Source organism: Myripristis murdjan, chromosome 24, assembly GCF_902150065.1.
Source record: "Myripristis murdjan chromosome 24, fMyrMur1.1, whole genome shotgun sequence".
Classification (NCBI taxonomy): domain Eukaryota; kingdom Metazoa; phylum Chordata; class Actinopteri; order Holocentriformes; family Holocentridae; genus Myripristis; species Myripristis murdjan.
Window position 1 is genome coordinate 20,115,629 of NC_044003.1, and position 144,179 is coordinate 20,259,807.

General features: G+C 41.5%; 6 protein-coding genes across 8 annotated transcripts; 3 read left to right on the forward strand and 3 right to left on the reverse strand.

Moving 5' to 3' along the window:
• The first annotated feature begins 1,197 nt into the window (after positions 1-1,197).
• On the forward strand, positions 1,198-21,560 carry hmbox1b (homeobox containing 1 b). Of its 3 annotated transcripts, none has more exons than XM_030047020.1 (10): positions 1,198-1,527; positions 3,950-4,639; positions 9,098-9,183; positions 9,975-10,085; positions 12,383-12,536; positions 12,864-12,946; positions 14,053-14,148; positions 14,519-14,613; positions 15,750-15,833; positions 16,441-21,560. In XM_030047020.1, the coding sequence occupies exons 2-10, from the start codon at positions 3,957-3,959 to the stop codon at positions 16,582-16,584; spliced, it is 1,536 nt and encodes a 511-aa protein (XP_029902880.1). In that variant the 5' UTR covers positions 1,198-1,527; positions 3,950-3,956; the 3' UTR covers positions 16,585-21,560. The 3 variants fall into 3 exon arrangements, 2 of the variants coding, with proteins under 2 accessions (XP_029902880.1, XP_029902881.1); XM_030047021.1 differs by having other exon boundaries at positions 14,522-14,613; XR_003927938.1 differs by lacking the exon at positions 16,441-21,560 and having other exon boundaries at positions 14,053-14,153; positions 14,522-14,613; positions 15,750-15,830.
• A 1,275-nt stretch (positions 21,561-22,835) lies between these two features.
• Positions 22,836-66,484, reverse strand: LOC115356046 (kinesin-like protein KIF13B). The gene is made up of 41 exons (XM_030047042.1): positions 66,456-66,484; positions 65,846-65,928; positions 64,587-64,680; positions 58,077-58,089; positions 57,575-57,635; positions 56,755-56,847; positions 55,208-55,388; positions 54,049-54,136; positions 53,751-53,885; positions 52,863-52,975; positions 52,127-52,238; positions 50,789-51,001; positions 50,218-50,328; positions 49,431-49,565; positions 48,683-48,813; positions 47,455-47,541; positions 47,182-47,372; positions 46,342-46,573; positions 46,005-46,167; positions 44,122-44,268; positions 43,468-43,617; positions 42,904-43,032; positions 40,040-40,213; positions 39,180-39,337; positions 38,476-38,608; positions 38,038-38,184; positions 37,671-37,697; positions 37,343-37,442; positions 36,338-36,464; positions 35,798-35,853; positions 35,573-35,691; positions 34,510-34,686; positions 34,192-34,284; positions 32,669-32,821; positions 31,871-31,948; positions 30,696-30,752; positions 29,609-29,702; positions 29,053-29,135; positions 26,094-26,159; positions 24,133-25,708; positions 22,836-23,388 (listed from the first exon to the last, which is right to left on the reverse strand). The coding sequence occupies exons 1-41, from the start codon at positions 66,467-66,469 to the stop codon at positions 23,132-23,134; spliced, it is 6,351 nt and encodes a 2,116-aa protein (XP_029902902.1). The 5' UTR covers positions 66,470-66,484; the 3' UTR covers positions 22,836-23,131.
• Positions 66,485-66,609: 125 nt separating this feature from the next.
• elp3 (elongator acetyltransferase complex subunit 3) lies at positions 66,610-87,220 on the forward strand. Its single transcript, XM_030047018.1, has 15 exons — positions 66,610-67,044; positions 67,395-67,494; positions 67,836-67,974; positions 68,493-68,563; positions 68,956-69,019; positions 69,869-69,937; positions 71,470-71,624; positions 75,237-75,398; positions 75,599-75,725; positions 81,070-81,263; positions 82,189-82,279; positions 84,137-84,202; positions 84,321-84,548; positions 85,573-85,654; positions 86,158-87,220. The coding sequence occupies exons 1-15, from the start codon at positions 67,023-67,025 to the stop codon at positions 86,247-86,249; spliced, it is 1,662 nt and encodes a 553-aa protein (XP_029902878.1). The 5' UTR covers positions 66,610-67,022; the 3' UTR covers positions 86,250-87,220.
• A 3,791-nt stretch (positions 87,221-91,011) lies between these two features.
• Positions 91,012-99,194, reverse strand: LOC115356033 (serine/threonine-protein kinase pdik1l-B). The gene is made up of 4 exons (XM_030047026.1): positions 99,024-99,194; positions 97,735-98,548; positions 97,082-97,307; positions 91,012-92,180 (listed from the first exon to the last, which is right to left on the reverse strand). Exons 2-4 carry the CDS (start codon positions 98,467-98,469, stop codon positions 91,942-91,944), a joined length of 1,200 nt encoding a protein of 399 aa, XP_029902886.1. The 5' UTR covers positions 98,470-98,548; positions 99,024-99,194; the 3' UTR covers positions 91,012-91,941.
• Positions 99,195-103,862: 4,668 nt separating this feature from the next.
• Positions 103,863-124,847, forward strand: pnocb (prepronociceptin b). The gene is made up of 3 exons (XM_030047035.1): positions 103,863-103,954; positions 116,014-116,275; positions 123,989-124,847. Exons 2-3 carry the CDS (start codon positions 116,138-116,140, stop codon positions 124,640-124,642), a joined length of 792 nt encoding a protein of 263 aa, XP_029902895.1. The 5' UTR covers positions 103,863-103,954; positions 116,014-116,137; the 3' UTR covers positions 124,643-124,847.
• A 1,972-nt stretch (positions 124,848-126,819) lies between these two features.
• Positions 126,820-139,655, reverse strand: znf395b (zinc finger protein 395b). The gene is made up of 10 exons (XM_030047022.1): positions 139,366-139,655; positions 137,309-137,489; positions 135,613-135,752; positions 134,941-135,053; positions 132,343-132,542; positions 131,948-132,048; positions 131,173-131,464; positions 129,535-129,630; positions 128,943-129,061; positions 126,820-127,725 (listed from the first exon to the last, which is right to left on the reverse strand). The coding sequence occupies exons 2-10, from the start codon at positions 137,438-137,440 to the stop codon at positions 127,614-127,616; spliced, it is 1,305 nt and encodes a 434-aa protein (XP_029902882.1). The 5' UTR covers positions 137,441-137,489; positions 139,366-139,655; the 3' UTR covers positions 126,820-127,613.
• Between the last annotated feature and the right edge of the window lie 4,524 nt (positions 139,656-144,179).

Consider the following 144,179-nt stretch of genomic DNA (forward strand, 5'->3'; position numbering starts at 1 on the left):
ACTTTAAAGTGTCCTCTGACAAGGAGAGGGGAAGTGAGTGCTCTTTCATTGTCTGCGCACTATCCTACGTCTTATCTTGCTCTCTCCTCATGTTAATTTCTTTTGTCCTTTCCTCCTGCTAATCATCAGCTGAGATCTGGCAAGGGCTTGGATACGAGTGATGGCAGACTTTATTTTTTCTTTGGCCAGAATCACAACAGCCTGAAGAGAGACATCAATCCTGTTGCTTCTCTCCAGGAGGTTTGTCTCCATCTTCTCTTTGTCCTCAATGGCCTTGGCAGTTAGTTCCTGTGTTTTTGTAGAGGGACAAATGGAGAAGAGGGACCTCGTCACTTCTCTTGTTGAAGATACTTGTCTTTTCATAGTTGTCCGCTCTGTGCTCCATCCTTCCAACATGCAGCTTTGTGGCTTGTTGGAGGACGATCCTGGTTGTCACACCCACTTCTTTCCTTCATCAGCCCAGTCTAGAGTGATATTATCATAGATATCAAGGAGTGTAGGCTTTCGCTCTTACTATTTCTGTATTTTTCCCCCTCTCCAGCATTATATAGTTTAACACGATGACATGAGGACCTGCACGCCATTGAAAACCTGTGTAAAAGTAAACTCATAGTCTGATGAAACTGGAACCAAAATATCTCCAATATCATCTTAAAACTATTTGCAATGCTGCTTTAATTTGAATTTGTGTTGTGTCAAATTGTGAAATTATTGTCCTGGGTTGGGTCAACATTAAATCTGCACAGCATGCACACCTAAGGGGTTTGACTTGGCTCTGTCCTATATGTCTGTCAGATGCTTGGAGAATCTGGACTTCCATTGCAGCTTCAACTTTGGCTTTCTCTTAAGGCTTTTCAGGACAAAATGAAGGGACCTCAGCAGCATTCCCTTGCTCCCTGTTCACTTTAAGATTCCATAAAGAAATGATCATTTTCTTCAAGATTCAATATTTGAAATTCCTTGCAGCAGGAAACATATTCTATGCAACTCTTTTTCAAAGGCAGCCTGTATATTAATCTGAATTTTGCAGACAGGTTAACCAGGTGTAATCCCATTACATGTAATCCGGTATTTTTCACTCCTGCCGGTAGGTGGTTCGCCCATGAGCCAGAGATGGCAAAGCCAATCTGAGCAGCAGGGCTGAGAGGAGCAGCCGCTGTGGCCACATTACAAACTGCATCGCCTTTGTGACAACTGTAGATCAGTGAGCCATCAGCTCACTCCTCCTCTCTCGTTTTAGGGACATGTAGTTTTTAGTGTAAAAAACGCCGCCGCGTGGTGGAGGCCTTTGTAAAACTTAAACTACAGTTCCCTTAGACCTAGTCGGAGGTGTTAGTTGTCAATATGGCTGTTGTCAGACAGACAAAGCAGAGAGGCAAATAATTCGCCTCTGATTAGAAATCCTTGGGAAAGGGTCGGACAGGGCACTGTTATCAAATTGGCTCATTGTTCGGCTGCAGTCAAATACAAAACGGGTCTTTGGTCGAGTTGAAAAGTTAAATGGTTAAGTGGCCGATCTGAACCGAGGTAAGTCATGTAGTTAGCCTTGTACGACTCTTGAATGTGATGTTATTAATATCAAACGTTCGCTAGCCAGCGACGGTAACAGTTAGCTAACGGCAGCTAGTCACAGCGTTGGCAGGGGCTAGCATGTTATGCTAATCATCACTTAACTCAGTGCTACCAAAGTAGCTAACGCCAAGTTACTATCTGTCCTCCTTCATGCCTCTCTCTTGTTATCAGTGGAAATGCAGCGGCCGTGCAACGAAAAACGATCAAAAGCAGTCAGGCTCAATAGAAAAAAATGCAGCTAGGTTAGCAGGCTAATTTGCATTGGACATTGTTGGTCTGGCATAGTATCATTCGCTAATATTAGCTTTTGGGCAAAGGGCGTGAAAGCTGGCACCGTCAATGGTTTTTCCTGCAGCGTTGTTCCGAGCTACAGTTTTGCAAACTGCAGGCCCGATTATCAATAAAACAAAACAAATGTAAAAGTCGCAGATAATGGAAATAGCAAGCAAATTAAGGAATTGCATTACACAAGAACGGAGAGTTTTGCTTGAGCTGCGTATTTTTTATACACGCAACTTGCCTTGCAAAGGTTAAGTCAGCCTTTTCTACTTTTTGCAGGTATGAAAGCGAACCCGTTGACACTGTCGTTTGTCGTTCACCTTACTAGTAGACCAACATGTGTGACTTATTCCTGATGAAATGGGTGCACAGAGTTCTTGAAGTTGATTGGAGTGTTATGAAGTGGTTATGCTTTTAGAACCAGGTTTGTCGAGGTTTTGGACAAAAGGCAGTGAGCCATTACATGTGTCAAAAACAGCACCACTCAGAGGCTCTCCTCTTTAAGTGTGGTGGGACCCCCCGCACACCTCACCTCCCCTCACCTGTCTCACTGGTTGCAAACCTGTCCAACCTCCACTGTGTGTCCTGCAACACAGCGGATCTACACAATTAATTAGTTTTCAAGTTGTGGGCGACAACATGAAACCTGGCTGCGAACTTTTTGGTTTTATTTACTCAAGTTCCCTGTTGGAACTGCGTGTCTTACCCGTTGTGGTTCATGCAATGCCTGCTCTAGGCAAAGTGAATAGTTAACTGAATAAATAGTTCACCTGCTAGTTTACCTGGATGGGTAATGATTTCTTAGACACAGGGATCCGGCTGCAGCACTCTGTATGACTGCAAAAAACTGTCAGAATTAGTTATATCCCTCTCAAAGTAACCAGTCAGTGACATTTGTGATGTTTAGCTGATGTAATTGAGAGCCAGCAGATTTCCAGGGTAATTGCATTTAATTCTGATTATTTGCTTGCATAAAAGTTGATGATCTTTGTTACTGGTTGGACTGAGGGGACAGAAGTGAATGTTCACTAATACACATTAAACTGCCTTTGGGTCTGTGAGTAATGTATATAAGAGCTGAACTTGGCTCTTCCTCTGTACTTTGTCTGGAATGCTAGAAATAGCTTTTTAGCCTCTTTTATAAACTAGGTGTCCCGGAGCTCTAGAGGATAATATTCACCCTAGTCGTATCAGTTTTCTCCGTGATCACTTCAAAACACTGCATATAGCCTCTAGTCATTTGGCTAAACACCCAAGATTTTTTTCTTTCCATTGCACAGAGCCTTTGTGAAAGAGATGTAGGAAAATGCCGGTGACCCAACCCCTTTTAAACCATTTATCATATCAGCATAGGGCAGGTTGGCACAGAAGATGGAAAATCTGCCGCAGTCTGATTTCAGTTGCATTGATTTCGAGCACAGCAAATTGCTTATGAAAAACATACAGCGTGGGTGGTGTGTAAAACCGGGGATATATTGTGGCTCTTAAAGAACAGCAGTCAGAATGTTAAGATAGCATCAGCTGTCAAGGTGACTCTGGCACTCTGCGTGTGTTGCCTACTGCTTCCCAAAAATAGCTGATTTTATGCCCTGCCCCTCCTTCCTTTTTCTTTCACACTTCCATCTCTTGCTCTTGTCGTCCTCTCTCATCTGCTGCCTCTTTATTTTCTTCTTGTCATTTTTTTCCTTTCCCACCCTTCTTTTCCCACTCTTCCCCTCTCACTCTCCCCCCGCTCCCTCGCTCTGCCTCACTCCTCCTTTTCCATCATTCTTGTTCTCTCCCATCTGCATCCCAACACATATTTTCATTCCTCCCTTTTCACTCTTTCCTGCTTTTACCTCTTATTTCCTCTTCTGCTTTTTCCCACCGTCCCTCATTCCATCTGCTATCCCTCTAATTCTCCTCGACTCCCTCTTTCCTCCTTGCTACCCCTATCCTCCATCTCTCCCTCCTCCTGTTTCCCTTATACATCCTGAACACTCACTTTCTTGCCTCCCCCTTTCCTGAACTTCCCCCTTGCATCTCCCCTTTTGTTTTCTGCTCCTCTGTCTCACATCCTCCTTTGTCTCACATCCTGTCTGTCTTGTCTCTCATCCAGCAGCAGGATGTCTGAGTTCAGCGAGGAGCCGCGCTTCACTATCGAGCAGATAGATCTGCTGCAGCGGCTGCGTCGCACCGGAATGACCAAGCAGGAGATCCTGCATGCACTTGACACTCTGGACCGGCTGGACCGGGAGCACGGCGACAAGTTTGGCCGCCGCACCTCTTCCTCCTCCTCCTCATCCTCCTATGGGGGAGGAGGGGCCAACAGCTGCAGCAACAACTCTGCCTCTAATACCACCACACCATTCAACAACAACAACACCACTGCCTCTGCAACTGCCACCTCTTCTGCTTCATGCAATGGAAACAACGGTACCATCAACAGCGGCGAGGGAAGCAACGGTACCGGGGATCGCTCTGCAGCTGCCGCCTCTTCCACAACCTGCAAAGTCTCCACCTCCACGCAGACGCAGTTCCGCGGCGGCGGGGGTCTCTCGCCGTCTCCTAGCAACAGCTATGACACCTCCCCTCCTCCTGGGCCTCCGCCACCTTCCGCCATCCTGCCCTCCCCGGTGTCGCTCGTGGCACTGTCACAGAATGGCCGTGACAGCCTAGCCGCCACACCCAATGGGAAACTGTCTCCCCCGCGATACCCGGTGAACAGCGCGGCAGCGGCGCGGGCCTTCGGGTTCGAAGCCACGGAAGAGGACCTGGACATTGACGATAAGGTGGAGGAGCTCATGAGGTCAGTACTACTGGGATGGAAATGTTATTTTCATAGCCTTTTATCTAACAGCAGGGCAAGTTTGGTGCTGGTTGACAACCTTGAAGGCTTTCATCCATCTTTTCAAAGTGGTGCATTTTCATTTGAAAAGCTTAGGTATTACAGTGGCCTGTTGGGGTCGGTTTCTGTTTTTATGGGCAGAAATAATACTCACAATAAGGAAGTACTAGGTGAGGCTCAGTTCAAATCGCCAGTTGGGAGCTGTTGTGAAACCTCACTGTAGGCAACCGCTACTGGAAGTCAGAAATGGTAAAAAAAGATTTTTGTATAACTTGCATGATGTCTTTGGGTGCGGTTTGTTGGTAGTATCAGTGAATGTGTTTGTGTCACAGATTATGTTCACCAGTCAGACTGATTTCTGGTGCCTCAGCTGTCCCCAAGTTTCTTCGCCATCCTTGACATATTCACGTCCATCACTGTACGTTTTCACTGTAATTCAGTATGAGTCAAATCTTTGTCATTTCTATCAACATCATTCTCAAATCATTGTATCAGGAAGTGGACTTGTCTGGCACTCTGAAAACCCTCTTCCTCATTCTATAATGAAGTCAGGCTTTATACAGATTGTAAAATAACTTTGGCAATTTACAGTGACATTTCTTTTTGTGGTACTAATGTTCTGTAAAATATTTTTTTGCTTCTACTGTTGCATTGGGAGGTCAAAGGTCAGGGTCAGCTACTTTGACCCTGGAGCTGCAAAGTATTCATTCAGACATTCAGTCACTACAGCAAGTCATGGTGGATGGAGGAGGGTTAATATTTTGAACTCAGGTTGAAGGACAGTCACCCTGGGTGCTGCCCTGCTGCAATCATTATTCTTTGGTGAATTAATGATCCATTAGCAAATGGCAGTTTCAGTTCATATTTTGACTTGTGTAAGAAATGTGCTAGACAAATGGAGAGTTGAGGTGCACAGCTCAAAAAGCAGGAACACAAAGCGAGGTGCAAAAGGCTTGAAAACGTGCAATAAGTGACCACCACTGAATGAGGTATACCTTTTATTCAGCTGTCACAATAAACATGTTTCAGCTACACAGCCCTCATTATGGACGCAGGAATTTTTGCTGCGCTGGCTAGTCTTCCACTTTTTGAGCAGAATGTGGCGACAAGGCAAATCTGGTTTGTGCACTTTTCTTCTGCCAGTGTGTGTGTTCTGCATAAGGCTGTACATCAATCCTCTATGAAGGATCAGCAGCAAAATGATAGTGGAAAGCATAAAGAAGTTAGTTGCAGCGCATTACCAGCCATCACACCATAGCGAAGATAGTAGCACACCATTTCCACGATTAATGCTTGGTGAGATTAGATGTGTATTGTCAACAAAAAAACATTTGATTGTGTGACAAGAAAAGTAATCGGTGGGAAAGATTTGAAAAACCACACGGATTGAGGTGAAATTTCTCCAGAAGGAAGGGAAGAAAAAATATAAAATTGCTTTTCTGTGAAAATGTTACATGCAATTACATAACATCAGATAACATTACATTTGGTACTAAATATAGTTTCTTAAGCCCACAACTCTTGACAGTTTTGCTGTTCACAGTCGGACACAGTCCAAGTCAAACACCTCCTCCTTTATTCCCAACACTCCACACATTAGCCCTTTACACCTACTGCTATGGGCTCCTGCTGCCTTTCAGCTGCCCTTTTATGTACAGCGAGAATAAGAATAGGCATTTATAGCTCAGGCTCTGTCCTCAGTATTGCACTAGCTGTCTTGTTGCTCATCGGCTCTGCCTCTGCATTGAATTACATGTCCTCTTTAGACAGCGCAAGAAGTTAAGTAGCGTTCAAAAGCCCTCGTCCTCGCTGCCCGCAAGACTCCAGCATCTCACTTCGCAGGACTGCGGGGGCGTGACGTGGTTTCAGCTTGTCAACAATGCCACGATGCCCTACTGTTTCTCATACTTTTAAGTGCACATTTCCTTCTCTGCAGGGGTTTAGCCTTTTAGCTGGCACCCACCACCTGCCCCCTCCCCTCTCCTCTCTCCTCCTCCACTTCCCTCTCTCCTCAGTCTTGTACAGCAGCGTGTGCTACATTGATTTAGTGGTGTCGATACAAGCAGCGTTTTTGAGGTCTAATTTTAGCCGCGCCGCGAGAGACTGGTGTGGAGGATATTGATGCTGGATGTCAAGAGTCGTGACGCATTTTCATCTCAGAAGTATGCTAACAGAGAGCTTAGGACTTTGGCGTGTTCTCCATTTTTAAGCACACGAGTCTAGGATGCTGGCTGGTTCAGGGGATGCTGTAATTGTGTGTTGCACTTCGTTTTGAGCGTGTCATTAATGCTGTCAAAGTTGGGTGGGGGGTGGCTCCCACTGGGAAATACCCCACTGAAAAATGTATTCCCATCAGTATGGATAAAGGCATACACTGAATAGACTGGCACTGACCACTTCGCATCTGACAGGTGTTCAGGATCTTTTGGCTGTAGCTACCTTGGGATGGAGAATTAAAACAAGACAGTAATAAGCTTGCTTATGTGTGTGTATTTGTTTTGGGGGAACACATTGTACCAGAAGAACAAGGGGTGAATTGTTCTTTTTTTTTTTTTTTTTTTTTTTTTTTTTTTTTTTTTTTTATAACTACATATTACTGTCTGAATTTTTCACCCAAAATTAAAAATCCGGTCACCCTTTTGTCAGTACTCCAGCTTTCTCCCAAGAAAAAACCCCAACTCTTTAGAGTTCCAAAAAGGGCAAAATAATACTATAGACTTGCGTATAACAGATTACCCAAGCTCTCTAAAGCCAAACGATTGCACTGTGGGTCCAAAAGTCTAATATTTACCTCAATTGATTTTCTGCACTTGCCCTACAGCAATCTGTTGGAAGACTGTTGTTGCCCTCATTTGCTCCTCGTAAGCTCATACTTGAGGGTTTCACAGTTGTAAACACAGCTTGTCGTGTATTCAAGGGATTACTGCCCGGTGAAAACCACAAATCGCCAGTTTTGGTTCATGTTTTAACTGAATTTGAGCATTTACGTGGTCATTGGAAATGAAACCTCTTCAAAACTAATTAGGTAAGCTGAAAACTGCACAGTCGCCAGCTAAAAGCAAGACTTTTTTTCAGTTTCTGAAAAGTTCCAAAAGGTCATAAATAAATGTGTCATCACAAGTTAGACAGTGTGCAGGAGTCTGTTTGCAGCAGTTTCCAAAAAGGTTGCGTTGTGGAGATACATGGTTTTCACCAGACAACAGCTAAGAACTGGTCAGTTAATGATGTCAAAATGGACCCTGAAACAAAAATCTCCTTTTTGGTGACTAGTAGGAGCTAAGTGCCACAGAGCTAGTTTATGATACAAAGGCAGAATAAAGGAGAGAATGTTTGCTTTGTAACTGATATTTTACGTTGAAAGTTATAACTTGACATTTTTATTCATGGTACCAAAAACTTAATGTTTGAGAATGTCACATCTTGCTGTCTTGGTTATAGTATAAAATATTTGATTTATCCATTTGTATTCTCCACTTGATTTGGCTGTTGGCTGTTCAGTGCTGCCACCTCTGATCACAGTATTTCCGACAGCATTGGAAGGCAGCATCTGTTTGTTATTTTAGTGATGGTTGCTGTGGTGCAGAATAAGTGCAGGAAGTCTAGGAGAAAATGATATAAATATTGGACATTTGGACCCACAGTGCAGTTGTTCCACTTGAGAGCACATTTTCGTTTTTGGTTGAATTATTCCTGCTCATGGTAATTTTTTGCCCTTTTTGGAACCTTAAATGAGAGGATAATGACCACATTTTCAGATGATGCACCAATCCTGCTGTCAAATATCAGGCACAAACCTGATCAAAATAGTATTTGGTTTTAGTATGTTCCAGCTACTGGAGTCCAAACCACATTTGAATTTTTTTTTTGCTTTTAAAATGAATTGCATCTCAATTGTTGTGCAGTTAATCTACCTAATAATCTGAATCTACTGTATATTATTTGGTGGAAGAGAGCAAAGTATCAGTGCTACCCAGCAAACACTTGAATATACAGTGCTGAATATATGTCAATATGACAGTGTGGACCAGAGTTGTGTCAACATGGTGCCAAAATGAAAGCTGAAGCAATTATATAGTTATTAATTGCTGCTACCAGCATTTTTTTGTGTGTGTGAAATCAGGGCCCAGTTATCTTTCTGCTAACAGTTCAAAACACTTTTCCAAAAACAATTTCAATATTGCTGCATCATCTGAAAATTGTTATTTCAGTAACTATTTCAAATTGAATTTCTGACATACTGTAAACTCACAGTGTGAAAATGTGCTCGTGTGGATTGATATTGAATGCGGTCACCTCCTGCACCTTGCCGTCTGTTAAACGCTTGCTGCCTACTTAAGATTTTAATGCTCTGAATCAGAAGTGACAGTGAGGAAGCGGCATCACTGCACTCCTAATTGGGCTGTATGTATGTGTTTGCAGGAGGGACAGCAGTCTGGTCAAAGAGGAGATCAAGGCCTTCCTGGGCAACAGGAGGATCTCTCAGGCAGTGGTGGCACAAGTCACTGGTTCGTAACACACACAGACAGACAGACAGACACACACACACACACACACACACACATGCACTCTGAAACAATGTAATTACTTTAATATTTTTCTCTTGTACTTTATATATCACACATGACTAACACTTTGGCCGTCCTGAGTCGACTGTCTTTCTCTGCTGCACACACGCTTTCATTCTCCATGTGTGTCATGCACATTGAGTTGTTTGCATACTTCTGGCTCTTCAGTTTACATTTAAATTTTACCTGTTAGGCAGTTACGTTGCTGTTTTACATATAAAATCATCAGTTTGCCAGTAAATGGGGTTAATGCTGTGCCTTTTATTATTTCTAGTAATTAATTTAAGTTTCCTTTAATTATTAGTATGTGGCAAAATCATCCTGTAAAACACATTTTTTGGTTAAACTGTTAGTAAAGTGGTGAAATCCTAATTCCCAGATCTCAGATATTGCAGCCAATAGTAAGAGACTTAAGAGTTAGAGCCACACACTCCTGACGGTATTCCAGTGACCACATAATGAGTGTGTGAGATGCAGAGGTAAAAGAAGAAGAAATAAATTCAGGGTCAACAGGAGAGGCAGACACTTATCTTTGTCCCTCTTGAGCTCTCCTTGTGTCTCTTTGTCTCTTTCTGCCAGCCTCTCTGTCTTTCACTTTATACTCTCATGCCTTGTTCTTAAACACACCACAGAAGGTGAATTCTTGCCAGGGCTGTCTACAAATTGTGTTGGGGTTGTGGTGGGGGAGGATGCAAATCTCTCTTGTGATTTGCTGTCTGGCCGCCTTCCAGGGATCAGCCAGAGCAGGATCTCTCATTGGCTGCTGCAGCACGGCTCCGACCTGAGTGAGCAGAAGAAGAGGGCCTTCTATCGCTGGTACACGCTGGAGAAAACCACCCCAGGTACCACAGATCCTCTGAATGTGTTGCACTGACTTGTGTGTTTGTGTGTAAAGTTTATGAATAGCCCTGAATCACAGTCATAATCTCAAAGGGCTTCACAATGCCGAGATTATCAAACAATAAGATAAGCTAAAGGTAATAAGCTAATGAGGGAGCCAAATAAACGAATAAGCGGGCTTTCTACGGTCATGGCAAACCCTGGAGAAGTCATGGAATTTGAAAATATGTTTTCCAGGCCTGGAAATCATTTGGAAAAGTCATGTAAATTTTCAATAATGATCATAATATTTTTTCTTTGCATTTCTGCTTTATTGAAAAACAGGGCACAAAGCGGGGATGACATGCAGCTACATTTGCGCTCAGCATCCACACTTCTCCAGTGTATTTGAACCCCTAAAAATGAGACTTTTGGATATGTAGCTGACTTTGTATTATTTTCAATACTCCAGGGTTGTGTAGCAGTGTGGATGGGTGGTTATGGTGGCATTTAACACTATGACGAGGAATTGTTTCAGCCCTGAGTCTATCCTTACGAATGAGTCACAAAGCTAAAGCTGAACAAATGACAGTGAAACTAAATGCGTTAATTTATTTAGTTTTAAGCCTGGACTTAAAGACATCAGTACAATTTACCACTTTAACTGCAGCAGGGGCCCTTAAAGAAAGTTAGCTTATTGGTAAGAAAGCTCTGCTGCTTGCAGGTTTGTTCATGACTGCAGATAAGTCGCCAGATAAGGCGGCAGCGTCTTGTGATCAGAGGACATTTGGCAGCATGTACAGTGCAGCGAGATCTGATAAATATGATGGTGCAAGTGAAAGTAATTATTTATACATTAGAAGAAGAACCTTGATTTTTATCCTCCATGAACTGGGAGCCGGCAGAGAGAGAGGACAGGATAAAGGCGAATAAGTATAATGTGGTCACATTTTCTTGTTTTAGTCAAGATGCCAACAGCAGCATTTTGCAAGAAGATTCTTAATGGATCTAGTTATTATTTTATCTTGTTCTAATTAATGTTTGAAAAATATCTCAATTTGACATCTGTTCGAGTGAACATAAGTTTCAAGTTACCCACATGTGTAAATGAACACCATATGACACGGATCATGGTAGCTGCTGAAAATGACATTGTGTTCTGGTTGTGTGATTTTGAGGAATGTTTGCTGTTGGGGTCAGATGAGGCTTTATCTGCTGATAAAGATGTATACAGTTGTATTCCAAATTAAATAATTTACGTCATATGCCTGCCTATCAAAAATGCAACTCTTCTAAAAAATTAAGAGATACTTGTGTGGAGACCAAACTCAGTTTTGTCTTGGTCTCCTTTTGTTTTCTGTTGTCATCGTTGACATTGTGGGGTATCGGTGGTCTGTGAAGACCAAGAGTCAAAAGATGACAGTCTGTTATTTTGCCTTCATAGTGACTCTTTAAACATGAAATCCATAGTGCACTGTAGATGCCAACACTCACACTCACTGTTAAATACTTAATTGTGCGTGTGTATGTGTTGTAAAAACGTATAGCCAGGCAGCAGACATCCCACGCCTTGTCCTCTGCGGCATGTTCCTTGGTGGAGCCCTGCCAACATCGTCAGCAATGGAAACTGCTCTATGCTATTTATGGCCAGACTGTGGCCGGCCCAGCTCAGCCTGGTCCCTCACATGCCTCCGTAACTGCTGCAGAGAAAACCAATGCCCTGTTCGTGCTATTCTGATAACCTGTACCATTGCAGGGTGACCCAATTAGATCTCATTTATCGTATCTGTCTCACATTAGGTTGTGATACTGTGCATGATTTCTAACCAGAGAATTGGAATAGAAAAGATTAAGAGGCCCCTTCCATAGTTTCTGCCCACACTGGAATCACTTCTAGTTTACATTATGTACATAGTGCTGCAGCACTTTTTGGGCAGTTCTTATTATAAATTGTGTCTGATTTTGAGATTGCTTGCAGCCGTTTGTGTGTATGTGTTTTCAGATGATGCAGCAAAAGACTTGTCAGCACAAGTCAGTTGTTTCCAATAATAATCTTCAGTGTGTTTTCTCAGATTTGCAAAATGCTAGGTGCATGCATGAGTGAGGCCTTTGGTGCTATTCTCATAAATATAATGACAGGGCATGGACTCAGAAGCTGTTGTGTGCTGTGCTTGAGTCATCTGTCAGGACAGCCACTACATATATCATACTCACTTGCGCACTGCCAAACGACAAACAGACCATGGCCCGTGACTCCTGCTCATCCTGAAACATGTACTGTTTTGCATGTAACTGAATCCTTTTCTGATTACTGATCTAGGTGCCACACTAAACATGCGGCCAGCCCCCTTGGCTCTGGAGGAGATGGAGTGGAGGCAAACCCCACCCCCCATTAGCACTGCCCCTGGGACCTTCCGGCTGCGTCGGGGAAGCCGCTTCACTTGGAGGAAAGAGTGCCTGGCTGTGATGGAGAGGTGAGGGGCGAAGGATGAGATATGGCATAGAGGGAGGAAAGATGATAAGTTGTTGGAAGAAAAACAAACCGAGGGGGGCGGAGGGGAGTTTGTTTCATAAATTCTCCCTTATTTCCACAAGGAATTGAGAAAACATTGCAACCCGCACTAGAAAATAACTGGACAATGAGGAAACAATGCCAGTGAGTTTTCTCATATGCTCTCAATACTGGCTCGGCTGTGATGCATATAGGACAAACACAGCATTGATATTTTGCCGCACTTCTTGTTTGTTGACATTGTTCTTCTGTATTAAATTAATCAACGCGACTCTGTTGCTATTTATAGCTACTTCAACGACAACCAGTACCCTGACGAGGCCAAGCGAGAGGAGATTGCCAACGCCTGCAATGCTGTCATTCAGAAACCAGGTACCCAGAAAAATCAAGTGTGTGTGTATTTCCGTGCACACTTGTTCTGTATTGTACCACATGATCCATGTACTGGCATACACTAACCAAATATTCTGAAGATCACCATAGAGACATAATCTGTCAATTATGCATCCATGATACATTTTGTAACCACATTTATCTGCATGAATATAGTGCTACAGTTGGTCCAAGTTCTGCATCTGATGCTCTTGGGAAGAATAAGTTTACCTTCTAGTGGTATTGACTCTCTAGTGGTAACTAATCCAGTACAGCCTTATTAAGGTCATGTATATGGTGTAAAGAAATAATTCACAGCCTGAAAAGTTGACACATTTGTGAGAGGCAAGCAAGTTTTTGCCTTTGCATGCCATATTACATACAGAATATGAGGAGACATATACTGCATCCATCCCCCTTAACTAATGTATTAATGGTTAGCCAGAGTTGATAGATTTTGCAGACAGGCCACAAACAAACACACAGCAGCCATGCATATACAGTAGATTTAAACTTAATCTTCTTTAAATTTGCACCTTCGTATAGGACTTCAGTAATTACTGACACACCTCTGTTTAAAGACAACAGAGGTGTGTTGCAACTGCTTGGTTTTACCTTACCTAATTGCAAAGTCACTGTGCGCTCTTGAACATCACTGTTTATGTTTTGTTTAACAGTTACCTAACCACGTAGGTCACTTATGAAAACTCCTACTCAACAAGGACAGCCTGGGAAGAGGGAGTTGACCTTCTGAGGGGGCCGGAGAGGGACTCATTAAGTTTGGGCTGACACAATAAAACATTCAACAGTATGTTAGTGCCTAGAATAAAGAACAATAAGAGAAAGATAACAAGGCTGCTGATGATAGGGTATCAAGGAACCTGGGAGACAACATTTAAAATAAGGCCATTGGTCAATATGTATGAGGGAGCATGTGTAATAATGAAAAAATAATGCAGGGTAGGACACAACCATGATAACATCAAAAATGAAAGCAGACATGGGGCAAAAATGAGAATGTCCATAGCAGGTAACTCAATGTTTTCCCCTCATCGAAGCCCAGAGGCTGTGAGTGTAATGAAATTGTCACATATGATTTATTTCAGGGAAGAAATTGTCTGATCTGGAGAGGGTTACCTCCCTGAAAGTTTACAACTGGTTCGCCAACCGACGGAAGGAGATCAAGAGGCGGGCAAACATTGGTAATGTGGGTGTGGGGAAGGGACCACAACTGGCCCTTGGAGGCTGCCTTGATTGCAGTGCACCACAAAATCAAACATAATACCGTCATTATGTCATATTTAATAATAGTGAAAATATTTCTTGGAGCTTGCATTTCCCAGTATAAATGTGATTCCTCACCTCCAAATGATTGTTTTGTGTTTGCCAAAGGGGTTAGTAGAGCAGACAAGCATAACAGCCACAGTAAAGATTTACCAGCAGTTGGCCGGTGGATGTATTTGTGGTTATTTCCAACATTATCCATAATGAGGGATATCAGTAATCCATTTATAAATCTAAGAATCCATCACAGTGATTGCATTTTCTTGACTTAATGTCTCTTCCTCCAAGAAGCCACAATCCTGGAGAGTCACGGGATAGATGTCCAGAGTCCTGGAGGACACTCCAACAGCGATGACATCGATGGGAATGACTTCACAGAGCAGGTAGAGTATGACAGAGAGGGTCCCCAGAGACACATTAAGCTAGATCTGTATTCCAGAAAGAAGCGATTGATCTGAGGGGGAAAAAGAAAGGTCATCACGTCTTTTTTTTGTAGGTTAATGTGTTGACTTGTTCATTTTTATTTACTCCTGTCTTATTTTGAAGACAAATTTTGCGAGCTCTTCCAGTCCCGAGCCATATGTCATATTTCTTCATTTTGTAGCAGGGGCAACCTTTGTCAAATCATGCCAGGTTCTTCTTCTTTGTGATGAGTTTCTCAGCAAACAAAGCCATCACTGCTGTGGTCTCTATTTCACTATCTCATTTCTTTTTTGGGACTTGAATTTGATTGGTTGATGTTATAGCTTTATCATGGAATTTGTAAAAAAAAATGCTTTAAAATTTAATCAAAAATGTATTTGCAGTTATTATTTTGCATGTTTTTATAGTTGTCATAGTGGTAACACAGCTATTCTGTTTATTTACACCATTTTCAAATCTTTTTGTACTTATTGTCCTACATGCAAATGGGCCTTTGGTCCAGTGTTGAAAGCAAACAGAGACTTTAATTAATGTGATTTCATCTGTTGTGCTTTGGAACACTGTTATCTCACAGCTGCTGAGGAGCTGTTGCTCCAAACTGCCGCTAGATGCATATTTAACAAGAAATGTCCAGCATGCCCTCTTTTTGCACTGTAATAAAGGGAGACTAAGAAGAGCAGCGCTGCTCCGTAATAATGTCACAGCACCTACACAAGTGTGTATTTCAGTTAAGCCTTCTAGCTTTATTCTTTATTGCACATCCACACCTAAACCCTACTGTCAAGGTCAGCCTGCTGATCAGCTGAAAACAGCCAGTTGAGGTTAACTCAGACTGGTAATGAGTGATTTATTCCCATGAATGATGTATACAGGGCTATTCAGACTGTCAAGTGGCACCGTCACCCAGTCAGCAAGATGAATGTTGAAAAGAACTCATTCTAGATGTTTTTTCTTTTTTCTTTTTCTTTTTTTTTTAAAGTACTTTTCAAATTAAACTCGTCAAGTGGCACATCCTTTCCATGAACAAAACTGGAGTTGGCTGATATGTGTGAGCGCTATGTAGCTAACTGAATAATGTTTCTTGAAATATCCACAGGCCTGTGACCTGCCCTATTTTGATAAGAGACCTCTCAGCCGACCATTTAACTTCTACCGACTGGAGCCCACCTCGCCAACACAGGTACCCCCGACACACAAAGACCAGTTATTTCCAAACCATCAAAACGGCTTGTGACATTGTCAGTAGAGTTCCAACCTTTTCCTTTTCCCGTTATCTGTCAGCTAATTAAAAAAAAAAAAAAGAAAAAAGTAGGTGATGTTCCATGCATATTCTGAAAAGCTGAACTTACTTGAACAGAAAAACTCACTGCTCGCAGCACTTCTTCATAGTCTTTTTTGGGGTTGTGTGTTTTCTGTGTGTTTAACAGCTTCCCAAGCAGAAAAAAATGACTTGATGGTGGCAGCTAAGAGGAAAAAAAAAAAAAAAAAAAAACCACACACAACCCAAGTTCTTCACCCATTATCCCAGTGGTTCTAGTCAGTGCATTATAATTTTGATTTATCTGATTTTGAATCACCTACTTTTTTGATCTCTTGCTGGCACTTCACCTGTTGATTGACAGTACATGTTATGTGTTTTAATTGTGCTGCATAAAAAAAGAGAGTTTCCACTCTGGAATTATAAACTGAACCAAAATTAAACTTTAAAGTAGGTAGGCTTCGAATGTCTTTCATGTGACACTTGTATTCCTCTACCTTCCTGTTGCCACCCTCCCTCTCTGTCCCAGGATGACAGCACAGGGCACAACGAGCACCAGGACCCAATCTCCCTGGCTGTGGAGATGGCAGCCGTCAACCACACCATTCTGGCCCTGTCTAGAACAGGAGCGGTCCCCAGCGACATCAAGACGGAGTCGCTGGAGGACGAATGAACTGCACAGGAACTGGGGTGGAGGAAGAGCACGGGAAAGAGAAGATGATGGAGTTGGTGAATAAGAGGGGGAGGGAAAGGAGGAGTAGAAAAGGGGGGAAAAAAAGGAGGGTGGGGGCAAAATGAAACTTAGTAAATTCTTATGAATCTATCCTGTATCCAACTGTTCCTTTTCTTTTAGCTACCCCCCCCTCCTCCTCCTGCAAAGCCCATGTAAATGATAATCAGCTACCGCCCCCCCCCACCGATTATACTGACACAGCTGGCGGAAATGGGTCACTATACGTCCTCTGATCTCCTTTCTTAAAATGTTCCATGGAAAGAAGAAAAGGGTGCAAAAAAGGCCTTTATCCCCCACAACAGCAGCTCCTGTGTGAGACTGCTTTTCCTGAAGACTCCCCTCCCCTCCTCCTGCTATTCTTTCTTCTCCCGGGGAAACCTCCTTCTCCTCCTCTTCCTTATCCGCTCCTTCCTCCTCCTCCTACTCCTCCTCACCCCCCTTCTCCTGCTTGTCCTTCCCTCTCCAGCCTGGTTGTCTGAGCCAATCCTCAGTCGATCTCACCTCAACTTCAACCTCAGAAAAATAACGTGTACTGTATATATATATATGGTTCTTATGGTTCTCAGTCACACTCCTCTCATGGTGTGCTACCTAACCCCCCCCCCCCAACCCCCTAAAATTCACCCTTTTCATTGTGCAATTCATTGGAAGAGCAGCAAGCGCCTCCAGCCATCATCTTGGGAAAGATGGATGGATGGATGGAGAGAAATACTCTCCCTCCCCGTGCCACTGAGGCGGTCAGCGGGGATAATATTGGCAGACCTGCCTGTCTCGTCAATGTCTCCTACCCTCTATAGCTATCATTCCTTCTTTGTTTTTCCACAATAGTACCTCTGTTGGATGAAAACCTTGCATCTTGAAGACGTCTAAGAAAGGCAGCCTTAATTTCATGTTGACCACCATGCGCTTTCCACAGTATACGGTGGGATTTAGAGGGGGTCTCGTGACCTGAAAGATCATCAGACTTTAGCTAGGGACACACTATGCGACTTTCGTAACTTTCATTTGCCTTCATTTTCGTAGTCCTGAGAGTTTCCCCAGTCTTAAGAAGCTCACAAGAGAAACCGTCGACTGTTGTGGTGCTAGCAGTGTGGCTTTTGCACAGTCGTCAGTCCAAGGGGTGGCCTCTCATGACAAAATAGTCAAAAACCAATGAGATCCCAAGCAGAAACGGCTGTCAAAGCGAGGTAGGGGTGAAAAGCTGTCTCAGTGTCCTGTTTTATGAAGTTTACCTCTCTGCTTCCAGCTCCCTTTTCTTTGCATGTCTGTTCTGCTTTGTTATAGAATTGCTCTATAATACAATCAGCTATATAATATGATTAAAATGTTCAGTACTGTTGTTAAAATGCTAAATCCAAACATTCTTTTAACTTAACCAGAAAAATAGTAGGATTACTATTATCCCTGAACCCTCACCCACTGTTGACATTTATAACTCAGATGTTAATAATCATTAGACTGTAATAGTTAACCTGTATTTAATAGCAAATAACAATGATAGGAACATCTCATTTATGTAACTGTATACTATATTAATACAAATCAGTATGTATTTATAATACAGGATCATGAGTAGTGTTCCATTCATTTGACACTGGTTAAATAACAGGATTCTGTGACCAAGCAGCTATCTACTCAGAAATAAGCTCTCCTTATGTTTTGATGATGAACAAGTAGTCAGAGTGTTGGCGAGTCGCCTCGTGTGTCCCGAGCTTTACTCAGCACTTCAAGGACCATGTAGTTTTGCAGTTTAAGTAAAAATAAGTAAAATGCCAAAATTAGTGAAAAGGTTTACATCCAACAGCAGCAGTTGTTTTTAACTGTTTGAGTTGCTTTACCCTCTGTTATTAGATAGCCTAAACGGCGACTGGATATACAGTCATTTTGCCTTCATAATTAGCTTCCCAGTGACACTGTTATTAAGTACTAAAGGCTATAAAAATCTATTTAGGGTCAATCACGCAAACTTAAGCTATCTGATAATGGGGAATTATGCTTTGTTTTAAATGTCATCAATGCCAAAGGAAAAGATGCTTGGAGTAAACATAAGAGGCTTCTATAAGGCTGATTCTAGGTCAGTTCCTTTATGTTTAGTCAAGAGGTAATGTTTGCAGTCTGAGCTCTTGAGGGATCTCAGAGCCGTACCGGGGAAAGACGAGGTTTAGTGCTTTTCTCCAGTGTGGCGTTCATTTATCCAAAGTGATTTCTCCCAGCTCCTTTGGCATAGATAAGTTTTTAATCACTTTCATTGAAGCCTCTTGAGCCAGTGTGGCATTGTATGTTGGGCTTGACACTACAGCAGGCCTGTGTCGTTAAGGATAGGTATAGCAGCCAGAAATGATATTGAAAATACCCCTAAGCTATTTACTACTTGTTCTGTGACGCTGCCTCTTTATAATAGCCTAAAGAATGTGCTTTCAGAAGATTTTTTTAATATCAGTGGTATCAGATTAGACAAAATCCGCACTGGAAATGGTTTAGAATATCATAAAAACTTAGGAGGCGTTTGTTGTTGTTGTGTTTTTTTTTTTTTTTTTTTTTTTTTTTTTAATCTAAGTAGCCTCAAAGGTAAAAGCACCTCATGCAAGGGAAACTGAATCAAACACACCTCAAGTGTTGATATTGGAAATCATTTCCAACATTTATTTTGCCTTGGGCAGAGCCTTTTCAAAACCATCTCTGAGCAGTGGAGTTCAACTTTATCTCTGTGTCTTAAACGTGTGATGGGTCACTAGCGCTATCACCGCTGGGTCAAGTATTAGTGCATTTTCAGTCCGAGTCCAGGACAAGAGTCACGTCTTCAAACTTGGACCTGGGGTGAGAAAGTTAAACTCCTGGCTTAAATGATGGTTTTGGAGAACTAGGGAAATATTTCACTGAGCAGGAGAACCAAGTTGGCCTGATAACTCCAAATAAGAATTGTAATTTTTCATGTTTTTAATCGTCAACTTGAATATTGGCTCTTAAAATGTCCTGCAGTCGTACCAAACGTGGATAACACGCTAAGTTTTTTCATGCTGATTTTCAGTTACGCAGTTAACTTGGTAATCCTGCCTGTTGAATTATATCTCGGCTCTGGGCTGACTAGTCTAGTAAAGCTCTATTTAATTCTATTGCTTCAGTGTGTACGAAGCTCCAATACAGTGACTCAGTACTGGGATCTGTGTTTCTAAAAGAATGAGTTGAAAGATAAAAACAAAATATGTATTTATATTCTTTTTTTAAGTAATGTACAAAAAGAATGACAAGGATATGTTTTGAGATGAATCATGCTTTTATTGTTAAATTAATCATGCTTTTTAAATTTTTTCCTCCCTTATTTTTCTATTTTCATTTACACTTTTTTTGTGTCATCCCTTATTTGACTGAACAACAGTCTTCCCGTTTGTGTCCGAGGTAGTAAGCTATTTTGTGAGAGATGGACGATAATGCACCTTATTTAAAAAGAAAAAAAGAAAAAAGTATCGCTGTCGACTAAGCTTGAAATGTAACCTTTCCCCCATGCCTTCCTTTAAATGGTTAATGTCCAATCTACTATAATGGGGCTGGTGTGAATAAACATTTCCGTATAGCTGCCTCACACACCATATCATATGAAATCATAGCCCCAGTGCGTGCCATTCTCTTCCCTTTTTAAAATCAAATCAAATCACACCAAACTTCTTAGTGAAACCCAGCAGTCTGATGTTGCCCTTATTATCGCACATACCTCATAAGAACAGACGTTGGAGGATTAGGTCACCACAAAAACGAAAATTCAGGCATTATCTCCAAACTCCACTGAAGTGTGTACCAAAAAAAAAAAAAAACTGCAAATAAACAGACCCTCAGTGCAGTTGTTTGGCTGTGAAACACTTGGATAGCCCTTCTTTGTTGTTTTATTGGTAAACTCAGTAGTTGAAAAGAAGGATGAGATGAAACAATGAAGGCAGGCTGGCTGTATGTTTTTTGACTGGCGCCAGTGAGCAGTTGATGACTGAATTTTCATTTTTGGGTGACCTGCTCCTTTAACACCTCTGAATCCTAAGGGCTCACTGGGAAATTCGGCATGTAGAAGATTTCCAAAGTGTCACGTGTTGAATAAAACTGAACTTTGAGCACTGGTGTACATTATTTTAGGAAAACCCGGGTTTATTCTAGTATAATACAGCGGGCAAATGTTTAAAGGTTGAAGTGTTTTCCTTTGGAGTTTGGTGTGACAATCTGTCTCATATCATGAATGGCATATGTTGGTGATAGTGAAATTAATGTCAGTGGAAGGAAGTACATAGGAAAGAGTGCATTTTGAGAGCATCCAGGCATTTTTCATTCAGATCAAGACACGTGCGAGTGAACTGCCTTCAAATCTGAGAGATGCCGTGGCCCAATTAGTACCAGATTTGTTCCAGCAGTATTTTTTTGTAGGATTTCAGCCACAGTATGACAAAAACATGGATTTGGGACGAGGGGGAAAAAAAGGCCCTAAAGTACAAGTAGTAAATAAAATACTTGATTTTCCAGAATGGCAATGAAAACAGACTAATCTGCAGGCTGAATCTAAAGAAAGGTCTCTCCCATCTGATGTTGTGCTTACTCCAGTAGTAGTGCTCACCCTGAAGGGGTATCCTCTTGTGGTGTGTCAGGGTCAACATGTCTACATGTCCTTCTGTATCCCCAGTGAAACAACATCCACTTCATCCCAATATAGCTCTGAAAAAGAAGACTGAATGCTGTTGTATCAATCTCTAATCTAGTTATGTTCAAAATTACTGTATTGCCCATTTCAGAATTTAGTGCCTTTTTTGGACAGTAGACTGTTCTGTAATTAAGATGTAGTATATATACATTTTTTTGTACAGTTTCTTTGTTCATTTTTTTAACTTGTGTTTATTTTAGTATGATATATAATGTACAAGAGAATAAAGCTATATCAATGAGACTGTTTCTCTGTTTTTACTCAACTGAGAAGACCAAATGTGCCCACAAGAACTGAAAAGGTCCCTTGTGAGGACTCTCTGCGTAACATTAAGCGAGCTCTTAATCTGTTTTTGGGTGAACGTTAGTTGACGACTCAGTTGACGAGCAGAATAGAGTTTATTGAAACATCACGTATATAAAGGCAATTGAATTTGCTTTTCATTAACAATATCCTGTCTCCATCTCAAAATAAATAAGCATTCAGGCAGTCAAACCAATCAATTTCAACATACAAGTATAAAACATCTTATTTGCTAGACATAGATTAACAATACTAAATACAAAATAACAAAAGCCCTCAATTATCCTGATCATGTACAAATGGTGCCCACGCGCAGCATTAACCAATGTTTTCACTCACCAATGATCAAAAATATTAACTGCCACTCATCATCTTACACCTATGCATAATTCATTCCCTTCCAGTCATTAACACACTTGGTAGATAGCTTCAGGATAAACTGGGTAAGAAAAAAAAATGTTGCAGACAGTTAATAAACATTTTTCGACCTACACACCAACGAATTGAATATTTGCAATCCTCTCACAAAGGCACATTTGCAGAGTAGCCATAGTGTTTCAAGGCACACGAATAAAACATCAAATCATCATTACAAATTGGTGTTCAGAAATTGAGACTTGAAAATCTATCCAAGCTTATGCAAAATGATTGATGCATATGTGCAAGTGATGTGCCACCTTTGCAGTCTGTTTAGATGTCTGAAAAGATGATCCAGTGAATTTAAGGTAATTATAAATATTTGAAACTATATGCAAATACAGTTTTGTCCAGACTGACTTCTTCACAGACAGTAGTGTTTACGTCAGGAGCAGCAACAGAATAATACATCACCTCTCCTTAGACAAAAGAATTTACTTAAACTTCCCACCTGGCTTTGAGGCAACACTACACTCCTTGGTGGTGGCTGATCACAACTAATCCACCTTGTTCACTGATAAAAAAACTTCCATTCCAAAATGAGATATCAATCATTTGCTAAATTTGCCTGCTGGTTAAATGACTGATGAAGTGAAACTCATTGTGGACAAAGTTCTTTGTATCTACAGACTTAAAAAACATTCACACAGCCTGATAAGACATTCAGTATTCCTCTGTATATTTTAAAATATTAAGTGAGGAACACTGGGTACCAAACTTCTAATAAAACAGATATGACATGTTGGGTTGGAGCCTCTAACAGATCCAAAGACAACCTCTGTCTGCAGTCACTCTAGTGTCCCAGACTGGCTCTTTTTTTTTTTTTTTTTTTTTTTTTTTTTTAGTAAACAAATCCTTTTCCCACAGAGAGAGGGTGTGATTTATCTTGTGAAACATCTTGGAGGACCAGATACAGCAAAGCCTACAGTAAATCTGCCCAAATAAGCCAGTATATTGCCACTCTGGCTGAAAGTTCTCCCTATAATCACACCAGCCAGCTGTGGAGCATGGGTGACAGCTGAGTGGGTGGAGAGCAATTAGCCTTTTATCTGTGCAGGAAGGGAGTTGAGCAGATAGCAAGACAACCATCTCTCAATTGTTCCAGGATTTGCGGTTCTCTCCTTTACTGCGGCTGGATGCTGCTGCGCCACCCTCGCCTTTGGCCAGTGCGGTGAGGGCTGCCAGATTTGGGCTGGACCCCGATAAGTTGGCGCTGCGGCGTTTGTGCTGTTGCTGCTGGCGACGGCGTTTGGTTCCGCCTCTGCTCACCCTGTCAGGCCGCACCAGGACCCCATAACCTGGGTTACAGTGGAAGTAGTGCTTGCCGCCCACCGACCCATCATTCTTTCCTGGAGGCAGAGGACATTTTTGAGGGTATTTTTGCGTCAGTAGATAGTACACATTACAGAGTGAGGGGAAAGAGCATATGAAATGACTGATTCAAACAGGGTTTTTTCAAACCTTCTCTTCTTATGCAATATGACAAAAAGTTGATGTAGATGACTCAAGTATCAATAGAGTAACATAATTGAACTGCTTTCAAAATTAGCAGGGTTAGGGTGAAGGTAATGATGTCAGAAAAGAAAAAGCAAAGTGGTCTTAACTATTTGCAAAATTACTTTGAATCTCTATATTTTTTTTACATTTCTGACTTTGATAATTAGTAGTAGAGACAGACAGGAAAGATTTCGAAAGAGAGGGATGGCATGCAACCTAAGTCTAGGTCAAGTTATCACAGGTACATGATATGCACCAGGGTAGCTACCTGAGGCACTACGATAACTGTTTACACTGCCTCAAAAAGTTAATCGAGCATCATGACCTTAATAGTGAGCTGGATGACACTGGATGGACAGTATGTCTTATTTTAAATGTCAATGTTGGGTCAAGAATTGTTCAAAAGACTGACACTGTTGACTGGCTCATTATTGCACTCTACAACTACTACTGCTGTACAAAACCAAGCCATTCATAGATTACTTGATATGACTATTTTAATGCAAGAATACATTGGACCAAGCAAAATTTTAGGTAGTATTACAATTAATTGAAATGATCAAATTCACACATGGAAAATGGGCTATTTTTCTCACCTGCTGGTACCTCCAGTTCTACTCCCACCCAGGTGCCCTCTGCAAAATCCGTGGGTCCCACATAACGTACGGTGCCACACTTATTGGCACCGACAGTAACAAACTCCCCTTCTTTCAACCAATCAGGGAAAATGTTTGAAGCTGCCCCGTCTCCTTCTTCAGAGTCTGAGATAATTTCCAGCCTCTCCATTGGCACAGAGAGGTTGAGTCCGGCCCCAAGGCTGCTGGCCCTGCCCACCTCCTCTAGATTCCCTTCCTCCTGGTTCAGGATGCGATCAAAGGACTTGAGGTCGGACGTCTTCACTTTCTGGATCTTGAAAGGGTTGGATGCTGAGACACTGAGTAGGGAAGGTTTAAGCAGAGGAGGAGCTGGAGTAGGGGCAGCATTGGCAGAGGCACAGACAGGACTCTGAGGTGGGACTGCTGCAGTGGTTGAGGATGGAGCTGGGGTGGAGGAGACGTTTAGGTCCAAGGTCTCAGAAGGAGATGGTTCCTGGGATGAATCAACAGGAGCCAAGTCTATAGATGGGGCAGCAGCAGGACGTGGGTCTTCAGAGAGAACTGGGATTGGGGTTGGGTTTGGAGCTGGGGCTGGCACTGGATCCTTGGCTACCAGTTCCAGCTGGACTGTGGATGCTGACTGATCTTGTTTTGGCTGCTGTGGTTGTGGAAGATCTATCTTTTCGCCTTGGCCTGCATCTGCAGATGGTTGGGCATGGAGTAGTGTTAGTTCTGATTCTGTATTTCCTGTAACCTGTTCCATTTGTTCTGTCAGAGGGGTTTCTGGTTTTAAATGGTCTGGGGGTGGTGACTCTGTTGGTACTGGCTGCTTTATTTCACTCTCTGGTACTAATAAGGACTCCTGAAGTGCCTCCGATGATTGTTCTGATCCAAAGAGGTCAAGTGCTGACTCAAGCTTTTGTTTGGCCTTGCCTGGTAATTCTGATACTTCAGCTTGATCAGGTTGTTCTAGCTCCAACTGGCCTGGTGCTGACTGGTTTGATTCTTGCTGGCTTGGTGAGGACTGATCTGACTTGTTCTTTCTTTTGTCAGTGAAGTGGTTTGGTTTCGGTTGTTCTAGTGCCGCTGTACAAGGCTGAGTCTGTAGCTCTGCTACAGTTTGAGAGTCTGATGGAGTGCTTTCCAGTTTGGAAGGTAGGGGAGTTTCTGTCAGGTCAGGGTCAGTCTTCTCTGCAAGCCCCTTACCACTGAAACTATGTGATGACTCCTGGGGCTCTGACTGGTCTGCAGGGACAGATTCAAGACCAGTGTCAAGCTGTGTAGTGATGGAGAGAGGCGTAATTCCCTGTGTCACTTTAATCTCCTCTCCCTCTTCATCTGGCATTTCCTCAAACCCTTCACCTCTGCTACTGGACGATGGAGGGAGATCCCAGCTCAGCGTGTACACCTCTGACAGCGTTGTTGTAGATATACTGGTGGACATGTATCCGCTTGATGCTTCGCTCACTGGGCTGTGGCTGGGGTCTTCTGTATCTGGGATAATTGGCGGAGGGAGAACCATGGATCTGGGGCTCTCTTTTTGCATCTCTGGAAGGATGATTTCCTCAGTGGGAACCTAGTGGGAAATCATGTCAACACAAGTGTTAGTGACTAGAAGTACTACAAAGTACTGAAGTACCGGATATAGTGCAGTTGCACTGCTGATTCTCAAATAAGCAACTGGTAAGAACTGGGATATGTTAATTGGAGGTTTCATTACAAAATAAAAGAGCTTGATCATATTATATTCTGAGAAGGCTTTGCTCTAGTAGAGCTAAATATCTGATAAAGTGGGCAGCACACACTGCCTTATGGCGCTGCCATTCTGTCTTTATAACAATTAGCTTCAATGTAATCAATTTGTCATGTGGTCAAAATATTTGTTTCAGAGCTCTCCTCAAGCCTGTGAAGAAAACACAATACTACAAGCCACAACTGAGGCTTTTATTACAGAGACTTACTGCCTGCTGTTTGGCGCTCATGTCATCTTCAACACTGGCGGACTGCACCATGATGCGAGGCAAATTCTGGGAGGGAGAGAGGGAATTTAATAAATCTCTATTTATTTATTTGTTTATTTTTGCTTGCAGTTTTGACTTGCAATTTACTGTCTTTTCAGATAAAACAGGCTTTAAAGAATCTGTCACTTAGTGTGGAGAGAGTTGTCAAGCAGATTTCGTGACATCTTGCAATCACCAACGATTCCGTGTCATTTCAGTCCAATTCAACCTGGAGATTAAGTATTAATTTAAGCCTGCAGATTCCCAAACCTGTTCATTATACAGTGTGCATGAAGTGACGATTAGCTGTTGTGATGGAATTAAAAATCTCTGGCTTTAGGATGAAAATAAGAGGAAAACGGAGCCTGTGATAAAAATGTTAATCTACCGTTCTGAAAAGAAGACAGAGCCAGATACTGCAGGCCAGGACATCATACTCCTCTCTCTGGCAGTCTCTCACAGTACTAGTGCTAAACTAGGATAACTAACTGGGCCACTTGGCCATCTGTTTCAACATATTAGGCCTTCACAGTTAATATTTTCCTAATCATGCGTCATGAGTCTAGTTTCCACAGTTAATATACAAAGTAGCAATGAAACATTTCATGACACATAAAATATTTGCTGTAGTTTTGATAGATAGATAGATAGATAGATAGATAGATAGATAGATAAAACTTTATTCATCCCCAAAGGGAAATTCAAATATCCAGTAGCTCATCAAAACATAAAAACAACAACCACACTTCCACTCATTGCTGTAGTTATTCGATGTAAATAATCAAGATGTTGATAGGAAATGCATAAAAAGAGTTATTGTTCTGTTGTCTTCAAATATCTGAGACAAAATGTGTAGCCCAATATTGTATATATCATAACATCAATTCAATTCAAATACAATATTCAATTCATATGTTTCAATACTGAGTTGTTTGTTTCCAAATAGCATGTTGTCATTTTGCTTCAAAAGGTGCTCAGCAACTTAGTGGTTGTAGTAACAGGAGGCCAAATGTTCCCTGCTTAGCAGATGCAATAATAGGATATAAATCAGCATGACTGATTTGCCTGCCATACATCTCTCCTTTCACATCCTATGGAGGTATCTGACTCTTTCTTCTTGAGACTGCTGGTAAAATTCAAGAGGTTTTGATTCAAGCCATATTGGGGGATTTGCTCTGAGCAACATGAGAACCTACAGAGGCAGCAGGTCTACCCGCAGAGAGCAGGTCAAACACAACTACCCTCTCCTGCTCTGGCTCAGGGCAGCATGCCTGCAATTCAACACAACAGATCACAAGCACAAAAAGGTGGCCTGGTGGACCGAAGCCATAACCCATTTGATACTGAAGATACACACTTTGTTATATTGAACAATAGGTTTTATTGGGTTTCACTGACTGTAGGGTCAAGAAACGTACCCAGCACATGGAAGCTGTACTATTCTTTTAACTAAAATTAAAAAAAAAAAAATAAATAATAAAAAAAAAAGCTAAAGTGGAGTTATGAGGTTTTTACAGCACAGCAGATAGTATAATGTAGCCTACTGTCAAGCCCAGCAGAACCAGACTATATGGTCTCTGAACTGACTATGATGCAATGTATTAATTTACCCAGACACCTAGAGAACTTAAAAACTGAAGGCATCACTTGCAGAATAAAATAAATCTGTAAAATATCCTCATATCTGATAATATTAGGGATCCGCAAGTACTATGTCTTTGTAGGCCTCTGTGGCAAGAAGGGCAGGTGGAGCACTGATTCAGACAGTGGGTTCAAATCAAGTCTCCAAATGAGGCCTCACAACATGCAGGTTTTCATCCCATCCAAAACTCCAGCACATGAGTTCCCTGATTAGCGTCCCCCTTGGTTGAAGGCGGTAATCAGTGAAATCAGATGTTGGAGGGGCTGGTTTGGTTGGAAGCTGTTGCTAACGGGTCTCGATGCCACATGATTGGAGATTGTGGGGTAAGGAGTTGTGGAGGGGCAGGGGCAGCCCATCAGAGCCACGAGGTTCACCTGCTTGTAATGAACCCTCCCATTTAGACAACAAGCAGGGGCTGGAGCCTCAGGTCTGATGCAAACAATGGACATCATGACTCAAGAGACACTGGATAATTTTTTTTTATGTTTTTGGCATTACTGTAAAGAGAGACGGGAAATTCAGGGGAGACAAGCAGCAAAGGGCTTGGCTAGAAATCAAACCCGGGCCACTGCGTTAAGGAGCGTCCCCTAGTTAGAATAACTCAGTTAAGCTCGTCCTTATGGTCATCATTATGAAAAAAAATGGTTCAGATGCCTGTCTTATTCTGATATTACACTCAGGACTGTAGCATTTAATATAATAAATATATCTTGACGTGGCCATATGCTATGAGAACAGGTGCAACATGTTTGAAGTCCTTGGCAAGAATGTAGCAAAGAAACTAATACTGATATTATCAAGGACAGAGGGACTCAAGCTTTTCTACTCATGATCACTGACAATAAAAAAATGTCTACTCACAAACGCTTGTTGTAGCAATAACTGCCAAACCGGTTAACCTTAACGCAAAATAATGTTCATTTTTCAATTCGCAGGCTACAGTATTTGACTTAATTACAGGATGAGGCACATGAGAAGGCATTCATGACACAAATGACAAACATGACAGCAAGTTTGAATGGGTGCTGTTTTGCAAACTCTTGAAAACAACTCAACAGTACAGACTCATGTATATGCTTTTATGCCATTTATTGTTTGTGTTACTATCTGCATAAGCTCAGTTTCCATGGCAACAGAGGAAATATGCTATTTATTTTGTACAGGGGGATATTTGTGAGCGGGCTGTGGCGATGCATATAAACATTAAATCCCTGATAAGACTCCAAGCAGAATTTGAGCTTTTATCCACAATGTGGTGTGCGGGCTGAATGAGTGTACCTGCTGACTGACAGGTGTCTGCTCTCTCCTATCTTCCTTCCCACCAGGAAGCAGCGACTTGAGCAGCTTGGGCACGGCCTTCACTGGAGAGAGATAAGACGCGGCAAAGCCTGAGCGCGCTGATGGGTTGTGTGGTGGGAAGATGCGAGGAGGTGGAGGAGGAGGAGGAGGAGGAGGATGCGGGAGCGGAGAGGGAGAAGACAAGAAGAAGAGACAAGGATGGGCATAAGGAATAAGGCGGGGGAATGCAGAAGATGGGGTGAGATGAGGTATGAGAAAGCAGGAGGAGATAATGTTTTGCGGAGAGGGGGGAGGGAGGAAGGTGAAAAGGACAGAAATGAAGAGGCATGTTAGTAAAGTAAAAAAAAAAAAAAAAAAAAAAAAAAAGAGAGAGAGAGAGTGCAAAATTAAGATTGTGAGATACAGTTGGCCGCCAGCTAAGGCATTAAAAAAACAGAGCTCACAACACCAGAGGCGGCAAAGAGGGAAGGGGAATACAAAGCAAGAGAAAGAATCCATTATAAGATAAAGGCGGTGGATGTTTTATCTGTCGTACTGGTCTCGGGGTGCAGGTTCTGAGACACGGAGCTGGGCAGCGTGCGTCTGGACACAGGAGACACCACAGAAAGGTCCTGGTGGCTCTCCCAGCCCTGCACACACACCAGGGAGAAGATAAGCAGAGGACATATGTTCATTAAAGGGGCGTTAAATAATCTGTGACCTTTATTGACCTCTAGTGGCAACCTATGAGAACTGCAACAGAAGCCATCCTCTCTGGCACAGCCCTGCCACCCCTCTAACTGCCTGTCCCCATGAGCTATGGCAGTCTGTAATTGACATAAACAATGATGACACACTTTCCCATCAGAGATTAGTAAGTGAGCCAATTTACAGATCTTGTGAAGAGGTAACACGCCAGCATGTAAAACACTGTAATGCACTTGCTTTGTACCCCCTGAATGAAAGCTGAATGTTTTGTGATGCCAGCCGCCTTCTTGTGGCATTATCCTGTGTGTGCATATGTGTGTGTGTGTGTGTGTGTATACATGGTGGGGGTTGATTCAAGTCTCTGATGGGAGGGGAATGTTTGTCCCACAACACAATACAGGCCGTACAGTAAGTTTTGAGGCCATAAATCTCAGCACCTGGCCAAGAGCAAATGAAGTCCCTGGTATCAAACAACAACCTTATCAAAGTATTATGGCTTTTTTCTCCTCTATTGAGCTGTAAAATTTTACTTGGTGTCCCTAATTCCAAGTCAATTTTAAAGAAAATGACGACTGTATTATTGTCAGTTATGGACTTGCAGCATTTCATTGGTTAAAATCTATCTGGCTCTTTGTAATACCATTTCCAGTTTTCCTGCACATTTAAATAAAAGAGATAGAATTACAAGAGAGAAATTAGATAATAATTAAATAACTATGGACACCGCACTCCTGTAACTGAAGCCATATTAAATCTGCATCATGACAAGAGAAGGATATCAGGTCACTGGGAGGATTTTGCAGACAAGAACTAGAGGACAGTAAATAAATCATGAATGTGGAAAATGTGACATTCGATCCATATTTATAACACGATAAACGGATGGTTCTTATTTAACATAAAATCAGGAGAGATGTAATTTATGTGAGTCTTACCTTGAAGTCACTGAGCTTTTGGGAGGAGGAGTACAGATCCAGACTACTGGCTGACAGCTGGTGGAGGGTTAGTGCAGGGAGTTAATGAGACAGGTTAATAGCAGTGAGACAGGTTAAAGGCAGCGGAGGGAGGAACTGTCTAAAGGAGGAAAAATGAAAAAAAAAAAAAAAAAAAAAACACAGTATACAAACAAACCAAAATGATTCTATATCCCGGTTAGCGGTGATAAATGGGTTCACCAGGACAGTAAACTCCAGTTCAGCCCAGCATGGTTAAAGAAGGCAGAGCGAAAGGTCCATGAGAGTGAAAATATATTGATGAAAAAAAAAAAAAAAAAACACTAACAACAGACCAGGCCAACAGGATATGAATTCAAAATAGTATATCGTATGGTGAAGAATGGAGATGTCCAGAGGGAGGGATGAAGGGATGGAGGGATTAGTGTGAGGGTTGAGGAATGAAGGGCCAAGGGAAGGAGGGATAGACGGGTGGAGGTGCAAACTGAGAAAAAGGGGAGAGGAACGGATGAGGTGTGCCTAAATACGTTGGTGCAGAAAGGGAATGTGTTTGAGGCGTGGTCTTTGTTCCCAAACTTAGTTATAAAACTTCATATTTACTAAAAAAAAAAAAAAGGACCCACACATGCAAGCATTCTGATTTTACTATATATATATATATATATATATATATATATATATATATTTTTTTTTTTTTATGAAGCGGATTTTTCCATTAATTTTCAGCTCCACATCCACTATCACTTTTGTTGTCAGCTTTTAGTGGTGTTTCGTTTTATTCTCTTGTGATTTATCAATGTTTATGATGATGAACATAAAAGATGTGCATGCAGAGGGCCAACGTAATGCTGTGGAAAATGTTTAATTTACAATTTTGTCACTGGATATCAGTGAGTGAGCAGAAAGGGGTCTGTTTCCATTACAGGACAGAAATAAACTCTAACTATACCAGCCAGACACAACAAAAGCATGAATCAGTGTTGTCCAGCCACATCTTCCTGTCATTGTGTTACTAGTTTATCTAGGCGCTGTCAACCTAAAAACATTTTGTCTGTGTCAGAGTCTTTGAGCTAAAAAAAAAAAAAAAAAAGAGATCCAAATAAACATTAAAAAAAACTGCACGATTGCAAACACAAGCTGCTTGTTCTTTGACTTACTCGGTTGATGTTAGGAGAGCTGAGGCAGCGCCTGGAGGATTTCCCTTTGACTGCGAGCTGCTCCTTCACTGCCACCTCCTACACACCTCAAACACATACACACACACACACACACACACACACACACACACACACACACACACACACACAAAGTCAACTTCTAAAAGATGCAATCAAAAACTACATCCATATAGGCAAACAAATCACAGGAAAAGTTTGATATGATGGCTTGGACTTTTGCAGGGGAGGAACTTTGAGTAACCTCCTAAAATTTTAACTGAACACCCCTGCTTTAGATTATGAGGATTTATTAGCCCTATTCGCATCTTTTTCCCCTTCTGGCAGAGTAGAAAGCCGTTTTTTCCTGTCCCTCACATTTCTTCCAAATTTTCCTATTGCTGAAAAATATGTACCGAAGCCAGCACTGAGAAGGTTATGTTGCTGAGCTCCAGAGGAATGGCAAACAACGGCACATGGCAAAGCAAAACATGCCACAGGTTACAGATGAGTCTTATTTAGATGCACCGAATTGTGCTGATGACAACTTTTTTCCCTTAACTGTCCCCTTCATATCAGCTTCTGAGCTTAAGTCAAAATAATGACACCACAGCAAGAACTATCCATTTCATATCATGGCACCCAAACAAATAATTTTCTATGACATCAAATATTAAGTATGTACTCGAATTTTTCCTGTATTCAACTACCAACTATGTACTGACAGTCGTATTAAATCTGCAGGTGAAATTTGCACCGCTTTGTGTATGTTGTGTGTTTGGTGTGTCTGTGTTTCCTGACCTGTCTGAGTCGGTCGAGGGTGAGGATGTTCTCTACAGCCAGGACGCTGCGCAGGTATTTCTCTATGGCCGCCTCGCTGTCGGCCGACTGGTCGTTCTCTGCGCTCGCAGCCAACCGGGCCAGCATCTCCCTGTCCTCTGGACCCTGGATGTCCTGTGGGAGTAGAGATGCAGCACAGAGTGTGAGGGTGATTCACCACATAAGGATTATTTTGGCCATGAGGACCGGCTCCCTGAACATTATCCTGCTTCCTTAACAGCTACTTACCACAGACAGTCGCTTCAAACAAAATGCTGATTTAAAAGGATGGCATTGGAAAGCTGGAGGTAACCTACAAGCTGCCATTATAAAACACTTCAACAGGACTGCAACCACAGAAATGTCTGTAGCTACGGTCCACGGTCTTCCCCAGCAAAACTGTAACCACTGCAAGGTAAACAAACCTAATGAGGCTGAAATTCAGCTTCTACCCAGAAATGAGCTAGTCTTCATGGCGCCCATCATAAAAATTCACAGCACTACATAAAAAAAACTCAACCGTTCATTGCCAGATTGGATGGGGAAAGAAAGTAAGACAGAAAAAAAAAAAAAAAACTATAAGCACAGGTAATTAAATAAATGCTCAGGAGTGCTGCTTAACACATTACAGTTTTACATATTAAAATGCAAAAGAGGTGGAAAAAACTCACTTCATTACAGTAAATAATAGAGGCCAGAATTAGCTACCAGGTGATGGCACATAAGAAGTAGGGACAGTTGTCCAAGAGTGTCCTTACACACTCTCAGATCCCCACAATCCATCACACCATGACATTAAACCAGGATGACTGGGGATAGGAATTCCAGTGCAGGGTTAAGAAATTTGTGGTATTTCATGCCCAAAACTGTTTATGAGAAACCAGGTGGTATGAAATTCAGTCTTCAGTAATTCAGATGCTAGCAAAATTCCTATCATGCCATCTAAGTTCTCAAACAAATGTTGCTTTTCTGATCATTAGTTTATAAACATGACTTGACATCACTTGAAACAATCATGATATAAAACAAAACATTGGGATATAACGGCATGTTATTGGTAACACAATTATTATATTAAAACGGATATTGAATGTACACAGATCATCTTAAAAAACACAACTAAAATTTCAGTGCCTATAATAGAATATTTGATTGTTTTGCATTTGAAGATTTTAACAGGAGTTAATACAGCTGATAACCACGTATCACAATGTAATGTTATGACAGAAGGAATAAGTAAGAAGGATTTTTTAAAAAAAAAACAATTATATGAGGAAAGAGAGTAGCAAAACCTGATGTCACTGGCAGGGTCACGTGATGTCACATGTCCAAGTTAATAAACTCTCACAAACTCAGGCGTCTACACTGATGATGCAGGTGATGTGAGTTTAAGTCTGTGAGGCTCAGTACTCAGAGTTCAGGATGGACATTGAGATTGGACAAGTGTTTTTTTCCCCCTTCTGGCAAATGATTTTGTGGTCCAGAGTAAATTCAGTGTTACTCACCCCAGGGATGTTGGAGACGATCTCGAATGTCACTCCACAGCCGGGGATGGTGCTGCGCTGGGACATCCTCTTCAACAGGCTCTGGGCAAAGCCCTGCCACACAAACACACACAGTCACTCCTCCAATCACCAGAACTCACCATCTCTCTGTTAGCAGATTATACAGGAGACTGTTTTGCATGTGACCCGGAAAAAACAGAGTTGAATGAATGCAGGTGTGTGTGTTAATGAGAATGTGAAAACAGTGGAAGACAGTCCTCCCCTCTCTGCTTGCTTTTCTGCTTCTTTCCAATCCCTCCATGTCCTGCCGCCACCCACCTGTCGCCCGGTGAGGTTGACGCAGATGCGTTTCCTGAGGACCAGCTGCATGTGGGCCGGGTGGCTGAGCAGGACCACGGTGCGGACCGTCAGGTAGACCCTCTGGTCTGCCAACGCCCCGCGGCTCAGCTGGGGACACTCGTGGACTGTTGAGTCCCAGGACACCTCCACCTTCACCTGAGGGCGGGGCCAGGAGAGGGAGCAGACAAATTCAAACATCAGTCGTCTGAATGCATCGAGTTTTGGCGGGTTTGGCCCACGGCTCAGTCAGACGAGGACCCAGACACCAAAACCATCTGTGCTTCAAACAGTAGCATGCACTATGTTCACTGACTGCAGCTAACTTACATTATCCAAAGTAAGTAAGACTGGTAGGGGTTTTAATATACAGCCTGTGGATTTGTAAATTTTAAGAATATCATTAACTCTATATGAATTCATTTTTGGAACGATGATAGTCATCAAAATCTCTAACTCTCATCGATCAACCGGGTAACACAAACACAAAAACACTATTTAATGAAGCGTTGAAATTTGAAAAATAAAACAGCATGGGATGATGGAAATGTTTTGATGTGACAGCAGGTTCACATTTTGGAGCTCTGTGTATTTCACTCACATTATTCAAAGATTATTTTCCTGCATTACGCTACCTAATCTATATGTGTCTGTGTGTATTTGAGATTATAACTGGAGCGCCGTGGTTGATTACACGGCTCTGCTTTGAACAGACTTTACTGGCACTGTCAACCAGGACAGGTGTGACCCGGCGAGCTGATTCACACTGCTGACATTTCTCATTAACAGAATATGAAGAGAGTCTCCAGCGACAGCATCCTCAATCATACACATGGATATACAATAGATTTATTCAACAACTTTACTCTTTGTATGCTAAAGTGTTGTGTTCTTATCACTTAACGGGTAACTTTGCCAACTGGCGAGTTCTTTGACTGGAGAGAGAAAAATCAGTTCTCCTGAGTGTCTCACAAGCCCAGTTTTCAAATACAATGTGGGTATTCAACAAACCCACAAGTGCACAGTCTCCATTAAAATCCCTCACCTCGGGATCGTGGTGTTTGACAATTTGAAGGTCGAAGAACTCATCTTCATCCTCCTCACTCAGTAAGGCGTCCAGCCCCCCTGCCAAGGGAGCTGAGAGATTGGCTTGGAAATCATCCGCTGGAGGAGAAAGAAAGACCCAAAAAAGAAAGGAAGTGCATTAATTAGTGACCGAGCGGAGGATCTTGGCAGATTCCTTGCACAACAGACAGCGAGAACAACATACCGCTGAGGTCCAGAAACAGGACGGGAACGTGTGTTTCCATTCCAGGGACGGGAACCCTGTGGAGAAATGGCCCAATCAGCACATAAGAGACTTAACACCCCAAAAACAGAGGTCCTAAGTCCCAGCTGGTTTCTGCTCTGTCAGCAAGAAAGCTGCCCTGAACCCCCAGATACTGAAACTGCTGAGCAGAGGACAGCGGTTATATTAGGATAAAATACTACAAAATGTGAGTCTAGCCTAGTCTAGCAATACGCACTAAATTATGATTTTTGAGATTTGGGGGGGGAAACTGGTGGCCTAAAGATTAGAGGAGGGCCACTGTGGCCAGAAGGTCACCATGGATCTCCAGAACTGACGCTGAAGCTTTCCCTGGATAAATAAAAGTTAAAAATGACTACACTAATCGTAAGTTTCCCTCACTTGACTTGATTTACCTCATAAAGACAATAACAGCTTTTCCAATATCCTATGTATTAAATCAAAACAACAAAAGCCCGCCTCTACACACACACACACACACACACACACACACACACACACCTCTCAGCTGGAGCTCCGGGGATGCCGCTGCCAGCTGAAGGCACCAGCACGGCGTTGCGTTCCTCAGTGAGGGTCAGGCGACACTCCAACAGCTGGGACTCCCGCTCAACGTCGTCCTCTGACTTATCTACACACACACACACACACACACACACACACACACACACACACACACACACACACACACACGTATAAATGCACAAGGAGGAATGGGCACCCACAATTAAAAATGCACTTGTAAACACACTTAATCTTTCTATTTTTCTAAATGATTTGATGAAAACAATAACAACACAAAGATAATGTCTCCTGTAATTCAATGAACATATACAGTTTTAAAATTGTAAATACTGAATGATCATTGTAGATACTGTATGTAACAACATGAAGCTGCAGCTACTTTACTCTCAGGCCTCCAAGTCCATGACAAAATTAAACATTCAACACTATGGATATTATTCCAGACAAGCATGGACAAGGGCTCTATGTTGGGTAATCTGTAAACAGTCACTGATTAGTTTTGTTTGAAAGTAATTTAGGAGCAATCAGAGGCAATTTTTTCAGATTGCTTCCTACTCATTTACATGGATAATTATTTTTTTTTGCAGGAGGTGTCACAGGTGGGCTGAGGGAACAAGAAGGGCCAGGCAGATATTTCAGGCAACCACTGCAAGTTGCATGTGCCTTAGAGTGGCTTCATATTGGCACTGACTAATATCTATGACTGTTATGTTATGACAAATGAATAAAGAGATGCATCACTCGTGCTGCTGAGTGATATAAACGCCAAAAAGTTACAGAAGAATTGAGCCATGTTGTCATCGTAAACTTTCAAAACTGAATTAGAGTGAGCAGGAAATGACATGATACCATAAAAAAAAAAAAAAAAAAAAAAAAAAGAAATCATCAGGAGGACAACAGCTGCTCCTGTTCATAGTTTTTGCCTCCATGTGAGAGTTTTATTCAGAAATCCTGTGTTTGTCAGGCTGTGCCACACATTTGTACCTGGCTTGGAGACAATCTTCTGTAGGTGCTGGTCCAGGTATTCCTGTCTCTTTGTGAGCGTTGCCAGCCACTGTTCCCTCATCCTCTCCAGGTCCACCTCCTACACACACACACACACACACACACACACACACACACACACACACACACACACAGAATAACAGACAAACACATACAAACTCTTCTCAGTTGTACACAGATAGACTATTTGATTTTTTTCTTCACACACCCAAAGCTCAGGTTATTTCTGTTTTCTCTCTCAGTTACAAGCAAACTATGAGGCAGCAGGCCGCTTCTCACTGACCTCGAACTGCAATAATCTACTTACTTGGTAGCTGTCCATCTCCTCATCCCACTCTGAAATGCAAAGATGAGAAAGTTGAAAGAATATCACAACACCAAAAGAAACAAAACAAAAAACAGAAATTAAAAAATAGGAAAAAGACACTGATATTGATGGTGCGTTGCCAGTTGGAAGCAACATCACAAGACACTCAAATGAGACAGAAACTCGCCTGTAGTTGCCCTGTACACCTGCTGTGAATGCATTTTTAAATCAAACTGGGTATAACTTTGTCCTTGCATGCACTTCCACATTTGAGTGTCTTGTGCTAGGCCCTATTTTAAATACCCAAAGATCGAGGTCATGTTAACTGGGGAAAAAAAAGGGTATAAATTTGTCCTCTTCTCCTTACCCACTGTGATTCGCTGCCTCTGGAGGGGCGCGCCTGTCGGATCTTGATGTCACCAATGGACACAGAGAGGATGGAGGCGGTGATGAGAGGCATGGTGCCCGAGTCCTGCACCGAGCGCACCTCCACCTGGACCCGCCGGGACTGACCCTGCAGGGGAGGGACAGGCACACACAAGACAGGAGGTGTGTAACATTCAACTCGATAACTTTATGCTTCACACATGAAGACGGCAAAGCGTAACTCCAAAACAAATGCAATTACAGTCTTTAGTGATTTATTCTGCAGGGCTACACTGAATTAGGTTGACCACTTAACTAAATAATACAAAGCTTTGCAGCAGGTGTCTTGGATATAGAGGTCATTATTGCAAGCGACCCTCAATCTGAAGTCCTAATCATAAAAAACCCACACAAACATAAAAACACACATATACAATACCTGTCTGAGCTGGAAGATTCCTCCGGTGCGTACATCTTTGGCAGGAAGCACTTCGACCGGCGTGAACTCGCCCACCTCGTTCAGCTCCAGCAGCTGCACCCATAACTCCAGCCTGCGGGTCACCTCGCTCCACCTGAGGCCAGAAGAGACAAAACCATCAGAGCAGCTTTAAAAAAAAAAAAAAAAGCCGCATACCTACTCAAAACACAGCGTCTGGCTTATGCTACTCTAGCTTGCCAGTTAAATCCTCAATAAGCTTTAATTTAATTTCAGTTTTAACTCATTAAAGCGTGTAGGAGATTGTTTCATTGATCAACTTGTGTTTTAAATTAACGAGATCATCCATGCAACACTTCAGCATGAACTATATTTACATTCATAATTTCCCCCGTGTAGACATTGAGTATGTTTCTACACTGGCAGTGAATAAATGTTGAATACATTTATCACGTTTACAAAGCTACAGTTTACACCTGGATCTCACTGCAGCAGCTTGGAGAGGAAGCTCCTGCCTGATTTATTGATTGACAGGCAAAAGTGAAGGCTCTCATGGTGAACACACAGCGACTTCAACCATCAGCACATCATTAGAACTACAATTGCCAGCTAAATTTTGAACTGCGAGACAAATAACAAAGCTGGAGGAGCTCAAACTTAATTTCTGTCCACCCGTCAAAAGAGACGGTGTGTTTGTGTCACTCTACCTCTCTCTGAGGGTTCGAGTCTTGGCCTGGATCACGCCGAGGTCCCACAGCGCCAGGTTCCTGCGGTGGTTGGCCTGTTTGTGGCCGTAAACCTCAATTGCCACGGCCCCCTCGGACAAAAACTCCACAAAGTCCTCTGACACCGCCACCGCCAACTCCTGAAAATGAAATTAGGTACGGAAGAAAGACACGTTGTCTTTTACTGACAGTTTAGGCTCTCTGTGGCTCATGTGGTGAGCTGAAATCAAACGTGGAACTCAAATTAAAGCTCTGCTCCCTGTAGATTTGCCCACGCGATGCATCAGGTCACACATTTGATTTACAAGGTCACATATTCCTGTGGGTCTCTTCCGTTAAATTTAAGGTTTCATATAGATTATTCCTCTCTTCTGAAATCAACTGTACCAAGGCAGGAAACTAAATCAAGAACCTGTGATGTCATCAAGAATGCAAAATCAGATCCTCAATGGGACTGACTTGTTTGTTTTTTATGAAGTAGTTCTATTTCTTTGCTTACCTGCACGGTCGAGGATGAGTGAATGTGTGCTTATTCTAGCCTTTAGTTTACTGTAAACTGCTCTGGGTTAAAGTGTCAGTTAAAATGTCTAAATCCTCACATTGAAACCTGAACAATAGTTGGCACCATGACCTGAATTAAATGCTTTCCAAAGTGGAGAAAAATTAAATGACAACAGAAAAACAATGTTACGAATGATTCACGACTCAGTATTTCATAGTACCACAATTTTTCGTGCTAACCTTTAATTTAAGTTTCCTCGTCACCATGTAAGCATGTGAGTCATAATTTTCAAGTGATGTAAATCTCATTTTGTAGTGAAAACGCTCTCGTATGGCTCTACCTTTGTGCTGTCGAACACCACGGTGCACTGGGGGTCTCTGGAGGTGGAGGACGAGCTGGAGGCCTCCACCTCCGGGGCGATGAACACTTGCTCGTCCTGGCCCCAGAAGTGGTACTGGCAGAAGACAAAGTTGGACAGGTGGCGAGGCAGACCGGTGGCCTGGAGGATTTTCACCTGCATGACAGAGAGCAGGGAACTCAACTTAAAAGGCCTTTTCAAGTGTTTGACTGACGAGATGAGGTGATGCAAACGTTTTTTTGGTTTTTATGGGTTGCATGATAGACCAGACACTCAGCCACGTACAGGCTCCTAACATACCGCAGGAGAGCAGACGCATGAGGATGTTACTTTGGAAAATGTCTTAATATGATTCAAAAAGCATATTTCACATTGTTTTTGTTTCATTTTTTTTTTTTTTTTTTTTTTTGATTTTTTTGATTGTTTTGTTTTGATATAGATTTTTATCATGGCATGAAAAGAGGCCCTAAACCATTGATTAAATTGCGATGCTGAGTAAAATGTTTAAGAGAAAAGGAGTCGTCCCATCACCATCAGTTTCTGTGACATGGAGCACCCTTATTGGAGCGAGGGCAGGTCAGTTTTGAAAGCCGCAGATATTCTGTAGGATTAAAGGAGCAGCTAAATAATTAAGCAGAAAATCCCCTTTATAAATGAATACAATTCACCACAGACATTTGTAAATGTTTAGTGTTTATGCTGAGTTTAGGTTAGTGTGTATATGTATGTTTCTTTCTGACATTTTATCATGCACTTTATTATCTTTTATTTGTCTGTGGTGTTATTAAAGGCTGTTTATGCATTATGCCTTTGAAAGAGAGAGAGGGAGGGAGAGAAAAAAGGAAATTATTAAAAACCAAACAAACATAGGTCTACATGCAAGTTATACTAATAGCCACCTGGCAAAATAGTTTCATGAATTGCAAATTAGAGCACATAATCTGGTTTCTGAAGTTTAGCTACAATTATAGCAGCCTCAGCAACATTAACAACTGCATTAATACTGTTTTATCATGTATTATGTAATCAGCAGCAGTCAGATATGAAAAAAAAAAATCAAAAATCATCAGTCTCTCTCCTTGCATCAACAGAACATGAGAAGTCCAAGTGCTGTTTTCTAACAATAGCCGCAGTGTGGATGTGACGTCCGCTTGTCAAGTGTCACTGAAATAAGGACAAGTCCTTTTTGGGGCCACAGCAATTTGGCTCGCCGCATTCACTGACACACTGTCAGCGTGGACGGTTTCATTACGAGCCATCCTGCTGTATGCCAGCGTCTGGTGACACACAGACACACAACAGATGGTTTAGACAGCGAGATGAACAAAGCAAACAGTACACAGGGATCTCTGCAAAGAGTCCGATTTTCAGGTACTGTGAATGAAAATCCTGCTGACGCCCTAACCTTTTTTCTCGCGTTTGCCATGTTTTGGCTTTGCCCCGAAGCCATGCAGTAATTTCTGAAGACAGGGAAAAGAGTCTGCTTGTCTGCTGACTGACTGATTTTCTATTTCTCATTTCATTTCATCATACAAAACACACAACAAACAGGCCGAGAAATAAAGTTGACCCAGAGTTAATTAAAGATGTGGCCACAAGTTCACAGCGTGGTGGCTCGGAGGATTTCGAGATAGAGAGCAGACAAACAATTTGTCCGCCTGTCATCCCTCTTATTACAGTGGAGCCATTTCCCCACGGGAAAAACCTTGGATGGTCAGTGAATGACATTTTGGGTTAAAAAAAAAAAAAAAAAACAATAAAAAAACATTCAGCTGCAGTCATGTTTGCTTATAATGAAAATCCGACGGTATGTGGAAATCTGGCTTGAATGGAGGAAACTGAGGAGGGCGAGAGCAGATATGAGATTCGGGTTTTCAGGTGGGGACTTCTGTCACAAATGCCTTCCTGAATTAGGCCACTGACGTCTCTATATGTCTTGGGCATGTAGTAGATTTGCCATTTATTGAGTTTATGAACTAACCTGAATGTCGAATTAAAGGACCACACATGATATTTTAAATGTTTGACCTACTGACTCAATTGACCCACATTTTACATCGAAAAAAAAAAAAAACATATTTCACAACTCACACAGGGGTACTACAGACTTCACAACATAAAATCAAATTCCCTTGATTTTCAAATATGAATTTTGCGGCTAAGAGGTCCTACCCATTCATGAACTGCGGAACTGATAACTGGCTGTGTAAAGCAAACATTTTCCCAGGGACTATTTTCCGGTAGAGAGAGATCAGTCCGCACAGTTTCACATCATCAAAACACAACAGTGCTGCTGCTTTTAGGAAAACTGAGATGAACAACTTTATTATGGTGATGGAATACTGGTGTGAAGAAAGTTTAAAGTCTATGAAAGTTACTTTTCATATTGTAGTGGAATGAATTGAAACCAATGGCTGGATAAAATGTGGGAATTATGATACTCAAATTAAATATGACTGCTTTTTGCGGGAAAAGATTAGCAGAAATCTGTTGTGTAGACTTTTTGTAGATATTAGGCTAAACGTGCAAAATGACTGTGAAGAAAACTGACTTTGTTCTTTCAGCCTTGTAACAGTTTATTGTCTTTTCAAAGGATTTCCACTTTAGTATCTGACTGTCACAGATGATTTAATGATAAAATAATGCATCTGATGCAAAGTCAACTGTAGAGGAGAAGACCAACATGCTGCAACAAACAAAGAGAGAGAGACTGAGCTGAGCCCGATCCAGGCCTCTTATCAGTTCAGGTGTGGCCTGGTAGGTTAAGGCTAAGTCCTGCGCGCCCCCCAGGACGGGGCAGAGGGGAGGATTTTCGACACTCTGGTCCGGTCCTTTAATGCTCTTACCATGCAGTGCATCTTACGCTCCGGGGTTTCTCCATCGGCGCTGTTCTGCTGCAGGTCTGACCGGCTTGAACCTTCGTCCTCCGAACCCTCTGTACCTCGCCACACCTCTACATGTAGCCGACCTGCCACCTGACACACACACACACACATAAGCGAGACAGGGCTTTAAAATAACACGAACCTAATCCAAATGCCGTAAACTGTAGCTGTGGCTGTTGAGTCCTCCAATGCTATTAGCCACTTTGGCAAGAAGCCAGCTTGTATTTCTTTTGTCTTTTTTTAAGATCTACTTTGGCTGCAGAGAAATTAAATTACCCTGTGAAATGCAGCATATTCTTGCTGCCGAGGCCCGTTAACATTGAGTCTATAAAGTTAGGTTCATGTCCTCGTAACAGACCTCATAGCCCAAGCAGCCAAAAAGGGTCTCGAGACAAAAAAAAAAAAAACCTCTTATGTCCATGTCACAAATTCAATTATTCTGAAAAATTATGTTATTTAGAGAGGCAAAACAGACAAGATGATAGAGAATAGTGCAGGTTAAAATCTGCACTGCCTGTACTGTACCTCTCCCCTCTGGTTGATGATGGGCACTGCGTACTGCAGCTTGACGTCGTAGAACAGACAGGCCAGGAAGACGTTGGCCACGCCGATCAGACTGTGGTTCTCCTGCTCGTCGAAGAACGGGTCGGCGCGCTTGAAATAGGAGCGCATCACCTGGCGCAGGGATGTCGGGAGGAGGAAAGAGACTGTTGAATGAATCACTTGTCTGACCTCTAACTCCTCAGTGTAGCTCAATCAGGAGAGTGTGTTTCACATCTCATCCTATTCTTGCTTTTATTCAACAAACTTGATTGAGCAATTCACCCTCTATCGACGTGTTTTGCTCTTGGGATGCCCCTCTGCAAATATTTTGTGCTCCTGCTCATGAGCATGTATACCAGGAGGATAGCAGAGTGACATGAATGAAGGTGGGTCAACTTTTCAGAAACAGAAAGAAAACAGCCCTGCTTTGAGCTTGACCCGCATGCAATCTGAGTTCATCAGAGGACCTTCAATCTGAAAATGTGAAAAATCTTGCAACTAAAAATCATCTTAAATGGAGTTTTAAAGTTATAACAGTGATTTTTTTTTCAATTAATATGGCAAGTTAAGAAATGTCCACCAAATACATCTGTCTCTGCTGAATGAGTGTGTCTCCAGGTGTCTGTCTGCACTCACAGGATTGTCCTCATCAAAGTCCTTCCACTCCTGGTAGAGCTCCCTCATGTCCACCAGCCTGTTCTCCATCTTCTCCAGGGCCCAGATCTGCTTCCCTTTCCCTTTACGACGAACCTGAACCGCTGGCTCGCTCAGCACCACGTCACGCTGTGGAGGGCGGCAGACACACACACACACACACACACACACAAGAGAGGCAGGTAAAATAAGTGTGATGAGGAAGAGGCGGCAAGCTGTACTCAGTCACCTCCATCAGGACTTCTGTGATTGCCTGAATATCATTTCTTTTCGACAGATGTTAAAAGAGAGTGGGAGATAAACAAATTTATTCATCAGCGGGCTACCACTGCAAGACTTTTAGAGTCGCACCTGTGGGATTTCACAACTTAATGAAGTGTCAATCACACACGCGGAGTTGTTTTCCGCCATTTGTATTCCCGGCATACGCCGAGGCGGCACGCTGTCGAGGCTGCTGAAAACACAGGCGGGTAACAGAGGTGGAACGGTTCACTTTTTCAAAGTTTGGCTTGCAGCTCAGCTTTTCAGCCGCTGTTTTGATGGTTTGGCTTGAAAATATGGCATTACCTCCGAATTCTAGGCTCTTTCTATTTCGTTTAAATGTGCACCAACAATTCTGCGCAAAAATCTGAGAGGGGCTTTTGCCAGTGTACTGAAAAAGATGTGCAGCCCAGCAATGGAAAGGCCATGTATGCAGCTCATGAAAAGTTAATCATTTGGCCTAACGTTATTTTTAATTAAATACAGTGTTAATGTTCTGCATCATGGATATATTTGTAAATATATGCTATATATGTGCTTAAAAAAGCCTCAAGGTTCACCACACCAACTACGGTTTGGTAAATCGAGGACTGCAGAGTCACAGTTTTGGGTTCTGTGCAAAATCATCTGCTGGAAAAAAAAAAGGGTCACACTAAAGTGACATGGAGCATGCCGAAGAATGAGCTGCTGATGCAGGTAAATGAGACAGAAAAAAGAGTTTGTGACAAAAATTCACAGTTTACATAAACATTCATAAAGTCTCCTGAGGGGCCAGCGTCCCGCAGATTTTAACTCCTCCCTAGAAATTAATAGGTAGACATGTTCATAATATTACTTCTGCATTAAGCTACATATTTCTGTTTCAAAATAAAGGCGTGAGACAGCATTACATGTGTGCTGAATCATCTTTTGTGACCAGTTGTTTTATTTTGTTATAGAAAGAAAAAACAGAGGTGTTACACACGGGGAAAAACATTTAAAAATACATCAAGGATAAGCCATAGGCAGCTTGAACATTCAGGTGATTAAAGACCCACTGAAATCGACTCCTACTTTCTTGATTTTATGTGTTTCCTGTTGAATCAGGATGTTTGGGCAGGACAGTGCAGGGGAGGATCATTCCCAAGAGCAAACTGAGAGGATATCAGTTTGGGAGAGAAATGCAATTTTATCTGAGGGGATAGAGATATGAGAGAGGATGTGAAGGTTTTATTGGTTGAAATGTGAATGCACACGCACTAGTGCAGGATGATGTCACCGTTTAAAAGGAAGTAGAGGTCATGGGAAGTCATTTCACTGGCCTGAATTGTTATCTCTCAGTGCAAGGAAGAGGAAGAGAAGGAGAGAATGAAAGAACCAAAGAAAGGCAGATTAGGAGAGAAGGAGTGAAATTGGGGAAGACAGGAAAGGAAAAAGAGGGAGAGAGGAGGGGATTAAGTCAAAAGGTGTGAACAAGACAAAAAGAGAGAAATGCAGAGAAGAAGAAAAAAAAAGGAAAGTTTGTGTGTGCTTAATTAATTACGCATAAAACTGTCATTTTATGTCTGAACTCTCCTGCCGCCCCTGCTGAAAACCGTCCCACAGGGAAACCCCGTACACCCCACCTTCCTGTTGGCGTCCAGGTTGGTGGCGGGTATCTGCAGCGTGACCAGGTACTCCGTCCTCTTGTTGAGCTCCTCAGCGATGAAGCTGGCCTCCTGGACCAGCAGGTTGGCCTTCACTATCTGCTCCCTGAGACGCCGCAGGCTGCGGGTCATCATCGCTTCTCTGCACCGCACACACACACACACACACACACACACACACACGGGGGTCAGACACAAAAGTCAACTAGGCTCTGAACAGAAAGTCTGCTGTCCTGTATCCTACTACTTTTACTGCTGCCAACGACCTAATGTCCTCACAGGCATCAGAGTAAGTTTTCATCTTATTTTCTCTGACCTGTCTTCGCTCCAGCGGCGTGTGCGGTTGTGGGTGCCGGGCGACGGGGTGGTGGTGGCGGCAGCGTGCAGCACGAGTGTGCCGTCCAGGAGGGGGGAGGCTTTCTCGGGGTGCAGCCGCCTGCGGAGCTGCTGCAGCTCCTGTTCGTACATCAGCCGCTGGCGCTCCAGGGCGCAGCGCTTCTCCTCCTCGTGCTGCCGCTCCAGAGTCTGCAGCACCGACTGCATGGGGTCTGGAGAGCGAGGGGTGAGGAGGAGGAGGAGGAAGGCGAAAGAAAGGGTGGAAGAAGAGAACGGAGGGAGAGAGTGAGGGAGTCTACAAAGTAAGTCAATGGAAGAATTCTAACATTATTGTACCAAGGATATTTACAGGATTAATGTAAGCACTTTATATCCTTCTTCTTTTAAATATCTAATAATAATAATAATAATAATACATACATACATACATACATACAATTTTCTGCAAATTTTTTAACTGTTTCTTGCTAATTTTGAGGTAATTTTCTGGAAAGCATTTACTAATTTCTTGCAAATTTCAGGGTCATTTCTTGCTAAGTTGCTCATTGCCTTTTTTCCAATATTACTGAAAAGAAATCAAGCCAATCTGCTGATGTTTCAGAGGGGTAAAATGCATTTTACTGTTTCATTCAGAGTTGTATTGAGAAAATTCAACATTTTATTGCACTGTTTGGAGAGTTGCACCACCACACACTTTTGGACCACAATTTCAAAAATGAACTGCACTTCAATAAAAAGGAAGCAGTTTTGAACCAGATATTGTAGAATAATTTGATGTATGTTACATTTTCTTTTTGTGGAAAGTTCTCCTCCCACTCACCGTTGTTGCCCATGCCCTTCATCATGACTTCGGTTCGGGCGAACTCGTAGCCGAAGCTGACCTCACTCGACACGTCGCTGGCCGTGTCAAAGTCCACCTCCAGCCGGTCGGTGCTCAGGGAGGTCTTCATCGCAGCGCCTCCCTCCTCCTCCTCACCCCCTGCGTGGGCCATGTGCCTGGGCAGGTTGATCCTGCGGGTGTGGGCAGGTTATAATGAACCCCGCGGGAAAGCGCTCAGCTCGTTAAAACTGCACAACTTCAAACTCCACCGACCTGAAGAAGTGGTTGTTCCCCCACAGGATTCGGTCTCCATGATGAAGCTGGATGGGGCTCGTGACGGCAGAGCCGTTCACACACGTCCTGCGGGGGGAGAGCGGCAACTTAATGAAACATGGGACAACATTCAGTTTGATAAGGAAGGAGAGGACGGAGAGAACTTATTGTGGCCTTAAAGGGAATCCCTCTTTCTCCTTTGTTTCTTTGCCAAGTGTTTCAATTTCAAAACTGTGTATCATGAGAATAAAGTAAACACTACCCATTCTATAATTTAACCTTTAAGGAGTTTTTTTCTCTATCACCATTACCATGATGTCTTGTGTACAGGACGATTAATGCTTCACTTTGTGTTGACTTGGCTTGACATTGTGGTTTTGCATATCAAAGATATTAAATAGCTAAGCTTCTGTGTGTCTGCCGTGCATCTCTTTTTTTTCTTTGCTTGCAGTGTTAAACACACGCTTTTGCTTACTGCTGTGTGACCATTAAAAACCTGTTTGTAACACTCTGCTCATTTACAGGGTTCACATCATAATTGAACTGTATTTAATATAAAAATCCATCAGTTTTCAATAACCAAGTTGGAGCTCTCACATCACTCGAGTTCTCAATTTGTCAAACATAAAATTCCCTGACTTTCCTATGACTAAAAACTTGTTGAAGCTTAATATTCTGTTGCGTATTCTATAGTGTTAGCACAATAGAAAATTAATATTACTTTTGGTGAATGACTATTTATTTATTTATTTATTTATTTATTTTTTGAACAGAGGGCTATTCCATGTCTTGCCCCAAGAATTTCTTAAATTCACAATTTTTCTTGTCTTGAAACAGACCTTTTGAAATTCCATGACTTGACTGAAACTCAACAGTTAATGCAACAAATGGGTGAAACAGGCTGTATAGTGAGATCATTTTAAAATTTCTACATATTCCCGAACTTCTCCAGAATTTTTCTTATCCAATTCCCCGACTTTCCCTGTCTGCAGAGCTTTTCCCACAGTTTCATAATATTTCATTAATTCTGTGATCTTTGGGGAACCCTGCATTTGCAGAAAAGTTCAAATGACCTTCTCATGCTCAGCTTCCTGAGCACTAACGGCATGCTGAGTTTTCAGCACTGCGACATATCCTCCATCGTACGAGGAGGATATGTAAGAGGAGGTTCTCTGCACTGAAGTGGACTGTGTGACGGTCGGCTGGACGCCCCGGGTTTTGTACACACCGTGCGTTGCGGTGAGGAGTGAGCACCACGCCCGTCTGCTCCGTGATGTTGATGACACAGTGCTCAGGCTGGATGGCCATGCCGCACAGCTGGATGTCCTGGGACTTGGCCGAGCCCACACGTGTGTGAACCTGGACGGGAAACACAGAGGGAGGAAAGCTTTTCGGGTCATATGCATGGACGGCCACTTGTCCTGTACAAAGCAATTCCTGGTGTGTAGTTCTCTCACGTGCTGCACCTGAAGACTTGAAATACTTGCACAAAAAGGGAAAAAAGCACTACCACTTTAACTACAAAATCTGAAAACCACAATAGCGTTAATAAACACAGGTGCAGGTGACAAAATAAGGTAATAAAGAGAGTAAAAGGCACAACTGGAAGACAGAATATCACAACATCAGATCACGTTTGAGTAGAAGTCTCTTGCTGCGCAGTTTCATCCGAGATTTCATCGAAAAGGTGACACGGGTCACATACAAACCAGAGATGCAATTAAATGATTAAACTGTAGCAACATTTTGAGGTTGCTCCGGCTAGTAGAATGGTGTGTGTGTGTGTGTGTGTGTGTGTGTGTGCGCGCGCATGTGTGTATCCTGGGCGTTGACATGCATGAGCCTCTGGATGAACACAACACACCGCAAGGAGGCAGCGACACTGCTTTTTCTCAACTTGTCCGCTCTGAAAGAATTGAATGTAAATGAGGCAGCATGTTTGTAATATGTGTGTGTGTGTGTGAGTGTGTGTGTACCTTGAGGTAATAGACCAGCAGTTCGTTGAGGGCGGGGTCCGCGTTGAGGTTGACCAGGAAGCACTTGTCATCCACCACTCTGATGCCGGACGACTGCAGGGAAATGCCGAGGCTCTCCAGCTGCCTCTGACGCTCCTGCAAGAAAACACACACAACACACAACCAACACATTCACCAATCAACACACGGAACCATTTCTCATGGAGGGACAGGGAAGGGTTTCTAGAGAGACAGAGGCACCAAAAGACCAAAGACAGACAGAGCAATGTCTGGCAATTAAAATTTAGTACAATACGCTGTGCAATTAAAATCTGGGTACATGTGGGTTTCACAAAATCAAATTCAAAATCTAAACTGAATTGAAATCAGCTGGCTATTTGTGACCGAACACAGATCAGAAAACTTCTGAACATATGCAGGTGGTAGAAACTTAATGCACCCAGCTGGAAGTGTAAATAATTAAAGATAAGAATATAAAGAAGAATATAAAGCAACACAACTGCCAAATCCCATTCACATGTTTTGATAAAATAACAAATACACCATATTAGCCTTGCTGTCCATCTTCAGCTTGATTCACTGAATGTAAAAAATTTATGAAACTACATCTCATTTTTTTAACAACTTGTTACCAAATATAACTGAAAGGAAACATCAGTTTGTTAACTTTTCTGCAGTTTGTTTAAATGCGTCTATGTGCTCGCCACAGAACGTTAATGATCTCCACTGAGTTACAAACTTTAATAATCTCCTGGTGTGTGTGTGTGTGTGTGTGTCTGTGTATTACCTGTGCAATAGCCTCGGTCTTCCTGAGTTTCTCCTCCCATGTGATGGTCATTTCCTGGATCAGTTTCTCAGACTCCTCCAGGCGATCCTTCAGCTCGGGAGCCTTCATAGACTGAGGCAGACAGGAGCTTTAATCACTTCCTGTATTTTCAAGATGTTTCTCACCACCAGACGGACGAATCGCAGCTGAATTCAATGTAATCAGGTGCAAAAAGAAGCTGAAGAAGTCAAAGCTTCCATGTCTAACTTAATTTCTTGTTCTCTTTCATTACAATTAATTCATTTCATTTAATTTAGTTCAGCTGTAGTCAATTAAAAATATTTATTTGATTTGTTTTTTTAAATTGATTTTTTTACCCTTGTGTTCCTCTAATATTTTTCACCACGCTGTCTTTCAGTGTCATTTTTTTCAGCATCAGATTATGTTGCCTAAATTAGTTATTCCTTTAGTTGACTTTTTCTGCTTCAATTGCTCAATTGTTTATTCCTCCCTCAGGTTTGTTTTGAGGTCATGAGATTTTTTTTTTTATTTCACTTGCACAAACTAAACCAAACTGAAGCAAACTCTGAACCTCGGCCTCGGTCAGCTGCTCCCGTAGCTTCTCCACCTCCTCCCGGAGCTCTCGGATGATCCTGGCGTTGGGGTCTTCGTTCACCACGGCGTGGTTGACGATGCTCTTGGCCCGGTCGGCGTAGCGCAGCGTGGACAGCGTCTCGTCGTAGTTGTCCGCCGCCGGGCTCACGGTGGCCACCATGGCCGTGCGGCTGTTCCCCCCCAGGCTGTCCTGGAGCGACAGGAAAGGGTTAACCCTCAGCGATGACACCCGAACCCCAAACTGAGCGGAGATCAACAGAGGAGCCTCACAGAGAGCACCTTGTGAAATAAAGTTTGGTTTAAAGTATTTATCAAGTGTGAAAAGGGCTATTTAAGCCACAACAGAGAGGCTTTAGACCTTCACATAAACTATTGTGGGGAGTTCGCATTAAATCAAGCTGCAACACATAAAAATGTCTGACTATAAAAGGTGTACTGTAAACTTCCACTGTAAACTGAGGCTCACACCATGTCCAATCTTCATGTGGAAAAATACAACAAAGACAAAAAAAGTCTTCACGGATGAAACAAAATTTCACAATTCTATTAAATATCTATTAAATATCTGAAAAGTTTTTGTCTTATGGAGAACTAAATCTTTGTACAATAAATAATGAAATGACAGACATTTCTATGTTATCTTGCTAATAACCAGTAAATTCAATTTATCATGAAAACTGACCCTAAAATCTGACTTAATATGGTTATCCTGCACCCTGGTGGTTGAGTTATTCAGAGTAAAAAACTGCCTTTTTTTAAACTTTACTTACATTCTCATAATTACTTTTACTTACTTAATTATTTAGTGATACTTATTTACATACTTAAATTACTTACTTACTATAACTTGCTTGATTACTCACTACTCACAACTTACCAATTCTCTTACTTACTTGAACTTATTTACTTCCCTACTTTTACCTACTTAATGACTGTTTGCTCTTGATCTATTTATTCATCCATTCATCCATCCATTCATTCATTCATTCATTCATCACTCCTCCCATATTTGGATAAAATGTTGATCGTATTCTAGTCATTGTCCTGACATTGAGGGAGGAGTTTTGAGTTCAAGACCTTCGAAACAGCTTCTTAATAATCCAGTGATGATAAAAGTAAATTTTTGAGGGAGCAAACAATCACTGTTGCTCGGGGCGACAATCGATACAATTCTGATATCCCAGTCAGAGGAGAGAGGCATGAAACATTTTGCAGCTGGGTGAAACGTGTCCCGTGCTGTGAACAAAATCATTCTCGTGCCTGTTGTCGGCGGCGGCGACTGGATTAGCCAAGAGCTGCTGTTATTGGTGTGTACCTTGAGCAGCCAAGTGAGCACAGAGTCTCTGTAGGGAACAAACTTGCTCTTGTTCTTGCCCGCTCCTTGGTCAGCCAAGGCCGAGATAACTAAACCCAAAGTGCTCAGAGACCTGGAGGGAGAGAGAGAGAGAGAGAGAGAGAGAGAGAGAGAGAGAGAGAGAGAGAGAGAGAGAGAGAGAGAGCGGGGGGAAAGAGAGGGGAGGACAGACAGGAATAAAGAGGTAAAGAAAGAGAGAGAGAAGGGGGGAAGGGGCCAGGTATGCAGGAGAGAGAAGAAAGAGAGAGAAGAGACAAAAAGCAAGAGTCAAAGAGTCAGTCTGGGATTAAATCGGTTCACTGCGCTGATCCCGAGCCCCAAAAATATCTGAAATAAAATATATATGCTCTTTCTGCTACATTTGACCTCAGCCTTCTGTCGAAAAACAATTAAATTCAAGGATTATTTGAAGATCGTGGATCAAGACAGATCACTATCTATGACTTCCTGCTGATTTCTAATAAATGAAACCTTGAACCCTTTAAGAAACAATTAAAAACCAGGTTTCAGGGTTTAATAAGGGAATGAAAATCGGACACAAGCAATAATCACATCTGACTGAAACCATGGAATTTAGTTATAGAAAATAGAAAATAAAAACTACATTTACTGAAGGCTGAACACTATTTCAGAGTCATCGTCCTTGTGAGAGTTTTTTTCCTCTTCTTGACTTCCTTTGCTTTTTTCTGTGACTTACTTATTGATGTTGCTGCCCTCCTTCAGCCTCTCGCCAGCTGCTCCGGTCTTGGCGGCCCGCTCGCTGCCAGCCAGATCCACCAGGCTCAGCTTGCTCACCTTCTCACCGCTGGTCTGGACAGCACACACAGCAGCACCCAAAAATATGCACACAACGTTTTTTTTTTTTGTTTTTTTTAATTCCTCCATTTTTTCAGTTCTTTGCTTTTTGTACTTTTTTTTTTTTTTTACTTTAAGTTCAGCAATAAATATAGTAATTCACAGATAACCATTTTTGGACAAGTCAACTAAGCTGCAAAAATGTAAATCTGAAAATGTAAAGTTATCTTGTGAGGGTATCTGCAGGTTTTACAAAACCACATATACGATTTTTAAATCTTTTTCATGCTACATTGGCCATTTAAAGCCAATTTATGGCTATTTTTTTTTTTAAACTGAGCAATAATTTGCATGATTTCCTAATGAACATACAGTAAATAAAGAAGGTTATGAGACCGGGGATGGGGAGTATGTGGAAAAAATGTCAACTTAACTCGACTCCTTGTAAAAATTGCTGTTGATCTGTCCTTTGTAAAGCAGATAAAAGGAATAAATAAATGTGCTGCATGTTGTATTAACCCTGTTCTGCATGGAAATGGAAAACATTTGAGACTTTCTCACAGCTTTAAGGACATGCCGACACACTGAGAAGATGCTTACACTCATCTGAACGCAACACAACACACACATTTAACGCAGAGTGTACATGTGTGGTGACATGCAGGGTGTCACTAGACATTTCATGGAAAGAAATGAGTTTTTATGATCCAGTTCTGCGTCACCGGTTGGCATTGCTTATCTGTTTGTGTGTGTGTGTGTGTGTGTGTGTGTGTGTGTGTGTGCATCTCACCCCAGACTGTATGTCCATGAGTGTGTGTGTGAGGATGATGTTGAAGACGGCGTGGGATCTGCTGCTTTCTTCGTTCATGTTTGTGGATGCCACTGTGCGCGACTTGTTTCCCTCCGACATCAGGGACTCGATGTCCTGTTGTGCACAGGAAAGCATGATGCGTGCAGTCAGAATGAACAGAAAAATTACTGAATATTTAAAGCTGTATGGCTTGTAATATGCAACTATTTGACACCTGCCGTTGATGGTCCTAGACCTTGATATCTCTAACATATTTTCCAAGAAACCAGAGCAGTACCTCGTAGTTTGCCACAGCCAGGCGGGACAGGCCGTCAACATAAGGCCCCAACACTTTGTGCTCCCTCACCCTCAGTGTTTGTCGACTCCTGCAGAGAGGACGGAGGTTACATGGATCTTGTTTAATTTGGTTCAACTCAATTCTCAACCTGAGAATCTGAATTTCCTACAACTTATGACATGCAGGAAGTTTTTTGGACTGAAAGTTGCAGTCATTTAACATAAAACCCAGACAGCTGTACGCTGGTTTGTATGGACTGTGTGAGAGACGCTCCCAGTGATGGAACAGGAGCTACACAGAGCTGCACTGGGATCAAATGGTGGATGCTGTAATCTCACCACCAGCACAGAGGGCTTTGTTCTGAAATGAGATACTTGCGGACATTCCAAGGACCTTTTGCTGATGGAACTCAAAATTAATTTGTTATGCGCCACTTTAGCAGAGCTCACTTTATTGGTCAGATGAAGAATAAAAATGCTAACTTTGCACTGTAACATATATTTCTTTAGGTTCTCTTCCATTAAGACTACACTTGTGTTGCAACTGCATAGGCAAGTATCTGGTAATATGATGCATATCACGATTCAGGGGTTACGATTCAATTTTTTTTTGGATATACTGTGATACTTAAACAAGGTGATGCATTGCTATTTTTTTTTTTTTTTTTCAAATCTAATTTCAGGAAAACTGATATGTGCTCACTTCTTCCAGTCTCGGTTTACTTTGCTTTGCAGTGAAAGAGTCAAATGGCTGAAGACAGATTGCAACACTGCTGTCAGGCAGTCGGAGGTTTAAACAACTTTAAATGAAGCACTGTCTGCCACGAATCTTAAAAAAAAAAATCAATATAGCATTTTTGAGAATCAATACAGTATCGCAAAACATGCAAACAGTATCAATATTCTCTTGCATGCCTGGTTAAGATGTGCATGCTCTCCTTATGTCTTAGTTCCTTAAAAAAAAAAAAAAAGGGTTACGACAGGATTAATGGAATGAAGCCAAAAGCGAATGAGCTTCTTTTTTCAAAGTGTAGCGACTAACTTGGTTGCCACTTTACATTTTATATGAACCGGCACCCAAAGCAGGGATCAGTGAGCTGAACCGTCTCCACAGGGCATTTCATTAGCCTGCATCATCAGCGAGACAACCGCTTCCTCACCCTTTGGGGTCGAGCAGGTCTCGCACTTTCTCGTTATAGATTTCCATGTAGGAGACCTCCACGGTGAAGCTCTCTCCCTCCCTGGCCTCCTGCAGGGTCCTGCTGAACAGCGAGCTGCAGAGCCGAGGGATCAGGCCGGGCTGCTCCACTGAACCCATCATGGTGTACGACTTCCCAGAGCCTGAGGAAACGCGGTTACATGGAGGCCGTGATCATAACACTAAGTAGAAACAGAGGAATGAGCTCTGTTCTTCCATATTTACCAAGGCTGGCCTAAAGAGATCACAATAAATCAACAAAAGTTCTCCTCACAAGTTTATAACAAGACAAAATGTATGTATATAACAGCATAATGCCTTGGATCTTGGAGAGCTGTTCATTCATCACATTTAAAAATAATACATTTTAGAAAACAGAATTATACAAGTAGCATATAAAAGAAGGCAGAGTAGTATTTAAATTTAAAAAAGAAAGAAATATAAGAAATAGGTCTCTATACAGTATAAACATGGTTCTCTGTTGGAGTCCGATAGATTGTATGAACATGAAGTTATGGCAAGTGATAGAAAAAAGCAATGTAAGAAATATAAGAAAATGAGAAAACATTTTTTTTTTTTTGAAAACCAGGCTGTTTACAAGTTGGACACATAAATAGAAGCACAATTGCTCAAGCCTGCCTATCCAATCAATAAGGTATTAAACTCAAGGGGGAAACAGAAAAGTGGCTGACTTTGCAGGAAGAGCCGATACAAAATAACACATTACTTAGTAGAGATCAAAACTGCAGTGGTTCACAGGTCTGTACAGCAACAGGGGTTAAAAAAAAAAAAAAAAGCCACCTTTGCCCTTTTCCAAAAATACAAATAGGAAAAAATGACTTAAGATTCTAATTGCTCCCCCTGGTTTGTTTACACCAAGCAGATTTGTACAAGATTATTGTTTTTAACCACTTTATTGTTGGCCAAGTGACAGCCTTATTCAAACCTGCACCAAACAAAAGTAGATCTTGGTCCCCGTCCAAGTGGACTGCAATTCAGAGTGGGAGTGCAACATAATCTAAACTAACACAAGGCTTTCTAGGTGCAATGAGGTGGATGATGACACCTGATAATTTGCAGTCAGCCAAGCACAACAAAAGGAAGTGAAGGTGAACTGCAGGCCAGACGGATGCTCACATTAAGCTGCTTCTGCTTGTGTCCTTATTTGATATGAACAATGGAAAATGTTAACTCCACGGCCAAAAGCACAAGTAAGTTCTTGGAGACAGAAATGAGCAAAATCTAGAATATTTTGGGCTGACTGTCCGTGTGACTTTTCTTAACAAGCTCACTAAAGATTTAACTGTGAAACCTAAAAAAAAAAGGAAAACGCAAAATACAAAAAAAAAAAGTCAAAGTAAGTCATCTTTTTAATTATGGTTCAGACCAAAGAAACAAACTGGTGTGATCGCACTCTTCTTATGCTTCATGTTCTTTGTGGGGCGTCGTTACTGCTGAAGGACTTTCAGTATTGTCTGTAGTTTGAATGTTTGGAGGCGTGGAGGTTACCTGTCTGTCCGTAAGCGAAGATGCAGGCGTTGTAGCCCATGAAGGCGTTGTCCAGCAGGCTCTCCCCAAGGCACTGGAACACGACGTCCTGACCTGCCGAGACATCACAACATTTTAAATATTTTACCATCCGAAAAGCAAAAAAAAAAAATAAAAACACACATAGAACGAAGGCTATTACATATCTGGTTTATTGCTTGTTTGTTTAGCGGCACACTAAAGATAAACCTCCAATTTCACAAAGAAAAAGTTTCTAAAAGACAAGAGATCAGGGTGCAGGAGAGGCTGTGGCTTTGCCTCCACCAAAGGGAAAGGAAAGAGAGGCGAGGGAAATCAGAAAAACCCCAAACCACTTTGAAGTTAAAGAGCTTTTAATCTAAACACTGCCTTCCTCTATAAGATAAGACTTCCTGCTCTCTCCCTTCCTCTGAAAGACGACATTCACCATTCAGAAAAGACACGGTGGGGCGTTTTATTCAAATTCACCGAGTCCGACAAGGGGCTAGTAAATTATTTGTCCCGCCTTGCATTGTGGGAGCCCCTTGCCGGCGACATCTATTTACGTTGCACAGGACTACTCAACAATGGCTACAATGTGAGCGTACAATAGAAGATGTTTCATATTCCCCTTCATCCTCTTCCCATAGCGCCTTTCTTTGACTCCATGAATAGTTCAGAATGCCAGGAAACACACACAGGCCAAGTGATAAGTTCAATAAATATCTCAGCAGAAGCCGAGGTCACACACAGGCCGACAACATAATGCACCAAATCAAGCAGAGGGTAAAACGGACTGACACCGCAATGAAAGTGTTTTAACCTGCAAACTTTTCTTTGTCAGATTCATCCATGGACCAAAAGCAGTAGTCATACGCAAACACCTGGGGGGGAATACAAAAGAGCTTGAGCTTGCATCAGCACATAACAACAGAATGAATATTTACAAGGAGCATTCAAATTGCATGATTACAAGAAAAGTCATAATAAAGGAAAAATACACATTGTGTGACTTAAAGGGACAGTTCTTTGAAGTTGCAAAATACAGATATATATTTTCTATGTGCCCAATTCATCTCATCATCTCAGTTTGCAAATGTTCTTTGTTAGTTTTTCCACCAGCAAGTTTTTGACAATTTAAGCTCCACAAAACAATAGCAGTTCAGCCCCATTGTATTAAAGGGGGTCAAGGAAACAGTGAAGAACGTCGGCAGATAAAACATAAACTATGTGTGAATTTTGGGGGGGATTTTGGGTGAACTGTCCTTTTAACTTACACAATAAACAATTCATCTTGTTTGTCAAATGTGAAAGTTAAGGCTCACCTTTGGCTGATTCCTGTAAACAGCAAAGAGAGGAGAGAGAGAGAAAAAAATCATAGTTAATAGCCGTCATTTTTATTAATATGGGCAACCCTTTGCTCTAAAAACATCCTAAATCTTTCTTCGACTCCATTACAGGCGAGAGGACTTTTTCCAAAAGTACACACCAGAGGAAATATCAACAACTACTTTGCCATAAGAAGGGAATTTGCCTGGGGACTTGCAGAGGCAAGGGCAAGTCAAGATATTTATCACACACTGACATTGAAACAATATTCTTTCGACATTCTGCAGTGTGGGAACAAGATCCACCACCAACCTGAAAACTTTATTTTTGTGAGGACAGGAGAGACAAAGATCATGATGTAGCCCTGTTTTAGCATTTATTTATTTTTTTTTTTTTATCATTTCAGTACTGACAGGAAATCAGCTGAGCACAGATTCTGGTTTCCTGCACCATCATGCGTCACACTCACACAGTTAGACACACACACTCACACCCCGGAGGCTGCCTGGCAACACGGCGGTCTCCAGTGAGCCGCTACAGGGTGTTAAACTTTGCTCAAGAGCACGCTGACGGTAGACGCTCGTTTTGCCTGCACAAATTTTCCCAGCTGGTCCGGGGATTTGGACATGCAACTCTGTGGCAACAAGCCTGCCTCTCTAACCTCTATGCTGGTGCTGTTGCACACAGGACTAGTAAGCACACTGAGGAAAAAAAAAAAAACAGCTCATAAAGATAAAATACTGGGCTGTCTCAAGGTCTCAGCTGTTAAATTAAGACTGCATAAACACATTTTCCCCTTGAACACAGTTTTCAAAGATGCAAAAAAAATCCCCAAATAAATAGGGCTGGAGAGTGAGAGTCAATGGGGGATTGTGTTTATGACAATGGAACAATCATCGCTACTTTGAGGTGGCAACAATGTTCTGGTTGCAAAGTATCTGATGCTGCCACAGGCGAAACGGCTGGCCTTGACATCGCAGATTGAGGTGAGGCCAGAAGTGCAACATGTTTCAAACTTCTAGGCCGCAGAGAGCAGTGCAACACACATTTTCTTCTCCATTTAATTAAAAAAAAAAAAAGTTGAATTTGCATACAGGGTTAATGCTACTCGCTATATGGAAGCTATATAATTAGGTTTGCAATTCAAAAACATGATTAAGCTGCTAACGCTAGACTAAATGAGTCCAGCAGAGACCACCTTCCAGAGCTCGGAGAGTCCACTCCATCACAAAAAAAGTCAACAAGTTCAACTCCTGCTAGAGGCAATGCGTCCATCAACAGTTATGTCTCCTGTCAGGACGTCCTTTACCTGCCCTACCTGCTCACTAATTGCATGTCACTCTGGGTGATGGTTAGCTCATTTGCCAAAACGTAATGTTATCTTTCGACACATAGCAGACATAACACACATCGAGCTGTTCTTTGGGAATGCAGAGGAGGAGGAGGAGACCACTTTCGAAGATAGGAAGGAGCACAGTGGGCGAAGAAGTTCGACACGACTCCGGGTCAAAGTCACTGCAATAAGAGGGAGATGCCTCCAGGATACGGTGAGGTGTTTTAATCGCAGGCAAGCTCAAAAATCTCTCAAGGTGACTAATCCTCTTTGGCTCGATGTGAATGAAGAGGGGGGGGCGTGACCTTCAGCGGCTCTAAGAACCTTGGAGCCTGTCGGTGTCCGAGACACAGGCCGAACCTGAATGTCAGCGCTGCCTGAGCCCTTCAAAATGCTATTATTGCCTCTTAACGTTCGTTCCAGCGCGTTCGGTAATAGTTTTCTACTCATCAGTCACAGCATCGATCTCTGCATTCTAGCAAGGACACATGAAATTTAATGATTAAACATGTAATATACTCTAGTGCCCAAAGGCATTCTCAATTACAAGTGTTAACACTGCAGTATAAGGCTAATTAAAACATGATCACATTTAACATCAAGTCTTAGGTTCAGCTTCAGTCAAATGTGGTGTCATGTGGTCACATTGTGGCTAGATGTGGAATACAGTATTTTGAAGAATAAGGGTACTAAAAACACACCACCGGATGTTCACAGCTAATTTTATATCTAGAATTATTCAACTTTGACTGGGGAATTAATGCACAAAGCATATGCCACAGACCAACCAGGCACGGTGCTGTTTCAGTCGGTGCTCAACTGTTTACCAGCAAAATAAATCATTTTCAACAGAACTATCCCGTTCCCAATGAAGCATCATTGGAAACAGAACTTTCACTTTGCACGGTGCACAAAACAAACAGGCTTCACTCGGGCAAAAATGTAATTTGTGGTAAAAATGCTGAAAATTTAGCCCTGGCCACACATAGTTTGGGTCATAATGAAACAAGGCCTCCCTATGTGCGACTTGGCTGGTCCATGAAAGAGCAACATTAAGTCCTGTCGTCTCCTGAGCTGGCTGGCTAGGACATTCCTGAGATAACTGGCAGAGCCTCACAGCTCCAAGGAGTCACCAGAGGAGTGGAAGCAGGAGGAGGAGGAGGACAGTAGGTCAGAGTTTGCCCTGTAAGACTAAGAGCAGCAGCAATGTTGATCAGGTCAGAACCAACTAAGTAAGCCCATACTTCAGTGACTTGGGAGTACACGGCTCTTGCGGTTAGACGGTCATACATCATGAGGCGGTGAGCAGTTCTCACAGCGCCGACATGAGGACGAGCAAACATTTGTGGCGCTTTAAACTGAAGCTGAAAAGCTCCTCTTATCAAACCGGAGCCCAGATAGGAGTGTCTCTCTAGCAGCCTGATCAGAGTGGCTTTTTAACAAACAGCAGAGCATGAACACTGTAGCAGCTCAAATGGAAAAACAAGATGAGCAGACCATTACTTGTTTACAGAACCTCACAGAACAGTGCCTGAATGTTTCATCCAAATATTAGCAAAATTGCAATGTGGCCAAGTGCAATATCCAAATCACAGAAGCTGCAAATAAATAGCCTAGGCAACAAAATACCATCCTAAATTATCAAGTATTGTGGTGCTATGGAAATGCCCTGGCCTAAGCTGTTCATCCAAATGTGGGAAAACCTGATTTTTTGATGATGATTTTTCAGTGACAAGGGACATTATGCTTTATGTCACATCATATCATGATATTTATGATATGATACAGTGAATTATGATGATAAAATCATGAATCGCAATCATAGTGTCTGTCAGAATAATTGCAAAATGTTGTTGTTGTTGTTGTTGTTTTTTAAATCATATCATTCAGCCTAACAATATGGTTAAAAAAAAAAAAAAAAATCATACAATGCAATTAATTTGACAGATAATGCTACTGCAATATGATTCACAATTTCAGTAGGAATTCTGATTTTTGCATCTTATTTTTAATTTGCACTGAAAAAACTATAACATAGATGATGATATGATTTTTTGGTAGGTTCTGTACCAAAGAAACATGTTCTCTTACATTTGGAGAGTAAGATTTGTAGGCCAGAGCATCTCTGTAGCATCACAAGACTTAATTCACAATGCTGTTCAGTCACACATTTCACCATAACTGCTCCTGCAATTTGAATATTGCATTTGCACATTGTGATTTCCACAGTATTTCAATTAATTGTTCAGCCCCAATCACAAAGCATATGACCTGCTTTAGCACTCAGGTGATAATGCACTGACAACTGCGAAATCATGTTCATACCACAGATTGTCTACAAGCCACCGCTGGTCCACCGAGCCACTAATCATACAAAAACTGATGCTTTGCAGTTAAAGGACCATACTGGTGTTTTTACCTCATTAAATACACTGCACTCCAGTGCCAATCACTTTTCACTACCATAACTTTTTGAAGCAAGAAGAATGCAAATCCACATAATCTTTTTCACAGTGTCATTTTTTTGGTTGTCATCTGTCTTCTGGGTTTGATTTTTCGACTAAATGGTGTGTGATAAACAAATAGTTTGTGTAACCTCAATAGTGTGCGGCAGCCAATTTTGAAGTGCCAGATGTTGGCCTTTACTACCAGCATTTGAACGCATCAGAAAAAGTGTAGACTTTACAAATCAATGTGAGCATTGAAATGATCTAAAATGACTTTCTCAGCCTTCAAAAATAGACGTGTAGTCCATAGATTCTCTTTACCTTAGTAACAATTACACCTGGATGACCAGACGCCCTGGCAACATTGCATCTACCTTCTTATTTGTTGTCTTTTGTTGTTTATTTATGGGTTTCCTGACTTTTCTGGTGTTATTTCAGCCTCCAGCCATGTATCAAATGTTTCATGTTCCCTCTAAAAAATGGAGTGACATCCGTGTTGTAATGACTTTTGAGCCTCAGCAGGTGTCATTGTTAACTAGCTTGATGAGTGCTGGTAATCAGACGAGACTCTCTGCACACAGAATTAAAGCCAACCTGCTTGAAGAGACTGTTCAGACCAACGGCCAGGTATTCATAACAACAGTCATCATCGAAAGGCATCAGACTTGCAGAATGCTGTGATTGACCAATCAGAATTGCATTCCATAGTCATGTAATAAAATATAATACAATTCAATGGTAAAGTATTTAAAAAATTAACCCAGGCAGGATGTTAGTGATGGATTGCCGATGTCAAGCAAGTTTCTGCAAGTTCATTTTTGTCACAAAGAATGGCTGCCTGGAGGGTTGGGAAAAAAAATTCAAACATCTAAAACAGTAGAATACACTTTGGAAAATGGCCATTAGTGATGTCAGCCATATGCAATTTGTAGCAAGCTGGTTAAAACATACAAAAACACCAGTGTGGTCCTCTTTAAAGGCGTGTTTCATGGCTGTTCAAATTCTCACCAAATCATTCAGGTCACAAGTTATTTGCTTATTTAGGCCTCCCACCTTCCCCCAACCTGGACACACACACACACACACACACACAACCACCCCAATACAATGCAGGCAAGTTCTACTGTACTGGTATCATGGAAATACTTGTCTGGGTTGCGTGGAGCCTGTAAAACCTGTTGACATCAAGCCCCAAACAGGGAGCATGCCGCAGCTGAACAGTGAAGCGTGTCAGGGCAGAAGACACGCACTCAAACACATGGGTGCGCACACACACAGACACACACACAGCAGAATGTATAAGAAACCTCTGAAATATGAAACTCTCCTGCTACAAAGACAGGGATTCACACGCTTATGTCTGAAGGGGGCTGACCTGAGGGTTATCTACTGGAGCAGGTCACATGAGCAGGGGCACAAACCCCCCCTCCCCCCCGGGAGCAGCCCACCTGCACTGCCCCAAATCACCGGCAGCCTCAACGCTGGGAGGAGAAAGGAGGAGTGGATCATGATGTCACCGTGAGTCAGCCGTGAGGCCTTCAACACACTCAGTGGCGCATTTTCTCCACACTTTGTACTAATGATTAACCAGATTAACACAGATTTCACTACACACACTGGGAGCAGGCACAACACCTGTCATGTTTCACTATCCTGCTTTGTAATGCTATGTGCCCTTTTTAGGCATTGCGGGTTTAAATTCATTTTCTCTAAGCATGCACCGCTGATTCGTATTTGATAAGCATTACATTAAACCAATCTTGACATTGCTCTGTCCTACTTTATTTTTAAATTCTGAGCAGGATTGAGCTGGCGCAGACACACCCTTTGTAAAGAAAGAACAGTGCAGGAAGGAGCGAGAGAGTGAGGGAGGGAGGGGAAAAGAAGGAGGGAGGGGTGACACTTGGATCAGTGCCGCCTCCACGTGAAGCTGGCCGCTAACCAGACAGGTTAGGTATAATCTGCACACACTGCGCTGCAAGTAGCCCTATCCGAAATAAGCTCGAGGAATTCACCGACATATATGTACACGATACACGCAAAAGCACTCACAGACACGCACAATGGGAACGATTTAGGGAATCATTTCATAACTTCAGGAGATCCAGCCTACAAGGAGGAGGTATGTGTGGATGATGCAACCTGTACAGACAAGCGCTACCTATAAAGAGCAGTGTAGGACTGGGGAAAGGGTGCTATCTCATTGCAACATATGCCGTAATACCTTTCAGTGTGCATTGTCTTTCAGTAATAAATACGGCAAAACAGTGTAGGAGGAGGTATAGTCCACGCAAAACATAATAATTGCATTATCAAACACTAAAATGGAGCAATTCGGCTGCAGTGATTCATTGCAGGGCCGAGCAGCTCAAATGGTCGAGCGCAGCACTGACTCAGCCAGAGTTAGATTCTAAATCTCACTGGGACCAGCCATGCTAAAAATGCACTCAGAGCATTGTAAGGCAGATTCAAACAAACTGCACTAAATCAGTATCCCGCACACACCTCCCATTTTAGGTTTTTTTTTTTTTTTTTTTTATCTTACTGCAGTCACCTGAAAATGTTTCATGAGCATCACATCAAGCCAAACTACTAATAATGATTCAATAGAAAATGCAAAAACAGGGCTGCCAATAAGATGTTTAATCCCTTTTAAGAAGCTGAAAGGTTTTGCAAAATGGAGATGTTCATGTAAAGTACTTTGTGTTCCACTCTGTGGTGCCTACCTGGGGTCTCCTTTATTCATGTTGACGGAGCCTGGATGCAAAACTGTCTGGTTCCCCTCCATCTCCACCACACATTTTGTGTTCAGATCCTTTTCTGGTTTGAAAAAAAGGTCAACGAGCACAGGAAAGTGAATTATGGATCTGTTTTGAACAATGGTAATACTTAAGAAATAAACATTTGTCTACTTTAGGGCCAATTGCAGACTGAAAGTAAGTGACCTGGGTGCTTCATTTAGCACTTTACAGCACTGAAAAAGAGCTGTGAAGTGAGAAATATATGAAATATCCCTTGCATAGGGGATCTTATTACCATGATGAGTTTATAAAACTCAATATGTAATCGCAAACTATGCTGCACTGCCACTGTCATTATACGGTTCCTAAGTAGTCACACACAGCTCTCATCACAGAAAAACAGGTGGCATAGACTGTGTGTGTGTGTGTGTGTGTGCCAGTTCCTCGTGATCACAACACCGACAGCCATGGAGAAGCAGGAAATAGTTTTATTGTTGATGATTCATCCATGCCCTGCCTGTGCAAACACAAAGACCAGTTCACGACTCTCTAACCAGTCAGTAAGGAAAAGCAGGATCAGACCCTGTCAGACCTTGTCTTCCTCATTCCCACCTACAAGGAAAATAAAGGAGGAGACAGTACAGGAACTTCCTGTCACAAGCAGGGTGAGGACACATGCACAGGGAGATTTTCCAAAACACGATCAGTTCTTGTAAATCAAAGCTGTAGTCCTGGTTTCAAAAAAGTCAATCAAAAAAAAAAAAAAAAAAGCATAAAGCTTCTCCACCGCTCAGCTGTTGTTGAGAATTATTTATGCCAGTAAAAAAGGGTAAATACGTGACTGCACATGCACTGTACTCGCAATTTTGACCGGAGGTAATGTCACTGTCCATTCTGTTTTTTCCATTTCCATTCCCACAGCACTCCTGCCAAAATAGCCAACATTCACTTTTCAACAGCAGTGCAAAATGGGTCTCTTCAGAGCCTGAGGGGGGAAAAACTAATTATGTAAAACACAGGAATGAAGCCTCTATTGTTTGTCAAAACCTCCCACCCAAATGACAAATTAAGCTCCGATTGCACAAACCTATACAGAGGCAAATGTCAGGGAAACAGTGTGTTTTCTAGGAGAAAAGGGAGGGACAGCATTGACCAAAACACCCCGATTGGCCGTGCGGTGGAAAAGGTCCAGCTCAGGAAACTGAAGTAAAGGACTGTCACTGGGCTTGTGTTACATGACTCACCTCTCCTGTTCATTGGTCGGACCCGGACGGCGACCTTTACATTGGAATCACTCAGGCTGCTGTCATCCATGGTGCCAGCTGATCTGTGGCAAATGAATGAAGGGGCAAAAAAAACAGGGAAATCCCATCGATCATGATCACCCATGTGTGGCATTACACTTCAATAACACGCCAAACATCTTATTTTCCACTGTTTTGTCCACATTGAACGTCAGCTCGGTTACATGGGACACAATTGCCACTATAAATAAACACAATGGCTACTTGGCTCCATTGATTACTGCACTGTTCATATGACAACCCGTCCCCAGACAGCTAGTATGAGCTCAAATGAGGACAAAACTAATCGGAGTACATTATATTCTTTAGTAAAAGTGCAAGTGCGGAGGACTGACCGTGCAAACGGAGTGCGCAACTATTTCCCTGTCCCGCTGCCACAGCACCTTCAAACACACAGCGGCTAGCCTGAGACGCTAACGATGGCTGGAGAACAAGAACAAACACACACACAGCAGACACACACACACTGTAGTTTACTGACCGCCAACTTGTCCCAGTGCGGCGCAGGAAAAAAAAAAGGAAACCAATCCGTAAAAAAAAAACTTAGGACTGACTGCGGTTCATTCTCTCGGCTCCTCTTCCACCTGTTGCATTTCCTGAAACTGCCCGCAGAGATCAGTCAAGCCATGTCAACTGGGAACTAAGGGGATTTGCCATGAGATTTAGTGGGCTTCCAAGTTGCGCTCCGCTCTGCACAGACTTGCACAAGTGATTTGCGCACGGATGCGGCGTCCCGGCGCGCATCCACATGCGTTACAAATCTGCGTTCCTCCGTCACACTACTGTAGATTTCACATTTGCAACGAACTGGGTAAATCGTGCCCGTTTGATGCGTGGTGATCTAAAGCGACACAGATAAAAGCGTGACACTAGTTTGTTTCAATTATCGCAACGCTAAAATAATAAACAGGTGTCACTAAAAGTTGCTCCAAGAACTAAAAGGCGCCTTTGCGCTGTTTTACGACGGCTTGGCTGCGGGGCGGCAGAAGCCGTGTCGTAACGCAACGTGGTATCTTGTTTACAACCGTCTGACGACTCCTCCACTTTTCCAAACAGATGTCGGCTCTCTAACAAACACCCAGTACAGTGAGGTTGAGCCGGCTGCCTACAGGAGGACATGGGGAAGCCAAAGAAGAAGAGTAAGACCGCGAAGCTGTCTTTGAAATGTCTGGAAATGTTTTGTGAAGCGGACACACTGCTTGTAGCTTGTTGCTAATGCTAACTGCATGTGCACTCTGTCTGCGGCTAATAATGTGACAGCGGCCACAGCCAAACATGTGTACAGTTTCTAAAGCTGAGATATTGAACATTTGTCCTCTTCGAGTGATTAGTTATAATTACTTAGTGATTAATATTGCATTTGTGTCAGGAAGTATCTAACTTAACTCATGCTCCTGGAAGCTGTGGGCATTTGCTGGTCCAATGTAACGTACTTTAATACTTTTGTCAGCATGTTTGGATGAAAATAGTGCTGAATTTAATTTGCCAGGTGATCTCAGCCGAGCCGAGCTGATGATGATGACCATTGCGGATGTCATCAAGCAGCTGGTCGAGGCCCATGAGGAGGGCAAGGATATAAATCTGAACAAGTAAGTTCTGGAAACTGTGATGCGTTTACGTACCACAAGACCTGCTTGGCATGTATATGTAAGTTAATATATCATATATCATATAATATTACATCATTACATTTACTTAACGTTATTCCCAAGTCTTCACAAAGTTATTATGCTCACACAAGTGCAGTCACACGTCACTGACACAGACACAACAATGATTTTGATTTTGACTAGTTTCCTTGACTAGCCATCCACTCTTTATTTATGGCCACTTTTTGCATATCATAAAATAAACAAAAATAACAATTGAGTATGTTTCTGTGTGTCTGTGTCTGTGTCTGTGTTTTTTTTTTTTTTTTTTTTTTTAACAGAGTGAAGACTAAAACCTCAGCTAAGTATGGTCTCTCAGCCCAGCCTCGGTTGGTGGACATCATCGCTGCCGTTCCACCTCACTATCGTCGTGCCCTTGTGCCCAAACTGAAGGCCAAACCGATCCGCACTGCCAGTGGGGTGTGTAGCCCAAAGGCGCCTCTCTATCACTTTGGGGCACCAGTTTTCTTGCTTAGTTCTCTCAGATTGAAGCCAAACTCTCGATGTGCATTGCCTAACCTATTAGCTAATTACCTTTAAGTGGTAGCATACTAAAATTTATCATCATGTTCATGTGAGTAGACATCTCCCAAATGCTTGCATGCTTGAGTAAAAGAACACCGGTGATGTTAGTCTGTCTGATTTCAGTTTAATAAACTCTGATAATGCAGCTTAATTATTTATGAAACTTCTCTTTTGAAGGTTTACTAATCCATTATATTATTCAGTGATGACCACTGAGGTTGTATTTTGGGCGGATATTCGCCTCATAAGCCTTACTTACTATTAATATATTGAATACAAGTTCAAAGAAGCCAGATCATTGTCGAAGTATAAAGAAAGTGTCCTTTTGCCAGATACCTAATAGCCAATTTGTCAATAAAGATATGAATAATCAGAGGAAGATTTACAGAACTCCGTGTTTGTCATCTGTCCAGATTGCAGTGGTCGCTGTGATGTGCAAACCCCATCGCTGTCCACATATCAGTTTCACAGGCAACATCTGTGTGTAAGTGACTGTCTGTCTGTCTGCACAACCCTCTCCTGGGTCACCTTTAACGTTAAAGTGTGCACTATAGATGGGAGCAAAGCCTGACTGTGTGTTCGTTGCCTGACAATGCAGGTAGAGGCGCTGGTCAGAGAATTCAGACATGTTCAGGAGGGGCAGATGTATATCCTAGAGGGCATGTGGGCCAATTTCTCAGAGATGAAGAAAAGATCTGAAAGTAGTTAAAAATGAATGTGCGAATATCAGACAGCGTATTGCAATAGTCTGTTATTGGTTTTCAATGCTTGGTTGAATCCTTTATGTTGCAGCATTTTTTTTTTCATCACCACATGCTGAATTATTTACCGTTGCCATATTCAGTGTAACTCATAAATCAATTTCTACTCCAACAGCTACTGTCCCGGTGGACCTGACTCAGATTTTGAATACTCCACACAGTCTTACACCGGCTATGAGGTGAGACAGTATTTTGCCTCATCATCTATAAAAGGCACAAATTTTGTCGGTTTACATCATATACAGTGTTCATGGATTCTGTTTAGGATTTTTTTTAATAAACTGTATATGCATCATTATTTATACAAACAAATAAAGGCACAAAATTAACTCACAAATACTGCAAAAAGCAGTAACTATGTTGAAAACATGTATTGCTGTTTTGGAAAATACAATTATAACCCAGATATCTTGTCCAGATTTCTTATAATCAGAGTAAATTAATATCTGAGTTACTGTAAGTTGTATGGTGTTAACTTGTCACATTGAAAACTTCACACCTTAATATTAAGTTGTGATGATTTTGTTTTGCATGTTAGTGCATGCATTAAGTCTTAAAAATGCATATTACCACACCAAAACAGAATTCATGTGTATTGTTGCTGTAATCTCAGAGGGTTAAATCAATAATCGTGACTTTGTGACAAAACAAAACAAAAACAGTGTCGAGACACCTAGTGTTTGGACACTGATGTGCAGATGAATAAAAGCTTGCTTTTGAACTTTGACATCCACATGAACATTTTTGTCATAGTAGTAAGAATTGATAAGAACTACAAAATTAGTTTTTGCATGTCTGACAAAGGCCAACTGAGGTAGAAATATTTGTGTTAACTCATAATCAGTGTTTTGGAGCAGCATGTTGTTGTGTGGATATTCTACGTTTATCACTAGAGAGCACGTTGGCCTTTTATTTAGCTCCATTGTAGCAGCTCTTGGGGCTTTACTGCATAATCAGGCAATACATTTTTTAAGTCATATATGCAGGTGCACAGTTTGGATGATGATGCGTCTTCCTCTTTACAATAGCCGACGTCCATGCGAGCCATCAGAGCAAGATATGACCCCTACCTTCAGACCAGGCATCGGGTGGAGCAGGTCAGTGTAACTCTGTGTGTTTCAGTTCTGGCTGCTCAGCTTATATAGGTTCAGATTACTATTATTATTACAAAACCACACATTTAACAGCTTCTGTCAAGTGGTAAGTTTTGCTTGCATAAATTTATAAATCATGACCAGTGATAATGGATTTAGTATGCAGTAATGAATATCATGGCTTGTCCTCACATTCAGTGAAAAGCGAGTGTTAAGTGACAAGCATGCCTGATTGTTTTACTCTCTGGTTGGATGCTCTGCCAAGCGCTGTATGCATAAACCCCAGAGAAGAACTTGGGATTTGAGGCACTAAATAAAAGAGCGGACTTGACCGTCACCTGGCCATTATTTTCCTTAATGGAAATCTGAATCTAATGCAGTTTGTTATAAACATTCATCAAAGTAGCAGTAGTTATATGCTGAAATATTTTAGCCTGAACTGTGCTGACTGAATCGTTCGCTTCGTTTTTCATGACTGCTGCCAACAGAGCTGAACAGGGGTTATGTTTTCGCTCTGTTCAGTTTGTTTGTTTCTTAGCGGGATATCTCAAAAAGATATGATCAGATTTGCATGAAACTTGGTGGAAAGGTTGGTCATGGACCAAGAAAGAGCTGATTTACTTTTCACACTGATTTGCCAAAAGGGGGTGTAGCAGTGGATGTCATTAACTTTTGGTGAATATCCAACATGTGAAGCGTGCATTGTGTTGGCAGAGGTATGTGCTGAGTGCTCTCTCGTTAATTTACACCGCCGCCAAACGAGTTGGACAGGGTTTATGATTTGGTCCCATTTTGTCTGTTTGTTTGTCAGCAGAATATCTCAAAACATTTTCTCAAAAGATTTGTCACTGGCCAAGAAAGAGCTGATCAACTTTTCATGCTGATTGGTCAAAAGGGGGTGTGGTGGTGGGAACTATTGACCACAAAAAGGCATTTAACCTCCAAACAGATTCATCTAACACAGTCTGATTTTATGAAATGCTTTGTCATGGGGGAATGAAAAGCTGATTTACCCTTCACCCCAAATGGCCAAAAGGAGGCGTGGTAGTGTGTGTGGCCTGTCATAAAATAGATGCATAACTCCAGCAACAGAAATACTCCCTAATCCTCCTCACACAGTTTGTTTGAATTAGTTAGATAAAACAGATTACCTTCAGTCGAAAGCATGAAAAGTTAATATTGACAAAAGTTTAATTTGGTTGACTGTGTGACATGGATATGGCATTTCCTGACATCTGCATAGCATTTGCGGAGGTACACGCTCTACTGAGTGCCATCTTTCTATTTGTCAGTTTTCTTCACATTTTAGGGTTACTTGTTATGGCTAAGAGTATACTTAGAATTTTGTTATGATTCTGTTACCATCATGGTTATCAGTAAAAAGTGAATAAAAGAAATTTGTTGCACTTTTTGAGCCTCGTATCAACATTATCAACTAACTATTTTAAACTAGATTGTGCATTCTGAGTTAGATGCTGTGTACAGTTATCAGTTGTGAAAACAGAGACCTCATGTCTGCCATCTGTCGTCTCCAGCTGAAGCAGCTGGGCCACAGTGTGGACAAGGTGGAGTTCATTGTGATGGGCGGGACTTTCATGGCTCTGGCTGAGGAGTACAGAGACTACTTCATCAGGAACCTGCACGACGCCCTGTCCGGACACACCTCCAACAACGTGGCCGAGGCCGTCAGGTGATCAATAATGTCACACTGTCTCAACCCCTGTAGGGAAATTCTCTTATCACTCGCTGTCTTTCACTAAGGTCAGCGTGCAGAGTGGAGCAGCAGCTCTGGAGCTGGTCGGGATTGAGTGTAATGCTAAAGGGCACTTCAGCAAGGCTTTAACCTGGATCCTGCAGCTGAATCTCTTTCCAATCGACTTTTTGCACAGCAGCCACTTTGACATGAAGTAGCCGGCTAAACTGGTGTCATTAATGACATGAATTCAGGCTCTGGTCCATGTCAGTGTAGCAGGGCCTTTCCAGTGAGCCAGCGTGAGCAGCACAGGGCCGTGGCTCTGCTAAAGCTTCATTAACGTCATTAGTAACACCTGGGTTTACATGTCATTTCATGTCAAAATCAATGCTGTGGGAAAAAAATGTATTTCACCTTCCAGTTGGCAGTAAAACAATAGCACCAGCAAACTGTAGGTAAAATCACAAATAGGGTACAGGAATTAAATACAAACAGTTTTAGAGAAAGAAGTAGTATTTATGAAAAAGAGCTGGTTAATAAATGAGTTTTAAGCAGTGCATGGGAAGTCATTGTAAACATAAGCAACTTTGAGAGCACAAAGTAACACAGATTGTTTCCCGGTGAAGGCCAGACTAGATTTGTTTTTCAAATTTTATAAGTTTACTTTCTTTTATTGCACTTGTAAACAACGCAGAGTGCTTCCCAATGCAAACCAGAATAAAAGCAAGAACAATATGATTATGGCAGCAAATGAGACTAAGAACATAGACAGAAGTGAATGGACAAAACAAAACAACTAAGAAAAGGCCTTGAAGTACAAATAGGTTTTAAAATGTAAAAAGATATTAGCCCACATGTTTTGTACCACCAGTTGTGACTGGCAGAATTACTCAGCAATCCTTTATTTTTACCATTTCAGAAAACTTCTAATCAAGTTTTTTTTAATTAATTAATTATTTAATTAGTATTTTTCTTGGTTTCTCTGCCATTAGGTTTCTTAAGCCTGTTATACACATACAAAGCAACATTTTGTGGCAAAGTTAACTATGAAAAAGAAATTAGAGTCTGAACAAAATATATTATGCATACAATCAATTATAACTGCTAGCACCTGACAGGTGTAAGTACTTTTGATTGATTGCAGTCTTTTTAATAGAGCTGTCTGTACCTGTTTGTACTCGCCTGAAGGAAGTCTCTTTGATTGAAATGTAGCCTGCAGAAGTTCATTAAAACAGTTTTGTCTTTAGGGAGCGTGCACACTTTACTTTCATTTCACAGTTGTACTTTTTGATCTTGCACCTGTGAAGTTTGTTGTTTGAATGTTGTTGTTTCTGTAGGTGCGCACTCTCAGCCTCTCCTCAAAGATAACTATGCCAAGAATTTTGATAAGCGGTATAATTTCCCTCTCCATAAGTCTTCTAGGCACAGTACTCCCTATCTCCCAGTATGCGTCATAAAATTTGATGTGTGTACTAGGAATAATGCTTCTTTCCACCAGAGGGAGCTGTTCTATCAGATCATGTTTACACTCTCCTGGACATTCATTCAGCCTCAGTGGTTCCTCACTACTGGATATCTGCTCACACTGCCAAACTATAAATATGAAATCAGCAAAAAGTCATCATCCAGGCTCACTGACACCCATCAGAGAAATCGATTTAGATAAATGATCTGTCATTAGGCCTTACCGTACGAGACAGTGTGTCCTAAACTCTTTTTTTCTCTAGCATCACACATACATCTTGGTCTGTTTATATACACCTTTGCCCCATTGTAAGATTATTGATTCACTATTACATATTACACTTTCACAAACGCACCCAAACCCAGCACCACCAGTGTCCTAGAAGAAGCAAAGCTGTAGTGATCGCCTCCACAAATTAAGTCCTCAGATAAACCCACTCAGAATTCAGGTGGAAAATAAAAGGCCGTCTCAATAAGTCTTCTTCAATTACTTCGATTGATTCTTTACTTACTGAGTAAGGCCACCTTCGAATGAAATTAGGCGTGTGTCTGCTCAATATGGATTCGAGTAACAACTTTTTAGATGACTTGGAAAAGATTGAGAGTGAAGTTAGAAATGCCCATTTGTTGGAGGAGGTGGTTGAACGTCATACAGATGATTGAACAAAATAATGGCTTTTTCCACAGCACTGAGGCTTTGTTTGTTTGTCAGTGGGTCCTATTTACTTCCCTAATGCCTGATAAGACCCAGGGGGTGTGTGTGTCTGTCTGTGTGTGCATTTGTGGCTGTGTCTTCCCGTTTAAGTATGCCTGAGGTTATCCCTGTCAGTGTACGAATGTGTGAAAGAGTGATGCGATGGTGTGTATGGTGGTAGCCATGCAGGTGTGAGTTGGTGTTTGCCAGGATTTGCCCTGCCTTGCTATCAGCAGGGTTCGTTAAGATGTCTCGATTACATTAATTGTGGTGGCAGCTAATCAGTTTGAGGCTTGGGTGCCTCTGGCTTTAACTCAGGGACAGCCCTTATCTCTGCCACAGTCAGTGTGTGTTTTTCCTTGTATGTGTGTGCGTGTGTGTATGAGTTTGTATCTAAAACGCTGTGTGTGTGTGTGTGAGAGAGAGATGCCCACGGAACATGTGTCTCTTCTCACCGTGCTCAGCCTACGTCTGATCCGATCACAGCAGCAAGCTACCTGGGGATAATCGCTCGAGATAATAGACTTTTTATTGACTCATTTCATACAATCTGATCATCCTCCCTGGAGCAAAAACTTCTGTAATTGGTGTAAATCAGCCAGCAGACTGTAAAAGATGGACAGTTACTGCCAGCAGATACAGAATCAGTCAGAATATGAGCTGGCAAGTGGGCTGGTAATGGTCATCGGAGCAGCTGGAGTGGAGAAAATGACAGCTGGCTGACGTGGCGAGATGAGATGTGCCTCTTTCGCTGATTGTATTGTTTTTATGATTTCAGTCAATGGCTCAAACAAGTTTGTGGTCGGATCAGGCTAGACGAAGGTGTGAAAATGTCTTTGTAAAGAGCAGGTTTTGCTTTCACAAGTGGTTTTTGACCGAAGAAACCTCACTTTGTCAAAGCAGAGGTTTCATTACTGTAGAACTGCTGAACTGGGATCAGGATGCAGCCTGGCCTGTTTTTGAAAGACCTCAGTCACAGGGTGAGAGGTATAAATTTGTTGATTATGCTGATGGTCATATGATGTTAATGTTAAAAATTATCTTAAGATTTGAAGAAACACTAGCATCATCTAAATGATTCAATATTTTATATCAGCTTGCTGTTTTCTCAGACAAATGTACCATTAGCAGTAAATATCTGAATAATCTAAGATGTTATGAAAGTGAATAATCAAGGCTGTGTGTCTCTAAACATTGTGGTTTTAGAATAACAACTGGCTCAGAAATAATGAACCGTGAGGATAGTAAATTAACAGCCTCTAAATTCATACTGCCAAGTGATCACAGCAAAACATTGGTGCTTACAAAGCTCAGTGACATTTTACAGAGATTAAGGAACTTTAAAACATCAAGACTGTAATTATATGAGGGGGACTGAAAGCAAAAAGAAGAACACTCTAGAGAACATGGTGCAAACAAAAATCACTTAAATAGCCGCTGTTCTCCTGCAGGTACTCAGAGCGCAGTAACACCAAATGTGTTGGAATCACCATCGAGACCCGACCGGACTACTGCCTGAAGCGTCACCTCAGCGATATGCTGGGCTACGGCTGCACGCGACTGGAAATAGGAGTCCAGAGCGTCTACGAAGACGTGGCTCGTGACACCAACAGGTGAGAGGGGAGCGTTGGATGTGATGCACAGACAAGTGGGTAGAGGGGATGGATGGGAAGTGGTATTGGCAAATGGACGGACCACAGATTGAGTCTATGAATGGATACAGAAGTTGTTTATGTATGGGTGGACCGATATATGTATGAATAGATGAGCGTTTTCCCTGCAGGCTTTACATCTTGACTCTATTTTTATGCAGAGGCCACACGGTGCGAGCTGTGTGCGAGTCCTTCCACCTGGCGAAGGATGCCGGCTTCAAGGTGGTGGCCCACATGATGCCTGACCTGCCGAACGTGGGCATGGAGAGAGACGTGGAGCAGTTCATTGTAAGTGTTCACACATTGTCTCCAACAAATGATGCATCCTGCCACACACACACTTTGATCAGCACCTTGTGAAGCAGCTGGATGTGGAAACGAATGTTGTTGGTAGCGTTTTCATTCACTTAACACAATCTGAGACAAACAGATTAACAAACAAATTAATAAACTCAATAGCACAAATACCCCACGTCCAGAATCTGTAGTAGAGAGTACAACCAGAAATTTGTGTGGCTGTGTTTCAGTCAACTTGTAAGCAGCTACACACCGGGCCAGAGACACCCCACAAGGCCCCCTTTGGAAACATATTAATATGTTGTTCCATAGTCCAGGACAACCTTGGCATCAAAATGTTGGCAGTGTTTTGCTAAGCCGTCGGGGAGTTACGTGACTTTTTGTGGTACAAACCCACTGCCACGCCCTCTTTTTAACTGACATTCCATGACATACCTGTCCAAAGTTTTTGCCCCCTTTTGGGCAACAGTTGCAGAAAGAAAGCCATTTTTCCTTGGTCCTCTGATTAGATCTAAACCTGTTGTGTGACAGGCAGACCAATAGAATCAGATCTATTTTTCTACATCTTATTTCCTTTTCCTTTAGTTTTTCTGTTGTCGTTGTGATTTTCTTTGATCTTTTCTTTGGTCTTGAAGCTGCAAAACGTATCAAAGGTTTAAGATTAGTCAAGGAGTCAGCAATTTCCAAACCCAAAACCTGGTATTTATATTACTCTTCTGATATAATTTTGTAACTGCAGGTATCACACTGGGAATCAATCAAAAACTGAAATGGACACTGGGGTTACAACATGAGTCAGTAGATCACTGTTCCAGGCCAGGAAAACTCTGAGCTCCTTGTGAGAATAGTATTTCTCTTTTGGGGTTCAGTAAAGTATCTTAATTTGGTCTTCGGCAGGTCTTTGTACGGAAAAATTGCTCCTATTAAAATGGTTTTACCTGCAAGTCACAGTGTGGATGAGGGACAGGAGGGAGCTTTTTCCTCTTAGTTGCCAAATTTCTGTTGCCGCCAGTGCACCTGTTTTTGGAACATTAAGTTTAATTGTTTGGAAATTTTGGAAATAAAAAAAAATACCTGACGAGCTAAGAAAAAATAATCAGTTTATGCTTGATCCCACAGGCCATCACAGGAGGGTGTTAGTTATTTCCTCTGTGGTCCACTGGCTAAATAAAATAACAGTAAAGTGACACAGCGCAAAACATCATCGGATATAATGTACGTAGCACTAGCTGAATTTCCTCACTACAAACCACTTCACAGTTTGATCCATAGTAATGTTCTCATTTCCTTTTTAAACATTGCTTTGAGATCTGCAGAGGGAGAAAAGCTCTCAAAGTTGATATCAGAGTGGCAAAATGAGCTTTTTCACACACACAAAAAAAGTTCAGTACCAATTTGATCAGTAGGGTTACTGTTTGTGACAGCAACAGTCACGGTTTCCTCTTTTACTCAGCATCCAAATGTGTCATCACAACTAATCTCACAGTGGTGCACTAATGAGTAAGTCCTGCGTGCGCCGTCTTAAAAATAGAAGAGTTGTGGAAGTTGTCTTGCTGCTCCCAACATGATATGATTCAAATGCAAAATAATGTCAGGTGTCTCTCTCCAGCAGCAGGCTCACTCTCACTGCTGATTGAAAACAGGGCTATAATAATAATATGCAGAATGAGATTATGCTCGTTCCCAAGGAGTCAGACTGTAGGATGTAAATGAAGACCCAGTTTGAGACTGTGTGCCTTTTCAGCTCCGATCCGTTGACTTGCACAGTGTCAAAATAGAAGTGATCAAAAACACTGATGAAACACAGATAAAGAAGACAAACAATCTGCTAATTTTTGCAGGTGGGTTTAAAAAAAAGCACCCCGAGGGTTTTATCACACCACCTCATTGCAAAACAGGCAAAATAAACCAATAATCTTCTCCTTTGCTGTTATAGTTCAACTATTTAACTTTCTTTTCCTGTTTTGTTTTTTTTTTCTTAATCTGTGGGTGACCATTGGCAAACAGAAAACTGACGACACAGCATTGCAGAGGTGCAAGGTGCAATGAGTAAAAAGCTCCATAGCCCCTGTAATGAAGCAGCCATTAAAATAAAAAAGGCAGAAATGAGGGGGGGAGGCTCAGCTGTAATGTGGAAGCACCTGCTTGGCTCAGCTTTGTTCTGCTCAAAGTGTCTGACTGGTAAATTTTAGAAGTGGAGTTTTTCACAGTTGGGTGAAAGCAAAGTGAAATTTGTCTATTTGTCTGTCTCCTTTGTCTCCATACCCTGGAGTTTTTTTTTTTTTTTAAATGAATGATGGGTGATTGTTGGAGCTTGCTAAGTATAATGGAAAAGTTGAATGTGCATCGGTGAAGGCGTTTAAGGCAACGTCTGTCTTATAAGCATCAACAGCTCGGCGTGTCAGGAAGAGAGTTCATGTCTTTCAGCAGATTGGTTGCATTTCCCTGTGTGTGTGTATGCCATCACATGCCTTTGTTGAATGTGTGTGTGTGGTAGTAATGGGAAGGGCAGCAGTGTGTCGCCACGGTGAGGGAAAGCAGATTAAATGTGTATTTGGCCCTCGGAGAGCCTGTCCTCCTCCTTCTCCTCTCTCTCTTTTCCCACAACATTATCTCACGTTATACCTCTGTCACTTATCTGCTCTGTCATTTCAATTCTTTTCTTCATTTCATTTACCTTTTCTCTCCCAATGTACAGTCTCTATATTTTATCCTTCCTCTGCTATCACAGTGTTTATGCTCGTCTTTTTAATGCTCCCTCCTGTCCTATCACATTTTCTTTCTGTTTCTCTCTGTATTCCATCTCTATTTTTGCTTCTCTCCTTCCACTCCTATTGCTCCTATCTCTTCGGGTCTGTCATCTTTTCTCCCATCACACGCTTCTTCTTTTATCTCTCCATCTTTCCCTTTCTTTCTCTCTCTCATCTTTCTCCACTTCCATCTCACTGCTCTCCGCTCTGCCTCTCTCCTCTCACTGGAGAAGATCCACAGGTTTTTAAATGTTTTCAGTCCTGAAATCTCTTCTCCCAGAAGCCATTAAAATACTCACCGCTAAAACAGGAAGCCACCACAGAGAGCCACTCTGAGGTGCTCACACACATTTAACACACACTGCGCTACACGGCTTTGTTACCCAGCGTTTCTTAGGTTATGTCTAAGGCTGTTGAGGATTTTATTGAATGGAAAATGACAGGAAAGACGCAAGAAAATAGGTCATATGGGCATTCAGTTATTCATTTGGACATGGTGTATCCGAACACATGGAACAGACGCTCAGATGTGCCTTAGTCTGAAACACCACCAAGATGCCTGAGACCTAAATACACTGTAGTCCCAGTTCAGCTGCTTTTAACAGAGCCTCTACAGATCCAGCAGAAGCTTTCACGGCCATCTGTTTAGTAGTGCATCTCTTGATTGGTTTATTGTGATGATATGTATAATATATATTTTTTAAAGAGTATTTTGTGAGCATTTCCACTTTATTAGATATGTAGTCAGAGAGGAAGGACAGAGAGGAGAGAGGGGACCCAGGCTAGGATCGGTGGTGTGTAACTGCTGAGCCACCAGGGCGCTCTGTTTCTAATCAATTAAACAGGTTGATTAAGTGACCAGACCCCCCACCACCCCAAGTGACCCTTAAAATGCTTGAGTGGATAGAGAGAATGAACAAATCAGTGGATTGCACGAGTGAAAATTGCATTATGCTTGCTGCATTTGGTAATTTGGACAAAGACAGCACGTTAATAGTCCAAATATGATTCAAACAGCAGCATCTGATTCAAAAGTTACATTCATTCAAAAAGAAAAAAGAAAAATCCACCTTTCGGCTTTATTCCTACAGTATTGCCCTGATCACATCCTGTCCCCTCAGTGTCAGCTGGGGTCACAGGAGTTCAGCGTCCAGTTAATGCAGAGCCGTATTTAGCTTCTTGTTACAACCCGCAGTTGATAGCGGGGCTACAACCAGAGAACTTTGCGTCCTCCTTGCGTCCACTGTGGTTGTCCTGATAATGAAATTCGATTACAACTTTGTCCCAGCCCGAGACCCTCTCTCACTTATCTCCCGTGTACAGACGCTCCTTATCCTGAGGGAGGCATCCTTAACGGGGTTCCACTCTGCCAGCCAACACACTCTGTGATAGTGGATCCACGACGGTAGCAGGTGCAGAATCCCCAAGTAGTCTCTGTTAGTTAGCATATCTTTTTGTTTGTTATCACAGCATTTCTCAGATTGGATACCTCTTCCCATTAGGTGCAGTGCGACCCCACGTGTATCATTCCCTCGTGTGATTATGAGCCGTGACAAGAGAGCTTATGTGATGCTGATATTGCCACTTGATTATTTTTGGAGAATGTGCAGTGATTCCAAATCTTCACAGATCTGATCACGATTGTAAGTGCTGAGTAGAAGGGAATGAGAGGAAAGCACATCGATTTCCCTCACTGCACGAAATCAGACAACAAGAGTTGTGTTCTTCAAGTGAATAGTTGGACATTGAGGTGCTTTCAATTCAGATTGGGGCTGTATTGAAGTTCACTGGATGTCGTTTTAATTTAAACTTGAGGAAAATCAGTTGTTCAGCTGTACCTTTTTTTCCAGATATTTTCTCAAATCTTAGATTTTTAGCTTTTCTTTGGCTTTGTCTGTCCATGTAGTTAAAAGGCATAACAAATACATTTAATACATTTAATACATTTTTTTTTTTTTTTTTAGAAATGCTATCTGTTGCTTTCTCTTTGTCTCGCTCTTTTAGCAATACTACCAAAGTGGTTTTACAATAAATTACATTCCATAAATATTTTTAGACAGCACAGACAAATGATTAGCACACATATGGTAAAGAAGATTTGGATTTTTCTCAAGTTCCTCAAAATCCAAGAGAAAATGCACCCAATTTTCACCAATATGTCACGTTCATGTGCAGGCGGGGAAAGGCCAACATCAAGGATTTCCACAATGGCTTCTATACAGCTTCACTTTCACATTATTGTATCAGGAAATTAAATGTGGAAGACAGTCGACAAAGAAACAAACCATTATGGTGGCTACGGCAGTAGTTAGTGAAGGTTTGCACTTTACCGACTTCCTTCTAGTTTTGAATCAAACACAGAAAAAAAGGAGAGAAGATGGTCAAGGAACTAACATGAGCCTTTTGTCCTTTCACTGTCACTGCTGGTATGACCCCCGGTTATAGGAGGCACATAAATATGTCCAGATAAATGATGGAGGCACAGAAATGCAGTCAGGAATGCGCTGATGTCAGATCTATATGACTGGGTCTGAAAAACTACCTTGAAATGTCAAGCATAACAATGAACTTGTGTCCTTTTGCAGGAGTTCTTTGAAAATCCAGCATTCAGGCCCGACGGTTTGAAGCTGTACCCGACGCTGGTGATCCGAGGCACCGGCCTGTACGAGCTGTGGAAGACGGGCCGCTACAAGAGCTACTCGCCCAGCGCTCTGGTGGACTTGGTGGCCCGAATCCTGGCACTGGTGCCACCTTGGACACGGGTCTACCGAGTGCAGAGGTGAGACAATGACTGGGCCTGACAATGACTGGGCCTGATTTTTATCTACAGCACTGCGGATGCAGTCATTCAAAACAATTAGTTTTTTAAAACTTTTTCAGATAGTGCAGGAATGGGATTATACATACATACTAGAATGTGGAAGCCTGGGCCCATCAGGTCCCGATGGGTCCTGGCGGGTTGGGCTGGTTTCAGACAAATGTTTAGAAATGATGGTCAGGTTCGGGTCGGGTGTGGTCATGTCAGCGTTACTTCAGGGAAAAATGATGGTCCTACTATCTGATGTGGGCAGCTTCCTGCATAGTGCTGGAGTTTACGCGACGACACTGAAGGCAGCACATTTCAGGCGGTAAATGTAATCTAGCATAGGACAAGCAATTTTTTTTTTTAGCATATATGAACTTTTTCTGTATTCTAATTATAGATAGATAGATAGATTTTTTTTATGGAACCATTCAGAGTGAACAGTCAGCCAATCAAAGACATTGATTTTATTTTGCTAAAAAAAAAAATTATTATGATTTCTGTCCTTTTCAGAATTGGGTGGAAAATATTTAATGTCAGAGCATTGTTTTGTAAAAAGTCACTTGCTAGTTTCTTACTTTGAGCTTAAATGAGCTACTTTTTATTTAAGTAGATTTGTGCACAGATATATTTACGTCTAGGTGAATAAAACGCCAACAAAGTAACAGTTTTTCTACCTCAATAGGATAATGTCTTATTGTCTGTTAATCTAGCAACCAATTGAGAAATACTGTAGTTTCAACACTACTTTCAGTCCAACTCTAAGTATTTATTACATAACTTGACCTGTATTTTTTGTTATGTACTTTGTTGAGTTATTTTTCTGTAACTTCATGTGTGAATTTTCTCTCTCTCTCTCCCGCTCCTCTTTCCCTGCGTCCGTCTTCGTCTGGCCCATCAGGGATATCCCCATGCCCCTGGTGAGCTCCGGGGTGGAGCACGGTAACCTGAGAGAGCTGGCTCTGGCCAGGATGAAGGACATGGGCACTGAGGTGAGACTGAAAAGGACCTCTCATATTACAAAAAGACAGCATGTCAGCTTCTTCTGAGCGTCAAAGCTAATGGGCTGTTCCGGCTGGGATGTGATCCAGACGGGGACCGTAGAACTACTGTGGTGGCGGCTGCCAGCAGATGAATGCTGACGGTTGGAATAATTTGCACACGCCGCAATGATAGAGTACGTTAAAAAGATAAAAAAGACTTCCAGGTGTAGTTTGGAATTGTTGGAGTGTGGAATTGGAAAGTCCTCAGTGTCACTACTGGAGAATATACAGTCTGTGGTGAAGTACTGGAAGGCAGCTTTTCTAGATGTAGATCCACTCAGATCCCATCTATCCATCTATGAAAATGTCACGCCAGGTGAATGAGGCTCGATGCACCAAACAGAATATCCAACGCAAACCACTGTGAGGCAAAAGGCCCCATGCCAACTTCCATCAAAAAGTCTGAGGATAAAAGGCCTAATCCAAATCCTTCATCTGAAAACACCCATGAGGTAAAGAACCTCCTGTAAGCTTCCATTATGAAAAAGCTGTCGCATAACAGGATCAGGATAAAACGTGTATCAGAAAGTATTTGTAGGCTAATAGGCAAGTCAGACTACACTGCACAAGCACCTGCTGGCAAGTGTTGCTCTTGTTTTCCCCAAACACCCATTATATTAAAAATAAATAAATTAATTAATTAATTAAAATAAAATACTTGGCTCTAGTTTGTGTCTAGCACTATTTTTATATTGAAGAATTCATGAAATGGGATTTGTACATCCTTGTTTTTATGTTTCTTGTTTCTTGTATGTTCTTGTAACAGGATGTTGGGGAAGGATCATTCAAAAGTGCAAAGCAATAGGATATCAGGGAGAGAAATACGATTTTGTGTGATGGAATGAGTGGAAGAGTGGGATTAGAAATTTCTGAAGTCTTAATTATTTACTTTTTTAGATAGGGCTACTGGCACAGCATGAGGTCCCCATTTAAGATTCACTATTTTCCAAGAAGCAAAAGTGACGCATAAAACACAGCAGTGTGTGTGATCAATAGCAGAATCTCAGACTGGCTGAGCCGTTGTTTTCCTTTGGGTAGAGCAGCGGCGCTCCCCTCAGAGGTAGCGGCGGCTTTGGTGTCACGCATCACTTCACATTTCCATCAAGGTGCTGTGCTGTAAGCTCAAATTATTTGAACTTTGACCACGTTTACAGCTGACCTTTCACAGCGCGTCCAATCAGATTGTAGCTTTATGCATGAGGACGGACTCATCTTCTGAGTTTCCAGAAGTGTGCAGCGTTAGAGTTGAAATAAACTTTCCTAGTTCTAAATCAGTATTTTCTCTTAATGCAAATACAGTCATGTTTTGCACATTTGCTAAAGCTATAAAGTACCGGTGCAAAGAGATTTGGCGTCGCTCTTTTTTTAATCATTTTTTTAACATCCCTTCCTCCCCCTGCACCCCTCTGCAATGTGTCAACAAGCTTTCCTACACCCTTCTTATCAGTGAGTGCAGCACAGCAACTCCGGTCATGTGTGGTCACTCTTCTTGTATTTTTGCTGACGCAGGTGTACTAGAGGTGACTTCAGACTGTTGTTTACCGACTCGACTGCTGTGGCTCTGTGCAGTGAGCAAAACAAGCAGTAATAAGAAATTGTACCGTGTTGATTTAGCACAAAAGTTGTGAAGAATTTGCATGCAACTTAAAGCGTTTTAACTGCAAATCTGTGCGGATAACCAGGATTTTTTTTTTTTTTTTTTTCATTTCTGTGTTCCAAACATCAGATGCTCCAGAATGAATTAAAATGGTTGTAAAAGGGTCTGAAAATATGATTGGACTCATTTATATCTGTCTCTGTCTGTAGTGTCGAGATGTGAGAACCCGAGAAGTGGGAATTCAGGAGATCCACCACAAAGTGAGACCTTACCAGGTAAAAGGAAGCACCCTTAAGACAGAGTGCACTCACTATCTAACAGTTGGAGATGGACTCCTGAAAGGAAGTGGTGTTGTGTGACAGTAGCTTCAGGTAAAGGTGTGTGTGTGTTCAGGTGGAACTGGTGCGGAGGGACTACGTGGCTAACGGTAGCTGGGAGACCTTCCTCTCCTACGAAGACCCCGAGCAGGACATTCTGATTGGCCTGCTCCGTCTGCGCCGTTGCTCCCCGGAGTCGTTCCGCCCAGAGCTGAAGGGAGGCGTGTCCATCGTCCGCGAGCTGCACGTGTACGGCAGCGTCGTGCCCGTCAGCAGCCGAGACCCCAGCAAGTTCCAGCACCAGGTGGCTACACCGTCATACACACTCACACACTATACCTCACATAAAGTCGATACACTCTCATTGTGATTACCCTGTCAGCTGGAATTAGGGGTCCAGCACTGAAGGTGCGGGAGCCCTCTTACGATGACCTAGATTTTTTTTTTTTTTTTTTAATCTTCTTCTTCTATATTTCTTACTTCTCCTCTTAAAGTATCTGAAACCCCCAAAACTGTAACAGCTACAGCCTACAATGATATACTATCAATATATTGACCAACCCTCGTTGGAACAGAATATGAATGAGATCACACTCACAGTTCCATGATGGAAAAGTTGCCTTTGCTGGATTTTTATGTTGTGCTCATTTTGAGTTCGCACTGCCCAGTTACAAGCAAACCAGGGCTTGTAAACAAAAGTCACAAGGAGCTCATTTATTGGACAGAGTTCCTGTAATCTATCAGTCTGCGAGGGTAGAGATTTTAGCATCAGGAGGGGCACTGATAATTAGTCTGATGTCAGTCTCTGTAAAGCTAATCATGATGGATCTCTCTGCAGTCTCTATAATTTACCCTCTGTAGCGTCCGAACCAGTTAAGAACATATCAAGAAATAGCCAAATATGTGTTCAGACTGTAGTTTATCCTTGGCTGATTTTGTTATGTTAGCTTTCTCAAGCATGAACAGCTGCTGGTTAAGAGATGCCAACATCAGACTCATTTATACCCATAAAATGGAATATTTTTGGAGTCATTTTCTGTAGTTGACACAGTGGGACTCTCACTCCTAACAACCTGCATTGCAGTTAACCTGGAAGAGGACAGACACTTTCATTTTCAGCCAGTTTTAGTGCAGTTATTGGCCTTGAATGCTGTAATTTTCATGTGCCCATATGAATCAGTGAAGTTAATCTGAATGAACTGCCCCCAATGTGTTTGCCGTGAATCTGCCCAAAGACAAACATTTAAGGCCAAATGAAGCATAAATCCTATAAAAATTGTTTTTAAGAATGACTAGATGAAAACGAAAATGGTTTCCTCTCTGTGTAGGGTTTTGGGATGATGCTGATGGAAGAGGCAGAGAGAATTGCCAGAGAGGAGCACGGCTCTGCCAAACTGGCCGTCATCTCAGGTGGGAATAACACCAAAAAACCCACAAAACATTTAACTCATTCTCAGTCGAATAAATACCCCAAGCTACCAAATAAATACAATGTTTTGAATGTTTTTGAATAAAAGGTATGCTGCTACTCATGCGCACTTGCCAGAATTTACTGTGCAAGTAAAACTAAACTTACTGGAAGTTAAACATTTTTAAAAGATGTTTTAGTGCATATGTGTTTTAACTCTCATAGTGGGATGTTTTTGCAGTATTTTAATGTTTTTGTCATTCTGATATTTCACTCATTTGGATGACTCCATCTTTGAGGCTTATGGATAAATAAAGTTCTCCATTTTTCAGCAGTATCACAAAATGTTTACATAATGCAGGTAGATGTTAGATGGTATATCCTGTCTCTGAAAAAAACTGAACCCTGAGCAGTTCCACATGGAGTTCAGTGAGTTATAACAACAAAGTTATTTGTACATGATACTAATCATTCTGTTCTTTCTTACGCACGGGCTGTTGTTCAGGCGTAGGAACGAGGAACTACTACAGGAAGATGGGCTATGAGTTGGAGGGGCCGTATATGATGAAGGATCTGTACGGACCTGGAACAGACTGAGCCTGGACTGAACCACAAGGCTTTTTATAGAAGACCATGTTTTTATCTGGACTATGTACAAGCACGTACCTGCGCACAAGTGGTTTTATTTATTAGGATCTAATTATTTGAATGTGTTTCCTGCAGTACATGGAGTGGCTCATAAATTGAGGCTCACATTGTGCCACTTTCCATGCATTAAAGGACATCATGGCTGAAGTTTGCATTTGCTGTTTATCACACACACACACACCAGGCAATGCAACTGCATCTCCACTGCTTTATTTAGATAAGGAGGCAGAGTGTGGGAGCATGTGAGGAATAAAGTAAAGTTAGAAGAGATGAAACCACAGTGCATTATAGACAGTGATAAATTACAGTCGAGACACAATCACTCTACTGCTGCAGTCTCACCCAAAGGCAGGTGTACTTTGTCTGTTATGTATTCTGGAATTTTCCCTTCAAATGCACAGTTGCAACTTAGTATTTTTGCTTTCCTCATTGAAACAAATTCGGTGCCACAAACCCCTTACCATACTGATCTGTTGCGACAAGAAATGCAATGGTACTTATGTCATTTTCAATTTTACAAAAATGTTACATGTGAGTCGTGATGTCTCGGTATCCCTCAGAGAATTTATATGTTTGTCTAGGATGAGAAAGGCTGCTTGGCATCCTAGTTTTAGTTAATCATGTTTATACTGCAATTTAATGGAAAACAGGCCTTCATTAATGGTTGGCAGTGGATGAATGAACACTTGGAAATGTCCTCAGTGGGCAGTCGTTGTATAATTGCACAATTATGATTTATAGGGCAGGAAATAAATATCGGTGTTACATAAATTGCTTTTTAAAACCTCTCAGTTAATCCCATTTCATGTTTTGTTTTTTTTTGGTCATGCGTTCTACATGTATAATATGCTGGGGGATCCCAGGTGTTTACCAAACACCATTCGCCTTTTTTGGCCAAGAAATAAAGCGTATTTCAGTAACATTTTCTGACAAAACTCATTTTTTTGGCAGAATAAAGTCATTCTCTTGGAAAGATGTACCAGAATAAAAATATATTGCTTAAGCCTAACTGACAAAACAGCTTATATGCTTTTGGTTTCCAGCATGACGTAACATGCTTCCTTTCTCCAGGACTGGAATGTCTCTGCTCCGGTGAAGTCACTCTCATTGCAGAGCCTCGTACAACACGTTTTCCAATGTCAAGGGTCCAAGTCCTTGCGAGAGACCCCTCATCATTGCCCTCCTCGAGTGTTTTACTGGCTCATTTGACACAGCCATTCCAATTACATCTTCATCAGTTACCTGTCTATTGAAAATTGACTGAGAGCTCTGTTCAGCCACACACAGTTTCTGGATAGGGTTTGTCATCTGAGAAATGGCTTGCAATAAAAGGGAAAGCCTCATGCTGCGACCTATGTCTCATATAGATTCCAGTTTTCCCGGGATGATTGAGCCTGCACGGCCATGCGTAATTTCCTGGATGTGGCTCCTGTGTCGTGACTTTGCTGTGCTGTGAGTTAGTGTTGCAGCACTGACGCAGTGACGACTAGGCCAGATTTGCTCTTTCTCTCCACGCTTGCTCACTCCTGCTATCAGCTGTGAAATCTAAAAGGACTTTTTACCCCTCAGACTCGCTGAGTCTGTGCTGAGGTGATTTGTGCTGTGTATGAGGCACAGTGGGGTTTTATCTTCACTGCAAAAAGAGAGGAATATTATTACTGTACTAGAAATATGGCGACTTCAATTAAATTTTATTCATGAGGATAAGAGTACTCGTCTGTAAAATTAAGATAAAATAAGATGGAAGTCAAAATGATCCCATTGGTGAAACTGGGCTGTTGCTGAAACAAATAGTAATTGCATGACATCAAAAGAGAAATGTAGGCCTATGTACCGATAATGGGAGTACAAACATGAATCTGACATTTCAACATGAAGTTGCACAGCAGAAAGTGTTCAATATGAAAATACAGCAAAACTACAAAAGCTATGCAGTATGAAACTGAGTAAACTAAGCATAAAAATGCATATAAAACTAGGTTACACCTTTGCACTGCACAACGGTCTGTCTCAGATAAGTCAGTATTATTTGTATATTCCAATATCACAGCAAAGATGTCAGTTATTTTGCTTGAGCACTTGGTGAAGCTGATACAAGGAACCCCTGGCTTAGCTTTGCAGATTTTTGTAAAAATAATCCAGTTTTTTTGCGTGTCTTTTCTCTAATCTTGTTTGTTAGTTTGTTTTCTAAGATTTACATTAGAGAAAAATTACAGTTAGTTAAAAGATGTTCCCTAAATCAGATAATCCCAGGGCCCCAGATGGTGAGGAGCAAGACTTCTGACTACAAAGGACACTGCAGGGAAATGTGAGCAACTCGAGTCTGCTTGATCTGTGATGAGGCTCCTGATCTGCTGATATTCAGTTGGTCCAGGTGGACTCTCAACTTCTGAACTACCAACAGAGCTGCTTCCAGTCAGATGTCTCCATTGTCTTTAATGGGGTGCGAGAGCCATGTGGAGGTCAACGGGCATCTGGGTGAATTATTGGCCAGTCAGTAGAGCATGAGGCACAACGCCAGGAGTCACTTACCTACGTAAATGTCACAGGCCTTTCAAAGACAGCCTCATTCAGCAGGGAGCCAGGAGGTTAGAGGAGCTTTTCTCCATCGGCTAACTCCATTTGCCCCCTCTGCTGGCGGGAGTCCACCATCTTAAAGATCGAGAGAAGTTCTTTTAACTCAATCAGGAAAGGTTTGATGTTGACTTCTAAGACAGAAAGCATCACTATTTCAGTTTTGGATGGTTAGATGGTACAAAGCTTACAGGACTGAGGTTCACTATAAAGGGCCATGCACTGCAAACCAGTATTTATTTTTGCGGAGAAAAAAATCGAATGTTGGAACTCATGGGTCACCCTGATAATTATAAATAGTGTAAGCCAATCAGAGCACTCATTTGAGTCCTGGTTTTATGTGACATCACTTACAGCAGTGCTATGATTGGTCCTAAAAGTCTAACCTTTACCAAGTAGGTGTATAGATACACACGGCGTAGTGTCATCAGCGCGTCATAGCTGGGGGGCGGAGTCACCTGGGTGGAAAACATTGGTTTGCTCTCATTGATTCCCATTCATTTAGCATGATTTTTGAATCCTATTTTCCAGTAAAATATAGATTTTCAAATGAATATCAATGGCTTACATTAACTCTTTATTGCCAGCTGACAAAGAACGGTACCTGACAAAGCTGGCCAAAATCGGAATTGATCGTTGTCCCTATCTTATTAAGGACTGGACAGATGATCCAACCCAATGGCGTCCGGTCACGTACAGAGATATTTACAACTACCTGATTGAGTTGCCTGGTAAGAGACACTATTACATTTTCTACAGCTGTGTTCAATTAAACTTACCTTAATATCAAACAGCAAGAGCCAGTAATGAATTAATCATGTTTATGGAGCTCATTTGAGTGAATTACAGGTAGGCTAGTTGTTTTGACACATGAGCTGACCAATACAGATGTTTGCTAATGACCACCTCTTAGTCAGTTTTTTTTTCCTTAAGACTCAGTGGGTATGTTGCTGCCCTAGGCAAAATTACTGGCTTGCCCCCTTCCATGTTACTACTCCTACCGACCTGACCGGGTGGGCCAGCCCGCCTGATGCCGGCCGCGGTACCAGCCGGTACCTAATAGGCTCTGTTTTTATGTTTGGCAAACGTATGAACTTTAATTCGGTTTTTTTTTTTGCGATATTCGATGAGCAAAACGTCACACAGCAGCTCTTGACTATTGTCCGCTCGTTGTTCTCAATGGTCGCTAAGGCTTTGTTTTCCACCCAGGCTAAAACCGGATGTGACGTTTGTGGGCGTTCCCGTCTAGCTCCGTGTGTATCTATCTTGGACAGAAATTTGAGGAAGACAATGCAGAGTTCTAATAATTTGGTTAACTTTACATTAACAAGTCCTTTGTAAGGTTATTACCATAAAATTGAGTAATCCAATTCTCTTTGCACTGCACCTTTAATATATCCATGTTTCAAAGACATCCATACTGTGTAGCTATAATATGTGTTGGCTGATTGTAGTTTCATCTTGATATTGCCTTTATTTTTCATATAGTTAAAAAAAAAATCTGACTGTTGTCACCTGGCTTGGGTTCACCATATCCATTTAAGAAAGAGATAGCAACATAAATATATATATTTTTTTATATTAGTATCTGTCATTTTTACTGTTCACAGATGGATTAGGATGTGGTGGATATCCCTAACTGTTTTGCAAACAGACAGATACGACCTAGGTTCCTGGTAGCACACTACGGTTGTAGTAAAAGGTTTTGGTTTCGAGTTACTGTGAGGAAAATTATCCAAGTCCTGCTCTCAATGACAAAGACTGATGACCAGTAATAAACGCTCGGGTCTCAGCACCGATATGATCAGAAACAATCAAAATGCCTGGATTTAATTTCCTGTTCATGATGGAATGCTATTTTTCCTTTTAAAATCCACAGCATGCTTACTGTGCAACAAAGCTGAATAAATAAATAAATAAATAAATGATCATGCTGGAGCACAAAGAGAGCATTGGTAACAAACTGGGAATTTGCACAAACACAATATAATAGATTGCCAGTTTGCGGGGTGCCGATGGCCATTTTTAATTTATAGCATATAAATGACAAAGAACACATATAGAGTGACACCTCTCTGAAATGAGATTCAACATACCTCAGTATCTCTAATGCTTTGAAGCTGAAACACATCCAGAAAATGATTATTTTTTTTATTTTGACAGAATGCAAAGAGGCCAAATAATGAGGAAATAACATTTCATATTAAAGAAAGCATTAACCATCTTTGAATTCATGTATAAGTCTCACAGGACTTAAAATGACTCTTTCTGAGAATATTCTCTGCAATAAAAGAAAATTTCTGAATTTAAATAAATGTACAAAATGATCAGCACTCTATAATATTTAGTACACAATATTCCAGTGGACTGTTCATCCCATGCTACATGAATATGTGGTGGAAATATTTTGTTCAGCATAATTAGCACCAATGAATTAAATGCTAGCAACATATTTCAAAACTGCAGGCAGCAGCGGTTCAAAGCTCATTGTCCACAAATTAAGCTTGACAAAATTAATGCCAAAAACAAAGCGGGGATATAAACGCCGGCTGCAGACTCATCCTACAGCAGCAGCAGCACAAATCCCCAGCAACTCGGAGCACATTTTAGCTGTATATACTAAAAAACATATTTTCTTCTTGCGTCAAACCGCCTCCAATAAGCCTTTCATTCAAAGCCTCATTCCCAGCATGGTGCTTGCGTTAAATAAGACAAGAGTGAGCCTCAGTAGATTTCTACACAGAGCAGGTTCAATATCAGTGCATGTATTGGCTACAGTGCAGTCAGGGGGTCAGAGGTCAACAGACTGGTTTCCACAAGAGGAACTTTAGCTACTCAATTCCTCCAATTAGTTTTTCCTTTATCTGATTGTTGTGTATGTAGGTCACTTAGAAATTGGGCTGTGGTTACAATAAAAAAAAAACTTGTATATTCCCAAGTCCTATATATTTTGAGTGTCACTTAGCCCCCGTGTCCTTGCTGTAAGGGAGGCTGCACTGCAGTCAGGGGGTCCACAGTTAATGTTTCCATGCACTGGCAGCAGTGTTGATGGCCATTAGTGTTTCTGTCAGTGGGAGTCCTCCTTCAGAGCGGAGCGGACACGGGCCTGCAGCTGGTCCGCAGGAGGCCGGGCATCCGGGTTGGAAGCAAGCATGTCCAGGAGCAGGCTGCACACGGCCGGTCCGGGAGGGGGCGGCAGCGGGGGCGCTCTCTTAAACTTCATGGGGATACACAGCTGGAGGTCGGCGTTCTCCCACAAGGCTTCCCCCAAGGGCATCAACCAGCGGCCCTTGCAGACATAGGCTCCTGGTGGGGAGACAAGAGCGGGGACCAAACAATCTCCATTATGCAATCGCTTCCCAATTGATACGAGCAACAGAGACTGCAGGGAGCCATTTCGAGCCCAGTGATACATGTGAAAGAGCATTACTTGGTCAATAAAAGTAAAAGCTCTGCTTGGCCAAGTAAATCTATTACATACTGTGTGTTAATTCAGTTTGAGTATTCGATATCTTTCACAGGAAGCACAAATTACCAAGTATATTCTTGGGCTGGGTGATATGGACAAATCAAATATCTTAGTATCTTTGGGAGAATACCTCAATATCAAACACTGTGGCAATACTGTAGGGACAGACAGTATTTACACAAGAGAGTTGTGATACACAATCATATGATGACCAAGAGGGAGCAAAATAATGGAACAGCTTGGGCATTGTTACAATATTACGATATGCAAAACCTCAGACCATATCCAGCCTCATCACAAAATATCTAGTGATGTCATGTCTGACACCAAAGCTCTCATAGAAGCATAAGACTCGCAACACCACTTAAACCGAATTACTGCCTCAGAGTTGGCTTCGCTATGGAAGTTACAGTGAGAGAGAGCACAGTGAGAACATTATAGAGTGCTACAGGCTCAATGATCAGCTGTGACGATAATCTGTTCCTGTAAGTAGAGCTGTACAGTTCCAGGATCAAATATAAACTTTTATTTAATATGAGGTAATAGGCAAAATTGGTTAACAGACTGAAAAATAGCTGCTGCATCGTGAAAGCTGTGGTGCTATTGAACTCTGATATCTCCTCAGCCTGATAAGACTGAGGTGCTGCTATCACTCGAGCACATAGAATATTTACTCGAGTCATTTCAAGCACTGATCATGAACCAGCATTTCTGCACATCTACATGCATTCATTATCTTTCTCATTACTTGTTCCACTTCTGTTTGTACAATATTTACGTATATGTCATTACATCCACTCATTTGCGGTATTTCTGTGTATCTGCAAACACTCATTTATCTTTTCATTCCTTGCTCCATTAACTTTAAAGAGTAGCTACACTACACTGATTATGTGCGATATTTCTGTAAATCTGCATCTGTCACACTGCTCCTTGCTGTTGTCTTTGCACCTTGGTTGTATATTTTGTAGGTTTATATATTTCTTTTTTTAAGATGAAAGCACTTTGAGGTTGACAACTGCAATTTTGTAGTAACAATAAAGCTTTTGATTCTAGGTGTGTGTATAGCTGTCGTCAAGAACAGTGAATTTGATCATATTGATACAACAATGGAACCAACATTTAAGCGGAAATATTCCCGAGTGTGTGAATACTTTTGAATCGATCTGTCCTGATGTTTTTCTTGCTTGTTACTTGATGTTGCAATTTACTGTAGCCATTTAAAACACTTTGGCATAAATTCAAAAATTATTGTACATGAAAGCCTGCAGCCAACAGTAAAAAGGAAGCAATGAATATATATGTAATACTGCATTAGGCTCCATAGAGAACGACCAAATGAAATGTTTGAGCCTTTCCCATAGTATCCATAATGACCCCCTGCCCTAGTTACACAAGCACATATATATTATCCTAGCTATATTATCCCAGCCCATCTTCTGTTTCCCAAGCTCTCCCATATTCCCAAAGGAACACACAACCATTAATCGATTTTTACTGACACAATGAATTTCTATCAGTGGGAGCACTTCACAACAAAATCGTAAACACCGAATCTGATCAGATTCTTTATTATTCAAAGAATATACATGATCATTGATAGATTAAAATCAGATCCAAATGAAACAGTGTTACACTAATCATGTTTACCATTGTTTTGTTGCCCTCTATTAATGCTGCTGCACAGTGGTGACATCACTGCTGACGAAAAGCGGTTAGATGTGAAGTTATATGTTGATATACCTACACTGAGAAAAGTATCCATCTAGTGTATTCATGTATCCAACTTAATGTACTAAATGTTGTGCCGGCAGTCAACACTTCACCAGTAGAGGTCCTTTGTGTGCACTGAAGCTTCAAGTAGTGAACCTATTTTCAATACAAGTGGCTGGAAAGGTTAAAAGCTTAAGGAAATACAAAGCTTTGTCTCGCCATCATTAATAATATCTATATAATATCAATATATCATCCAGCCCTGATGTTTTCTCTAAGCAAATTTTAAGTAATTCAAGTGTTCTGTCATTACACCTTTTCTCTTTTTTAGTAGGGTTATGAAAATGCTGCGGGGTCCTGTGGTATCATTTCTGCTAAGAAGCATGAGTGAAATTGAAAAATTTAGTGACAAAAGGAGATTTAACAGCATGATCTGTGAAAATGATTGAAAACGCCTCAGTCTTTAATCTTGAGATTATGTCTCCTTTTTTGGTTTTCTAGGGGATACAAATTTATTTTTAGGGAGCATTTGCCAGTAACCCTGTGATGACATATTTCATTGAAGTGCACTCTCTTCTTCCCTGATGACGCTCATCAAGTAATTGATAGAAGTCCATCAATGATTTCCTAACTTGACAGATTGGGCAAAAAGCCCTGATGATAACAAGACCTGAAGGTTCAAGTGCTGAAGGAGAAATTCAAGAGGTTCAATGTAAGGTTGTCTCCTTCACCTGCCTGGTTAACTAAGAAGCCGGGGCAAAGAGGGAGGGAGGGGGGGGTATCTGCCTGTGAAAAGCCTGTAAACAGCTCTCTCCATTTTCTCACAAAGAGGATTGTGATGGGGGCGCTGAGTTCCATTTGGCCCTTCAAAAAAAAAAAAAAAAAAAAAAAAAAAAATTCAAATTCACTGAAACCTCTCTGCAGTCATAACCATTACCATTCAGCCTAGATTAGTACCAAAGAGCCATTGAGATTCTGAGCAACTAAACCTGGGTGTAACAGGTAATATCCCCCTCCCATTAAGCTGGTTTCACCCAGACGATGGTATTACAGCCATTTCATTACTGTCTGACAGCAGGGTGCAAAGCGCAGCTAGGACCCTACACTCTCAGACATTAAGATGCCTCCTTGAGCCCTGGCCACCTGGGGGTTTGAAAAGCAAATGGGAGAAAACACCAGAAATCTCAATGTTAATCTGCAATGCTTCACTAAGCCTCACAATTTTTTTATGCTTCTGCGTAGAATCTACATTGTAGGTATATCACAGCCGCATACCGATGTTGTAGCCTAACATGCACCTCCCAAGAAATATACCTGCACATCACGGCAGTGCAGGACGCAACAACTGTGATTGGTCAGCTTGGTAGCACTGCACTTCTTCCTACATATTTCCGGCTGATTCTACTTCTTCCCTCGCCAGCCAGTTGAGTGAACCATGGACCATATCGAGGACAGATTAATTGAGGAAGTTTGCAAATATGTACATTTGTACGGCTCGTCTTCACAAAATTACAAAGACTGCTAGATGGCAGCAAACTCCTGGAAAGAAATTTCTACAAACACAAACTCCAACATAATCACTCAGTTTCAGTCACAATTACCTGAAGATAATTGAGATTTCTGTGCAGCTTCAGAAATCAGCTTTGAGGCTGGCTGAATAAGATATTGATACTATTTTACGAACCAAATTGTTACTTAGATTTTTGTGGGAAAATATGGGTTGTAAAAAAAAAAAAAATTGTGCCAGTGAAGACGAGCCATAATCCATATCAAAAGGCACAAGCATAAACCATTATTCATCTCTGACATTTAGATTTATGACTTTGCCATCTTGTCTGATGGAGGTATGATGCATTAATATGACGTTTTTAATATGTGCCAATTAATTAAGTCAAACTCGATTGAGTCCAGTGCGTCATCAGCCTGCCTGACCACAAGCTCAACCTTCCCCACCTCTGAGGGCTGTGACTGGTCATCAGGATGAGACATGACACTTTTATGCTGCCGCGGGTTTGTCTCATGGCACCTTTTATATTAGCTACGTCAAGTTGAAGCGTGTTTCAAGGGTAAACTCGCTGTATAAAAAAGTGGCTAAAACAATAAAAATGTATCTAGAATAAAATAAAATCAGTAAGGTAAGAAATCACACAAAAATATGGATATGTGATATGGACAAAAATCAAATGTCAAGATATCTTTGATAAAATACGCTGGCATTAACATTGTGATGATATTGTAACCATGACTACTGGTGCTCTCTTAAGATATTTATACACAACAGATATGTGATAAACAGTTATTAGTATGGATGTAATGGTTCAATAAATGCCCGGTTTGGTTTAGAATGCAGTTTTTGCGCCACGATTTCGGTTTGGATTTGTTTTGTACATTAGGGAGAAAAAACAAACACTACCATTTCCGATGTTCTCTGTATTTTGTCTTATTTGAAAAAAGGAATCCTATTTTTCATTCAGAGATCTGAAATAACAATATGAAATCAAAAAATATTCTATGAAAGGCAAAAATCTACTTACACTATTTAAAACAAACATAAAAATGCTTTCAGTATATTCATTAATTAATGTGTGGTTGCATGGCTCTCATACAGTGGAATATGTTTGTAACACTGCACTTTATTGGGGGTGTTGTTTGTTGAACATTTTGTTTTTCACCGGTTTAGTTTTGCACCATATTGAACAGTTTGTTTTTTTATGCTTCAGTTTTACACCCCTTGTTTTTAGTAATGTAGATATAATGCAAGCAGGTGTAGGCAAGAAATAAAACAGTTACAACAGTGTAACAAGTTCAGAAAAAATAGATCCCTTTACTGTAACAGTGTTTAAAACCAGGAAAAGACAGAACTTAAGCCATATCACAATATACAAATTCCCAGACGATATCACGCAGATATCGCCAAGCCCACCAGAGAAATAAAATCACTTTATTGTCACATTACTGTTGCATGTTATCCCAAACTGTCTCAGTCTTTCCTGCCTCGCATTTCTCTCTCCACTGTGCTACTCACCCAGCTGTTCCTGCGTCGTCCCCTCCTGCAGGAAGGTGATTCTCTCCAGGATGGCCCAGAACATCACACCGAGTGAGAAGATGTCAGCCTGGGCCGTGTAGCTCAGGCCGCCCCACACCTCTGGAGCCATATAGAAGTCCGAGCCACAGGTGGAGGAGAAGTGCTGCCTGGTCAAGTCGCCCTCCACCAGGCCCTCACTCATCTTACTCAGCCCAAAGTCAGCAACCTTCAGGATGACAGGAGATTAATGAAACACTAAAACAACTGTAGTTCATCACAAATGATTCTAGGAAAACATCAGTTGTTCTTACAGGCCTACACTTCTGGCACAGTAACAAAGTATATTCCTGGTATCTTATCTGATGTTCTGATTATTTTATCCCCTGAGGAAAACTGAGTATCAGTGTGAGTGAGTCAAGACTTGGACATGCATTTCACATTAATTTGTGGAAATGTGGACGCAGATTTGTGTAATGTTGCTATATATTCTCTCTAGGAGGAAAAGAGCGCATTTTCATTTTTTAAGCTTATTGTGTGTCACGTTTGCTGCTAAAGTCCTGCAATCTTTTCAAATTTTAAAGTAGTTGTGCCCTGACTCTACCATAAAACCACCGGATCTGCCATCATAATTATCAGACCCATCTCAGACTTACCTTGACAACAGGGCCTGTGGGTGTGTCGCAGACGAGCACGTTGTCAGGTTTCAGGTCTCGGTGGATGATGCCCAGACTGTGCAGGAAAGCCACAGCACTGCTGAGTTGCTGCACTACACTGTGGTTATGCTGGGAGTCCGGGGGCCTGGAGAGCAGGTACTGATTCAAGTCACCGCCATCACAGTACTCCATCACCAGCCACAGGGCCAAGCAGCGCAACGGACCCCGCTGCTCTTCCTCCCGTTTTGCTGGTCTCTTCCTGGGCCGGCTTGGAGGTCTTTGCGGGGTTTTCGCATCAGATGTAATTGAGTTAGTCTTGTCCTGGAGCCTTGGCCTGGCCTGAGCAGTGTTGATCCTGTCTTGCAGTTTAGAGGCAGAGCTCGTCCTCTGTTGAAATCGAGAATTAGTCCTTTCCTGAGTGTGTGACACCCCAACCACAGTCCCCTTCAGCGCGCTCTCAACCAGATCCAGAGGCAGTTTCCCCGGCTTTAGGTTCTGCAGGGTCCGCGGCCCTGTCTGCAGCAGGCAGCTGTGGAGAGCGATGACATTTGGGTGCTCCTTGGCTGTGGCTCTCATGGCCCACAGCTCCTGCAGGTACAGCTCAATACACTCTGGGCTGCTGCAGGGCAGTCGCTTGATAGCCACCCTCTGGCCCGTTTTGGACATATGGCCCTCAAAGACCACCCCGTAGCTGCCTCTGCCCACCTCCTTCTCTAAAGTGTAGAGCTCCTCCATTGCTCACCAAACAAAGAAAACAGTAAGACTTTGAACTCTCAGACTGTTGGCTCACACGAGTCAGGAGCTGATGTGGTAGCTGCAAAAAAAAAAAAAAAAAAAAAAAAAAACACCAATGTTAACACGGAGATAAAACAATTAGATGACCTTTAAGTTACCTGGCTCACATTAAAGGTAAGCAGCAAGTAGCAGTACAATAAAACAGCAGGCTAACTAACTTAAAACATAAAAAGGTAACTCAGGCTTCCCCTCAGTTTGTACGTTTCGGCGGTCAGTTTAAAACCTCAGACAGGTTTAATTTACGCTTCCTGCTCTGCTGTCTGGCTTGAAGTTTTGAGGTATATATATAACGTTAATGTTCATCTCAATGTCAACATGTTGCGTGAATTATGAGTATATGCTAATAAACGAAAACACTCAAATGTGTAAAGTAACTTAGCCGGTCTAGACAATCAAATGTACCCGCAGTTGAGTTGCCATGGCGCTGGTTTTCAGTGGAAACTAAACACAGCGCTCGAGAGTCACATTATTTTATCAAATAATTTCCAACTCACCGTGACACTGAAGCTCACTGCCACCATGAGAAATCATCCAGAAGCTATTAACTACTCTCTGAATTAACGGCCTCGCTCCATGGTCACCGTGTTTGACTTGTTATTGTTAACAAATCATCTGATAACAAACAAAACAAACGCTGGCTAAACCAACAACAACTTCCGTCTTTCGGAGCGTCCCGCTCTCTGTGTGCGTGCTTACCGATTGGCTACGTAAATTCATGCGCACGTCCTGATTGGTTGGGAGCAATACAATTCGAAACGGTATTGCTGCAATAGGGCCAAAGTACTCGCAAGTGGGAAATGGGCATGTACTAAAAAAAAAAAAAAAATCGTAAAATAGCATCGCTTTAAACAAGATAAACAAGACAACAATGCAAATCATCAGTTTACTTTTACAACACGCTTTAAACCATATTTTACTCATCCCAAAATATATCCTCTTTAAGGATATATTTAAGGATATAAATATATATGAGTTGAGCTGTACGGTTAGTGCATCAAGATACTATTTGTTTACACAAAAATAGCATACAGAATATGCAGCGTTTTGCTTAGAAAGAGTAGTAAAATAGTTAGGTCTTCATATAATCACGATTGTTGATCAGAATTTGTGAGGGTACTCAGCAAGACCATCCGGTTTACACTTTAAGCTCTTATCCTACAGCTATCAGGCAAGCCTATTGCTCAGGGAGAGAAAATTAGGTGAAACCGGCCTTTGGTCTTCTGGTAAATTCACCCATTACAATTTGTGCTGCAAGGAGTCCTCAGTTTTCTGTACTGACAAGCATTTTATGAGAGAATACTAGTCTTGTAATGCTGATAGAGCCTTAGATAAAGCAATGAATCTGCCAGCATCCGTACAGATGGTATTGCAATCAAGCCACTTGACAAAAAGCACAGAAGAACAGGGCAAAATATCTGAACTCGTCTTATTGCAGCAGTCTCTTTTAATCAGAAAACAGCTCTCAGACCAACACACACACACACTCACACACACACACACACACACACACACACACACACACACACACACGCCCAAAGGGTTGGTACTGCATCATTATCGACTGTTTTGTTGAAGCAGCAGCAACACTGGTAATGACAGATAATAATAGTATTGTGGTTATTGTGTGTGTATGTGTATGTATGTGTGTGTGTGTGTGTGTGTGTGTGTGTGTGTGTGTGTGTGTGTGTGTGTGTGTGTGCGTGTGCGTGCATGCATGTATGCATGCCTTTGTGTGTGTGTGTGTGTGTGTGTGTGTGTGTGCTCTTTGTGAGCTATAACTCATATCAGTAATGCCAATCATGAATACTCTTCATTACTTGAGGAAGATGGAGTCAGTCACAGCTCACTTGTTTTTATCTTGAAGCAAATGCCCTCTCGTCTATTATCATATCTCGCTTCCTCTGACAGATATCTGGATGCACATACTGAGTATAACAGAGCAGTACAACTCCAGAATTTTTTCCAGTTTGTGGGAACCACAAGGCAGCCAAAGCTGAATTTCCTGACCAGTTCTTTATCAATATTCCATGCCACGCGATCCAAAAAAAGATTTTAATGAGTCAAATAAGAATTATAGCTTTAATCACTCCAGGTTTCAAAGTGATAGTGTTTCTGTGGGGGCCTGGACTTCGTTTGCTAATTATTGAGACCACCAGCAGGAGGGGCAATTGTAATTACTTTCTTGATTGAGGTCAAAACCCTTCCATTTAATCCTGAAGAGGTCTCTCCTCAGCTCCTGACAGAGAAAGAGTAAACATCAGTAAACATCTTCTCAGCATCTCACAATCAGTTTCATTGTAGTCTGTCTTTCACAAATTATTCCTTTTGCCCCTGAGTCACCCAACTTTTCACTAGAAAAAAAAATTTCTGCCACTATCCCTCAGATTTTTCTGAGAATCCAGAAACCCAGCATCTTAAAGTTCCTGTCAGTGTTGTAGATTTATAATTCAGCTCAGAGGGAACAGATGTGCATCAGGGGGCATTACATCCTCACTTTGAATACTGTGCCTCTTCTCTATAGCATCACTTCCAGTTCATCATGAGAGATAAATTGCCCTCTCAGACAGTCCTTTACACTGCAACTGGCACTGAAGAAAATACATCTGGAGGCAGTTATGCAATGAGATCAATGTATACAAAACAGATGCAATACACTCTTGTTCAAAGTCTCTGAAATGCAACTTTGTCTGAGCTCTCAAAGGTTGACGCTGCAGAATTTTTAGGGCGAGAGCTGTAATTCTTTTTCCTTGGAAAAATTAAGGCGGCGTTTTGGGGTGGAAATGTAATTCTTCTCTGGGCAAAATTAATTTGAGGCCCACTGTTAATAATGATCAGTTGGATCTTGACGGGTGAAAGCTCCAAGCCGCCATAAAGCACTGCAGAGGTCCCTCTTGGTTCCACATCACTGGGTTTCATTGTAGAGAAGGACAATAAAAAATATCCTGGCAAGATGAGATGGGAAGGAGACTGCGACCAGAAACGAGCCAAATGCTGGTCAACTTTGGTTGTGGCAGTTTATGTGTAGACCAGCCACTTTGGGGGGCAGCCAACCAATCATCAGTCAGCATCTTTTCATTCCCAAAACCACTTTGGCTCAGAATAATGAATAATAAATAATGAATAAAGATATTACTTATTGGTTATAACACAGGGTTAACACCATGAAATCCAAGCACGTAAAGTGTAATATTGCCTATATTCCCATTTGCGCAAAAAAGTAGTATTTGCATGCTAATAGCTTGGGCTAGATGATAATTATATTTGTTCCATAGTGAGCACTGCTTTCATATGAGTCATTTTCTAAGAACGCAGAGTCCAACTTTTCAAATGGTGGATATCTCATTTTAAATCTCTAGCCTATATGCTCATTCAAAGGCATATAAAGGCAAAAACTAAAGGCAAAAAAAATGAGAGGATGTTCAGCATACCACTTCAAGGGAAAAAAAGATTTTGCACAATAAATTAACCTTCTATGGTCTATTCATTGTGATATTTCATATAGCTTTAATGTTGCTACGGTTGTTTGGAAACCAATTATACACTTCAAAAGAAGATTATTTTTGTTTGTAATCCTTACAGAGAATTACTGAATGATGAAAGCTTCAGTTTTAGACAACACTTTTTTTTTTTTTCTCTTTTCAACAATGGCTTCTCTGTTGTTGTGCTCTGGTCCAGAAATAGTTTCATTTTGAGGATTAGCCATGCATACAACATCATCATCCTTCCTAAAAAAAAATGATACTTGGGATTAATTTTACAGATCATGTAAACAACAAAAGAGCAACTTCTGACAAAAGCCGATGGTGTACGTGAGAGAGCAAACGTGCTGTGGCACTGCCACTGACAGATGAAACCCTCATATCTCCAAAAAGGCAGCGTCAAGAGCTGAGAAAAATGTCTGCATTTTCAGACCGACCTCAGCTTGAGATTTTACTTAAGATATTTGTGAAATGAGTTGTCACTGGCGCCTCTGTGGTTATTATCCTTTTAAAGTGAAAATCAAAGACTTCAAGTAAAAGCATCATCCGACTTACAAGGTTTTCACATGATGAGGCACCAAGTAAGCATGACCTTCTCTGTCATCAAGTTAATCACTGCCCAGTAAGCCACCTGAGGGGAAGCGCTTATGTACACTGGATGGCCTCGGATAACAGCGATATCAATGACAGACAGGCCTCGCAACGGCTGCTTGTTCTTCTCTGCTCCTTATCTCGGGTGAACCGAGGGCTCCATCTATGTGCCCTATTCATCCATCACTATCAGACCTCACACAGGTTCAGGGCCAACTTCCACCGCCGCACAGGAAGCAGGGACTAATGTCGGCTCACACCAAGTGTAACTTCTGGCGCAAATAAAAAAGTTGTTCTTGGTGTTCAAGTTCATTTTTGTGATTATCATAATCATACTTGTCATCGTCTGTGTTTTTTATCACAATATTATTCAGAGATCAGCATGATTACAGTGATCATCATCACGCATCGACTTCATAACTGGCATTTTCATCCTCATCTTTAATCATCCCTCTCCTCTTCTCTTTTTTCCATCATCCCCATTTTCACTTTCCTCCCTGCTATTGTCTTCTTAGTCACCACTGTTCTCTGTCTTATCAATATCAACATCATCATCATCACTCTTCCCATGATGTTAACTAAATAGAGAGCGTGTGCTTCACACCACAGCCTACAGAGAGAGCCCTCTGTATCATGGGACAGGTTGTGTCTGTTTTTCCCATCCCCAAATTGCTTGCATGACTCATACTCACCGACAGCACTGCCCTGGACTGTTTATTCTTTAACATGGGGAGAGTAAACTCTAAACTGTCTTTCACTCTTTTCAAGGATTTGCCCTGTTGAGAGGCATCACCCAAAACAACAACAGCAAAAAAGTCTCTTTGCTTCTCTATAAACAAGATGATTGACCGGTGATTGCTTATACATATATATGGGACAGTCTAATTTCTGTTGTTTTCTTTGCCTGACCTTGCCTGCAGCTTGGTGGTTAGTTTGTAAGTTTTATGGAAACCTTAGACATAGGGCTTCTGGATCAATCTCATGGTGGATGATGTGTATTTTTAGAGCTCCATTAGTTGTCTCAATGAGGACGAAATTGGTGACGTAGGCAATGTCTCCTACGTCACCACGGGCCATGGTTTGTGTGTCTGTCCGATTTGAGCGTGACAGAATAGGGGGAACCACCCCTCTCCACCTCTCTACGGTGATGTGAATGGTGATATGCAGGGGAAGGGAGGGGGGAGAACTGGAGGGTTGAGCCAGGAGGGAAGGGGTGTGCCATTATAAGAAGCCTCAGAGGAGGCATGCGTTCAGTTGTTGAAACCCCTTGCCTACGGATACGAGCTGAGCCACCAAACTCTCCTGTACACACAGAGGAAGGACTCTGAGAGAATATCTTTACGTCACCGACGCAGGTAAGAAAGTGCTGAAACGTGCTATCTGACTTTTTCCTGTGTGTTTCTTGTCTACCTGTGTGCACGTTTGTGTGGATAGTGTGGCTTGCTTTCAAATGAGTGAGGGATGGAATAAAGTCTTGTTCCAGGGTGAGGAAATAGTTCATTAGGAAAGGACTTGTTGTCCCTTGTATGCATGGACTCCCGACTAATGGATCCTGGGGAAATATTGTTGTTTGAGGATGACTCGGATGATGGTATGCCCTTTTAGGATCACCACCCTCTTGTTCCCCTCTTGCTTTTCTTGTCTCTCTGTTTCTGGCACTTTAATTTTGACCTTCTGATTCTTTAAACAACCCCTTTCATGGAATAATGCCTCCACCCCTCACCCCCTACCCCCCAATTACTCTGTTTGCCTCCCTGTGGCACTGGTAGCACAACTGTTACCATCAACAGGACCCACTCAGCACCTGATCACTGCTTAATTAACAAGGACAAAGTCCCAGATTGTGCTGATTGTGCTGTTACCATTCAGCTGCACTTTGTAATTGACTAAGGTGCACTTGACTGTAATTTCTTCTGGAGCATTTGCATTGGCTGACAACACTACCAGCATACATAAATTAATATAAAACAACCAATATGGCCTTTATTTACTACTGACATATAATACACAATAAAAAACTAATACATGATTAACATTTTAAAAGCTTTTTTTTTTCCCAATTTGCCAGAGAAGGGAGAGAAAATGAATTAGCAGCCTAAAAGAAGAACAGTGGCATTTCAGTGCAATGTACCTGTTAAGATGAGAAAATTAAAACACCATGATAAATATCAATGAGCTGTGCGTTATGACATTTTAAAATGAGCTAATTTGTGATTTGTTCTTTTTTATTGATCTTATGAAACGTGATAAATTAAAATAAAACTTCCGAGAAAACTGGATAAAAACTATTTTATGGGTCTTGGACCAGATCCAGTGTGTCAGTGTGACAAGGAAAAGCAGGAGAGGGCACCATGACGGCATCAGTTCAGTACAATTATTACTGCTTGATAATAATGATTTTGATGATAATAGTAATGAATGCGCATAATTTTTTCCCTTTATCAGTAAAGAGAGAATTTGCGCAGATAAGGGAAAAATGAGTGATTAATGTGCCACTAGCAGATAATGATCCAATATTAAGGAAATGTTTTAATGAAGAATGAACTAGGGTTTTTTTTGATAAGTTCATTCCAGTGCATTTTGGCAAAAACTGGATACAGTCTGTTAGTGGCAAATCCGCGCTGCAATATTGGAAATATACTGGGAATGTATACAAATAACTCAGAGTCTAACAATTCATGACATTCATTTTGTGTGAAATCTTATATCATGTGTTCCCAAAGCTCGCCTCTGTAGGTTTGGTTGTTTTAGAGCATTTAAAACAGGTATCTGACAACAAAATCTCATTTTCTAAGTACTAGTTCTCCTAAATCTAAATTTAGATTCAGTTCAAGCCTAATCATACCCCATTTTATGCACAAAGAATTTCAGAATCAATTGGCAGGGCATTTATTAATTTTTTTATATTAAAAAAAAAAAAAAAAAAAAAAAAAAAAAAAAAAAGGTCGGTTTCTTTTATAAATACATCACAAACATTTTCAGTCTAATCAGCGGCAGGAGATTTTAGGATTTTCACTGCCTACATCAAGATTGAAGTGATTACACAGTTTACAGGATTTTTGGCCTCCCTGTCAGTACTAATCTGTAAATGCTTATAGTGTTTTACATATACAAGTCTCACCAATGTCGTGCCTATAATCAGGTAATGATGCAGTGAGACAGACTTGATGAGCCATATGAACAGAAAAGTTAGCACATTTACTATTCCCACGTCTGTTGCCCCCATGCAAATTCAGTTATTTTACATTTCATCCTTTTTTTCTCCAGTTTTACTGTCCTCGTGATCGTAAAAATAGGTGGTTTGCCTGGCTGTGGTCGATTGCTTTCCCCTGGCTCCATGTCTAATGGATTTGTGCAGGTGTCAACGCAGTTTAACAGAAACCAGATCAGCGATGACACCATGGCAGCTTCCTAACACACTGCAGACCCCGCAGGCAGCAGCAGCATCAGCTATAGTCTGGGCTGCGGGCAAAGGGTGCATCATTAGGAATGTGTCATCACTGCTCTGCCAAAACCTCTGTTTTACCATTTGTTTTACTTGACTTGTCACTGGCAAATCTCTTTTGAAATCATATCAACTTTTTCAGCAGTGCATCTTTGTCTTTGGCGTGGTTTGGGGGTCATGAAACATTTTTACCTGGGAGAAAATATTTGTATTAAACAGTAACAGAAAACCATGCATTGAACATGATGTTCCCATTTTCTTTCAACATACATATTTTCCAGATAGTCCTCAATAACATATTCCTAATCCAGTATCAGTCACTGCAGCCTGTGTGACAGTTTGTACACTAAACCACTGACTGTGTTTCCACAGTATATTCCATTTACTTCTTTCCTGGTGTGCTGTTAACAAACAGAGAATATTTTTTTGTGCTATTAAATCAGCCTCATGGAGAGCGAATGTGGCGATAGTTAATGTGATTTGCTAAGCACTCACTATGAGAGAAAGACCATAATCCTGGGAATGATTGCAGAGTAGAATCACCTATCTGAATGTCTACAATGGCGATAATATGCTCAGTTGATCTGATCTGATGGTGGCTTCAAAGAGAGCAAATATGAGCATTTAAAGAGTATCATGTCCCCTCTCCATTTGTGGATTGTTTTGATCCATGCGGGATATGAGAGGAAAGCAAACGCTGGGGGTTATTATATCTCTACTTAATTTGTGTGCATATGAGGGGGTGTTGATTTACGTGAAACAGGACGAATTAAAAAGAACAAAGATGATGCTTGATTAAGGCGCAGTGGTTGTCCAGCAGCAGGAAGGGAATGGCAATAAATAAAAAGAGAGTCGTAATTCCATGTAACTGCAGGTTATCCTCGTCCTCTTTGCTGTATCCTCACGTTAAGTTGCACATATCGTCACAACCACAGTGCCCTTTACTCTTACACCCAACCTTGACTGTTTTCCCCCTCTGTGATCCTCATAATCTGTCACTTTGGCTCTCTGCAGCGGAGTGACAATAACTGGGCCTGGATGATAGCTCAGCGGGTTCATGCAGCAATGAGGCAGGCAATAGGTACAGTCATGAAAACAGGCACACAGCAGCCCACCATTTACCGCCTGGTGATCTAATCAGGTATAGCTGTAGGTCCAGAGAGGGAGGGGAGTGAGACGGCAGACACGTCTAAATCGGATTAAACACATTCTCTCAGATTAGACATTTCAAATTCCTCCCGGCGAGGAAGGGCACCTCCGCAAGCACACCGTCTTGTGGTCGAGGAGGGAGGGTGCATATACGTCTCCACTGAGTCACGCACTGTTTATCTCTGCTCCAACAGGCTGGATTTATTTTGTTGTGACAGATGATCCCGTGACTCCGTGTGTAAATCCCCTGCAAACTGAGGGGTTTTTGGAAAAGTGACTTGTTATCAGTGTTAGGACAGCGCTAGATCTGTAATCAGTGCAATTTGTGATGCTGATTTCATTGGATTTCATGGGCATCTGTGACTGACTTTGTTTTGAGGATTCTTTCGGGGCAGACTAGGGCGGTCATTAAAAAAAACAACAACATAGTCATGAAATAACAGATGAATTTCAAAATGCTTGAGGGGGAAAAAGCTCTGCAGATGACTGGGACATTAGGTGAATTACAGTGTATAAAGTGGGCCAAAAAAATCTCTGCATAGCCTATTAACCTAAAAATAATCTGAAAAAATACTGACATTATCCTGAAACGGTTCCTACTGTTACAGGTTAGATTGCTCAAATTATTACTTTCTGTTCAATTACTAATTTAGCACATTCATTTTTAAATTCTTGTAACCTCTTATGGGGTTAACTTAGAATGATATTGCCTTTGTTTTATCTTTTTTAATGCGTTTTTTCAAGTAGAGGATCCTTTGACATCTTGTGCAGACAACATGATGCTAATTGAAACATGTGAATTGAAACTGACAGCCCACTTGGCAGCACGAGCTATATTGCAAGAGAGTTTAATTTACTTAGCAGTGCAAAAGTACTTGAAAGAGTTACAGTTAATGAAGTGTGACTTTGTGCCATAAGTAGCTGGTTTTTAAGGTAGGCACCAGAGTAAAGTAACTCATTTCTTTTACAAAGGTCTTTCCTAGACGTTCCACATTAGTACGTAGCTGAAGGTGAGGGAAAAGAGGCCTTCAAGTCGTCCTGAGCTGGACTCGAGCTGAAACCCGAGCTGAAAGCACATTTACAGCCCCAACAGAGCCCACTGGTCCAGGACAACCTGAATTATCTCCTTCATCCTAATTTAAGTTTGTTATGAGCTCATATCTGCCCCTAAAATCAGAGCTGAATCAGTGAAAAGCAGCTTCATGTATCCTGTTCTCACTTATAGGAAAAAAAAAGTAAAATGAGCTTCTTTAAAGAGCTGCTCTGTTTTAATGAGGATCTCTTTGTACACTCAGTAAGGAACCATCTTTACTGTATTTAGACAATATTTAAGTCATTTTTGGTTTAGATTTTGCTCATTTGACGCTGGTCAATGGGCTTTGTAGGTTGGAGCACTTACCCACAAGATTCTATTTTGATTTTATATCTTGCTCCTTGTTGTGTGTATGTTGTTTTGTCAGTATTCTGTCTGTGTCCATTGCTGTATGTTCATCTACAAGGTTTTGGTTTGTTTTGACGCTGCTTTCCTGGCATTGCTTCACTTGAAAATTATTCTTAATTTCAAGGGGAATTAACGTGGTTAACAACAATTGAAGAAAGGTAAAATAAAATACAATAAAACTGCATCTGCTTGCTGTATGTCACTGTGTTGTGGATATGATTGACAGAAAATATTGTAGATACAGGATACCACCACCCGATGTGTGCTGGGATGGGCTCCAACCCCCCGCGACCCTATTAAGGATAAGCAGTTGAGCGAAAGAGATACCTTGATAGTTGTATTATGAAGTTATGATTGAGCCCAGAAAAGGATATAGAAAGGGCACCAACACGACTGTCCAATTCATGCCTGATGTAAGTGTTTCATTAGTGATGGTACTGATTCTTGCTCTGTTCCCAAGGACCTGGAAAAAACGTGCCAGAAACTCATTGGAAAAAACTGTGAAATTTTGAAATCATGTAACAAGAACTACCTTGGTCTTTCTTGACTTTCTACCCACACATTAAATTGCACCTTATTGGCCCATTATCTCAGATTAACACATTATGAACAGGCGATTATTGAGTTTGAGGTGATAAAACACTCATTAATCTCCTCGTGTTGTAAAGAATTAATCAAGAACCATTAATGGGCCATGGTATTTAATAGGTGGAAGAGGAACTTTAATCATATCCCACCATCAAAATGAACACATCTTCATACTATCCATCTTTGGAGACTCGTAGGAACGGCCTATTTAAGATTAATGTTCAGTTTGGCCTTAATAAAGAGGAATAAAGATATACATGCCACTGTAAGTGACAGAAAACCTCGGCAATATAATGTCCTTATCCTTTAAAGATAAAAGATATCACCCATATTTCACAGATATGGAGGAAGAGTGGGAAGAGGAATCAATGAATGAAGGAAGGACGGAGAGAAAGAAGGAAGGAGTGAAGGAAGGAGTGAAGGAAGGAAGGAAGGAAGGAAGAGAGTTTTGAGGTAAAAACAGAGCAATGAGAATGAAAGACAGTGTGTGAGAGAGAGGGAACGAGGAAGAAATAGTGAGAGAGGGACCTCTGGGTTATCTATGCATTAGCAGGCTCCTTTGTGCATTTCGTCTTCATTCAAGCGACTAATGGATGAGATAGAGTGAGTCAGAGCTTTGTTGGAGACGGAGCGTTTCTTCTTCCCCACTCACATCCAGGACACCTCTGCCCCCTCTCCACTCCTCATTAAAGCCACCAGTGCTAATTTATATCACCCTTATGTATGGACCATTTCCTGTGCCAGAATACAGCAATAGATGATCACATCTAGTGATCAAATTGTACAATCTATAAACGGCAAATGACCACAGAAAATAATGAAAGCTTACATCAAACCACAAATATCCATGCTGAAGAATGAAAAGACAACCTGTTGTGTAACAAATACGCCTACACACATACAAAACCTAAACATGAAAGAACAAAAGTCTAATAATTTGACAAAATCGTTTTGATAACCCATATTTTGTAGGTTATCAAAATCTGCCCAGACAGTCAGGTGTTGGTGTTTTGGACAGGATGGGGGTGGAGCCTTTGATTGACAGGTGCGCCACACACGATCAAACAACAAATGAGCATATCAAACAACAACAAATACTATAACAGTCATAACATAATAAATGTTCACGGTTGCCGTAGCACATTATGAAATTGTGACAATTCCTGGCAAACTGTTGAGATTTATCATTAAAACAAATTAGATGTGTCACTTTGTTAATTCCTATTTCACAGAGTGTTGTTTTATTTGATGTCTGTCATCATTTGAAGAAAATATTCATTATTTCATGGCGGCTTTTCATTAGTTGGCTCATTATTTGTTATGGTCATTTGTTAGATGTACATCTGTAAGTTTTTATCAGCATATCTCAATATTACTTGATTGATTAATTGACTGTTCCATTATTACAGCTCTCATTAAGGTTAATCAGGATATATCACTTTGCAGCAAGGCAGAGATTGATCAGTGTGTGCACATCCTGCTTTCAGTCCTTCATTTTGAGGCTCTGACATGAAACGCACTTGAGTAGGAAAAGGTAGAAGCACATGTTCCTGATACTGGTGCGCTGTAGTAACTGGAAAGCTAAAATATATATTTTCAATTTAAGATATGTGACATTTTCAGGGGGTTAGGTGAGTCTAATGAGGCTGTAAAACGAGGGTGCACAGCAAATGCATTTCCCTAAAATGAAAATACTCAAGAAAAATTACAAGCACCTCAAAAGTTTAATTACATTCCATTTTCAATTTTGCGGTCGTGACAACATTCATTTAACAGGAAAAGGTGTCATTTTCTTTTTTGCAAACAGTGGATATTTATTACGAAGCTCCTCCTGTAATGAGTTTGCAGCCTCGTGGATGGATTACGCTGTCTTGGTGCCCTGGGAAAAGTGAAGGCTGCAGGGGCTTCCCTTCCCAGAAATCACCACTTTGTCCTTGTAATATCATACATCAGTCCCTTGAAGTGCCTGCCCTGCCCAGTCAAGTGCCAGCCTGCCCTCTCAGATAGATTATGCAAACTATACTCAATCCTGAAGATAGCCAAAATAGTATGCAAATTTATGTGCAGGCGAGGCTGAAAGGCATCACTGGAAATATTGACAGAATCATAAGCAAATGATACAGCATAGCAAAGAGAGGAATATGTTGGGCATCACAAATGTCATGGGCAAATTATCAGTTTGAACTTACTAAGATATGGCAAAATCATGAATCATGACTTTCCTGGTTGCCTGTTGTTTTTTGTTTGTTTGTTTGTTTGTTTTTTTTTTTCCAAAGAAAGTAGGAAAACCAAGGCTGGGAGGTTGATCTCAAGATGTAAACCCCCAGATGTTACTGGTTATCTGTTTTAGTTTAATCTTCACTGCAGTACTGACTATTCTGATTCATCCTAAAATAATAATGCCACAATAATAATCGAGTGTGAACCATTAAAAAAACACTTTGTAGGTTGACTATGATTCTAAAACAGTTTCCTGGTGTTTTGAAATCAGATTTGCATTAAGTATTAAGGATCATTTGTAAATGATCATGACAAAACATATTCTGGCAGGTTATATGCATGCTGTATATTCTGAGCAAGCCAAGCTGCCTAATGTTATTGTATTCTCCAAAGACAAGATGAAGACAGATAATCATCCACACAGCCACAGTCCACACCAAATTCAATTACAATGTTCATTATTTTAGCTGTATATGTCTTTGCATGGGTGTATATCTGTACAGAATCTATACTTATTGAAATATCAATGGCCAGCTTAAATAAAGACTATCAGGTAGAATGTTTTTTTCTAGAATGGATATATGACAAAACCTGTCATATGTAAGGCATTAAACCACAGTCTTCAATGCAGTGTGGCTTGATTCTCAGAAAAGTAGCACCACTGTGGACCTTGTAGGGAAAAATGCACTTTATGGCAAACAGGAATTAAGTCCTGTGCACATATACTCATGTTGTACATAAAACTTTGCATAAAAAGCATGGGAACACTTATACTGTGCAAGTTCACACATAGAGCAAATGCAGCCATTGCAGGCACCTGTTGATACTGTATGTCTGCACAAACTACAAAGTTAGGTGTACATTCATTATCAGTTCGGTAAGAGGCCTATTTTGTGCATGTGATATCATCTTGTGCCCCTGATGTGGAAAATTGTATTGAAATGTGTATATTTTGTGTGTCATGATCCTTTTTACATTTTGCTATCTAAATGACGTTTTGTAAATGGTAAAGGCCATTGTCAGACCAAATGACTGTTTTAAGGGATTAGGTATTTAACCTGTGATCTTTCTGTATTGGGACAGACTCTCTAATCAGCAGGCTACCTTCCTACCTCAGACTGAGGGAAATTACCAATAAGCAGCAATTTAAAATGCCAAAAAAAAAAAAAAAAAATCAATTTGAAAATCAAAAAGTTTTAAAAATTGCTCAATTTAATGGAGATGGTATGAAATTTCTGTAGAAGGCTGATGTTTGTTGTCGTACCCCAGAGGATATGATACTGTTCTTTTGTCAAGTGGCTAAAGGGCTGATGTACTGTGTGTTAATACAAACCTCTTCATGTGTCGAGATAAACAAATGGATATCCATTGTCTAGTACTGTCCATCGTCATGTGTTTGTCTGCCTAGTAAAGCCAGGCAAACGGCACATAAAAAGCACAGAACATGCTCTTTATTGATCATTTGTGACTGACAGGGGCCCCCGAAGGTTCAAAATATTGCCTGTTGATGTTAATACACCATGGTAGTTGGATCATTTTAGTACTAAAACATTTCCAGGCCCTCTAGACTGCATGCTATCACTCATATTCAGTTCATCTCATCATTTGTTCAATTCACTTGGTAAGGGCCACTTAAGGGAGAACATAACAACATGAATTGGGCTTAGTCAGCAGGCTCTCAAATGATCATTGCGCCAAACATTTCAGCAAGGCAAACAAACAGGTCCTTATAATGATTTCCCATAAAGCCATTTATATGTCCCCGAAGGGGCCTGAGTCACACATGACCTGTTTCATACGCCATTGGCTGACAATGTGGTAAAGTGGTAACGTTCACGGGGAGTTAGTTTTTACTTGTTTATTTATTTTCTCCGCAGCAGGCACATCAATATGACACTCACACTGTTTTAATTTACTCTCGTCAATACAATGTCCTTACCATGGGAGTGCTGTGCTGCCACTGATGTAAGTAACTGTGACTTCTGCCACTTGCCTCTTTACCCATCTCCTCCCTCGCCAGTACATTCAAAATCCTTTTCTTGAGTTAAAGTGACAGTACCATACTGGATAAGTGCTTCTGTAAATGTCTTGCATTCAAATTTTACATAATATGGAAAAGCATCAGCAGTAGAATTCACTGAAGTATCATGTTACTTGGGTTTATACATCTAGGTAAAGTTGACATACAGGTTTTAGTGATAGCTAATATAATGCTTTAAAAAAACACATTATCTAATTATAGTATGTAGAAAAAGGACTGGGCCCAGAATAGACCCCTGTGGTATACCACTAATAACTTTTTCCGAATATAACTGAGCCTATCAAATGTCAGCATCCTACATAAGAGAAAAAATCTTTCTAATTAATATCTGGAAGAATGAAAACTGAACATTTGCCTGCATTAGCTACCAAAAGCAAGTCATTCATGACTTAAACACAAGCTCTGTCAGTGCTGAGCTTTAAAGCCTGACTGAAACCTCTCAATGAGACCATTGCTTTTACAAAACAAACAAAAACAAAACAAAACAAAACAAAACAAAACAAAACAAAACAAAACAAAACAAAACAAAACAAAACAAAACAAAACAAAACAAAACAAAACAAAACAAAAAACTCAGCGGTCAGCTATTTTGACCTAAACTCTGGCCCAAGAGTGGTTAATTTCACATCAATGTGTCATTGCTTGGTGAGAGACCTAGTCCCAGAGTGGAGAGGTTCAGCAATAGATGACAGAATTAACTGATAGTTATAATTAATTAAGATACTGGAACAAACCTTTTCAAAGACTATAAGCACAATGTCAATGGCACAGATAGAGCTTCACTTTGGCTGTGGTCTTTATTCATCAATCTGCAGTCACAATACCAAACATCTCTAGTGAGGCAGTGATGTACAAGGAGAGGCAATCTAGGATGTTTTGAGTAGGGGTTTTTGGTGGTATTTCTCTATTATTAGATGATATACAGTGGTGAATGAAAGGACAGGGGTCAGGGAGTGGGAATAAAGTGTTGCTGAGCCAGCTGGAGCCACGACGGCTCTCAGCATTTGACTGATCCCATTTATACCTATCTTCCTTCAGTTTATACACAGATTTCACCTTCAGTATTTGCTATTTAACAATGTAAAATGCCCTAAATGCTGCCATTTAGCACAACTCAAATCCCCCACTTGAATAGAACTAAATTTTTGACCATTAACACTGACATTAAGGCATGATTGTATGTATGTTAATGTATATGCTCTGGTGTTCTTGTGTGTGTGTCCTGGTGTGTATAGATCTGTGTCTAATACTGCATGTTACCTGTAGTTCCCTTGAATGCCCAGGGCAAATTTCCACTACGGGAGACAGTAAATGGCTAATCTAGCCTAATCTAATCTCTCTCTAAAATAATCGAATGATGTAATCAGATGATATCGTGAACGTATGTTACCTCAAGAATCAAGGATTACAGCAGGGAACTGAAGTCCTGGGTCAACAAGTTAATACATATGAATGAAGAAAAGTTTAATGGATGTACCTTGCAAAGAAAAAAAAAAAAAACTCCTCATCATAGGTTCCTCTACATTTTTCCTTCTCATACCTACTGTATGATTTGGTATACACATGGTTTTTATATGTTTTAGAGATACTGAAACATGACCTTCGGAAACTGATTGTCTTCCGAAAATGTATATAGTATTTTCGATTTTCTCTTCTTTACCCACTCTTGTATATTTCCTCAAATTGAGCAAACATTCTATAATAGGCTCCATTTCTTGCCCAGGGTGTTGGTCCTCTTATTTAAAACTGCCACACTTTCACCATTTAGTCCATGTTCATCCATTTTTCTAGCCCCAATTTGGCCCTACATTCCTACTTTTTGCACCTCATCCATCTTTGTGGCAGATTTGCCCAGTTATATCTCCTGCTCCCTCTCTTCTATCTCCCATCAGGTTGAACAACTACTACTGCATCCTCCCACAAGCCCATGTTCTGCACCCACTCTACAGCCCTAAAGACTTTCCATCAAATTTCTCATCACCACTTCACTTTTCTCTACTAACTTTTGCATTATGTGCTCTAATCTCTGCTTTAGGTTTATTATAATGCAATACTTTATAGATCCCAGTAGGTAACATGTATTTGCTTGGGTGTGTCTTTGAGCTGGTAGGGATTCAGAGGTTTGCAATGAATGGTGGCTAAAACAGATCTTGAACCCATGTCATTTGGTTGAAGGCCAATCTTTCCACCATGGAGCCACCCTGGTTTCAGGTTGAAAACATATCCTACCATCTGTGTCAGACAGTTTCCACTGGCACTCAAGCACTCTCCCACTCTCCCACCATCAAACCTCCACCCTGCATCTCATTATACATACCCACCCATTAGAATAGACACATTTTCCCTGCTTGTTCTGATGTCATTTCCTGCATCTTGTTGCGCTCTGTCTGTATCCCTCCCACAACATCCATCTCCCAGTGTTGGCTCAACACTCTTCCATCAACGCTTTGACTGACCGCCCAGATCCTCCAGCTAATAATCCCTAAAAAACTCAATATTCCTGTCTTTATGTCTGGTTTCTCCTTTTTAGGTTGGACCCAGATCTTTGGCTTTCTCTCTGTACAACCCAGATCCTGCAGCTGTCTCCTCGTCTCGTCTGCCTGCCTGGCTCTTGGTCGTGTGCCTCTTACCTGCCTGTCTGGGTGTGCTGAGCTATGAAGACTCCACTCTGGTGCCTGGTGGTGCTGCTGGCATGTCTCTTCACCCCTGTACGTGGCGACTGTCAGGGGGAGTGTGTAGCCTGTGGTCTACTCCTGCAGCAGCAGCAATTGCAGCAAGCCTTTAACACCATGGTGAGTATGTGTGGGTCTACACTGAAGAGTCACTGTTGGTCAGCATGTGTGTGTGTGTGTGTGTGTAAGTGTGTGCATGTGTGTATGTGTGTGAGTGTGTGTGTTTGTGGGCACAGCAGTGGCAAGCCTTCAGCATCCTGATAGAGGTGCATTTGTGCTTGATTGTCTGCATAACTTATTAAATGTCTCTGTGTAATGCCTTGTGTACAGTTTGAGTAGTGGCACTACACAGCGTATTAGTGTGTGTGTGTGTGTGTGTGTGTGTACCATATATGTCAGGGTGGGAGGAGGTGTGATTTTTGTGCTTTAAATTCAGTTGATGGATTACATGCTCCTCTATGTGGTGGGAAAATGTCACAACCCTTGGTCTGATGAAACCCTTTCATTTAATGTGGTCAAACTGAAAAAAAGCTATTTTTGTAATTTATTGAACTGTTGGCATTTTGGTGATACCAAGTCAGTGTTTGTGTGTGGTGGGGGCCATTTAATTATTTTCATATGTTACTATATTACAGCCTTTAATATATTTAAATGACAAGGATTGTATTTTTCCAACCTGGCCCTATTTTCACACACCTTTCCTTACCTTTTGTGGTCCAAATGACTGATAGAGACAATTGTTTTGGAATTGGTCCAATATTGAGTGAAATCGCTTCAGCCTGCAGCCTGCAGAATGGGCTGCACTGTAAACACGAGGCAAGTTCACTCATCAAATTATGTACACTAAAAGTGCTTGTTTTTGCCACTGACACTTTCAGATTGTTATTGAAAGGGTCCATTATGGAAATGATACCCACAGAGTGAGACATTTCTCTCGTTACGTCTAAGAACATCATCTCTACTCTGTCAATAGTAGGCCTTGTTGCTCTCAGGACAGAATTTTTCTTTAGGTAAAAGTCCCTTAGTGTAATCCTGGTCAACAATGGTCAAGACCTGATGATCTGCAAGGTGCAGCGTACAGCAGAAATGTTTGGATCCATTACTAGCACCACTAGCCACAACCTCAGTGTGTCTCTATCCAACACATTTTGGATAGAGACGTACACAAACCATTTTTTTCTTTTAATCTTTTAGATAACACTAAGCTATGCTTTCTGTACTGCAACACAATAAACTCTTCCCAGTGACTCCTCTCTTCAATAGCTCTCATGATGCCACTCTTGTCTTCCTGCAACAACTTCACGCGAGATTTCAGAGCGAGAGTTCTCCTTGAGCTAAGGTGGTACACATCTATCTCTGTAGGGATCCTTTCCATAATGTTGTCACACACTTATAATGGCGTTTTGCGGTGCCAGCTGAAACGATCTGGCTAAATTCTGGACCAATTCCAAAAGTTTTTGTCCTGATCAGTTATTTGGACCCCAAAAGGTCGACATATGCCCAGGTTGAAAAATACTGTTATTATCCTTTAATATATGCAAAAACATTTTGTTTGTGTAAAAACATACCTTTGTCTGGTCATTGGTTGTAGTAAATCTGGACCCATGTGTGCAATGCTGCGTGTTCAACATGAAATATCGGCATCTGCAATGAAAGAGTGTGTATGCTTTCCGAAGCATAGTGCACAAAGTCATTTTCAAACTGTCCGAGACACGTCACCGTGTAAAAATAGTTTGTGGTCGTCTGTGAATAGCGGCGGGATGGCTAATTTAGCTGATAATGATGCAGAGAAAGACAGCTGGGACCTTTTGGGAAGTGGTAATAGAACTATGTAATTGACTGCTGCTCAGTATCATCAGCCCAGGCTCGCAACGGTGACTGACACATTTTATCAGCTTCTCATTGTGTTAGCCGGCTTCCCATTGAGGCACAGATGGAATCCGCTGAGCAATTCAATTGTTTCCCACTCCAGACTGAGAGGGGGCAGAGACCACAGGTTCTTCTTACAAAGCTGGGAACCACAGATGCACTCACTGAGGGGCACACACTTCGAAGCATACACACACCTGCACAACATACGCATACGCATAAGTACACAGGTACATGCATGTGTGTGCATCCTCTAACACAGGGGTTTGTAATACCCCTACTACTAACCCCTAACAAACCATAACCTTCTAATTTACATGCCTGATTGTAACTTTTACCCTAACCAAATTCAAATTTAATTTCTAACTTTTAGAAAATATTTTTTTTTTTATTATTTTTTTTTAACCTGGACCTCATTAAAACATTGCATGGCATCATTCAGAACCATAAAGCACAAATCCACTGAGCACTTTAGTATTGAGGAATGTAAAACTGTGCTGCATCTTCTCTCTGTGCTTCAGGATGGTCCAATGGGGCAATCGTTTAAACTTTCAAAAACCATGACAGATCTCCTTTTGGGAAACATGAGGCTTGCACTATAGTGAGATGTGTCTTTATATGTTCTACTGAAAAAAATGGTCTCAAATATGCTCTTTATCAGGTTGTAATGACTTTATACTGCACTTTGGCAAATCTGTGGTTGTAGCGCCACACCAGCAGAGGTGCTTCTACACAAATTTTTGCCAGTTTGTTTGTCTTGGAAGCAAGCTGTAGGTCTCACTTGCAAACTGGCAGAAGAGGTTTTGATGACCTCTGGGTTCAATAATAGCAAACCTGTCCTCTAAACGTAAAACCTCTTCAACTCTGCTGGTCTTTTTGGTGGGTACACCATCACAAAGAACTTTAAGTTACAAAAACTGCATTTTAAATTCTAGTGGAGACCCCAAGGTTTCCAAAAAAAAAAACAAATATGTCCTGCTGATAACAGGGAAATGTGTAAGACATGTAGATATTTTCCATTTCATGTAATGGTGCAGCATGAACCAATGGCATCTTGGCGTGGAATATGTGGCTTCAGTGAAACGTTGCAACCAGCAGATACAGAATATATATGTGCCACTGTCCAACAATACAAAAAAAAAAGTTTTTTATGGCTTCAAAATTACTTCTTAATGGGAAGTTTAAGATAAAATTCAAGGGGTTAACCTTAAGGCCAGGGCTTGGGTTAATTTAGCCCTTTAAAAACGAGGACTGTGGAAATCTCCTCACTTCACAGGATTTTTTTTAACCTTTATATCCTTGTGAAGATACATAAGGATATAGCTACAGAAATATAAGTAGACACACACACACACACACACACACACACACACGCAAACACACACACACACACACACACACACACACACGTACGCACACACACAAGCATGCGCACACGCACTCCATCTCTTACTCATACACTCCTCAGATTGCTCCATTGATCTGACGTGGAGAATCCCCTGGTGTGCTCATTTCATTTACAATGGATAATTAATTTCCGTTGATAGATTCACGGCGGAACTCCCTCTTCTCCCATTCCTTTGATGCGAGCAGGTTTCCTGATAACAACGCAATTTATCTCATTTGAGGGAGATGCGATGGGTAAATGGGATTTGCCTCTTACCTCAAACTGAAATTCAACTCACAGGACTCTGGAGCTCAAGAGAGTTGTGGATGCATTCAAGTCTGTATACAGCATCAGCTTAGGCTGAGCTGGTTGTATTCCCAATATTTTCTCTCTCTAACAAAAACCTCATGATTCATGTTTTTTCTTTTTTTTTTTTAAGTTCAAATTTATTTAAAGCCCAGTATCACTGTTTACAGTCTCAAAATTCCTTACATGACCACAAATTAACAGGAAGAAACTCCCTGATTTAATCCTCATTTAACCTGAAGCTAATTTTATCTTAAACTTATGAGACCAGGGGTCACAGGCTACATATTTAGAGTAAAATAATTATTATTTTACTGTATGTCCACCAAACATGTTGTTATGGCACTAAAATATACCTTTGTGGTGAGGGGCGAACAAAATAAATACGTGATAATACCAGCGGTGGAGAAAGCACACAACTCCATTAACAAATCATAGTATAGATACTCCTGGTCAAATACTGTATTAAGCCACAACAAGTGAAAGTTGCTCAGTCAAATTTTTACTTCAGTTAAAGTGCTAGAGTACTTGCTTTTGAATTCAAAAGTATATATATATTTTTTAGATCAATGCATTGCTGTGTTGTTTTCACATTGTTTTACACACTGACTCGCTTGATGCAACACAAATGTACTTACCACCAACAGGTTAGTGGTTTGTGCTTGGCTAACAAAATAGTACAGATGTGTTTTATTTTGAAAGCGGACATCTGGCTTGAGCTTGATTCACAGAGCTGGATGACATATTTCTGTTTTCACATCAAACCCCAGTACAATATTTGTCTTTGAAATGTAGTGAAGTAAAAGTCCTAAGTTTCCAAAAAATAATAATTAAAAAAAAAAATACTCTCATATATATACACTCAAAAAATGTACAGTATTCAAGTAAATGTACTTTGTTACTTTCCACCACTGGTTAACACGATAATGGGCCGATCTCTGCGCGGCACTTTCTTGGCTGTACACTCTTAATCCTTTTGTGAGTTTTGCCATGTTGTTATTGCCAGAAATGCACAATAATGCCTTCATTTCATGTGTCCTTGCCTTCATACTGGAAAACTTGGTGGGTTATTAGGAGCGCTCTGACAAGAGGTATTACTGTCAGGAGTGATGAAGGTCTGCATGGGAAGGTCATTAAAACTGCACACCAACTCAGCACTGCCAACACCCTATATGAACACTTCATTTCCAAAACACTGTATCCATTATAGAGAAAATATATCATTACCGGACGTTCAGCACTCAATATCTCAAAAATTTGGTGGAACAAGATTGAAAAAATCAGTCATCATCGTGTTGACGAAAGACTTCATTTACCTGCTGTCCTTCAAACTGTCGCCTGATTTGTTTCAATTTTGTGCTGTCAGTCATTTTGTAGAAGTAGATGTCACATTTAACAGATGACAGGCATCTCCTGGCACATGATGTCTCACATACGCTGAACGCAGCAGGAACAAGGCCCATTAAATTCCATGACACCCAGACCATCCAGGTCACAGACTGTTTTCTTAGCCTGACTCTGGCAGGATGTATTGCAATAATAACACTCTTAGGAAGGAAATGAAGATTGCCACACTCAAAATAAAAGACACATAGCTGAATTTTGTTTTTCATTCGTTTTTTCGGTGATTTGACGGGCGGTCTGGATCCTCCCCAGCACCAGTTTAGGGAGTTCATATTATGCATGTTTTAGGTATATCAAATGAATTAACACTTCTGCCATCAGGTTCCTATGTTTATTGATTAATAAATGACTAGCCTATCACTGATTGGGCTTAAAGCACATTTTTTGTGCTTATGTCAAACCATTTTATCATCTAAACTACAGTGCTTCATTGCACATCTAATATCCCTACAGTAATCTTTCTAAATCTTTACACAGTGCACCTTCACAGTACACATATTCCAGAATCTGACAGAAATTATGGGCCCTATCTTGTGCCACCCGCTATCCGCTGCCACGACCCGCTACCCGCAAATTGCGGATTTAGGAACCTCCGCTATCCCTAAACGGTATCTTGCGCCACCCGCTACCCGCTATCCCTTATGCCGACTGCATCATTTGCGCCTGGAGGTGCGTCGTGGGCGTGTTTCATGCGCTATCCCTAAAGTTGCTATCTTGCGCACACACTTTAGGGAAAGCGGATAGCGGGTGGTCCTGACCACCCGCTATCCGCTATCCCTAAAGTTTGGGCTGTTAGGAGAGCGCGCCCAAGCGGCTTCAATGCGCGCCCCGACGGAGCCTCGCCACACACACGGTCGGACTGATACCGGGACGCCGCCGGAATGGACTGAGTATATTACTCATATAGACTGTTTAGAGGAAAGACTGTTTTAATTGGACACTTACGCCAGCACGTTTTATTGTTTTATCATAAGCCAGCAGCTGTGCTATATTTTTATTTTTAATATTTTATTTGCCCAATCTACCTTGTCAATAAATTAGTTTACACATAGTTCCACCTCTGCCTCTTGTGTGTGTGTGGTGTGGCCCGGGGATTTTACTCAATCAGTACAACCTTGTGACACGTCCACTTGGACACATGTGGCTCCACCTCCCGAATTAACTCGCCTATAATATAATATATCATATGTATATGAAGCCAACTTGCTTTAGCCTCAGTAGAAGCCCTGAGAAAATCTCCCTCCCTCTTTCCATCGCGGGTTTAGGATTTAGGATTTAGGATAGCGCATCCTGCCCTTAAAGGCAATGGCACCTGGCACACTGATTGGTTTAACTGGCGTAACGCCCAAAACACACCTATGCATAATATAGCGGGTAGCGGAGGTGTTTTGCGGATAGCGGGAGGTGCACAAGATAGCAACTTTTACGGGGGAACGCCTCTTCCTAAATCCTAAATCCGCAAATAGCGGGTTTAGGGAGTCTGGCGCAAGATAGGGCCCGATATGTCCACATAATAATTTATGGCTATATACTATCCAGTTTGTGCTGAAATTAAGATGTCCAATATAAATGAATAGCAGCGCTGTCATGCAAAAGTAACCCTGCCTAGAGAACCAGCAATTACTCCCATAACACTGGAGCTGTTCCCAGTCAGTCTGAACCGCAGATATGAGGCAGCCTCCATTAGAAACAGTGGCTACCTGCAGAGCAGAGCCGAGCTCAGAGGGACCCACAGCTGCCTGGGTGGAGTTTCAGGGACTTGCAGTTGCGTGGGCGGGGATTGAGCAGCCCACAGCCGACTGGGCAGCACATCCTGAGGAGTTTGCAAGGGCATTTCCATTCATATTGCAAAATGGCCTCCATGTATTCAACCGCCAAAGCTTCAGCAATACATAATGAGATGAATGGGGCTAAATGCCAATAAAGCTTGAAATGACAAAGTATTATGAATGAAACTTACTATTGCATGATTATTTAGTAGAGCTACTTATTTTAAACATGGACAAACTTTTTCAGATATATCCTTATATTATTATATACATTAACTTTATCATACATCCAGTACTGGCAGCCAAAAAAGTGGGCATAAATGCTCCAGCTCTATTGTATACACGGTGTGTAAGGTCACGAACACTGTATGGTACTGTTTCATTGACTGAATTGCGTCTTTGGGTATGATATAAGCACATTTTTTTTTAATGAGTGAAGCCTCTCATATTACTCAAGATAAATGGCTTGAAAATTGCACCAAACCATGTTGCTGTCTGTCTGGAACTAATGTTGGCTGCAGCTATGTGTTCACGTCTTCCATAGCACTGTCACTGTGTGATAGTATACTCTCAAAGTTAACTAGAGGTGGCTCAGCTGTCCCTAGCAACAGTCATGGAACAGGGTTTTGCAGCTAACATGGCAGCCACTGAAAGCTAAACAGGAGCAAGCAACCTTTATTGAGCCTAATCCCAACAAAACAAACCGAAAACAGTCGGGTTTAAAGCCCTTGGATATGGAACATAGGTTGGCCTTGAAGTCAAAACATGTTGTGTACCCGCCAACTGTTTTTGCTCTGTTTTTGTTGGGATTAGTTGTTTCCCTTTGGAATTGGACACAACAGTAATTGAACAGTCTCATGTGGCTTTGGTAAAAACAGTTTCAGCTTCACCAAAAGTCAATATACTGATGGATTTTGTTTGGATTCAGTCCCAGTTATCTGACAGCAATTTAGTAAACGAAATATGAAATTCACATCAGTTTTTTTTTTGTTCACAGAGCCTCTTCCACAGCACATCGATTTGGGATATTGTCGGCAAAATGTATCATGTTGCATGCCTCCACCTTAACCACCTTCACTCTGTCTGCTCCCTCTGTAGGTGTGTCTGCTGGAGTGTGAGGGTCATGTGACCTCCTCCCTCACCTGGGAGGTGTGCAAACGTGCCGTCAAGCTTTCACAATATCCTTCACTTCCTGAGGGAGGTGCTCTATCCAAGAGAACAGGGGAGCAACTGGAGCTGACCTCTTTCGACCTGGACTCTGATGGCGCTCTGCTGCTGTCTGCCGCAGCGGAGCGATTCCAGGACGGGGATCAGAGTGAGGGATCTTTCAAGCAACGCAGTGCCCAGTATGACTCATCACTGCTGGGATCCGATGAGGCGGGGGAGGGCCTGCAGGGTCTGGATCTCAGTCTGGAGGACGAAGAGAAGAAGGTGAGAGATGAGAGAGATGCACTTAGGGACAGCCAGCCAGAGGGGGACGAGGATGAGGACTCGGAGGCCACCAGGCTATCCAAGCGCTTTGGTGGCTTCCTGAGGGGTCGCCATGGATACAGGAAGCTGATTGGCTCACCGGCAAGGCCCCTGCAAAAGCGCTATGGTGGCTTCATAGGCATCCGGAAATCAGCCCGCAAGTGGAACAGTCAGAAACGGGTCAATCAGCTGCTGAGGCAGTACCTGGGCATGAGGAGCAGTCGCAGTGGGAGGCTCAACAGTGTCCCTGCCACCAGCGTTTGGAGGCAAAACCAACTGTAATGTATTTCTGTAGTGAAACCCAAAACCGTCCTTCTGTGCTGGGTTGCTCTCACAGAATCCTGCCCCAGTTACCTCAGCCAATCATGTTTTCAACAGTTCGCTCATGTTTGAACTGTGACGTTGCCATCGTCATACAGAGAACACAGTATGCCATCTTGCTGCACCTCTCTTTGTGTCTATAAGTAACAAGGAATGTTTTGACCGTGATGTCCTTCTTTAGCATATTGACATGCCATTCTGTGAAATAAAAGAATTAGAAGTGCAATTGAATATTTTTGTGTGTCGGTATAATGAAATGGGCCAAATGAGATTGGAAAATTGGTTCACTACAGGTCTGTGTACCGCAGGTGAAACCTTGAAGTCTGACACTTCACATCATAATGAATGCACCTTCAAGCATGTGTGTGGATGGGACTGAAGTTATGCTTTCAGTAGTTTCTTTGCACTATGTAAGTTCATGCTATGAGAGTAATTCCTGGCTATGTCCACCTCTCATGAAATGGACTTCCTGTGTTAATATGTAAGTGTCTCCCTCTTAAAAAGAGCAATATGTAGCTTTGGGATAAAACCGCCCATACAGAAAACATAATCGCTGAGCTTTCCACAAATCAGAACTAAAACAATTGGGAGCAAATTGGACAGGACCAGCACTGAGCTTGGAAGATGGCTCTATCTATTGTAAATATAATTGGAGGGTTGAATTGCTGGAGCACAACTGTTAATTTTTAGCTTCAAACTGTGGTGAAGGAATCCAATTTTCTGCTTGAGGAGCTTAATTAATTAAGCCAATGGATATATAATAGGTTTTCGTAACTTTTCTGCGGTGCCCCCCACCCCAAACTCCCCAAAACTACGTATTGCAACTGCATGTCCCCATGGGGGCCTTGTCCCCATGGCTTCATTCTGACTTTGAGAGATATTCCTTGTCATTTCTTTGGCCATTAACGCTCTATAGTGGATGTTAATATAACAAAGAGTTTCTTTAGGGAATCTAGGCAGCAGGTTCACCGGCTCCCTTGGGCAGAGGCTCCCTTCAGTACGCTACTGTCCTCTAGTGTTTAAGGAACAGACTTTATGAACCTGAACAAAAAACGTTCAGTTTCATAAAACAGGTTAAGATTCTCCCTCAGTCCTCAGTATATCCTCAGTGATTTTAATTTAGGTAATGCTTTGGATTACCTCTCCTTTCTTGCATTTACACTGGAATTAGAAAATCACATGACTTACAAATGCAGTTGAATTAATTGCTACCCACAGGCCAATTAATTACCTGACTTTGGCTTAACATATACTGGCCAGACTGTTTGGTCAGAATATTGAAAGCAGAGAAAATATCCCTCTTATTATCCCTCTTTCTACCAGACTTAGTATTTTCTGAACAACAGCTTGTAATTTATTATATTTGCCAAATGTCTAGCGACACTCCAATTATGGAAATGAGGGAGCAACAATTTTAAGCATTACCAAAGCGTAACTCAACAATGTGGATAAACTAATTTTTAGCCAGTCGTCACAATCTTCGACTTCTACTTCAACCTGGGGCTTTTTGCAGAGCCTTTCATGTTTCTGTGGTAAAAGCGGAACAAGAGCATGATGGTGGAAATGATCAGGAGTGTATAATTGCACTGTAGGATGGGACAGGAGGTCTGGGTAACACCAATCCTGCAAAACCATCAACTTCATGTATTTGGATGTCTGACAATGGAGAGCTGGAGTCAACTGTGCATGTTTTGCTCATTGTTTATGTACAGAACAGATCAGTTCTGCTTGGGTGAAAAAATTATGTTAACCATCAAGACTTTTTTTCATTAGCAGATGGCATTCATTGTTTTGCATCTTAATAGTGTTTGATTAAGTGATCTAACGATGTACAGTATGCATAAGAGCGCGGGTGTGATTGCAAAGAGTGTGTGCATGTGTGTGTATGCGTGTGCGTGCTTGACTGTGCATGTGCATGTGTGTATGTTGGTATGTTTCTCTCTCGACACCAATACAATAAAAAAAAAAATGGAATTTGTGAATACAGTGTACATTTCAGACCACATTTATAAACGTATGCCATTGTTCTAAGTCTTCATAAAGAATGTGTATAGAGAAAACAACAATAAACTAGTTTGCTATTTCTCTTGTGGACTGTCATGCAGAAAAAGAACACAAAAGCCTCAAATTGTCAGTGCTTTTTTTAATTTGTGTTTGACAATATATTTGCTCTGTTTTTTTTTTTTTTAATTATTTTTTTATTTTTATTTTATTGCTATTACAAACTCAGTCTTCTAGTGCTAGTCCCATAGGCATGACTCCATCGTGTTACAGATAAAACAATTAACACTGGTCAGATGCCAAAACGTGGGCAGGAGGGAAATCCTTTCATGGAGGGAACTTGGTTGAGTTGAACCAAATTTAGCTTATTTGTGTGAATTTATATTCCAACAAAGTGCCAAAAAAACAACAACATAAAAATTCAGAAATTCCGCCCAACACACGGCTGGAAGAACAAGACGATAAAAAAGGTATAAAATACTCATACATAACTCAAAGCGCACAATATAGAAGTACACCATATTCATAGCCACTGTGTTTGGAAGAGACGGCTGGAAGAAAAAAATAACAGAGGCAGTCTAACACAGTGGGGTTACAGGGGTTGTAAGATTTCCTTTGGATTAGATAAGGAGAGTATTGTAGCACAACACATGGTCAAAGTGAGTCAACAACTAGCACCATTGCAGACTTCAGTTCAGGGGTCAAGTTACAAAGATACATAAAACTGATTTTTTGTTCCTCTAGGAAAGAAGCAAAACAGGTTTCAAATAAAAAACACAAAGTAAAAGAGCGGGTGTTCTTGATGGCTCTCAAGCCCTCAATTATCCTTGTATATCCTTTTTTTTTTTTTTTGATAAAGTCTCTCTCATCAGTCATCCGTCCATCACTGTCTCACACTCACACTCTCTCTCTCTCTCCATCAGGCAGCTGTTCAGTCAGGGAAGCGCTGGCAGGCTTTTTTCCAGCGGCAGGCGGTGCACCACTGGTCCTTGCGCTCCACTCCGTACACCTTGCGGCACTTTTTGGCCTCTCCGCGACCCTTCCTGTAGACGAGACAGACCCTGGTGATGACACGTAGGAGCTACCAGACACACTTAATGTTTTTTGAAGCAAGATGATAATCTCTCCGCATATAAATGAGATTTAGGGAGAGCAAACTGATAAAACAGCAGAGAGACCATGTGAGCAATTTAATTTTTCCTTGTCTAGCCCTCTAAACATGATAATTATAATTCTGACTGCAGACTGGCAGCAAAGCAGGTGATGCATTAAGCAGATATAGAAACAGACAGCGAATGAAAGCAAGGTCAACTGTTTAGTTAACCTATGTCCTAAATGCACAGAATATTAGGCATGTTCTCTTGAAATTTAACCACCCAACCAATCAACCATCTTTTATATCCTTTATTTCCACTAAATGCACAAAATATTAGGGACATCTTATATCTCCATGTTTGTTGTTGGTACAGAATCAAAAGGGGTGTGTGTACTCAGGTGTGTGCACCAAGGTTGGGTAGGAAGGGAGGGAGGGGTTGCTGTTTGCTGTTAAAGAAAACAGGAAATATTACTACATCATCTGGATTATGTGCTTGTCAATATTTCAAAAAAAGAAAGAACTAAAAAGGGAAAGCAAGAAGCCACAATGGCTTTAACCTGCATATTTACCTCATCAGTCTACAAGTTTCACTCAGTATTCATTCCTGCAGGACTAGCAAGCTGCTTAACATAAAGTTAATAACAAATGACTAGGAAGATTCAATGTGTAAGAAATAAAACACAATTACATAAACTCTAAAACATAAGACTGAAGTCCTGAGGTCTTCTTATGGAATTCAAGAAGTCATCGCTGGCAAGTTTAGGAGCAAACATGACATTTGTCAAAATTAAAGTTTAAGAGGTTTTGTCCCTGGGAAGTGAAGTGCTGAGCGAAGGATGGAGAGATGTCCAGAGAGCTGAAGCACACTGATGAATTTTATTGCTATATTTAAATTTTTTTTAAAAAAAGAAAAGAAATCCATTTTCAAAAACTTTGAACTATATATTTCTTTCAAATCTAGAGACTTTCAGGAAATTTCAGGGATTCTGGGGAACCTTGTCTTAGCCCTGGACACTGTAGCACATTTGCACTCATATCTAATTCATTGTGATCATTCTGGTGGACTTTGATTTTATGTGTAGTGAAAATGTGTGAAATGCATCAAATGCATCAAAAACCATTTTAAGCAATTTAAAGACTTCAGCCAGGTGAATGAGGCCTCACCTAAAGGAGCAGTGACTGCGGGAGGGTGACACACTCATGGCCTGCAGCCTGTTGGAGGCGCTGTTCTGCTGGAGCCACTGCTCCCCGACGCTGACAGACCGGCAGCGGGGCTTCACCATCTGATGGGGCGGGCAGACAGGGAACCACAGACAATTAAAAATTCATAGAATGGCTATTTCTATGCACATCAGCAGTCACGTATGGTGACGAAGTTGGGAAACAGACACTGACAGATGGTTTGGACATTTTTAAATGACAGACATGCTGGTTTAACAGCCACAGCCTGGAAAATCAAGACTGTATTCCATCACATCTATAGAATGTTACAGAGATCTGCCCTGCTACAGTGATTATTACTGATAAAGTGAATAATACTGGCAAGAAAATTCATCTCATCATTTCAGCACTGTTTGATGCATGAAAACGTAAAGAAATTCAGGACTAAAGCTCGAAAAAATCATGTTGTCATGCTCTATTCCCTAGCCATCCTCTTTATTTTGATGCTTCTAAGTTACTGTGTGAGAGAGAGGAAAAGCTCAAAAGCCAGACAAGCAGATACACATATAGACATGGAAATGGACAGAAGACCCACTGGAGTGCTGTTGTGGCCAGAGACAGAGACGGAGGGGGTCCAACCCTGAGAGCCGGGGTTCTGGGAGGCCAAGGACACCTGGACGGGGCTGCATGCCTGGAAGGAGCAGCGGGAGAGGAGAGGATATAGGATCAAATCTTAAAACAAGTGAATTCCTGTTAAGGCAGCCGGCCAACCCAGGGAGGTGTGCAGACTTCCGGGTTGTTTACCACCATATCTGCTGTTACTAAAATTGTCACTATAGCAACCAATAGTGCTGTTATTATTATTATTATCATCATTATTATTATTATTACACCTGCTTAAACTACCATTACTGCTGTTATTACCATTAAGACACTATTGCTATTAAAGGTTACAGCTACTGTTACTAGTTATAGTTCTATTTACCACTATTAATATACTGATTACCTCTACACAAATATCAGCAAATAAAACTTTTTTGTTCTCCAGCATGACATGGTTCCCATCTGCTTCATTTCACTTATTTTCACCAGTTGTGAACTGTATTTTTGCAAATGTTTTTCATAACATTGTTACAACCAATTAATCTGGTTTTGCTACTATTGCTCCTCATATTTCCACTCTTCCTGCTGCGTGCGCTGTATTCTAGCTCCTGTGGGGGGCTGCTACAGGAGGTCTTTGGCCTCCTCAGCCTTTCGTGGACTTGCTGACATCCTGACTTCAAACCACTTTAACTCGACTCAGTGCCCCCAGACTACTCACGTCCCACTACAGGACTTGGTTCCACATCCATAGTCATTACCGCTCTTAAGTTATGGCACTTGGTATGGGGTCCAAACTACTTTGAGGGGTTTCCCAAGGTCCTGTCAACTTGGGACCACTTCAAATGGACTCAACACACCCAAAAACAAACCTTTCTGAAATAATTTTTTCTCTAGCATTTACTGTCTTGTTACAGTACTCTTATTATAGGGCCCAAACTATGGTTCAGGGACTTCCCAAATTCCTGTCCTATAAATATTGCATGGGAAACCCTCCAAAGGACGCAGTTCCACGACTCTCTACTATGGTTCTTTAGTTACGGGACGGACAATTTGGCCAGCTGGTGGCACAAGAGGGAAAGCCACAGGGTCATCAAAATTGCCAGGCTTCATGCTCTAGGCAACATGAATGTTGGAGCCAAATTTCATGGCGACCCACCAAATAGATTTTGAGATATGCCCCTCTGGACCCGACTGCTGACTGACTGACACTGTGATGTATAGGGCCTCGTTTCCCAGCGGCCAAAAAACACAGCATTACTTGGTCAAAACCAATGAGTTGAAGATGAGTTTCTAATGGGTCACCCTGTGAAAAGACCTCCGGTATGTTTAAAATGGCCCAGTCCAACAAAAAAAAATTCAGCTTAAAATATTCAGCTTTTCTTTCTATCAACCATGAGAGGGCTTTGATACCACTGTTTGGTCCCGAAATTGCTCCTTAGCATTTAATAAAGGAGAAAAAATCCTAACTGGACACTTGAAAGTTGACCTAGCTAGCAAACCAGTGTACAGTATAAGCCTAAATAATACAGTGTTTACATGAAGCCAACAGCTCACTCTCAGGCTCAGTGCTACAGGGTAAACTCAGGTCACGACTGATATGAAACGCTGCAGTCGGCCCTGTTGTGCCCACCTGATAGAGATGCTCTGAATGGATCTGCCAGAAGCTGCTGGGGGCCGACTGGCTGAGCGGGCTGGGCCTGCCTGGTCCCGGCCCAGAGCTGGAATTGGACCTGGGCCTAGACGCCGAGGGGATCTGATGCCCCAACGCTGGAGGAGAACCACAGGAGGCCCAGCAGAGATGAGGGGACGAGGCCTGGCCCGGGGCATGCTGGGAAGGAGCTGGAGCAGAGGCAGCATCCACAGTCTCACAGGAGATCTTGGTGTAGTAGAAGTCCTCCTCTCTCTGGGACTGCTCTGACCCACTGCCGTGTGAGCAGCACAAGATGTGTATGAGTGTGTGTGTGTGTGTGTGTGAGATGGAAAAATGGAGGGAGAGAGAGAGACTAATGAGCATGAGGAAAAGACGGAGCTGTGTATTTTGCTGAAAGCACAGGATTCCCACTGTGGTCCTGATGTAGAATGTTCCATGACTTTCCATAACTAAGTCAGAGTGCCTCCATGACCTAAAAATTTCATTCCCTCTTGTTTTTTTAATGTTGTTTTCCAGCTAAGAAATGCGTAAACAGTCTGGTTTCCAGTATAGCTGAGCTTGCTGTGGACTGGAAAGCTGAAAATACACTGTTATACTCAACTCAAGCAGCCCATTAGTATAGTATAGTATATATAGCATATATCTCTGCCTTGCCCAAAAGAATTTATCAAATTCCCTGACTTACACAGAAGTGTAAGTCAGTCACTTGCACTATTAACTGCATATGAATCAAATCTGCAAGTGTCTAACTCACCCAAGGTGCAGTACCCGGACGTGCCTTTTCATTCCAACAGAAGACGTGAGCACTTTGCCACAGCTGGGCCACAGACACTTGTACACACCTCGGAAAGAGCTCTGCACCAGAGAAAGAAAGAAAGAAAGAAAGAAAGAAAGAAAGAAAGAAAGAAATCAGGACTGTCTTACATACAACATAACTGTAACAATAAGCCTGTTTTACTCCATGTGAACAAATAAATATCAATGCTAAATTCATAGATATTATACTGAACCTAGTTTGAGCTGGTAATTTGTGCCCAAATCCATTTCCTAATTTTTTGGCAAGGTGATGGAACCATGACACACTCTGGTCTACTGCCCAAACAAATAAACAAACAAAAAAGTCAATTACCACACAGCTACTTAGGCTACCTTTGGCTTTTTGGCACTGAGCTCCTCTCCCTGCTCCAGCTCCATGTGCAGGCCTTCGTCGGGGCTGCTGTCCACCTCGGTGACGGACGGCGAGGGGGCGGGGCTCACGCTGCCGTGGTCCCAGCTCCAGCAGCCACTGCTGCCGCTGTCGGAAAGCTCACCGCCACCGCACTCCATGTCAGCCGGCGTTGACGAGCCACCTACAAAACAGAGAGATAAGAGCATTATCACCGTGCCAGACCTGGCCTCCTCTCCGCTCACTATTAGTTCTTACTTCAGTCAGAACAAGTCTCTTAACATCTTCTGCCACAGGATCAAAACTCATCTTTTCAAAACCTTCCTCTCCTCATGTTCTCCCCAGTGAATCTTTTTTTTTTTAACTTGCCCTTTTTAATTGGAAAAGGCGAAAGTTTATTTGGTGTATTCTTCAGGTGCCCTTGTTTTAGGCCAGAGTCACTCCATATGACACAATTCAGCTCAAAACCTTAAATGTAAGGCACAATTTTATATCAAGTACTTTTCAAACCATTTTTTACAAAGACCGACGGTGGTGCTTTGGATGTTAGCTGACACAGATATGAGCTATTTCTTGTATTATTTCTCATTTTTAAAGAAATTCTTTCCCCCTTAAGGATTTTTTATTTAGTCGGACATTTTAGAAAGCAGAGAGGAAGACACTGAAGAAACAGCTCTGGCAAAATTTGATTCAAGGCCAGCAGGGACAAATGCTGACAACTCAACTTCTCATGTATCTCAACTATCTCTGGGCATTTCTTGTTTATTAGGTTCAATATAATTTTTAATAGAATCTAATTTTATCTGGCATCGGTGTTATTACTTGCCAGTAGCTGAGAAATGCAATTAAAGACAAACAAACAAAAAATAAATAAAATAGAACTAAACTTTAAAAAACTAACCCGAATGAATGAATGAATTAAAATAAAATAAAATAAAATAAAATAAAATAATGCTGGAAAACAAAACTAAATTCACTTGCTGCTGGATGTAAAATGACTAACCTGCAGTGAGTGTGGCCTCCATGCCTATTAGTGATCATTTATGAACTCTATCATGAGCGATGGCAAAAGAAAACTTGCAAGTCATCAGTGAGGTGGTGCTGCTGGAGCAAACCTTCAATAACTGAGTAAAAATTCTGTGAAATACACCTTGGGGTGTAGGTATCTCAGACCTCCTGTGTGATTTAAATAGATAATAGACTCGGGGCGTTTGGCATCGCTCTCTGCTGGTTCTGCGTCTGCCATCCTGAGGAAGAACAGCAGGTGCCCCAGACGGTTGCCAAGGTTGTGATGAGCATCTTTTTTTGAGATGGCGCCATCATTTACCTTTACCATCGTTTCAGCCTCACTTAGATCTCACACTCCCTCTTGTACTCTACTCCCTTTTCATTGTGGTTTTCTTGTTTGCTTTGCCAAAGTTGAAAAACACAAACTGGTCTATTTTTAACTGGAGGATACTTCGCTTACTTTTTGCAGAGGAAAAACAGACCTCCACCAAGATTATACACATGCCAGGTTTTTGATGAATGTATGAGAGTAGAGCAACACTAACTGAAATAAAGTACTGGAGAATATATCAGTATATAAATTCAGTATATGATTTATGTGTTGACCCAGCAATAAGAACTTCTGACCATATATAATAAAAAAAGATCATATGGTTTGACTGATTACAGTAGTAACTGCTACAGCAGGTCCCCCTCTCTTCATTTATCATGCATAGTACTGCAGGACTCTCTGCACACTTCTGCTTGAAATAAGCAGAATTGTGGATCTACAGTGAAATTAAGTATTTGTGATAATGATAAAGTTGTGTGATAGCTACATATGGCTAACAAGACCATCCAAAACATTATGTTGTACTGCATTTTATTATCTGACTACTGGACCACACTGTAATGCCCTGTCATTTTTCTAAGGCTGGCAGGGGTGTTTTTGGCTTTTCCTTTATGCCTTCTTGGGCCCAACGTGTGTTTCTACCATATTTCAGCATATACTTATTTGTAATATTTACTTTGAAGTGCTATTTCTACATTTGCTACATTGCTCTTGCAGCAGTGATGCCCTCATACTTAGTGAAAATAGGGGTGGGTAAAATTGATTCACTTAAGTATTGCAATTCTTCTTTTTACAATTTGCCAATCAGTTTTTGGCTCCTGAATCGATATAAAAAAAAAAAAAAATAAAATAAAAAAAAAAACACAAATCACAATAAATCGTTACATCAAAATTCAATACTTGTAGAATTGCAATGCTCTACTGCTTAGATGCTTAAATGCTTGATTTGCATGGTTTTGGGAGATTTGACTCATGATATACAGTCTCTAGAAATGTGTGATTCAGCCTTTTTCCATGATCTAGTCCAGTGTTAAAAAGGCAAACAAAAATCACAACAAATAGTAATATTGAATCACATCACTTGTAGAATCGCACTACTTACATTATGAATCGCAATATATATCAAACCAGGACCCAAGTATTGTGATAGTATCAAATCGTGACACAAGCATATCGTCCCAGCCCTGTGTGAAACTGGCATGAGCAGTGGTCCTGCTGTGTGACAGTGATGTGGGGCACAGACCTGGTCCAGGGTCTGCCTGCGGAGGACTCTGAACCACGGGGCTGCAGGACAGGCTGGTCAGGACCATGGCTGCCATGATCTCATCCATCTCCACTGACTCTGGGCTGCGGAAACTAGAGGAGCGGCATGCTGCAAGTTAATTTCCACTGCTTAAGTCTGAGCATAGACACTTGCTCATCAGGTTTAAAACAAATACATTTAGACTTGATTTTGAGAGACACAGTTATTATATATATTGTTAACTGTTGTGTATTGGACTTAATGCGAGCTCATGCATCTTGGCTAAAGATATTGCACTACTTATATGTCTTATGATGCTGTATACTGTAAATGAATCGCCCCTTAGGGAAAATAAAAACCTGCTCTACTACTAATGTGGCTTGGGAATGCAAAGACAATGCTGATATTGTGCTCTGACCATCATGATTTAAAGTAAAAGCAAGTAACAATCCACCTTTGGACACTAATACACTTTTACCTATCCTCAGTCTGTGATGTGCATTCCATATCTTATTTTGCGATGAAGTGCTTTCATTTACTTGTTTGGTATGCCCACTCTGCCTCAACCTGCAGCATCTACTTCTACTTCAGTTAGAGAATAACAGAGTGACTTTCAACAACCCTCAGAGAGCAGGCATGCATTGATTTGGGTCTATATACAGTATCCCTCACCTGTATGGTGCCTCTGCAGTGGCTGACACGTTGCAGAGGGGGATAGTGGGGGCGACGGTCTGCAGGGGAGCAGCCAGGCTCTTGTGACGCCCACTTCCCATGACCGTTTTCTCTCCCTGACCACAGCACTGCATATACATCTTTGGACCGAAACAGCAGGCAAAAATAAGCGTTCTGCTACACACACACATATATATATATATATATATATATATATATATATATATATATATATATATATATATATATATATATATAGACAGGTAGTAAATACTTATTAAAAGTCACAAAGACATGGCATTTCGATGGTGTCTTGCTTCCATAATTCAAGCGGATTTTCTGGTTGAGAGTTGGAGTGGGTCATGAAGGATTGCATGAAAGTGCTTAGACAATAACAACCATGAGGAGGCAAAGGCAGTGAAACTCATTACATTACTGGGTTTTGGTGAAACAATCCACTTTGAAATGGATTAATCTTGAGCTGTCACAAATACTGTGCTTTTGTCTTGTTGCATCAAATGTGTTTTTCTTCATATGTGTTGATTTCATTGGTTGGAATTCAAATGCACCGTAATGAAATGTTGCAATCTAATCACTAAATGTTTTCCCAGCAGTAAATGTAACGTAATTCTGACATAAAAGGAAATGTAAATTTTGTCTGAGTGTTATGATATGAAGAAATGCCTGGAAAAATGAAAAAGTCATGTGCAACATTTGTATTTACAGAGTGGGAAGCAGTTTTGTACTGTTGGCCATTGAGGAGCTCCACTGGAACAGCAGTGGGTTTTGTGCCTTTCTTAAATGCACATAGAAAGTGCATTGTACTTCTAGTCGACCAGTAAAGGGTGGAGTAAATCAGCGGCTATGTTTACATGCATGGAGCGACCTGGCTGTTGGCCAAATTCTGGTTAAGGTCTTATTTGGGTTAAGCTGTTTACATGCACCTTTGATACCCTGCGATTTAGTCTCCTTGTTACCGTGAATAAACAGGCTAACAGAATACTCCTGTCCATCTGTGGTGTCCCACCCACGGACTGGCCAGTCTGCCGGTCAAAAAGTGTGTGGCTGCCAGTCTTTGACCAAGCAGCAGGGTCCTTCCAATGCAAGGGAAAGAAATGATGATCCAACGTGAGGGAGTTTTTCCTTTTTTCTTGCTAAGGATCCAGTGTCAGGGGTCTACTACTTGCTGATATGTCTTTTGCTGATGTCAAAATATACGAATAGCTGTTGTGCAAGTCTGAAATCACATAGACCAGCAAAAGGGAAAGGACTAAGATGTTTATATACCACAATAACATTTAATACTGGAGTAAGCCGGGCATCTTAAGAGGGTTTTTCATTATTGGAGGATGAGCTTAACTAGGTTGTTCTTATTGAGTTACAATGTTTACACGTGGCAACCCAAAACTGGGTTACTGAGTAACCAGGTTAAGGACAGAATTTATTGTGCATGTAAGCACAGCCAATCTGGGTAACAAATACTATATATATCAATATAATACCATATCAACTCTTCAGTGGTGGACTGATCGGCAGGTTTCTGAACAAATGAAAGAAAGGGTAGACAATGGCTGTAAGGTGAATGACCGAACCAACTGAATATTAACTTGCTAAATAAGTAAATTACTTAATGGATGGATGCATGTGTCATTATTTAGACGGTTTGAGCTTGCTGTTTCTCTCTTGGTCTACTTACCAGATTTCCCTGCATGTCAGGCCTGGCGCTGTCCTGCCTCGTTGTAGCGAGGCAGGCCTGTGGTCCCGACGGGCAGACTGCCGTCCCGTCTGGCCCGATTCCAGCTCTGTCCCCAGGTCCCATAGCTGCCATGGTGCTGCTTCACACACAGTACTGGGGCTCAGCGCAGTGTCTCGCCTCCCTGCCAAACACGATCGAAGACACCATTAAAAATATTTGTTTCAGTCCAAAAGCCCAACACAATAAAAACATAAGGCGTGTCCTCAGCACTAAATAGAAAGTCTGATTAAATATTTTTGTGAAAATCCTTTAGGTAGTTACAGTTTTGTTGTGACATGCACACAGTTTCCTTGTAAAATGTATACAAAGTTTACTTGTTTTCAGTTTGGGCAAATACCTGGAATAAAACATGACAATACGGAAATCATTATTATTTATGTAATGAATACATATCTTCATCTTAGAGGTTTTGGGTACTAATGAGTTATCATGCATTCATTCTTTCTTGCCTCCTTATGCCTGACAGTGTGGAGAACAACAACATGCTGCACAGGGAATATGCAGCAATAACAGCAAACTATTACAGGAATTTTGACTGAATCCAGAGGATTTAGATAATGACAGACTCAAAATGGTGTGGTTTGTGGTCTACTCTGCTAAAATATGAGACTGATAACATGTTTCATAGATACAATCTCATATTATGATGCATTGTGCAATGTTGCTCATAGAGGTAATAGTGCTAATGTCGCATTCAGGACACACGAGAATAATGGACAATGTGGCTCAATGGTTCAAAGCAACAATTTGGCGGCTGGAGTTGATATGATTAATGTCATACATAACTTTCATATTGCACAACTGGAATTTTCTGAGGAATTTGACCAACAAACTTTTTCCATACTCAACCCCAAATGAACTAAAAAAGTGAAACCGAGTTGTTGGCGTTTAGGTTTTGCACCTAAATATACACTGCAGTGTCAACCACAAACACAAAAATAAGCAGCCACTTGCACATAGTTGGGTCCAACCACTGAATTAAAGAATTACAACTGACAAATTATTTGGTTTATGGAAAGTGCTGCATTTGCATGTATAACTATTATTTTGTCAAATTATTCCCTGCATTTGACGGTAGATATTGTTGTCTCATCAGTAGCAGCACTCACTAGAGCCTGCATTAATGTAATTTTCCAAGTAATACTCCAGTCTTTCCCATCCGTTCCTTGTACCTGAATGCAGCATTAAACCAGCTTTTCTCCAGTTTTCCACCAATCAGCGGCGACTTCCAGTAGTAAACAAGTGCCACAGTGTGGGCGGCCCGGCGCCGCTCATTGGCTCAAATCGGATTCGCGAGGCACACACCCCCTTTCTGACAACGTGTTCAGACACGAGTTTGGCCGGGAGGGATGGAGTCTGACGAGTGAACGCGCACGGAACCGACTGTGTTGCAATGTAAAAGTAAATAAATAAATAAAAAACGGCAAAGGGGTGGACAACAAATCGCACATGCGACAAAAATAAAAAAATAAATAAATAAATAACAGCGCGCTAATGGGTTGAAGCGGGGCTGAAAATGTGGACTCTCACCACAGGGTTGCCAAATTACCAGAAAACGCGAACGCCATCTCGTCCAGCTCCACGGTGAAAACATCCCTCCTAAAGTGGTGTTATGACCCACCATTTTATTTGCGGAAGAATTAATAGTCTACCGCATTTATAGACTGACATTTTATTACAAAAATACGTGCTGAATGTGCCACACTGGTGTGAAAACAGACTTAGGGAAAGCACAGATTAACGCTTTCCTGACACTACAGCTGATTTTGTTGATAATTATGGTTATGAAGCGCTGATTTGAAGTCACAGTTTACAGCTCTGTAACTACATCTCTGATCTCCGCCCGGCAACACAGATTGAGATCAGGAGCGCCCTCCTCCCCCTCCTTTCCACGACACAAAAACACTGGTGAGGCAAAACTACATTTTCACGCCGCCGCCACAACACAAAACCCAGCCGGTGAAGCAAAGCGTTAAATCCCCCTGTCGGGTACTCACCGGGGTCGATGCAGAGCTCCGGCCGTCCCGTGGAGCGCAGCGGGGTCGACGCTGCCTTGCTGGCTGTCCCGCCGCTCGCCGGCTCCGTCTGCCAGGGAAAAAGGGGGTTGGTCGGTCGGAGACGCGCCTACGTGTGCCTGTATGGTGGACCAATGCCGGGGGTGACAGCTGGGCAGAGCGCAAAGATATCAGCCTGCAGCGCGCCGTGCACAATGGATGATCTAGGTGAGGGGTTACTAGAGCAGAATTATGCCCACAGCAGCATCTCTCTCTCTCTCTCTCTCTCTCTCTCTCTCTCTCTCTCTCTCTCTCTCTCTCTCTCTCTCTCTCTCTCTCTGTCCCTCTCTCTCTCACACACACACAGAAGCACGACACTATGAGCACTATGTATTTTTGCTCAGCTGATATCCCTCCCACATAAGCATCAGCGGTGGTGCTGCTGGTGCTGTGTGGTGTCTGTCCTCATAATAAGGAAGTGATGCAGACTAAAAACGAAGACAGATTTTTTTTCATGTGTTGTTGCAGCACAAAAAAGCATGCCACTGAAATTACAAGAGGTGGTTATGGCATGATTAAAATGTATTTTGCACATTTTCACCCTTACATCCCCTAAGAATATAATATCAATTTCATAATACCTGTAAAATCAATCTTGTGAGGATAAAAGCAAAAGTACTATATGCTAAATGTAATGGGAGTATTACAGTGATGTTATACCATTACATTTTACCACAACATCATTTTTGAATACTGAATAATCATGACTGAATACACAGACACAATAGAAATCTCTATATAGAAATATAGGAATCCTTTGGCGACCTTTTCTTTGGGATGTTCAGAGCATGTGCAGTCTGTTGTTGTCATTAATCAGACATGATAGAGAAGGAAATGACTGTGGTTGCAGCAAACAGCCCCATTTAGCACCACTGACAATTTTTCCTCAAACGGATACGGGTCGAACCTGAAAAACTGCTGACACAATGACACACAATATACAAACCCCCAACATCACATGATACAGGCCTGCATGAAGATCAAACAGGCGTTTGCGTTTGTGTTTGTGTGTGCTTATGTGCGCACTGGCATGTGTGTGTATGTGTGTGTGTGTGTGTGTGTGTGCATGTGTGTAAGCTATGTGTGTGTATGTGAGACTGGATTAGTGTCGGCTGTCTGCACCCTCTCCAGCAGACATCCAGTCAGCAGGGATTTTAGGGTCTGAGCACCAACACTGACAGGGAGAGAGAGCAAGGGAGAGAGCGAGAGAGAGAGAGAGAATAACCCAATCCTAGTCTCAATCTGATTCCTAACCCAGACGGAATCCCTTCCCTTCCCCTTTGATCCATTAATTACAGCGTGTAACCTTGTCTGGCCTATTGATAGCAGCCCAACTGGTTACACAGCTCACAGTGAATGTAATGAATAGATAATGATTTCATGTAGCAGCAGATAACAAGATAGAGAGTAGATTTAGTAGATTATAGACAGGCAGTCAGGTACCAGTGCACATGATAATCATTGGATAAGTTTATGATTTGATTTATGTAGACAAGTGATGTTGTCTACACCCTGGGTGGAGCCTTGACAAGTGGGATGGAATCACCGAGGACCCAGTGGGACTAAAAGTGACAGGGAGGAGTTTCATTTCCAAGTGAGAAAAAAAAAACAAACCTCGCATTCCTAGGAAAAATGCTTGTTGAAGGTAAAGCAGTGTTGATCACTGCTGAAATTATCCATCATCTCAAGATCTTTGCCTAGGCAGCAGCCCCCCCCCCAAAAAAGCTGACAAGGAACCATTGAAATGCAAAAATTGCTCCCGATAATGGCTATTTATTTGAAAATTATGGCCTCGGGTACATGGTACTTCAGTAAATACAGTGGCAAGTGAATGAGGATTGTTGAGATCAGCGTTGCCTTGTGTGGGTGTGTTTTATTTGGACAGTCAAGAGAATCAATAGGGCAATGCATGGCATTACAAGAATGGCGTCTCCACCCTGCTGTGGTGTCTTGTGACTGTTCATTCACTTTGATTTTCAGGAGAGTCAAGGTGCCGCTCCCACTGTCTACAAAATCATCCAGGAAGAGAAAGACAAAGTGGAGCGTTTCAATCATCTTTTGGTTTGTATTACAAACAAGTTTTTGACAATCTCATGGGAGAATTAACGTGAAACTTAAACTTGTTTACAAAAGAAAGTGGTCTCTGACCCTTGGGGCAAAAAACACTGCAAAATCAGAGTGAGGAAAGGAACACAAAAGAATAAATGCAAAAGTAAAACATACTCCCTTTGTTGATAGTGAAAGTTGCACCAAAGGTTTCGGAAATTCCCCTCTTGTGATTATCTTCCTTGTCACAATTTACCAGTGTCATCACGTACAGTACATAAACAGGGCTGATTTCCGTCTGCATTCTCCATAGTTTCATTCAGCAGTGTTGACAGTGGAAGCTGGGGGATCTGTGTCTATCAATAATGAGATTAACTCTCCTGCCACTTCATATTACCCAGCAAATAATGACACACCATTTATCCCTTCACATTTTTAGAAGTTAGACCTCTCCCTTTACTGACGTCCAACTCAACAAACTGTAAAGTAGTGTTTCCTTAGTTATGCCCATACAGAAATCACCCCTATAACAGAGAAATGTTGTCACATATGTTACATATATAGTCATAAATGAACCAAAAATATGTACCACCTTTGGATAAGGTGATATATGTGCAGCCCATATATGTTAAACATATATGTGTAACTTATGTAAATGCATGCAATATTTTTTATGTTCTTTATCTAGTAATTTATATGCACCCGGGGTATTTAAAATTGACATATATGGACATCAATCATTTTAATGTTTTCATTAGCCTGCATCCTGGAGTGAGCATGCACTGGGAAATACACTGGCTTGGTGGCCAAATCATCAGTGTTAAAAATCAACACTAGGCTGTTTTTTCACCAAAATTCTCCACTTTGATTGTTTTGAAAAGCTGCTGCGGTGCAGTAGGCACACTTTTTACCTCCATGTAGCAAATTAACTTTAATGAACACTGGAAAATTTGCTGTGTATATCACTGCTGATGTTTGAGATTGCATCAAATCCACGTGACTCAGTGAAATTTTCAGTGTTAATAACTGTTAATTTCTACTGTTAATTTCTGTCAACCAACACTGCTGATTTTGCTGTATATCGTCAGGACTGTTCCTCTGTGGGTAAAGAAAGAAGGAGAACGGCCAAAACCTCCATCAGTGTGCCCAAACTGTCAAATAGATGCCTAGTGGAGTCTGTGGCATAGTCAGACAAACAGGTGGTCTATAGATGAACAGTGCTTGTCAGATGAGTTCAGAATTTATGAATGGAGAGAGGATTTCCAAAAGAAGTTCTGTATCCAGGTAGGTGAAAGCTGGACTTGATAAAGACGAGATGTTGACGGCGTGATGGCTTCAACCACAGAAGACGACGCTGACATTCACCTCTATCCTTCCTCTGTCTCCCCTCCATCTGTCCATTTGATTCAGTGTTAACTGTTGAAAACCGGGGTTCTGTGTTATGGGATATTAAGGATGATTTGTCTTCTTCTTGCTTCTCTCCTTGGAAAATGGGAGCCCTTGTGTGCTTTTCGGTTTATTACATGTCTGCAGGATGAATTTCAGGACAGGAACCGGCTGGTTATTTGTCTGACCCAATAGAGCTCTCCAGTGTGCTGGCACGCATGCTTCTGTGGTCCCTCCATTGTGTGTAGTTTGGGTCTGGAAATCCACATAGGAAATGCATGAAACATAGACACTGGAATGAAAATTGTTTCTCATTTTGGGACACTGAACATGCTTTCATGAGCAGAGAACCTACCATTAGCTCCTTTGGTGGTGCTATCGTTCGCACTGACTCCTCCTGGTCCATCATGCTGCCGTGCAGAAAGAAAGGACAGATAGAAATACAGTGCAAGTGCAGGCATATGTCAGTGTGTATGTGCATGCATCCATGCAATGGCCAACTGTATATACACGTGCCTGCATGTGGGAGTCTGTCTTTGGGTGTGTGTGCCCAAGTTCAAACTTGCTAACTAACCCTAACCACTTGCATGCATATGCAAATGAGATCAAAGTGAGACAGTGGACTTAAACATGTAAAATGCAGCTTTTTACATGAATAGGCTATATTACACAAAACATATATTTCTGTGCCTAAATCCCTCTGTTTCCTTTCCTGAAATTGTTTTTTCAAAGAGTTGTGGTTCTGTGTGTATCAAAAATGTTGCAAATTGTGACTTAAAGTTATTTTATTTTGCTAATATCAAAATGCCCCCTAATATCAAACACCAGAGCATCCTCTCACTGTGACAGACTTCATCAAGTGAACCTGTCCAAAACACCGGAGTTCCTGCTGCTTTGAAACACCCTGCCGTTTATTTCCACATAAAATGAAGCAGCAAACACTGTGCTCACAATGCATTCTCAGGGCATGATAAACATCCCATGCAAGCGTATTAAAACCATATTATTCACTATTTTGTATTGTAATAGCATCAGAGAATTGCAGGTTTAATACATTGCAGTATGAAACACCACATGATTATGTCATAACCCTGTTTTGAATTTCTTATTAGCCATGCAGCATTTTTGTTTTGGAGGTTGATTTAAATCATATTCCGATTATAGGTAATGGTCATTATGCCTTCATAATATGCTTATAGTTTTTTTTTTTTTTTTTTTTTTTTATAATACCCTGTGCGCAACACTTCAAAGTAATTAGACAGTCTCATTGATTGCCTAATCTATTTTCTGCTGCCCTGTGGGTTTCCATACTTTGGATGTAATGA

Bases quoted from the DNA above. Each gene is read 5' to 3' on its own strand.
- LOC115356033 (XM_030047026.1), bottom strand. From the start codon at position 98,469: ATGGAGGAGCTCTACACTTTAGAGAAGGAGGTGGGCAGAGGCAGCTAC. The intron at 97,308-97,734 runs GTAAGTCTGAGA...GTCATCCTGAAG, and splicing joins CCACAGGCCCTGTTGTCAAG to GTTGCTGACTTTGGGCTGAG. The intron at 92,181-97,081 runs GTGAGTAGCACA...TCTCCCCACCAG, and splicing joins GACGACGCAGGAACAGCTGG to GAGCCTATGTCTGCAAGGGC.
- LOC115356046 (XM_030047042.1), bottom strand. The intron at 48,814-49,430 runs GTACACACACAC...TTTCCCGTCCAG, and splicing joins TGCTGGTCTATTACCTCAAG to GTTCACACACGTGTGGGCTC. The intron at 47,373-47,454 runs GTCGGTGGAGTT...CCACACCCGCAG, and splicing joins GGGAACAACCACTTCTTCAG to GATCAACCTGCCCAGGCACA.
- znf395b (XM_030047022.1), bottom strand. From the start codon at position 137,440: ATGGCAGCTATGGGACCTGGGGACAGAGCTGGAATCGGGCCAGACGGG. The intron at 132,543-134,940 runs GTCTGTGCCCCA...TCTGTTTTGTAG, and splicing joins GCAGGCAGACCCTGGACCAG to GTGGCTCGTCAACGCCGGCT. The intron at 129,062-129,534 runs GTGGGTCTTCTG...CCGCCCCATCAG, and splicing joins CTGGCCACAACAGCACTCCA to ATGGTGAAGCCCCGCTGCCG.
- hmbox1b (XM_030047020.1), top strand. From the start codon at position 3,957: ATGTCTGAGTTCAGCGAGGAGCCGCGCTTCACTATCGAGCAGATAGAT. The intron at 14,149-14,518 runs GTAATGTGGGTG...TCTTCCTCCAAG, and splicing joins CAAGAGGCGGGCAAACATTG to AAGCCACAATCCTGGAGAGT. The intron at 15,834-16,440 runs GTACCCCCGACA...TCTCTGTCCCAG, and splicing joins AGCCCACCTCGCCAACACAG to GATGACAGCACAGGGCACAA.
- pnocb (XM_030047035.1), top strand. From the start codon at position 116,138: ATGAAGACTCCACTCTGGTGCCTGGTGGTGCTGCTGGCATGTCTCTTC. The intron at 116,276-123,988 runs GTGAGTATGTGT...CTCCCTCTGTAG, and splicing joins AGCAAGCCTTTAACACCATG to GTGTGTCTGCTGGAGTGTGA.
- elp3 (XM_030047018.1), top strand. From the start codon at position 67,023: ATGGGGAAGCCAAAGAAGAAGA. The intron at 75,726-81,069 runs GTAAGTGTTCAC...GTCCTTTTGCAG, and splicing joins GAGACGTGGAGCAGTTCATT to GAGTTCTTTGAAAATCCAGC. The intron at 84,549-85,572 runs GTGGCTACACCG...CTCTCTGTGTAG, and splicing joins CCAGCAAGTTCCAGCACCAG to GGTTTTGGGATGATGCTGAT.